The sequence below is a fragment of the Nuphar pumila genome, chromosome 14, assembly GCF_984573655.1.
Source record: "Nuphar pumila chromosome 14, dmNupPumi1.hap1.1, whole genome shotgun sequence".
NCBI classification, from domain to species: Eukaryota; Viridiplantae; Streptophyta; class Magnoliopsida; order Nymphaeales; family Nymphaeaceae; genus Nuphar; species Nuphar pumila.
In genome coordinates, this window is record NC_143262.1 from 90,932,812 (window position 1) to 91,060,461 (window position 127,650).

Here is a 127,650-nt window from a genome sequence, read left to right on the forward strand (position 1 = left end):
CAGTTTTCAAATTGCGTAACTATACATGTCCAAGAAGGCGGATCAGGTGCAATATCATTTCACACCAAAAATGTGAGGCTGCACCAACAGGGGGCTCCGCTTGTCTGGCAGGAGCAGCTAGTGCACATCACCTTGTTTTGGGACGTTGCAGGCTCAAAACCCAGTGTAACTGTTAGGAGTCTGCCTAACCCCAGCTTGCCTTTCAAAAAAAAAAAATGTGACGCTGCACTTGAATGCCTTCCATCTCTGAGATACAGCCTGTCAGCTGTACGCCCAACAGTTAGATGGAGGGTGGTCACATACAACAGCATACTTTTGTGTGCAATGTGATTGCACCTGATCCAGCCTCCTGATATCCAGCCTCCTGATGGGGTGTGACCCCATACCAGAACCCAAAGTTTCTCAAACATAGTTTAAACGGAGGATTTGAGACACCCTATATAAAATGTAATGGAAGAAATTATGAATATGATCGAGAATGGATGGGGAAGGGTTCAATTCTCATCATATATTTCCCTCTAAGTTGAGATCCGAGGGACTAAAATGCAACCTAGCCAAGGTCAATGCGGTAACAGTGTTTTTAGCCTGAATTCTCTGTCCTTGTCTGTCTCTCTTGCCTTTTATAAGGCCTAGTGGCATGTTTGCAATGCCCTGTGATTCTTGGATCTTGTGATTGTACAATCACCACTTTCTCATGGTTAGTGGAACATGAAAAAGTGAATGTGATTGTTTTTGGCTATTTTTGCCTTGAATATTGTAAAAGTAAGCCATAAGGTTGTGATCTACTTTCTCAGGCTTCTACTTTTTCACCTGTGACCAAAAAACAAACCTATGCCCTACATGTCTAAAAGATGTCCATATCAATTACAGTTTTTTTTTCTTTTTTCCAAATTTACTTTCTACGCTTGCTAGTGGGGATAGCATGCATGGGTACCTGAAGGTGTGGCTGAAAATTGAACACCTGAGCTCAAGGAGTAGGAGGTACGTAGGCATCCATAGCCATGGTTCAAAACGCATGGATATGGACAGATCTATTGCTCCAAAATTGATGGATGTCAAATCATAAAGAGGATGAACCTAATGTTTCAATCATTTTTATGACCCTTACTATGATCCAATTTTGATGCTTCTTTGTGTAACTATATATTTTCTGCCTATTTGGTGTTAGACCAAGGATGCGTTTGATTGCTGGACACACATACCAACACCTTGATCTGACCTACATTCAAATGGAGGGTCTCATATCTGAGGATCCAAGATTCTTGTTTTAACACATTCTGAGGTCTATTTTTCATCTTTAAAGGATTTTCCCATTGGAAAACCAAGACATTAGACACAGATGTAACTAATAATCTGCACTTCTTTGTTTGGCGCAATCTTGTGTATCCTCCTAGTCTTTAAGATTGATGCACTGTTTCCACAAATTATGCATACCAATATTTCATAATTGTTTACTGTAGCAGATGATAATAGGTCATTTGCATAACTTAGCTTAGAAGAATGAAAGAAATTAAACCACACAAAAGAAAGCAGTGCATATATATTTATATAAAATCTTGGTACTTGGATCGGATCTCCCATCCCAAATGTAATACATTTGGGAATTCGGATCGGGGACAGCCAAATTTTGCAAATTTAGCTTCCTGAATCCTATCCGTTTGAAGATCTCCCTTTTCATTGGCTAATTTGGCTGGTTGCTGAGGCTGGGAAAATTAAGCAATATACTCTCAATTTGACATGTTAATCTTGCAGCATCGAAAACTAATTGGAGGCTTATGTTTCTTGGTGATGGCAGACACCTTGCCTTAATTTGGCCTGATGCAAAATAAACTAAGATTTGCCTCTAAAGAGCAAAAGCCGGTTGTGGGGCGAACCATGTCATGATATAATCTTGGCATGATTGAGTTCTTTTGGTATATATATTTACAGTTAGAATGAAGAGCTTCTTTCCTCTCATTCTTCCTCCTGTTCTGTAGTTTCAGATGGTATGATCTGTTCATACGCAAACTGGAAGATCAAGGCTAACAGAATTGCTCCAAGGACTGCTACCTTTCGCCAGTCAAGTGTGGGTGAAGAGGTCACGGCATCAACGATGGCAAGTGTAAGCAAGAAAGCAAGCCAGCGCCAAGTAAACGTTTCTTCTTATGCTCGGCTTGGCATTTCCCTTGGTGACTTCCTTCAGCTTTCTGACTTCCTCCTTCGCATCCTCTCCCTGAACTCCTTTAGCTTTAGGTGGGTTAGTCCTTAAGCTCTTGAAGAACAGCCCATCATTCTTGTCCTTCTCCATTTGGTCCTCAAACTCCTGTAATACTCTTTCATTCCTCTCAATCTCCTGTCTGTTCAAGTCTGCTGATTCCTCTAAGGTCTGCATCCGACCCTCCAAATTCTCCATTATCTGTACAGGGTGATGAGTAAAGTATCAGAACTAATGTGAAAAATGTTGCCATGTGATTAAAAAAAAGGACTCCTTAATGAGAAGCAAACTGGGTTCATTGGATAGTTTGAGATCCATATTTTTAGCTTGGATAATTTGTAATGGATATTAAATCTAAAAAGTTGATCCGTATCTCAATTTAGCAATTTGGTGGAATTAGGATGCTTTCCTCGAGGTAGTGAACCTGAATTTAAATCAAGATTGTGATCCCTCAACTATATATTGATGAGTGAGTACGCAGGAATCAGAATGATATAAAGTTCAGTTTGAGATCAATTACCAGTTAATGTTCGGTTTAATTTAAATTTTAATTAATTTCCTTTTTTCTTAGAATTTCTTGCTTCCCTCGATATTTTCAGATATTCCTAGATAAGTTAGCTTAGCTCATAGCTGTGTGTTGAGGTATCAACTGTAGTTTTTGAAAAACGATCTTCCTGCTTTGCTACAATATTTTCACTCATAATCAAATTGAAGTTGGATTTCCTAGCTAGGCCATCTTGAACTTGGATACTGGAATTGACATTTGGAAAATCTTATAACAAAGTCCAGATTTTTTTTTTAACTCCCACCAATTTGGTATGGGATTCAAGACCTGAAAGTTCGGTATGTGATAAGGATAAGTATATCCTTCTACATCGATTTCCTTTATCAGTGTTACCAAAATCGATTACAGCCTATTATCGCATGTTATATCTCTCCTTCCTACTTTATCTCATCCACTGTGATTATCGTTTCTTTCCCTGTTGCCATGATTTGAGGATCTGGCTGTATATGTAGCCTATTGGTTCTGGTGATGGGCTAACCCTTTTTTGTGCCTACCTTGCCTACTGAGCTTTGGAAAGATTGTTTCTATTTTTACTAAATAAGGATGTCATCTACATGGTTGATTTTTTGGAATCGACCGATTCCAACACCAAGTTAGGTTTTCATAAGATTCAAAAATCAATGGTCTACAATTTTAAAAAAATATTTAATGCTTAAAAAATATTTTTTTTTCTCAAAAAACATGATCCAAGTGTGATTTTCTAGCAAATCTATCATGCACAACACATCTATAGAGTCAATTTTTTTAAAAACAGCCTTTGGTTTGAAGTGTGTTCTTAATTAGCTTATTCTTTCATGCAATATATAGTATCATTTTCAACCTTTAGTTTGAAAGGTGTTCCTTTTTTTTTTAAAGGCAAGCGCTAGGGTTAGGCAGACCCCTACCAGATATCTCTTAAGCTCCATAGGGCAGAGGGATTCGAACCTGGGTCTCACAGGACCCCGCTTACCACATGGGATACCACCTCGGTGGTACCAAAGCCTCACTCTTGTTTGGCTCAAATTCACTAGCACCACCAAAAAATTGAGCCTACCCTCCATTTGGTCCTTGCCAAATTGATTAAAGAGTTTGAGATCAATTGAGAATTTAGTATAACTGTGGGATGTCCCCTATGGCCTCTCTCTCTCTCTCTCATAATATATATATATATATATATATATATATATATATATATATATATATATATATATATATATATATATATATATATATATATATATAGTTGGGCTCCGGCATCCTGTTGGTGGACACTGGCCGTTTGAGCTTTAATGGGTGCATGTTGCTCGTTTGGATCTTAATGATGCATGTGACTTGTTTAGTCCATAATGAGCTTTATAGATATAAACCCTAGTTGCCACTTTCTTCTTCTTGAGGTCTCCCTTTTTTTTAAATGTGAAGTGGTTCAAGGTAGTTTATGTGGTGGTGACTATGACTAGTATTGTTAGTGAGGTACAAGCTTGGTTGTATCCTAAAACCAAAGTTGTATTCAACACCGGCGGAACAAAAGAAAACGTCATTAATGCACGCCTCCAAACCTTGGTCCCACAGATTACTGCACACAAGTTTCGAATCTCTACTATGCATTTTTAGGCAAAGGCAAAGACAAAGAAATTCATTAAATAATTGCTATCAGTATACAAAACCGCCAATATGCGGATCGATGAGGTATCCACATAGCAGGAAAAAGAAGCTGGAGCCACATAAGCATCCAACCGATGTAGGTAACCAGAAAAATAAAGGGTGCGGATTTATCCAATCTGAAGCAGAATTAGGGCAGCCAAACCGCTTGAATCGTGAGGCGATGCTTCTAACTAACTATCCTATATTCCTTTCCTCCTACAGCTCCATTGAGGGAAGATCAGGTGCAATCACATTGCACACTTTTGAGTGTGCTGCTGCACCTGGATGCCCTCCATTTCTGGGGTGCAACCTGTCAGCTGTGTGCGGGCCCAACAGAAGATGGACGGCAGAACAGGTGCAGCGGCACGCTAAAGCATGCAATGTGATTGCACCTGATCTGCCGTCAGCATATCCACCATTTCCAGAGACAATTCCATTTTTTAGACCGAGTCACTTCCTTGGGCCCCAAAATTAGCATCCTAGAACAAGCTTCCAGATCAGCACATAGATGAGCATCTTCTGAAAGAATTTACAGAACCAAAGAAGGTGTGGGGCATCTATTAGCGGTTTGATGACCGATTTTTGTGCAATCTGTCTTGTGTGTTAATATGGCCAGCTAACAATAGCCAAGCATGGTGAAGGGCCTCTAGACCATAGTGCATAGGCAGGGAGCAAGTCCATACCATGTTCCAAATATGATAGATAGCACGACGAAGACGTATAGAACCTCCCATTATTGACAAGGGCCTAGCTCACAATAGATTGATGATCACTATCCTGCTGAACATATTGTTTAAAAAAACACAAATTCCTTCACTGTTCCTTTCCACAATTCTGATCCACGCCTCCACAATTCTTGATGGAGACAATTATGCCACCTAGAGTGGAGTCATGATAATGACCTCGAGTGCCAAAAATAAAATCGGCTTCATAGAGGGTTCTGAAACCGATTCACCAGATTATCCGAAGTAGGTCCGATGTAACAGCATGATTCCATTATAGCTGTTAAACTCAATTTCTTGAGATTTGGTCAATAGCATTATTTATGCCACCACTGCTCAGAAAGTCTAGGCAGACTTACATAAGCACTTCTCACAAAGTATTGCACACAGGATTTATCAAATCCAATGCGCAATAGTTCGTCTTCGATAAGATTATGTGTCGATAGCTACATATTTCCCTAAACTCAAAGGGTTTTGGGACAAATTGTCTTCGTATAATCCTTTACCGTTGTGTACATGTGGTGCTGTCAAACAATTGAAAAAACAACATGAACGTGAAAGAGTTTTTCAGTTTCTTATGGGTCTTAATGACTCTTATGATATAGTAAGTGTATAAATTCTCCTTAAAGACCCATTGTCGCCAGTTGCCAAAATATATGCCTTGATTATTCAAGATGAATGAAGTAGGGAAGCTTGAGTTAATCTTATAACTGCAATAATTGAATCAGCCTTGTATTTGAGTTCTCCTCGTAATGAGCATCGGAACCATAAGTTAGTGCCATCCAAATTAGCTCCAATGAGCGGGGAAAAAAAATACAAGATGTGGTAAACCAACCTATTCACATTGCGGTATCATTCAACATGTTAAAGAAAAATGCTTCAAGCTGAATGGATATCCTCCTGGACATAGATTTTAAAAATCAAGCAAATCATCTCCTACATCGTCGGTTAATGCACCAGCATCACATGGGAGTGAGGCGAAAGGAGGTGTGCACATGAGACTGTTGCGTTCACCCAAAGTGAGTACAACAAGCTCATGACTTTCATCAAAAGTAAGTCATCTACAACCAATTTTGTAAGTTTGTCCTTTCATTCTCATTCAAATACATCTTGGATCATTGACTCAGGCGCCAACGATCATATTATTTCTTTCTATGAATTTTTTGACAAATATGAAAAATCCACTATTCATGTTAAACTTCCAAATGGTTGTTTTTTGTGAATCAACATTTTCATATCATATGATTAAAGAGGGTGACAATAACGTAGTGTTGCCAATTCCTACCTCCATGGGTAAACTCTCCATAGATTATGATCAACTTAAAAATCATTTTGCTTTAACATCCACCTTTGAAAACACCATTTCTCCAAGTAACCATAGTACCTAATTACTTGATGTTGAACCAAATATTCGAAGATCAGTTAAAAAAAATGTCCTTTTGTCATGTTAGGAGACTTCTACTGTACATTCGCTCAATCAGATCCTAATGTAATCAAAACTTTGACAAATGGATCAAGAGGTACACATTTTCCCTTAGTCAATTATGTATCCTTCCAAAAGTTATTTTTTCTAGCCATCTCCGTTGTGGATGAACCCACTTCATTTCATCAAGTTGTTCAAGATGATTGATGGCATTATGCTATGAGTAAGGAAATACAAACTTTGGAAGAGAACAATACCTGGTCTGTCACTCTTCTCCCAAACAGAGTGAAACATGTTGGGTGTAAATTGGTATTCAATGTAAAATATAACTCTGATGGTTCTGTTGAGTGATACAAGGCACAACTTGTGGCAAATGGATACTCCCAACAAGAAGGGCTACATTACCACGAGACATTTACTCCAGTGGCAAAATTAGTTTCAGTTCGCTGTCTCCTTGCTATCACAACCATAAAAATTGGTCTCTTCATCAAATGGATGTTCACAATGCCTTCTTACATGAGGATCTTGATGAAGATGTTTACATAGAATTACCTCTAGGGATTGGCAAACATGGAGAGAATTTTGTATGCGAACTCAACAAATCATTATATGGCCTCAAACAAGCGCCCAGAAATTGGTTTTCAAAACTTTCCACCACCTTGACTCAATATGGTTTTTCTTAGTTCAAAGTTGACTACTCTTTATTTATATTTTGTAAGGACAATGCGTTTATGGTTCTTTTGGTTTATGTGAATGATCCAGTGATAGCAGAAAATGATGATGCAACTATCACTGAGTTAAAACAATATCGAAATTAGAACTTTCATATGAAGGGTTTGGGTCCGTTAAATATTTTTTGAGAATAGAAGTATCCAGATCCAAGTCTAAAATATATTTGACTCAAAGAAAATATGAAATGAATATCTTAGATGAAGCAGGTATGTTGGGAGCCAGGCCAGTTGATTTTCCAATGGATCAAAAGTTATCTCTAACGTCCTCCGATGGTGAAGAGTTGAAAGATCTCTCTATATATAGATGATTGGTCAAACGTTTAATATATCTGACCATTACACGTCCTGATATCATGTATGTGGTTCACATTCTAAGCAGGTTTATGCATATGCCAAGAAAACCTCATCTAGAGGCTGCACTTTGTGTGATACGTTATTTAAAAAAGGGTCCAAGCCAAGGAATTCTGCTATCAGCTATGTCTAATCTTCATGTCAGAGCTTATTGTGACTCTGATTAGGCTAGATGTCTAGAGTCCAGAAAATCAGTAACTGGGTACTATATTTTTTTGAAAAAAAAGTCCAATTTCGTGGAAAATCAAGAAGCAAAGCATAATTTTCCGATCATCTGCAGAAGCTGAGTATTAGGCCATGGCAAATATAACTTGTGAAATAACATGACTGATGTTTCTCTTTAAAGACCTTCAAGTGAAGCAGACGTGGCTTGCTGATCTGATGTGTGATAATCAGGTAACTATCCACATTGTTGTCAACCCTATTTTTTATGAGAGAACCAAGCACATAGATATTGACTGCCATATCATTCGAGAGAAACTCATCAAAAGTGTCATCGAAACAAGATATATGCACTCAAAAGATCAGGTTGCATATCTTTTTACCAAAGCTCTGGAAAAAAAAAATTCTTGTGTCTCACAAACAAATTGAGAGTTTTGAATCTGCACTCTCCAGTTTAAGGGGGAGTGCTGAGATTAGGATAAGATCTAGATCTATACCTTACCTTATCTGATCAAGTCTCCTTTAACTTAAGGAAATTGTGATCATCCAGAATTGAGATTTGTTGTAACTGTTTATCGTTATTTCCTTAGCTTATGTAGTTTATATATACAATGTAATATTGATAAATGATGTAGAGAAAAAAATTTCATTTACTTGTTTCTATAATCTTTCATAGACACTGAATCAATAATTTCATTAGCTAACACCCCACAATTATGAATCTTTCTCTCAGGCAAGAATGCACATTGAAAGGGGCAGATGAGGGAGGAAATTTTAGCTTTCATCCGGGTCGCAAATGGCATCCCCAACTATGAGATTGGGCAATAAAAGGAAATATCCTCTGCATTAATTTCCTTTGGAATGAAGATGAATTCACAACGATTTAGTTACTTCAATAAAGAACAATTCGAGCAGAACCCATATATGAAGTGGCATAGCTCCCTCTTGCAAGAATGCCAAAACGTCTTATAAAAATGAGATGGGTAGCTGTCGAGGCCGGACGCCTTCCCATATGGTAAAGCCCAGAGAGTATTCTTGATTTTGGCTTTCATTAAATGGGCGTTGCATATGGTGGGAGGCCTCATCAGAAAGCTTGGAAAGGGGCAGACTAGCAAGTTCCGCACCACCCGGGTCAGAGTTGGAGAATAGGGCTTCAAAATGAGCCAAGGCTACAAAAGTGATGAATTTGGTTGAGTCTTCTCCTATGAGAGGCTTTTCTTCCCAATCAACTACTTGATTACATTTATTGGCACCATGCAATTTAACCCATTCGGTGATATGAGGGGCCTGCCCCTTGAGCTTCTCTTCTAATTTGAAGGCTGCCCATTTACCGTGTGTTTCCTCTGCCCATTTTGTTTCGACCATCGTCTAGAAATGGGGGATTTGACTCGACCAGTCCTCATACCTGAAGCACTTTCTAGACTTTAGGTCAGAACCTAATTCAATCAATACAGGACCAGGACCAGGACCATGATAAGATTTGGGCACATTTGGGTGCTCCTTTAAAGAATGATTCTGACTCAATGTGATTCAGAATCACATGGGTGAAAATGTGATTTTAAATCTCATGCAAATTATAAAGTGACTCTTATTTGCAAGATTCAGTTTCTCACATGCTACCTTTTTATGTTTGGTTGAGACCCGATGTGATTCTGAGTCATTCTTAACGGAGCAACCAAACATGCCTATATGCAACATGATTTGTCCAAAGAAATTGTGGAAGACCTCTAAGAATGGGTTTGAGACTAGAGCTCTATTAAGTTTTCTGAGACACGGTACCCTTCTGTTATTTGACCATGAGAATGAATTCCTCTAATTGGAACATCATAAAGTTCCCAAGGGATTTAAAAATCCCTAAGAACTCTCATTGACCTGGTTTCTTTGATTGGTATAATGGGGGTGGAGCAAAGAATTGAAGTCTCCCATGATGCACCATGGGGCCGAAATATTGCCTTCTACACGATTTAATTTCGACTAGAAAGTGGCTTTTTGCGGATTAATTACTGGACCATAAACCATTGTAAGAATAAATGGCAAGCTTGGCATGGGAGTTGTGAGGTGCACTGTAACAAAGAATTGAACACTATCCAAAATATCACCATCCCCCAAGTAGATTTCCACATCACCAGAAGCATGCATAGATGATTTTCGAGCATAATTGCAGTCCTTCCAGATGGAGTACAAAAGACTGTCGTGAACATCAACGATTTTAGTTTGAACAAGAGCCAGAACTGTTAAGATAAGTAGTAACTCTGCAGAGTTACACTCAGAGAATCACGATAATTGTTAGCAATTGCTGATTCTCTAATACCATGAAAGAAGAACAATGTTTGAGAAATGCACAATCACAAATCTGAGTTTGATTTTTATTAAAGAAAGAATTATTTTACCATAACTATATTCGTGACATTTTTATCACTTAGCCATGCACGGATTACATAGATGTACAAGATAAGATGACAAGTAGGTAACAAGCAGGTAGCACATATTATTTGCTATTAGTTGATAATTACTCAAGGTTTTGCTGGTTATTTCTCATGAAAAATAAATCTCAAGTGTTTGACTGCTTCAAAAATTTTAAGTCTATTATTGAAAATCAAGTTGGTTTTGCTATTAAATCTTTTCAGTCTGACAATGGTAGAGAATTTACAAGTTTTGAGTTCGAAAGCTATCTTCGAAATCATGGTATATTGCATTGTTTCTTGTGCCCTCATATGCATGAATAGAATGGACTTGTCGAACATAAGTACAAACACATTGTTGAAACTGGTCTTAGAATGCTCAGTGAAAAAAATTTAGCCTCTACCTGTTAGGTTGATGTATTCCAAACAACTACCTATATCATCAACCGGTCATCAACTCTAGTTCTAAGGCATTACATATCGTATGAGCTTCTCTTCCACTACAAACTTGACTATACTCACCTGCGAGTATTTGGTTATCTTTGTTATCCCTTACTCACACCCTATAATAGGTCAAAATTTTAGCCTAAAATGCTATCGTGTCTCTTTCTTGGTTACGCATCATGTCATAAAGGTTATCTTTATTTTCATCCTCCAACTGGTCGCACATTTATATCTTGACATGTTAATTTTGATGAGTCATCTTCTCATAGTTCTCAAGACACATCAACCTCACCTCCCCTGTCATCTTCAAACTTAACTAAGTGGGGCATTTCCCTGTCAGTTGCACCTGTCATCTCCTCCTCATCTGTGTCATCTCCTTTCTTGTCTTCACCATCTGCATATCAGTCACCCGAGTTTGGCGTTGACCCCTCTTTCATGTCTCCTATACTTGTTGTGAACGTTGAGCTTCATCCACCTTCTCTGTTCAGTTCACCGTCTTCTGATCCTCACCCATCCCCTAGCTCGCCCCCCGCTCCCTTCGTATCTCTTGATTCACTTTTATACAGTCTCACTCCACCAACAGATCCTTCTGTTCTTCCATCTAGTCCAAGCATTAATCTTTCTGATCATTCTCATCCCATGATCACACGGTCCATGATTGGCTCCTTAAAACCCAAATTGTTCACGACCTCTCTCTATCCCCTTATGCTTACCGGCTTTCATGCCTCCCTTCTCAAACCCAAGCTTTGTACCTTTAAACACGCTTCTCAACTTTCCTAATGACAAAAGGCTATGTCCGCTGAATATGATGCTCTTATGTGCAACCACACCGGACACTTGGTCCCCTTGCAGTCTCACTTTAATGTTGTTGGTTGCAAATGGATTTATCGAATCAAAAGGCACTCTGATGGTACCATTGCTCGCTATAAAACTCGTCTTGTGGTCAAGGGGTTTTTATCAGGAAGAAGGCAATGATTTCTTTAAGACTTTCAGTACCGTTGTCAAGCCTGCTACTATTCGGGTTATTCTCTCACTTATTGTTTCCTCTAACTGGGTTATGCGTCAGTTTAACTTAAACAATACTTTTTCAATGGATATCTCGATGAAGATGCGTACATGAGCCAACCTCTCAGGTTAGTAGATGTTAAGTTTCTCGATTATATCTGCAAACTTAATCATGCCATCTATGGACTCAAGCAAATCCCTTGGGCATGGTACCAATGCTTGAGCACATACTTACTTTCTCATGGATTTGTCGTATCCTAGTTGGATGCCTCTTTTTTCATTTATAAAGATCATCATCTGCTTATCTTTTTGCTGGTTTATATAAATGATCTTATCATCACAGGTAATTCTCTAGAAGCCATCACCCGTGTCGTCACCAATCTCGGCTCTACCTTCTCAATCAAAGACCTTCGGCGTTTAAGCTACTTTTTGGGTATTGAGGTTTACTATCTTAACCACACAGTGCATCTGTCTCAACGTCTTCTCAAGAAAGCTACTATGGTTCATGCCAAGCCTATGACCACTCCGATGAGTACGTCTCTCAAGCTCACATGAGTGGGCACTGCATTCTTTTTGGATGCCGCGTTGTATCACAGTATTGTGGGAGGCCTGTAATACTTGTCTCTCACTCGTCTGGATAATGCGTTCGCAGTCAACAAAGTTTGTCAGTTCATACATCAACCTCATGAGGCTCACTGGACTTTCGTTAAGTGCATTCTTCGCTACCTGGAGGATACAATTGAATATGGTTTACTTCTTCGTCTGTCTTTCTCTCTTGCACTCAGTGCATACTTCGATGCAAATTGGGCAGGTTGCCAGATGATCGCAAATCTATTGGGGGTTTTGTTATCTTTCTTGACAACAATGTTATCTCTTGGTCTTCCTACAAACAATGCACCATTGCCTGGTCTAGCACTGAAGCTGAGTACAAGTCTCTTGCCTGTGCGGCTTTTGGCTTGCTATGGTTAAAGTCTTTACTCATGGAACTTGAAGTTCATCTACGCACCCTGCCTGTTTCGTGGTGTGATAATATTGGGGCATTATTCTTAGCCGCTAATCTCGTGTTTCATGCTTTGCACAAAACATGTCAAGATCGATTTTTATTTTGTTCCAGGTCACGTTTGCATGGGCAATCTCCAAATTTATTTCATTTCTTATGGCGATCAACTAGCAGCTGATGGGATCACCAAGCCGTTAAGTTTTGAGACTTTTAGGACGAGCTCAACGTGCGTGCCCCTCTTCTCAAGCTTGCAGGAGCGTGTTAAGTGGTAACTCGACGTAGTTACACTCATCTCCAGAAGATCACGAATGAGTGTTCTTCACAAATGTAGCTGACAGAATGTCTCCTTAAATCTCGTATGCAAGGATCACGCATGATTGTCGTTCACATATGTAGCTGGCAGCCAAATGCTTGTTATCTCACGATAATAATGACTCCTCAAATCTCGTGATTGGTTAGCCACATGTGCTACCTGTTTGTTATCTTATCTTGTACCTCTATATAAACTGTGTATGGCTAAGTGATAAAAATGTGTCGTAATAAAAATCAAACTCAGATCTCACGTTGGGGGGTTGTGAGTGCATTTCTCAAGCACTATTGTTCTTCTTTCAAGAACATCGTGGTTCTAGTTCTTTTGCCAGTTTGCTAGATATAGTTGTTTTTTTTTATTTTATAGAGATAGAGTTTAGGTATTAAATATAAGAAACGAGCAGTACATGGTAGCAGCCATTGATGAGACTTGCTGTAGAAGAAAAAGAAAGAACAGCAATGACAGAAACAATCCCACCCAAAAACCAAATCAGCAAGGGGCGGAAAAGTTCTTCGATTGCAAAACAGCGTCAGATTGATCTGCAAGTCCCAATAGTCACAGCAGTCCGCCTTATGAGGCAGAAAACGCAGGAGAAGAACATGGGCCAGTCCTCAAGGCATGGATCTGAACTCCTCAATCCAGTCCGAGCGTGCTAGATATAGTTGTTGATCTGTGGAGTTTAACCCCTTGATGTTCTGCGAGCAAATTTTCATTGGATCACAGTTCTTTGCGGCATAATCTTCGGCTAGGACTCTTAACCGATAACTGTAGATGAGAACCCAAGGAGACTGAAAGGTTCCAAAGTTCCCGCTCAGTTTCGTGAGGCGAGGTCTCTTATTGACAGACCCAGCATGAGAAGAGGCATCAGCAATTACCACGCAGATGTGCAAGACTTTAAAATCTAGAACCCTAGGATTCTTGCCAATCTTAAGCAAATCTTTTACAGAAAGATGATTGTCACAATTTAAACAACCGAATTTTGTGATGTGTGGTAATTCTTTGTTAAGAATTCAAATCCAGATAAACCAAACACAGCTCAGATGGCAATAAATTCTCTAAAATAGTTTGAGAAGAAACATCCCTGTCCCGGACAATTGTGATACCGAACGACCATTAAAAAAATGTAGTGTTTTATTTTTCATTTACAAAAGTCAACCTCCAAAAGGAAAACCCAACTATTAGGTCAAGCTTAGCGAGTTAGCTTGACCCATTTACCATTTTATAAATTAAAATTGACTGCAATATAATGTTTGGGTCTTTTACAAAACCAACCTCATCTTCATTAATATTGAGTTTTTCTTCCTTGAAAATTGAATAAATTGACGTGTTAAAGGTGATTAAACCTATTGACATGGTAAATAAATCATGTTGAAGACAACCGTATACTTAGATCCAACATTTGGTGGGTACACTGTACTAATATATGGCATCATGGTTCAGACTGACAAAAGATTTCCTTGTATACACATATATCGAGAGAGAGAGAGAGAGTTTATATCTCGATGCAAATTATAACATGAGTTGACCACCTGAAAGTAGCAATGGATGCAAACGCTAAGGTTTGGTTGGACCTCAATTCCGAATCCGAGAATTTATTTCCAGATATACAGCATTAAAGTGAGATCCGAAAGGTTATCTGACATTCTGGATCGCATTTGGATATATGCATGTGATCATTTTCATATTCAGATTGGACTGTGGTTTGTATTGGATGTATGTTTGGATTAAGATCTAATTCCTCACTATCAAAAGGAAACACCCCCATTGCTTTGCATGAGGCAAGAAGAGCCGGCATAGACATTCTCATGATCAAAGCGCAAATCAACTGATCAACTGCTCCTTCATAAGATATTTTGTTCACCAACTACACCTCTCTCTTGCATGGTGCTTCTGAAACACCTTGATCGCAAGTGAAGCCAAGCCTTGTTTTATGCTTGCAAGTACGTGTCACCGAGGTGGTATCCCATGTTGTAAGCAGGGACTGTGTCAAGCTGAAGGCCCAAGATTGAATCCTTCTGCCGCATGGGCAGGCTGTTGTTCTGGTAGGAGTCCGCCTAACCTCAGCTAGACTTTCAAAAAAAAAGTATACCCCAATGTGGTGCAAAGACAGCTTAATATTTTCACTGGTGTCATTGTTATTGATCCCGACACCTCTTTGTTTGCATATCTGAAACATGCATCTCCTGATACCACAGGTCCTCAGAACTAGTCAAGTTGAGACAGCTAAATGAAATATGCTAAATGGGGTTTTCTGCTCCTGTTTTTTTTTTACAGTTCCGACCCCAGAAATGTATTGGGCATGATTGATTTACAAGGAATCCACACTTGGATCATGTGTTTTCATGAAAAAAATTGATATTTGGAGCCTCAAAAAATGGAGAAGATTTTGAACTGTTGATTTTTTAACCTTATAAAAACTCACCCATGTGTTGGAACAGAACACTTTAAGAGTCGATTCCTATAAAATCAAATACAGACTGTCAGAATTTAAAAATAAGAAAAACACCCGAAAAACTCATATAACTACCTGTCATTAATTTGGCATATTTCATTTAGCACTTACCCACTGCTCTTAACTTTCTTATCTCTTCGTGACCAACGTACTTGGAAATTTCCACATACTTGTACGCCTATCGTGACCACTTCATGACCAACATACACTTCCCCACACACATCGTGTTATCGATCGTTCTTATCTCTTCCATGACCTAAGACGTACGTTCATTGCCTGTGCACTCAAACAGAGAGAGAGAGAGAGGTGTCCCAACCTTTATCCATGAGAAATAGATTTTAATCGCACCAACTACCCTACCCTGCCAGCATCATTATTTAGTCTGCCATTGTTATTTATTTGGTCCCCCAGGCATCTTTCTCGCATCTAGCTGACCAGCTGTACACACTGCCTCCCCTGTTTTACTTATTTTCATAAAAAACTATTATTATCATTATTGATACTGATGATGAATGAGGATTTTAGTATTTTTTTACTGAATTCTCAAGCTAAAATCACTAGAAAGAAGAGAGGCGAAAAGGACAAAAGCACTCCTCTAATAATTTAATGGACCAGAATCACAGGTACACGAAACAAGTGACGACAACAATAGCCAATTTCTCCACAGACAAAAAAAAAAGCAAATGAAGAGAGAGAGAGAGAAACAAGAAAAACCACAAAGTTTATCTATACAGCTTTCCGGTGGGGTTCTCCTCATCAGCAAGATTTAATAGACAAACACGACCCTTTTTGCAGATTAGAACTGCAAAGAAATTAGGGTATTGCTCCCCCAGGGACAGATGGACTATCGATTATTGATCCATTTCCATCAACCACCATCAGACACAAAGAAAGAAAACAACACATGCAAGAGAAGAGAGCTCGGAGATACACACAAAGAGAGAAAGAACATTAGACATTGGGGTTGCTTCTGAAGGAACCAAGGGCCTTGATGGCAGAGGCTCTGAGGATGTACTGGTGGTATGCAGCAGCTATGGCAGCTCCAATGAAGGGTCCCACCCAGAAGATCCACTGCAACCCAAAATTTTACAGAATTAATTGGTGGGTAACAAACATAAAGGTGTCAGAGATGCTAAGCAAAGCAGCATTAAAACAAGATGGAAGTTGCTGGTTTAATTGGGTTACATGGTTATGCCAGGCTTCGTGGTGGTTGTAGATGACTGCGGCCCCAAAGCTGCGGGCGGGGTTGATACCGGTACCGGTCAGAGGGATGGTAGCAAGGTGGACCATGAACACGGCGAACCCAATGGGCAGTGGTGCAAGCACCTGTTTCAAACAAATAAAAGCATTAAACTCAATCATCCACAATAATGCGAAAATACAGTAGCCTTTTTTTGCTACTTCACCTCAAGAAGTAGACAAGATAAAAACTAGATAGGTTCAGCAAGTCTAGAACCAACCAAGTCAACCAACCTTGGATATGTACAATTGTTTCGATTTGACAGAGTGAAACCAACAACCTAATTCAGGAGATTATAAGTTCAGACTCGATAATTTCCGGGGCAGAAATTGCAGAAATAAAAGACAAAAATGGAGAGACTGTGGTACTGTCGACAACCAGCCCCATACAGTACGGCCCCTGCATCATGGTGGACCAGAGAGAGAGAGAGAGAGAGAGAGAGAGTGTTTGCTCTTGTGACATGTAAAGTGTGACAAACAACACAGTGAAAAAAAGAAAAGACGAGCAAGCTACTACCTATCACGCCAGAGGAATCCCATGTTATACAATTCCAAAAAAAGACGGGTGAAAAAGGAAAAGCAAAAGGGGAAAAACTAGAGAAAAACGCAGTCCCAATAGGGCAGCTATGGCCTACAAAACCTACCACCACTAGGCAACAAAAGCAAACAGCAGGTGCGTGATACAAAGCCACTTTCTTGGTTTGTTGATTTGAGGCCACTCCTGTCTAATCTCTATCTCTTGGGTGATACAGCAAGTGTCAATTATGAATGTACAGAAACCAGGGCCAAAAAGGACCAGCAAATCCTGGAGACTATTTTTCACCTGCCTTGTTGATTTGAGGCCACCCACTTGGTTTTAACCAAGATAATTTTGCCAGGTAAAAAGTCAATTAACGGACAAGAAGGGGGATCGAGCAAAAACAGACACGCACCCTCCCCTCATGTTGGCACGGTCAAAATTTAGTCCCAAATTAAACTTCTCGGTTATTTAATACAGAAGTAAGTAAACCCCGTGCATTCTCCATGCAGCGTTCACTACGCGAAGAATGAACCGGTTCGATAACTCTTCCGAGTCGGATTTGATCCGTTTTAGTCCCATTAAAAAACGGTTCTTAAAAGAAAAAAAAAAAAAAAGGAGAAAAAGACAAGCAAATAGAGAGGCAGGAGAGGGGATGGCACACGTTCGGCTTACCGGAACATGCGAGTCCCTGGCGTTTCTCTTGGGGTCGGTAGCGGAGAAGACGGTGTAGACGAGGACGAAGGTGCCGATGATCTCGGCGGCCAAGCCAACGCCCTTAGAGACTCCAGCAGCGAGCTCGTTGGCGCCTCCTTTGTAGCGGACGTAGTACGCCTTCTGGAAGCCCTTCACCAGCCCAACACCACAGATTGCACCCAGGCACTGTGCCACTATGTAGAGCAGCGCCCTGATCAGAGACACCTTCCTCGCCAGGAACAGACCGAACGTCACCGCCGGGTTGATGTGACCACCTAATCACCACCAGGAAAATGCAACAACTTATCAGCAGTAATTATATAAAAATAAAAAAAAATAATCTCGCAAATAAAGCAAAACCGGAAAAGAAAAAGTTTCCTTCTCTCATTTTCTCTTTTGGTGAATATATATTTCTTAGGACACCTTGTTCTCATCTATACATGAAATGGTTTAAAACATCAAATAAAATAAAACTATTGTAACAAAAGAAGGAATGATTCTTATCTTGCTGATAATTTGTTGAAGAGAATATTTATAACTATCAATATTTTAGCTTTTCTCTTCGATTTTTTCAAGTGGAATGGTTTTTTTTTTACAAAAATATATTAAAGACCATATAATATAATACCCTGGCATTTTTTGTGATGTTTCATGCTTAGGGATTTTTGTGGTAAACTGAGGCTGGCAAGTACGCCAAACAAAACCCTGGTTAGTAGTATCTTCTCTCATCTTCGAACAAATTCCTTTTTTATTCTTAAAAAAACAGAAGAAATAAAGGACAAATATCATGAAAATTTTGTTTTAATTCCACCGTCTCTGAGGTCAATATATATCAGTCAACCACCAAAAGCATTTACAGTAAAGGAGAAAAACAAAAAGATAGAGAGAAAGAAAAGAAACAGAGGGTAGCACGAGAGAGAGAGAGAGAGAGAGAGAGAGTTTGTACACTGGCTGCGCAAACTAACAATGAGAGGGGAAGAAAGAAACGTAAAGGGAGAGAGAGAAAAGGAAGGAAGGAGACATACCAGAGATGCCGGCGGTGCAGTAAACGAGGATGAAGATCATACCGCCGAAGGCCCAGGCGATGCCGAGTAGGCCGACGCCGGCGCAGGGGTCGGTGGCAGACTGGTGCTTGTAACCTATCACCGTGGCGACCGTTATGTAGAGGAACAGAAGCGTCGCGATGAACTCGGCTATGAGCGCCCTATAGAACGACCACTGTGTCAGCTCCTCTGGGTCGATCAGCGGCGCGGGTGGAGGGTCCGTGTAGTCCTTGGCCGTGTGCTCCCTCACCTCGACGTCCTTCCCCATCCCTTCACAACTCACAACCCACACTGATCAAAACGGAGAGCTTGCTTGGCTTGGCTTTGCTTTGCTTTGCTTCCTTGACTGCTGAGGCTGTATGCAAATGGGAATGGGGGGGTGCTCTGTATTTATGGCCAACTCTTGTCTTTCTGTTCTGGGCACACAAATTCGCCGTCCAAAACTTCTAGTGGGGCGCACGTATCTACCGGGGATAATCTCATCCTTTTCCTACCCTCTTTTACCGTTCCGTCAACCTGTCAAAAAGGGGGTTACTGTTATTGTTGTGATGAACCTAGATCAACCGTCGTAGTGTGTTTTGTTTGTTGCGCTCACGGCTCACCTTTTTTGGATGCAAATGCAATTTCCCAGGCTAAAAAGAGTATTTTCGTCCATTTTTTTTATGCCTCCGATTCTCTCTCTGTCTTTGATTTGAATTTTGGACAATTCACGGGAAGGGCTGCTGTGCTGCTGCTGTACGCGTGGTAAATCGTGTTTGACCATCCTTTTTTTTTGACCCATACCCTTTTAACCTTCAACCTTTTCTCTTCTCTGGTTGTCAGTAAGCAATTTGACGAATTTTCTTAAAAAAGAAAAAAAAAAAAGAAAATTGACGAATTTCTTTATTCTTAGAGTGTGGTGGCAATCGGGTCGGGTTGGCGGGTCAGCCTACCTCAACATGAACCTGACCCATTTATTAAACGGGTTGGCTGTGGCAAACACGAACCCGACCCATTTATTAAACGAGTAACCCGACATGACACGGTTAACCCGTTTAATAAACAGGGTCGGGTCAGGTAAACAGGTTCGCGGGTTAGTGGGTTGGGTTCGGGTAAAAAACTTGTGTGAGTTTTGCATTGAGGAGGCCCTCGCTCGCTGTAGGCGCCCTCGATTGGCAACCGGTTTTCAATCGCGAAGATCTCATCCTTGTACCACAAGAACAGGATTGTCTTTTCGTTCTGGATGATGACCCTCCTCTCTCCCTTGGGCAGCGCAGCAAGAGAAACCACCAGAATCCACTTTCGGTCGTCATTGGCGACCAGGGGCGTAGCTAGGATTCATGTGAGGGGGGGCAAACAGGGGTGTAGCAAAAAAAGTTTTATTTGTGCGATAGTTGACCGAAAATTTTTTTTTTTAGATAAAATAAAAAATGGCTACAATTATTAATAAAAATCTATTTCACATGGACAAATCAAACTATTTGCTGCAGTCAGGGCTGGGCTAAGACTAAGACTGGGTTGGGCTACAAAAATGGATAAAAATCTATTTCATATGGAAACAGGGTTGGGCTAGGACTGTGCTTTTAAAAAAGAAAAAGAAAAATTTAACTGTTTCGAGAGGCAGGACTGGGCTACAACCCAGTCCTGGCCCCCCCTAGCTACGCCTTTGTCGGCGACAGACGATTACTCATCGCCCTGCTGCTCGGAAACTAACACATCCATTGCACAGGCGAGGCCGATCCCGCACTCGTGCCATCCGATGGTGGCCTGATGAGGGCCTAGGGCCCCGAGGCGCTTCCCAACCAAGAGTGATGCGGAGTGCGACCAGGGCGACAATGACTTAGGGTTTCTAGAGATAAAAGCGAGGAGGGAGGAGAGATCAGGAGAGGACGAGGCAGAAGCCATCGATGGACGGCCGAGATGAAGAGGAAGGAGGAGGAAGAAGGTAGAGGGAAGCAAATCCATAATATACGGGTTAAACGGGTTGGCATACCCCTAACACAAACACGATCCGTTTAATAAACGGGTAAACCCGTTTATGACACAAACCCGAACCCTGCTAAGAAGCCGGTTGGCGGGTCCGTGATGTTTTTCTACAGCGGCCTCACTGGTTCTGCTTTTCAAAAGAAAACCAAAAAAGTCGAACGTTAAATAGCTGACGTTCAGGAAAAGGAAAATTATAGCCATTTATAAGCTCTTGTTGCTTTCCTGTTGTATCACAATTGTGATCGCATGTTTCATTTATTAGGCGGAGCCTCATTAGTCTTTATCCCACGATCGATGCCTAAAAATTAATTCCACTAATTTATTCTTCCCCTGGCCCCCACTTCTTCTTCACAATATAACCCCAATCCTTTTCAGGTTTCCTATTACCAAATATCAAAAATAGAATCCAAGATCTTGATAGAAATAATTTACAAAATTTCTATCCCATCTGTAAATTTACAAAATTTAATCCCATCTTTCTCCAATGAAGGCAGATATCAGGGGGTGTCCCGCAGGATGTTGGTCGTGTCACTGTGATCCCTAATAATTGCTCAGTACCGCATCCATGCGTTGCGCTCTCATCGATTCAATGATATCCATAAATGCAGTAAGCAAAATTTATTATTTTTTATTAAAACCTAAATCTGTCTGTGGAAGCCAAATGTCAGTGATCGATTGGTGAATTTGTCGCGGGTTTGGCACGTCTGAAAGCTTTCGGAATGCTCTGGAAGATCGGTGGGACCCGGGAGACAAATGATAGTATTGGGCGGTCATCAGCGGGTCCCACTCTCTGTTTTTTTTTTTATCATATAGAAACCGGAAAACCATTAACCACGGTCCACGAGGAGTGTAAACCTTGACTTGACCCCAGAGAGCCACTGGCTTCGGCTTTACGCATGGCGAATAACGCTCGTGGGAATCGAACTCCGACTGCCTGCCTAACAGTCCAGGCACGTTCCAAAACGCCTGTGGGAATCGAATTTTTTTTATTGGTGAGGGTATTAACGTAATTAATGTGTTTTTCGTCCTAATCATAGCGCCAAGTTCGAAGTGGACCCCGATCCGCACTTTACAGACCGGCCATTGGCTGTAGAAACCAACGTTTTTGAGTGGGGGAAAGACCACGTGACATTGCAGCCTGGGTGCTGGCGGGGCCCACCTGCCACAACCAAACGATTCGAGTTGCGTCGCTGTCAGCCAGATGGACGGTTCGGGTCGGGTCGGGTCGGGTCTCCTTCTGCTTCAGAGCTCCCAACGGCTCTTTCTTCTTCTTCTCGGGATCCGGGAACAAACAAAGTGACAATTTTTCTTTCTAAAATCTCGTAGACATTTAGAAAATGATTTTATCGTTAAAATGTCGATAATGCCACGTTAAATTCCATTTATTGACGAGTACTGACTTTTTCTGGCATCATTCATTTCAGGATGGTTGACGTGTAAATTTGTGACCAATCCGTTTAAGTCGGCCCACATAACTCGTTTTTTTGAATATTCATTGCATTCTTTCTGTACTATTCATTTCCCAAAATAAAAAATAGATGTAAAATGAGAATTCTTTTGGTAGAAATAACAGAATGTAGTATACCAACTGCTTATTTATAGTTAATGAAGTTTAACAATAAAAAAGAAACTGTAAAAGCTAATTAGAGGTTTAAAAAACTATAAAAAAGTGATAAAATCATCATAATATCATGATATATTGGAAATAAGTAAGATTTTGTAAAACTCATTACATTTTTAGCATTTTGACAGTCTGGGATTTTATCACAATAATATTGTCGTTTTTTTCAAAATCTAGACGATATCTATATATGACTGTAAGGGAGAATTCATTATTGAACAATATTTTCAGATTTTGATAGATGCTGGTATTGCCTGAATAAGTCCTAGAGTTGGATATGGATTGGAATCTGGTACCTTCCTAACCCTGTACCACATCAAGAGATTTGGATGCGATTTTGATGGACTATATATATTGTGAAAGGACACTCTATTTCCACTAATTCCAATTGGATTTGAAAGGGCATATCCAGATCCAACAACGCCACGAATAGGAATCTATGAATTCCTTGCATGGAATAATACTATATATGGATATGATGTAACAGGACTCTGATATTCTGAATCATTACCGAAAAATCTCTACCCAGATCCAAACTTGGTGATCTTTTTACCCTAATCAGAACTGATTGCACAAGTATATTCATACTGCTTCGGATTCACTTTTGGAATTATATCCAAATCATTTAGACTTAATTTAGCCGATTTGTTTGGGTTTTACTGAATTGGAGTAAACAGTGTCCACTGATTGGAATGTGACCCAGAACCGCTATTAGTGGCAAGGACAGGCAATCGTTTCCAACGAATTACAGCAGCCTTGCATACAATTTAGCCTAATTGAATTTCAGATATGGATGAAGAATGCATTCACGGGACATAGATCAGGTTGGTGTAATCGGATTTTTGACAACAACTGTGAACGACTTCGAATTACAATGGCAGTCTGTCAACCCAACCAAATCAAACTAGGGAGATCAATGGATAGGATTTTGTCTGATATTCCACAGAATCTGATCTCCATTTAGTTAAATTTGGTAAGCCAAAACTATATCCGATTATAATCCGATGTGGACATGGTTTTCATTATTTTTTCCTACCGAACCAGATGAAAATCCGGCTTTGACAGATATCTGAATCTGTTTTCAAGGAAAAAAGCATATTTTGCATGAGCTTTTCACCATCCAAATTTGAATCAGTAGTATGATATGGTATTGGCCACATCTGACCCAAATCCAAACCGTTTACATCTCAAAACCATACCCACTCCGTTGACATCCCTGGCTGTAGAAAAATCTTTTCTCAACAAACTAATACACCAAAATTGTGATTGTTTTATTTTTAAGAAAAAACAAGATTATCCTTTGCTTCATAGTTGTAATGCATGTCATAACATGTATATTAAAATCAATATAATTAATCCATCCAACTTGTGGTTTGGGGTGGGGTGGGGTGGGGTGGGGTGGGTGTGTGTGTGGTGGTGGTGGGGGGAGTTCTCTTACTAGAAATAGAGATCCAACAAGCATGTGCATCACGCTTGTCAAGTACAGTTGCATGATGATTATGCCAACATATCTTTTTCGAACTTTTCCTTCAGCACCTAACCTTTGATGGCTAACTCTCTAGAAAAGAAATTGTTTTCCTCGTGAAAATAAACATTTGCTATTATCTACTGCTTCTAATCGAATATCATAGGTGTAAGTTGTATCCACTCAATCTGAGTTTATGTGTTAAACACTTTATACATGTGTTCAACTTTAACACGGTTTGTTGGACAAGGATAGCCCTACTCTCGATCATCTCTTTTCAATGTAAAAATACCATTTTTGAATCACAAAAATTTGAATACATTGTGGGCCAATGATTTCTGAAACACATGAAAAACTAGGTTATATATATATATATATATATATTTTTTTATTTACATGAAAAAACCACCTCTCAGAGACCTAGCCATGTTGGCTTTTGCCTGCCCATATTTATAATCATTGTTAGGGATGGCAGTGGAGTGGACCGGGAGACATTCTGCCCCGCCAGAGCCCCGTTTCAATTGGGGATGAAGGTTAAAAGCTATCCCCCTGCGGGGATGGAGGCAGGGATGGACTTAAGCTTTTCCCCACCGTACCCTGTTCCCATCCCAATCCCCGCCTAGCTCCACCCGGTCCCATCCCCAATACTTTAAGGGATGACTATAGACTAAGGAGAAATGGGAACCCACCCCGCCTTGCCCCATTTGGACCGGGGATGGAGGCAGGGGTGGAGGTTGAAATTCATCCCCGTGCGGGGATGAAGGTTTGGATTTTGAAATGGGGTGGGGGTGGATACCTTGTCCCCCGCCCCGGTCCACTGTCATCCCTAATAATCATTGTTCTGACAGCATAAAACTCAGTTGGAAGAATTTACTATAGAAGTTAGGGGGGGGGAGCGGCTTGTCTGTAGGAGCAGTTAGTGCACGTCACCTTATGTTGGAAAATTGCAAGTTCGAATCCCAACAGGATCATTGTATAACTGGTAAGGGTCTCCGTAACCTCAGCTTGCCTTTCAAAAAAGAAAAAACTAATATAGTGGTTCAAAAGTCACAAGTCACAATTCACAAAGAAGGCTGCATGTGCATAAGCCTTTTGATTAAAAGTAAGTGCTTCAACAGCGAGCACTAACAAAGTCAATTGGCGTCACATCAACCAGAAAGTATGGAACAAAATCGTCCTCGTGGCTCTAGCAAGATAATTACCCAATAAAGAAGAAATGCAGTATCAGCCAAAACCAATGTGCCATGAGCCTATGACTTAGGCCCTTTCTCATGTTAATATAAAGATAATGGAAAGGGAAAGTCCTATTTTTTTGGGGGGGAAACTGGGAGGAAATATCACATATCTTGTCTTTGTTTGGGTTTGCAAAACGTGAATATTGCTGATTCTTTTAACCACTTTACATGGCATAGCTTATGTGAACTACATGAATCATTGGCATGCATGATGTATCTTGGAGATTAGCCTAAGAGCTTGTCATGCTCTATGGGTGGTGTACATGCTTGTCTCATGAGTATTGTTAGCATGATGGATATAATATGGAGGGCCAGTTCTTGGTGATCAACAGCTCCAAAGTTGCCCCCCTTCAAGATATATACAACAACCAAACCACATGGGCTACACAAAAAGTAACATTTGAAAAAGAAACTAGTGTATCGTAAGACCAAAAATAACCCACGAGTGCTTTCTTGTCTCCCTAGACACTACAGTTAGTACATAGCATGGTAATTCCCATGAGGCCATGTCAACAGCCAATTGGCAGCCATTCATGAGGAATCACCCACAAAAGTAACTGTTAAGTTGTGTAGAACATACATAAACGACACCCACCTAGCCCATGGTAAGCACTATCCAACAGTTGCAGGCACAAACACCCAGTTATGGCTAGTTGCCCCATATCCTTTCTCATATCTATTTGATTATGACCAGTCACAAATCTCATTCTGTGGATCCTCGGAAACTCTTGTGATAATTCTAGAAAAAAAATGTTTTTTTCTCTTGGAAACAACGATGAGAAAATCTCAATACACATAAATTTCAAAGAAAACAAATAAAATCCACAAGGTCGAAGTTGGATGCACAGTGCACTCCCTATTGACAGCGGGGACCTCAAAAGGTTTTTACCATCCAGAAGCCTGCCGATTGTGAGGTCGGTAATATGGGGTTTTCCTTTTACCTAATAACCAAAAAAAAAAAGATTGAAATGATAGCTAAAACTAAAATAATTGGAGAGAGAGAGAGAGAGATCATTGGCTTCCCGCTCCATACATTCTAGTTAAAGCCGCCAGTTTTTTTATATTCTTGGAAATGTTTTGCGAATCCCTATAGATAAAGACCTACATGGCTATTTGAAATATTCTCTTCTAGTCTTTTTCAGCATGGAGGTCGATTGGATCTGATATGTTTTGAAGCAGCTAGCCCAGTAAAAAGAATGAATAAATAACCACCCAAATGAATCAAACAATGGATGAGAAGCAGTGATAACAGACACAGACACAGACACATCCTGGTGGACTCATCGGACTGCACCAGTGGTTGAGCTGTCTGTTTCAAAAAGCATGGCAGCCCACATGATTGTTGAAGCCCGGGACCATATGATATAATACGGCTAAAATTAGGTACCTTAATCCAACCCTCTACCACGCCCTGGAAGGCACCAAACAGCAAGATATCATGGACCAATAATGCCAGCCATAGGTTTACAAAGATGGGTTCGTTGTATTTTTGGGAATAGTGGCCCATTACAATATTGCCTCTGCAGCTGCACAGAGTTTGAAATGAGAATTTGAGAATTGAGAAAGTGCCTGTCCTCACTTCACATGTACCATCCATGATTTGCTACATCGCTACTTAAAATGCCTGTCCTGACCTCACACGAAAAAACTTTATGATGGAATAGATAATGTTTGTTTGGATATTCATCCTCGTAGACCTCAATTGCTTAATAGATTAGTGCGAACTAGGAAGTTAATGCAGATTTATGATTAGTCAGACAATCAAGAGATCGCAATCAAAGAAGACCATCGAGCTTCCTAAAAACGATACTCAATGTAACAAAACTCAACTTACAGATAACACAATAATTTTTAGGTCGTGACCTACATCCATGAGTTCCTTCCTCTCTCTCTCTCTCTCTCTCTCTCTCTCTCTCTCTCTCTCTCTCTCTCTCTCTCTGTTTTCTGCATTATCATATTGAGTTATAAGGCTTAGAGTCCTTTTACAATGTAACTTATCCTGATAAGAATATCCATTTAAATTTTATTGATAAGATTGAAATAGTTTAAGAGTCTCTAGACAGTTTCACCAATTGAGGAGTCTTGTACAACTGCAACTTATCAGAATAATTATCAACAATAGTTTCCTGATATGGTGTCTCGTTTGGTCAACTTCCATGAGGATCGACCTCTTCTAGATGAGTATGATTGACAGTCCCACATGAACTGTCGTTCTTAACATGCTCCCTCAAGCTGATCTCTACGAGATTGAGTTTGTTTCTAAACTAGGTGAATTCTTGAACCTGCCAATGGTTTATTAAGAACATCTGCAACTTGGTCTTGTCCGTTGTTTGGTTGAGTTTCAAGACAAAAGATTTGAACTCAAATAGAACAGATAGATTCCTGTATACTTTCTATCGTCTAAACAATCTGCCCAGTCGGCATCAGAATAGGCACTCAACTGCAAGGAAGTGGATTTCTTGATTTGAAGACTCATATTTATTGTTCCTTTCAAGTATATGAGAATTCGTTTGATGTGAGCTCAATGACTCTGCTTTGGTTCATGCATGAGCTGACAGATTTTGTTAACAACATACGCTATATCGGGTCTAGTAAATGTGATATATTGAAGACCTCCAATAATGCTTATGTACTTAGTAGCACTTTCTAATAGTATTTTATCATGTTTGGATAACACAACGTTAGGTGCAGCATGAGTGATCAAGGGCTTGCAGTCGGTCATATCTATTTTTGTTAAAATATCCAAAATATATTTCTTTTGACATAAAATCATTTCACTTGTAGAATATGAAACAACTTTAAATATGAGAAAATAATATAGAAAAGTCAAATCTTTAATAGAAAATTCATATGCAAAAAATTGTACTATTTGATTTGTTGTAACCTATGAGTTTTCTGTAATTATAATGTCATTAACATAAACCAAGATGAACATGTGCAGCTAATTGGTATGACAAATGAATAAGGAAGGATCTCTTTTGGATTCGATAAAGCCTAGTTTGTCTAAATAGCATGAAGTCTTTCGAACCAGGTCATGAGAGCTTGTTTCAGCCCATAGATGGCTCAAATCTGAGTAGCCCCGAATTGAGATCAGAATCTGGTGACTCCCTCATTTCCTACAACATTTCATTCACTGTTGTAACTTCATTCCCTGCATTTATTGCATCCTCATTTCCTGTTGTAACTTCATTCACTGTTGTAACTTCATTCCCTGCATTCATTGTATCCTCATTTCCTGATGTAACTTCATTCACTGTCGTAACTTCATTTGTTGCATCTTTATTCATTGCATCCTCATTTCCCACATCACTTCATTCATTGTCGTAACTTCATTTGTTGCATCTTTATTCATTGCATCCTCATTTCCTACATCATTTCATTCACTACAGCAACTTCATTTGATGCATCTTCATTTCTCTGCGTCATTTCATTATTTTCATAACACTTCATTCAGTGCATCATCTTCATACATTGCATTGCAATTTAGCATATATATATATATATATATATATATATATATATATATATATATATATATATATATATATATATATATATATATATATATATATATATATATATATATATATATCTGTGTGTGTGTGTTAAAATGCAATTTCACATTAGCATATACATATGCATTGCATTTTGGTATATGCATATGCATTTCATCTTAGTATATGCATTGCATTTTAGTATGTACATATGCATTTCATCCTATACATTTTACATATTATCCATATTATACTTCTTTCATTTTACTCAGTAATTTTATTTGTTATATTCAATCTTTTATTTCTTGCCGTTTAGTAGTTCTTAATCATAATTTTCATATCTTTCATTTCTTGTATTTCGCACTCTTATTGCTTTGTATTGTTTCATGTTTTGCAGGGAAGCGTGAAAGACCCTAGTTTCTCTTCTAGATTAGAAAATTTCAATTTGGGGTTGTAATAATTTCATTTAATGAGAATTTATATTTTTGTACATAGATTAGAATGGATGGGCATGTAGTTGTATTTTGAATCTTCATAATTGATTGTAGCATCTTATTTTTATTTTTTTTTTAAAGGGCACTATGGTGAAACACGAATGGTGGCATGTGCACCATTCTAATAAGAGGTAAATAACCCTAACCAGACGATTCATATTTGTGGCTATAGTCAAAATGTGAACAATACTTAGGATTTTTATCTTTTATTGAATAAAATTTGACCTACACTTTAGGTCCTTTTGAAAAACATCATATTTTCAAAAATTAGTTTCCTTTTCTTCTTTTATCAGAATTTAAAATAAATTAATTTGAAATACGTTTGTGGTCATAGTCATGAATGTATTAAAGATTAGTTTTGTTTTAAATTCTGTAAAAATACAAAATCATCTTTTAAAATAAAATCTTTTGAATTTTTTTTTATTAAATACCTTCATCATAAAATTACATCATTTCATTATTTATCATTTTTAAATTATTTTAATTTCAAAATATTTTAAATAATTTTTGAAATTCATTATCAAAAACTTATTTTCAAAATAAACTTAAATTTATCTTCAAAATCCTGAATTTCATTTTCAAAATTCAATCTTAAATTCTAATTTCAATTCAATTTCAAATTCTAATTTCAATTTCGAAATCCAATTTCGAAGTTTACTTTTAAATTTCAAATTTTCAAATTTTAAATTCTAATTTTAAATCCAATTTCAAATTCTAATTTCAATTCTAAATTTCAATTTTCAAATTCATTTTCAATTTCAAAATCTAAACTTAAATTTCAATTTTCAAACTTCAAATCTCAATTTCAATTCTAATGTCAAGTTCAAATTCAATTTTTATTTTCATTTTCATTTTCCATTTCGAGTTTTACTTCGAATAGCTTTCTAAAGTCATTTCAAAACATTTATAAACATTTTTCAGTGTATTTTCAAACTCAATTTCAAAATTCACTTGGAATTATAATTTTGAAATATTTTTTGAATATTTTCAAATCAAAATGATTTTAAAGCATGCATCATATTTTAAACCTTCGTTTTTCAAAGTTCATAACACAAGTATAATTCAATATGCATTCAGGATTTTATAATAATCTCTTAGTCAAATTTAGGCAAAGCAAAAGGCATTGATTCGATCATTGGTTCGATTACCCCTGGTAAATGCGTCATAAACAGTCAAACCTTGTACCGACGAGCGAGTCCCTATTTCTCATCTTTTTCAAAAATAGAGGCGGGTTATTTTCTAAAAAGATTTTTCACTCATCAATGTTTGAAATGCAAAAGGATTCCGCTCAAGAAAAAATTTTGCATGGATAACACAGACCCAATAGGACCCAGCACCCGCACCTTTAGTCAGACCCTGGTTTGAACCCACCTGGGTCTGAACCAGATCCAACCCGTTGACACCCTAGTTCAAAGACTAATAGATAAGTGAATTCTTCTTCAAAGATGTAATGGGTATTTTTTGGGTGTCCTGTCAACATAAAACTCCAAGGGCTTACCACTCGACCCCAGGGAGTTGCCAAGAGGGGTGATGCCCATGGGATTTGAACCTAGACTGCCTGTCAAAAGGCCTAGGCCCCATCCCACTATGCCAAACCCCTTGGCTCTGGGTTTTGAAATCCTTTGGCAACACACGGGAAAAAAGAGCCTTAATATTGTTAGGAGGGTCACGCCAATAATTAGAGGATCTTGAGATCCTTGGATCTAAACCCAAGAGCAAATCGAATGTTACCCCAAAAATGATCTTTACAATAGCCACCAAAGCAAAACGTTTTTCACTAGTCGCTCCATTTTCCTGTTTCAAGTTGGGGTGGCCCCCCGTTGATCACCACAACTTGAAAACAGAGAAATGGAGAGAGGGGCAGGGGTCCTAGCCTCGGAGCTGCCAGCATGATGACCGCAGGTATGGCAGGCTGAGCCAGTGCGACCAGGTCTTCATGTTGGGTGTTGTTTTTTCAGGTTATAAATTCAAAAAAAGTTGGGATGGCCCCCATTTTTACAGGGTCGTTAGGGAAAGAAGCAACATTTATAGGGATTTAGTTGAATAACATAATAACTTATTCAAAATTTACCAACATTTCATTTTTATTCCCTATGACAGGTCAATCTAATATTATATCTATTCCTTTTTCTCGTTTGTTCCTTTATTCCTGCGGGGTGGCACTTTATGCAGATACAGCTATTCCAAACAGCAACTCAGAGTATCATGAATTGCAATCTCTTTTATCTAATTAGATGTTACTTTGCGGTTTTTTGTCGAAGAAAAGAAGCTCATCGGTAAAAAGAAAAAAAGACACTCATTTGATATGCTTCAACAAAATCCTCACAGCACAGTTTTGATTCTCTACCAAGTTCTCTCTGTGTCATGAGAAAGCCCTAATTCCAATTTGATATAATTAACAAGAAGCGTACAATTTAACAATGTTCAAAAGCTTCAATTTTCAACATCAAGATATAAATACCATATTGCAATAGTAGACAAATCGTTTGGCAGCAAAAGGGCAGGACACATTCTTTGTTCTTTTGATAGGCAAACCGGGGTTAAGCAGACCCCCACCAGTTATACAGCAGTACCATTGGGTTTTGAACTTGCAACCTCCCGACACAAGGTGAGGTGCACTAACTGCTCCTACCACGCAAGGTACATTCTTCTGTCCTAGGCGGTTCCCAAGAATATAAACAAGTTTTCCCTGTAACATTCAGAAAACCAGGATTCCTTGTATGGATGTTTGCATGCTTAAAATCATATATTCCAAGATGGACCTCAGAGATGTAAGAAATTCAAACTGGAAATCTTAAAACCCCACTTCTCCAATGGTTTTGAGATCCTTTTTTTTTTTTACTGGGAGAAACCACCACAGGCACAGAGACCTAGCCACGCTGGCTCAGCCTACCATTGTTACGGTCACTGTCCTGTCAGCGTAAAACACAAAGGGCTTACCACTCAACCCGAGGGAATCGTCAAGCTTCGACTTACGTAGGAGGGGTGATGCCCAAGGGATTTGAACCTAGACTGCCCGTCAAACGGCCTAGGCCCCATCCAACTATGACAAACCCCTTGGGACTGGGTTTTGAGATCCCTTGACAACACGGGGAAAAAAGCCTTCATATTGTTAGGAGGGTCACGCCAATAATTAGAGGATCTTGAGATCCTTGGATCTAAATCAGCATCCATAGCATTCAATTGTAGCCTAAGATTCTCCAAGAACGATATTAAAGGTGCGTTTTCAAAAGAAACCCAAGAGCAAATCGAATGTTACCCCAAAAATTATCTTTACATTCAAGAGTGCACTGACAAGGGCAAGGTAGTACTGAAGCAGGTTTGATCACAGCACAAGTTATGTCAGTCCATGAGACACGACCATAATACAAACAGTAAACATGTCTAGAATAGATAAATCACTGCAATAATAATTCACTGAAAGCAAAAATTCACTAAGATATTTGCAGGCCATAAACAGGTTTCAAGATGGATCACAATAGTCACCAAAGCAAAACAAAGTTTATCACTAGTCTCTATTTTTCTGTTTTCAAGTTGGGGTGACCCCATTTTTACGGGGTCGTTAGGGAAAGAAGCAACATTTATAGAGATTTAGTTGATAGCAACATAATAACTTTTTCAAAATTTACTAACATTTCATTTTTATTCCCTACGACAGGTGAATCTGATATATCTATTCCTTTTTTTCCTTTGTTCCTTGTTCCAGCAGCACCCTATGTGGCACTTGAAGCAGATACAGCTATTCCAAACAGCAACTCAGATGCACCACCATAATTAGTATCATGAATTGCAATCTCTTTTCTCTATTTAGATGTTACTTTGGGGGTTTTTTGTCGAAGAAAAAGCTCATCGGTAAAAAGGAAAAAAAAAGACACTCAATTTGACATCAACAACAACTACGCCTTCATCACAAAACAATTGGGGTCGGCGATATGAACCAACAAAGAAAATCATTCTGGGTCTTCCACATGAATCCTTCTCCTCCAATCATTTCTATCCAATGCCATGTCCTCGATGAGGTTCAAAGCATTCATATCCTTTCCTATCACCTCCATCCATGTCTTCCTAGGCCTACCCCGACCTCTTTTAACTAATATATTTTCCCATTTCTCCATCCTTCTAACTGGAGCATCATTAGGCCTTCGCCGAATATGTCCAAACCACCGTAAACGATTCTCTCTCATCTTATTTTCAATGGGTGCAACGTCTATCTTCTTACGTATCTCCTCGTTTCGAATCTTATCTTTTATTGTATTTCCACACATCCATCTCAGCATATGCATCTCAGCTACACTCATTTTTTTAATATGATGTCTCTTGGCAGCTCAACATTCCGTACTATATAGTAAAGCGGGCCTAATAGTCGTCCTATAAAACCTTTCCTTCAACCGCAATGGCATTCTACGATCGCACAACACTCCAGTTGCACTCTTCCATTTCATCCACCCAACCTTTATCCTATGATTTACATCTCCATCAATTTCTCCATACTTTTGAATGATAGATCACAAATATTTGAAACAATCATCCACCGGTATTTCTTGCTCACCAAGCTTCACTACACTCCCATCACTACTTCGTTGCTTACTAAATCGGCATTCCATGTATTCTGTCTTACTCTTACTCAACTTAAAACCTCTTGCTTCTAATGTTTGTCTCCATAATTCTAACTTAGCATTAACCCCAGCTCTAGACTCATCAATCAAAACAATATCATCAGCAAACAACATACTCCACGGCACATTTTCTTGAATTGATCTCGTAAGCTCATCCATCATTATAGCAAATAGGAAAGGGCTTAAAGCAGATCCTTAATGTAACGCAACCGTTATAGGAAAATTGGTTGTCACCCCTCCACAAGTGCGGACATTGGTTACTACTCCTTCATACATATCTTTAATTATACTAATGTACTTGAGAGAAACACCTTTTTTCATCATTGTCCATCAGAGAACGTCCCTAGGTACTCTATCGTAAGCCTTTGCCAAATCAATAAAAACCATATGCAAATCTTTGTTCCTCTCTCTATTTCTCTCAATAAGTTGTCTAAGAAGATGTATAGCTTCCAGATCTTTCAGGCATAAAACCAAATTGATTCTCCGATATCATGACAACCTTCCTCAACCTAGACTCAATCACCCTCTCCCAAAGTTTCATAGTATGACTCATGAGTTTTATACCACGATAGTTTGTGCAATCTTGTATATCACCCTTATTCTTATATAGAGGTACCAAAGTACTCTTCCTCCACTCATTAGGCATCTTATACACTCAATTTGACATGCTTCAACAAAATCCTCACAGCACCGTTTTGATTCTCTACCAAGTTCTCTCTGTCATGAGAAAGCGCTAATTCCAACTTGTTATAATTCACAAGAAACGTACAATCTAACAATGTTCAAAAGCTTCACTTTTGAACATCAAGATATAAATACCATATTGCAATAATAGCCAAATCGTTTGTTTAGTGTTAAAATGTCAAAAAATTAATGACATATAATCAATATTTGCCATTGAGACCTTTTATGAGGAACTAACATCTAAATTCTTCCTCACCTTCATAACTGCCTCATATCCTTATGCAAATAGATCGGAAACAGATGGAACAATCCGTCTTTTCACACACCAACTTCTTGTTGGAAAGAGCTGTTTTACCCATAACACAGACCAAACTGAATGATCCGATCAGGCAGTGGTAGCTTGTGTTTCCAAATGTACATAGAGATGACATGATTTGAGGTCCATCGTCGTTAGACAAGGACATGACTTTTATTCACATCCTATTCAGTCTACACAGCGATCACTTTAGAGGCAAACTATTGGGATGCTCTCTCTCTCTCTCTCTCTCTCTCTCTCTGTCTTCACTTTGGTAGGATGCTTCCAGCCAGCGTATTTCGAATTAACCTAAACAAATCTAGAACTGAAGCGCTCTACACGATAAGCCCAAGAGGGGTTGCACCAACCCAGAGTCCCTGAACACTTGGCATTTGTCCTGCAATGGGATAAAGATTGTGCATTGAGGCCTACAGGTGAACAATGTATTTACTGCAAATGTCCCTCGAAAGTAAGACCACCAGCCTAATCAGTTGAGTAGCCATCAGATGTTCTACACGCTTTATAGTAGAATTGGTCTTCCGATGGAAAAGGCCACCTCCTTTTACAACATTAGGATTTCAATAGATCCAGTCTGGGGGTCTGCACCGCCACAAGAAGCGATCCCCAGCTACACTTACACTGACAAACTGACAAACATGGTTTACAATCCAGAACAGTGCAATAGTGAGAAAATTGCCAAATCAGCAAGTAGTAACTGTTCACACGTCTCTTACGTTGCACAATCCCTTCGAGTAGAAGACACTTATGTTATGATCCTAGACTTTAATTAAAGAAAATCAACAATGATGCAAGGACACCAAATCACCAGGAAACAGTGTGACATCAATAGGTGATGTTAGTTTATCTCAAACAGATGCAACAGTATAACATTTGATTTATCTCAAACAGATGCAACAGTATAACATTTGATACAAGGATCGATCAACTGTGTTGAAATTTTCACTAGAAGACAATGTTAATTATTGCTAGCTTACATGAGAACCGACATTTTCTCAAGGAAGCACTCCAATAAACCTGAAATCACTCATATCTAAGCTCCATTGTTGAATCATGTGCTTTGGACGTCAACTCTATCTACCAGATAAAGGGTTTTCTTTTCCTCAAAACCAAAAGAGTAAATCCCCTTCATCCTGAATCAGTCCAATTCCATTCAATCTCGATAAATATATCACAAGATTTCCTAAATTGTGAGGTTTCAAATATTTAAAAACTTTAGTGTAGAAAGATAAAATACCCTCATATTAGAAAAAGAAACCCACACAACAAATGGTCTTATGCTTGGGGTTCAGCCTATCAATTAGATACCCAATTCCGTATTTGCCTGATTCAATACTACCAATGTGTGCCTGGACACCCTACCTAGCCTGGCCCAAATTGCAGCACATGTATGAATAAAAAATTCATGGCATTTTCGTCAACCCTAAACTACAGTCAATTCTGTTTGATACAGAGGTCAATCACCAAAACTATGCTGCACAAGATATCTATTAATATAAGGTGATCGTCCTCTTTAACTTTATCATCCAATTTCATAAAGTAATGAACCCCAAGAAGGTGGCACTCCTCTTTAGCCTGAACATTTATTTTAAAAGTCATTCTCCAAATTATATGGGTTTGGGTTCATGCTACAGTCATCCGAACCCCTCAACTAAGCCCGTTCACCAACTAAATGATACAAGAAAACAGCAATTATGGCTCTGCTAATCAAAAATCACAAGTCAAGAGAGAGATTTCATCATTCCTTTAATGTTTGTAGTGAACGAAAGAATGAACCATGAAAAGAAATAAGATAATGGACTTGTCATACTACAAGTTTAAGACGACTGGGGCTCATCCTCAGAGATGATGATAAAAAGAATCAAAACTTAAAACAACATTTAATGGTTTATTTGTTGGAGTAAAGGAGTGCAGTCCCACAACAAAAGAAAATCTTTCAAGATAGATCTCAACTGCATCAACCACCATCGTCATCGCTTGACAAACACTTGTTTTTGAAAGAATCCAATTAAAAAAGAAAAGAATGGTCTATGAATGGATATCTTATCCTGTCTATAACTACCAAACTTGCAGATCAATGACACCAAGAGAGAGTTTTATTCTCCCAAAAAATCAAATGACTATGGTTAGCAGTGTACAAGAAGCACCCCAAACATTAATCCCAAAGAAATTAGTAAACCCAAGCTGTACGAGACTACCAACAATCACCCTACATTAAGACTGAACCATTATACATGGACGAACAAACAGGAAAGTGGATACGTGATAGTGTGATTCTAAATATAATGGACTACGGAAAAGAATCGTTAAGTAATCTTCCTACTACATGTAGAGTTAGGTTCTATTAGCTAAGGTGCACAGGTCTTGCATGACTACAGAAGAAAGTAAAAATTCCTCTCATTTCTCTAGACGATTAATTAATAACATAAAACGTACGCTTGGAGAATGCATTGTTACACCCATCAACAAAAATCAAACCAAGAAAGCTCAAATTCCAAAAGACTAACAATAGAAACAACTCTTTACGAATGGATACATTTGAGAGCCTAAAAACCGAAACAACATTAAGCAATTTCAATTACTTGTACGCTAACCACAAAGGAGAAAGAGGAAAAAAATCCGGAGTCCTCTTATCTTCCCTTCTCCATCTATGACTCAAAAATCTCTCCGCAACATCCAAAAAGGGGAATTACTTTGTAAATGACTAAGTGAAGAAAACGAAAACAAGTAGAATTCCGAAACAAAGGAGGAATTTTTTTCTTCTTTATGTGGTGTTTACTCGTCATGAGACGCTCTCAGGCCTCCGGGACATCGACGTCACCGTCGGCGATCTCGTTCTGGAGGTCCTTGGGGTCCTTGCCGTCGACGGTGCAGCCTACGGAGACGCAGGTACCGAGGATCTCCTTGACGGTGCCGGTGAGGTCCTTGGCCATGGACCTGGGGCGCATGACGCGGGCGATCTCGACGACGTCGTCCAAAGAGATGTTGCCGCTGTGCTTGATGTTCTTGGTCTTCTTGCGGTCGCGCTCTGGCTCCTTTAGGGCCTTGATAACGAGGGCTGCGGCGGACGGAACCACGGCCACCTTGGCCTGCCTGTTCTGGACGGTGAGCTTGACGGTCACGCGGAGGCCCTTCCAGTCCTTGGCCGTCTCCTTGGCGATGTCCTCTCCCACCTTCTTCGGGGAGAGACCGAGCGGCCCGATCTTCGGCGCCAGCGACGACGCCGCTCCCACCTCGCCGCCCGTCACCCGGACGTACACCTCCACGATCTGCGACGGATCGAACTTGGGCGGCATCTCTCTCTCTCTCTCTCTCTCTCTCTCTCTCTCTCGATCGACGCTGAAATGGGAGGGGGGAAGACGAGGGTTGAGAGAGAGAGAGAAGCAAAAGAAAGTGGCTAGGGTTTTCTTCAGATATATCCGGGTTTGGTACAAGCAAGATTTATGACAGACCCGATCCTAATCACATTTTTTAAGAAACAAGCCCGGATATCAGGTGTAGGAGAGTTGAATCAGAGTTTGAGATTTATTTTGTTAATCTTAAACTAGTAAGCAAAGGTTAGGAACAAAGAGTTGTATTATGTGTTAAAAATGCAAAAGGCGTGAGATTGAATCGGGATCAGAACATAATGTGACAAAAAATCTGAATCCGAATCCATAAAAAAGTTTGAAGATCCAAATATGAGTCCGAGCCCAGAAAAGTCATGAATCACTCATAGGTCTAAATCAGGTCCAAGCGCACATTCAGAATTTTGGGTCTTAATTTAAGATCCATATCTAATAACAATTTATCATATTCAGATTTGGATCAAAGGTTTGACTGAATTCAATCCATTTTAACCCAAACGGGGCTACAATTAGAAAACTTTGTAGCTAGGGCTTTTGGTGTGGAAACCCAAGACAAAGAAGAAGCTTAAGAACAAAAGTTACAAAACCATAGCATAAAAACCCCATTTGTCATTAAACATTCTGACTTGTCATCAAACAACGCTTTCTAGTTTGGCCTGGGATGCACGGGAATGAGGATAAACTTTATCAAGACCTTAGGATTTCGTGATTAGACCTTCCTACCCTTCCAACCTACCAAAAAGCTTCTTTTTTAACCTTTAAGAAATTCAACAGTCAAATTGGGCCTTTCACCTCAAATCATCACCTAGGTCCTAATCAGAACGAGACTATTGCACAATAGGCAAATGTGGATATTCTGATCTAAAATTTCACTATTTAGGGTTATAATCTAGTAGTAAACCTATAAATACGGGTACTCCCAAAGTTTCTTATCTAGATAAACATCTAACTGTGAAAGCAAATACTAAAAATAGGGATCTTAAATGATCTAATAAACCATGTAGACCCAAACATGTATCACTCAGCTCTTGCATCATTCTCTCTAGGCTGAAGAAGACTTTCCCTCAAGTCTAGATCCTGATTATACTTGTTCAAATCCAATTTGACTTCTAAGAACCACGAAGATGAAGCAATCTCCAATGAATGTGGATCTATTAAGCACTGATTCAAAGAAGCTACCAATGGTAAGATCCGTTTTGTTGATGGTCCAAATAGAAAGAACATTTGGACCTGTTTATCCTTTGTGGCTGGTGTAAAATAACTCCAAGTGGATCAACTTGCAATATATGAGCCAAAATAGAAAGCCCCAATCGCAAATGCTCCTATATCCAATTATAATTAATCATGTCTACATTTGTTCCACCTGGGTCAAATGCGCACTTGGCAAAAGGTTTAGTGGGTCAAATGCGCACTTGGCAAAAGGTTTAGGTAGTTAACAAGTTTAAATGGGTATAGGCATGTTTAGGCCACCCATTGGGTTCAAATGGGTTAACTCGGAATGGGGTTGGACTAAAATAAGATTATGGGACCCAACCTGGTGGATCTAGATACTAAACATGAACCCCACAAGCTGAAATAAGTGGGTTTTGGGTTGAACTCGGGCTCAAAACACCATGAGGCGGTGGATTTTGGCTAAGAATTGGACCCAAACGCGCAGAAATCGGGTTCATGGCCAGGTTTAGGGATGGCAGTGGACCGGGGGAAAGCGGGGTCCCGCCCCGCCTCACCCCGTTTGGACCGGGGATGAAGGGTATGAAACGGGGATGGAGGCGGGGACGAAGGTTAAAATCCATCCCCGTTCGGGGATGGACTTACACTTTTCCCCTCCCTGCCCCGTCCCCGTCCTTCTAAAGGATGGCAATAGACTACGGGGAAACGGGCCCCTGCCCCGCCTCATCCCGGTTTGAACCGGGGATGAAGGCGGGGATGGGGATGGAGGACATGAAACAGGGATGAAGGCGGGGGTGGAGGTTAAAATCCATCCCCGTGCGGGGATGGAGGTTCTAATCTTGAGACGGGGCGGGGTTTCCCCCCCCCTGTCCATTGCCATCCCTAGCTAGGTTTCCCTCTTGGGATCCAGATTCTTTGGCAAACTGAAATCGGGGAGGAGCACACCTGATAGGGGCAACCCACAAGTGTGAGCCCTCCACCAATTGAGTTGGGCGGGAGCCCTACCCCTCAAGCAATGGGAGGGCACCTCCCCTGCAGACGGGTTGGGTTGCGATTAGCCATTCCTGTCCGATGATAGGTCACACAAGGTAATGTGCACTATCTGCTCTTACCAGACAAAGCTAAGCCCGCGTTGGTACAAAAATAACAAACCTTATTCTACGGCACATGACATGAATCGGTCTGCTCATTGTCCATGGAACTAAGGTGTGTCCCTCGGGGTGGGCGCATCTCCCTCTCTTAGAGGCCCATTTGCATGTTAAGAAAAAGGGACATTTTCTGCGGAAAAGCATGGACGCGTTACAAACAGCTCCTATTTTACACGTTGGACCCCTTTCCATGGATTCAGTTCCATTGTGGGGGGAGTGGTCCGATTTGTTTTCTACGGAAGAAGGTGCCGCAGAACATTCGCTTTTGAATGGGTGGAGAAAGTTGGGTCTATTTGAAGTTTAAACGTTAGCTCGCCTAAGTTCATTCAGGACTTGGCTAGGTGAGCTTGGTTCATGCTGGCTTCCTTAACCCACTGAGACCACAAGGAAAATATTGACTCCACCAACAAAAAAGTCAAACTCACCACAGCTTTCACCCACCACTCTTTGAGTCTTGTTTTGGTTCCTATGCCGGTCAAAGGCCAGATCCGATCTAGTTAAGGAAGGCTTGGTTTCAAGTGTTGCATAGGGTTAGGCCACTCAAACTAGGTGCAGAAAGACTCTGGTGGGCTCGATCTATGCTGTAGTCGGACCTGCATCCCAAATCATGGCTTGAGGTACTATGGAAGCAACTCCCCTCAAGCCATCGACCAGACAGGTTTGAACTTCGATTAACTAAGTTTTGAAATTTTGTCATGAGAGAGAGAGAGAGAGTTGTTCCTGACATTTTTGGCAAAGAAAATTACAAAAGTACATATGACAGTAGTTCAGGGTGAGGGCAGGGGACAAGGTTTCCAACCCCGCTCTATCACAAAATCCTACATCTCCAGTCTAAAACGGGGCGAGGTGGGGCAGGACTCTGTTTTCTCTTGATCCACTGCCATTTCTAAAGAAGGATCGGGAACAAGGCAGGGTTGGTAAGGTGGGAATCGAGGACTGGGGAAAGTGCAGGTTCATCATTGCACGGATTTTGATTTTACCCTTCATTTCCGTTTCATGTCCTCCATCTCCGGTTCAGACGGGGCGAGGTAGGGGTGGAACCCCATTTTCATGCCATCTCTAAAGAAAAAGATTTAGTTTCGTCCATGTGAAGGGTCTTTTCAACAGGATACAGTACAAGAAAAGCAATGAAAACAGGTTAAATGTAGGGATGGCAGTGGACCGGGGGAAAACGGGGCCCCGCCTCGCCCCGTTTGGACCGGGTATGAAACGGGGATGGAGGCGGGGACGAAGGTTAAAATCCATCCCCATTCGGGGATGGACGTACACTTTTCCCCGCCCCGTCCCCACCACGATCCCCGCTTTATCTCCGTCCCCGCCACTTTTCCCCGCAATAGCCCTGCCCCGCCTCATCCCCTTTTGAACAGGGGATGGAGGACATGAAACAGGGATGAAGGCGGGGTGTAGGTTAAAATCCATCCCCGCCAGGGATGGAGGTTCTAATCTTCAGGCCGGGCGGGGGGGGGGGGGGTGGAGACCTTGTCCCCAGCCCCGCCCCACTGCCATCCCTTGTTAAATGCCCATCACTGTCGCTGACAGCTGTACTTTTTAAAAGGTACTTAACTATCCAAATTACCCATTTGCCTCAATAAGTTATCCGCAACATCATTTGCTGGCGAACCCGCACGCGATTTGCCTGACACACAAACAGGGTCGAGTTCAGTTCTAAGACGATTCGAAATTGGGTTGCTTAATATTTGGGAACATCTAAGGCACAAAACTATTTAGAACTGGAAATCAAGTCTATAAGATTCGTTTAGTGGGTAAAGACTTTTGAATCAACACAAATGCAGGTTTTCAAAAACTAACTGTCAACAATGCATGACTCGAGAATTCATAATTTTGGATCCAAATAATACATCCACGGTTTGATCTTTAGCGAACAAATCACCGTGTATGTGGTCAGATTGAGTTGATAATGCTTTAACCTATCATTTTAAGCTCAATAATTTCATATAATTTTGTGCCTTCAATAACACCAAATATTAATCATAAAAAATCCCGATTTTACATGATTGTTTATATTTTTACTTTTCATGTTTTTACTTGGTACTTTCATCTTTTTTTTGTTAGTCAAAAGAAAATAAAGATCTGGGACGGACAAGTTCCGGTTCAGACCGTTGTCACGGCTTACGAGAGCCACTCAAATCTCAAAAGCTTCTTCTTGTGTGGCAGAAGCGTATATATAGAGAGAATCTCGGGCGTTTCGAGAAAGCGTCACCAACAAAACACGCATCGAGGGCCCCTAGATTGAGGACGCCTCGGTCCTCGAGAAAACTCACCCCCACCTTTCCTTTCCTTTTCTTTTCCTCCAACTTGAAAACTTTCCCCAACCTCCACAGACCCCCCTACCCTAATCTTAACCAACAACAACAAAAAAAAGAAAACCCCCTAAGCCCCATAACCCGTCCCTAATTACACTTTCCCTCTTTCCTTTTCGGCTTTTCCCAACCCACCAAGGAATACACCCGACCATAGAGCATAGAAAGAAAAAAAAACGGGAAAAGAGAGAGAGAACCCAAAAACCGGATTTCCAAAACAGCCTTCTTCCCCCAAACACCCGAGAACAAAAAGGGAAAACTTTATCTTCCTCAACCAGACGCCTCTGTGTATGTGTGTGAGAGAAATTTTGTTTCCATAAAAGTTAATTAAAAAAGAAAACGAAGAAGCCCTAGCCCTAACTTAGAACTCTGAAAAAACATATAGAACATAAAGGAAGAAAGAAAAAAAAAGAAACCCTAACACCCACGACAACGCCGGCATCATTCCTCTCTCTCTCTCTCTCGTCCGATTGACGGGAAAAGCCCAATCTGACGGATTCCGGCGATATCGCATGGCATTCCGGCCGGATCTGGTGTTACTGGTTCGACGTTGAATATTTTTTTTTCAATTTTATTTCTCCTGCCGGATTCCGGCGAGGATCCGTTTCGCCGGTTTGGATTTTTTATGGTGGTGGAGAAGGCTAATGACTTGTGGACACGTGTGTGACAGGCGTGGCCTTGGGAAGGATTTTTCGTTATTGCTGCATTTTGCTGGAGGTATCTTCGGGATAGAGGTTCCCTAATCGTGGCAGTGAACTTTATTCCGGCTCCCGGTTTACGGCCTTTCTTTCCCTGTGTGTAACACTCGTTACCACTTCATAATTCGAGCAGACAGTAGTTCCTTAGATGGGTGGTATCCCCAAACATGTACCGGTTGTGGGTCATTGCTCCCTTCTCTGGATTCAAGGCAAGTATCTGTCGGTCACAAGTCGTTTTCTTGTGCTCTTAGTTTCAATTACGCTGTACTGTCCCTCAGTTCATATGAATTGTGTGATAATCTCTTCTCCAGTTTGGGATAGAGTTTGATCCCACAGTATGTTTTCGTTCAGTGGATTCCTATCTACGAGGACAGTGGTGAAGAAGGAGTTTGGTTTATCAGATGTATTACATGTGTAGAACTTGTGAGAACAGATTGAATCGTAAATATGCTGAAAGCTAATTGGAGTTGCATTCTGGTTGAAGTTCAAAACCATGGGGTTGACATAATTATGTTGTCAAATTTTTCTTGAGAAATTGTTGAGTGATTTTTTTGAGGAATTTCTTTGCAAGCTGTCAGGACTTGATGTGATAGCATCCGTTTTTTTTTTTTTTTTTGTGGAGTTGCCAATGACAATCGTTTCACTCGGTTGTGACTTTAGGTGTAAATCGTGCCGTCATCGGGTGATTGCCAATGATCTGGAAGATTGGGCCTATCTTCAGTTGGAAAATCCGACACATCTGTTGCACGGAATTGTCCATTCCAATGGCTATGGTCACCTTATTAGAGTCAACGGGTGGCTCTAAGCTTCTCTTGGGATGTGAAATTATGGATTTTTGGGATACGCTGTGTAACATGCTCAGAGTCAGGTGAGATTTCTAAAGGTTTTGGATGTTTTATATGCTAGAATGTCTTAAAGTCTGTGGGTTTAAGTCATATTTGACATGATTGTTGGGACTTGTTTTGCTGCTGCTTTTGACCTTGTTAGGTATGGTTGATGTATCTGCAGAAAAGACTAACAAGACATGTAGCGATGGAGAAGGTTTTCTCCATGTAGGCAAATCATTTGTGATCCAATGTTGGAGTAGCAATAGCACTCTTGTTTGTGTATATATATGTTCCATTCTGCAAAATGGAAAACATGCAAGCTACCCTGTTTCAGTGATCTGGGATGTTCTTTCCTGTCTTGAGCATTGATCGTGATCATATGCTAGAAGAACGATATGGATGCAGATGATGTGTGCTCCAAATTGAACCAATAATAGCCAAAGTATGTCACAGGACGTTGGTTCTTCTTGTCGACCTAGAAGCCAATGATCTATCTACTCGTTGTCTTATCCTCAATAAGTAGTGTTTATTCGAGTTTCTGATCTTTAGCTGATCAAACGCATTACAGTCAAGCTAATTTGGTCATATGGGAAGATTTTGGTAGTTAGAAGTTATATCCTTGAAGTGTGTCAGTTTGATGGGAACAGGTTCTGCTTTCTAGGCACTCTATGCTGTTCCTGTTATTCTATCGCGTCTCTCGCAGATCAATCTTAAATTTTCAGATTTTGGGACATAAGGCAGATTTTATTGGTTGAAGCAGCACTTGATTACTATATATAAAGGGCAGTCGTTTCCAGTTTCCAGGTCTTTTCCAGAACAGATGAAATCTTGGATGATAAGCATTGAGCTTCGGCCTTGCCTTTTTTGCCCCCTTATAGTTGGATCTTTAATTTTGTTACTATCTTAATGATATATTGTACATGTTTGAGAATTGTACATGTCAGAATTTTGTAACTTGTCAAGTTATTGCTTAAGAGATGACCCGATATGAAAAGATACCTGTTATATTAGTCTTTGAATCCGGTTCACATTTCTTGTCAAGATGTTGTTGCCTTGATGAAATGGTGGAAATAGTAAACTGAAAAAGGGTACATAAAAAAGAAAAGGAGTAAGACGGAGAGAGATTAAAAAAAGGAAAAAAAAAGTCCGGTGGGTGGATAAGAATGTGATAGAAAAATGATGAAAATCGAAAAAACAGTAAAAAGGAAGTTGAAAGAGAAGAGAGTGGGAGAGAAACACTAACATGTGGTACACCTTGAGAAGGTTAATACACGTGGAAGAACAAAGTATAAAATTAAATAATATATTTTGTGACTTTATATATGTGCCCGTAAACATTCACATAAGCACAAAAGTCTCAACTTTGCATATTCTTAGAACTTAGCATGAATACATGTTATCATGATTATGCTTTTGCTTATGCGTATCATCTTGATACATGTATGACTGTTTTCTCAATTGCGAAGTTAAAATGCTCGTGGTGTTGCCTACTCCGTTATGCTTTTGTTTTCCTTGTCGGCTGGAGGAAACAGGCTGATGAGTGATTGTTGTTGTGGGTCTTACATCGGTCGCACATACATGCATGAAAAATGTGTTTATATATATATATATATATATATATATATATATATATATATATATATATATATATATGATGGGAACATGTTAAATGGGTTTTTCAGACCATTTTCATTTTATTTTTAACTGACCATACATATGTGATCTATGTACTTGATTTTATAGGGATCAAATCTTGGAGCAATAGATTCCGAAACATGGGTGGGTTTTTATAAGGTTCAAAAAATCAATGGTCCAAAATCTTTGTAAATTTTCAAGGCTCCAAATATCATTTTTTTCATTGAAAACACATGATCCAGGTGTGGGTTCCTAGTAAATCAACCATGCTGAACACATTGATGGGGTCGGAACCGCAAAAAAAAAACGGAAAAGCAGAAAACCCATTTAGCATCTCTCTCTCTCTCTCTCTCTCTCTCTCTCTCTCTCTCTATATATATATATATATATATATATATATATATATATATATATATATATATATATATATATATATATATATACACACACTGCATGATGACAGACACAACAAAATATGCAATTAGAAACATATTTGAAAATGGATGCATTAGGACAAAAGCAGGTCAAGAATGAAAGCAACGAAAAAAACATACACATAGCAAAAATCAAGAACAACAATCTGCATCACCCATGTACTTATAAGTTTTGAGAATGCAAAAAGCCAGATTAACCATAGAAACCACAGCCATACTAGATCAACAACTTGGCAGCCAAACATCACAATCTATAAGATGGTTCAAATGGTCTATTGCCAAATAGTCAAAGTAAAGGATTAGAGTCCTTTCAGAATGAATCTAAGAAAGTGCTATCTAGCCAAACCAAAAAAAAAGAACTTTGACACTTTCCTTGGATATGTTGCTACTGGGGAACATACAATGACATCAAAACAATGTAGGAGAGGGGGAAAAGGACAAAAATGAAGCAAAATGATATGACCAGATAGGCAGATACTGATCCAATAGAAGACAACAAGATAATCACCACTTGTTTTCTCAGAATATTAAAAAAAAACACAAATTATAATGTTTTTTACTGCAAAATGTTTCAGCATGTTAAAAATCTACCTCAACAGCATTGTCAATTTCTTCCTCGGTGGCACCGTCCAACAGAGGATGATCTCTAATGACAGATTCCATTGTCACAAGGAAATCTTGCAACCTTTTACTATCCTTTTCAGCATCAGATGCATTAAATGAGAAATGAAGCTGCAATACAACAAATAGAAGATAGCAAAATCAGAAGATTTAGTACAAGTAGATGCAGAGATTTTGTTTGAGAATAATCAATATACTCTATCATCCAGTCAAGATAAAGATAAAACGGTCAAGGCAAAAACATCAGCCTAAAATCATTTTGATATTTCCACAAGGCTATGGTACTTAAGATGCAATAGAAGACCTCAAAGACAGTGTTCGTTTTTGCTGGAATACAAGATTAAATATCAACTTTGTGAATCCTTTTCGCTATAAGAATTTGGATGAAAGCAGATAAAAATGACAAAACATACATACTTTCTGATTTAAAAATACAATAGCCATTAACAGTCGCCTGTAACAAGATAAAAGAAAAACAGTATTACATGCAGACATCTACACTTTGGGTATCGATTAATGCAGATTATAAAGTGCAGGATAAAGGAACATTTACAACAACAATTTAGAGCAAAGTGCCCATGGATGGAATTACTTAAGGAATTTTAGAACTTATAGAGAGAGAACTATTTTTCTGAGGTGTAAGCCTCCTCGAGCATCAAGCCCATGACTCGGAAATGTTTTCCTGATCATTTTCAGGCCTCTGCGGGTATCCTTGTGATGAGAAACTATAGCAAGATTCATGTGCGAGCCTAATAATCGTGATAACCCATAGATGATTCACGCTTTCCTCAATGCCAAAATACAAAACCAATATGATCGGCTTTCTTCAATTTTCAGATACACCTTTGAAAGCATTTGACATGAACTTGCCCCTAGACCTTCGTCTCACTCCATCACTTTTAGATCCCAAGGCTCCAAACAGTCAAGAAAATTCCAAAACCCTTGTCTCAAAGCCAATGTTAAACAATGACCCAAATACTCCTGGCATGCATAAGTTTTCTGGGAGATTAAGAAAACGAGGCCTCCAAGAAGATGCACAAAAGGAAAGAGAATCATCAACGCCAAAGACTAGAAAACAAAAGTAACTATCCCAACAATTCACCCGCTCTCATCGACGATAAAAAAATAATAAAAGATAGTATTAGCAATATCAATTCATCCAAGTTCAAGTGGACGACTTGAAGGAAAATCCTAAGCAACATAACCCTAAAATACAAAATTAAAACTAACATCTGAATTGCACCAGTGAAAAAGAAACCCTAATGCTGGACAACTCATCCTACAACAAGCAGAACAGCAAAAGAAAACCAAACCCTGATCAGAAATTAATACTCTCAATGTAGGAAAAAGAAAGAAGAAATTCATTCATCCGAACGGCTTATCGGAGGCAAAAAGCAATCATCAGGACCACATAATCAAAGCAATCATCAAGAGCACATAATCAACCAGAAATTTAGAGAACTAATCAGAGTCCACAATTATCAACCATCCATGCGACAAACTTGGAAACCAAACGGAATTCATCAAAGGAGAGAGAGAGAGAGAGATCTAATCTACCTTTTGATCGAACGAACGAGGTCGACGGAAGAGGAATGACGCATTCGATCGAGGAAATCGTAGAAATTGAGAGGAGCCGAGGGATCCATTTGAGCATTAACCCAAACCCTAACCCTAACACCGACGTCGTCGAACGGGATTCTGATTCGATCCTCGGAACCCCCTCCTCTCTCTTCTTCCTAACGTCATCCTTCCTTCGAGCGAGCTCCCCAAACCAACCTCACACCCTTCTTTATATTATTATTAATAATGGCTTGTATTGGAGGGGTAATAATAATTTCTTTAACGACAATTGAAGATCGGAGACGGGGCGGGAGCAAGAGTAAATTCATCCCCATACATGTTTTGATTTTAACCTTCATCCCCGATTCATTTCTCATTTCATGTCCTCCATCGCTGGTCCAAACGGGCAAGGCGGGGCTCTCTTCTCCCCAAGTCCATTGCCATCTCTACTCTCAAGTTAGAACCATGGAGGCCGATTACCATTTCATCACCAGCTAATCAGCCTCCTGCTCCGGTATCTAGGGATGCAAAGGGTCGGTCGGTCTGACCTCAGTTTTCAGTTTAAAACAGGGTTGAACTTGTATGCCTGGATTGGATTTGGCCTTGTGTGGACTGACTTTTTATATTCAGATCATGATTTTGAACGATATTTTGTTTAGGGGTGGCAAAACCTGACACGACCCGCCTCTTAGGCGGGTTCGGGTTGGGCAAAAATGAACCCGTATAATAAATGGGTCGACCTGCCTAACCCGTTTATTAAACGGATCAGGTTCATGTTAGGGGTATGCCAACCCCGTTTAATAAACGGGTTAGGCGGGTGGGTCAACCCCCCAACCCAACCCGCTAACCTGCCAACCCGTTTACCCCACCCAACCAGTTTATTAAGCGGGTTGGCGGGTCATGTCGGGTTATCCGTTTAATAAACGGATCAGGTTTGTGTTTGCCACAGCCGACTCGCTTAATAAATGGGTCGGGTTTGGGTTGAGGTATACTGACCCGCCAACCCGATCCGATTGCCACCCCTAATTTTGTTCAGACTCTACTAATGTTATGTTGATCCTTAACCAAATTCAATCCTATGGTACTTTTCCTTAAACTCCAGGGTCACATTTGTTTCATGCGAAGTGCTGACTGGGCAATCTTGATGTAATCTTCTTCTACCATCAATGAAACAAACATCAAATCATCACGGTCAAAAGTGCCATGCTGACACGAATGGCCTCAGTTTTTTTCACCACCTATCATTTTTTATGCCCAAATTCTTTCATTCCTCTTCCTGAAAGCTTTCACGTGAGAGCTGACAAGACTTTTTAAAACTCCAACACATTCCCATGTAAAGCTCTTCACATGAGAAAGAAACAATTAAAGATCAGGAGAAAAGTGCATTTACCCAAGCGAATACCCAAAATTGTGATCATTTTATTTCAGTCTTTCCATATATAACGAAAAAATTGAATTGAAAAGAGTCTTGGGTTTAAAAAAGAGCATGATAAATGCATATAAAATCATTGTTTTCAGCCCTTCAGACCAGATCCTGGCTCATTACTACACTGGACCCAGTTGATATCAAGATTAAGGTTTGAACTTCATGCTCAAGCTTCAGATTTGCATTATCGCATTTGGGTCTAGCACGACCTGGACCACATCCGACTTCTTGGTGTACCTGCTGAGGCTTTCCGGAGTCTATCCAGTTGAATAATTTGGTCAAAAATATAGGACCAGACTGCTTAGCTCATCCCGAGCAATGGCCCAGGAACCAGGCCACTCATCAACTAAAATTGTCTGGACTCACTAGGCACAGAAGACAGAAATTGGACCTGGTCAGGCCTTCTACAAAACATAACAACCTAGGTCTAACTAGTCCGGGTTGGCCAATCAGCCACAAAAACTGGGACCACCCTACCCCATAAGGAGCCTATACATGGAGAGCACGTCATAGAATAAGGTGATGTGCATGAGCTTGTGCCTCTTGTATGATAATCTTTATACAGGTTAGGCTATATGGGTAGGTCCAATTTGTGTCAGATCAATGTGGGTATGCATCACATAAGGCATTCGATTCTTCAATTAGACACACCAGGCCCTCGGGGCTTGTTTGAATCATGGGACGCACCCAAGTGGAGACTGACTGGGCCCCGCCCAGGTGTCATCCCGTGTTTGAAAAGCCGGAACCAACTGGCTCGGTGGGGACCAGTTGGTTCCTGCCCCTTTGCATTTAACGCGGGCAGGAGGGAATCAACTCACAGGTCCTGGACAAATGCAACGGCACAGGATGCACTCACAGGTTCTGGACAAATACAACAGAACAGGATGCAGTGCATCCTGCGTAGAGCATGTTGCCCACGTCGTATCAAACACTGGACACAGTCCAGGCAGGGACCAGAATGTCCCCGCCCAGGTGCATCCCATGTATTAAACGTGCTCTAAAGTTCCTCAGCTACACTGAATTTACCCATAAATCAGAAGCAACAAGATCAAACAGTTCTAAACAAAAGAATTTGGCAATAACCTTCAATGTTCAAATTTCCTGTCAAATTCTCCAACTACCCCTAACCCCCATGTAGAAAAACCATACAGAAAATCGCCCCCCAGTTAGTTCAGAGTTTTAAGCGTTTTGAGTCTGTTCTGAAGTCTGATGAGCCATATTCAACAAGAAAAAAAAATCGGTAATAAAAGAAAGCAAGGCAGGAGAGAGCTTTTGCAATAGCCGGATTGAGATTCTGTATATCTAGCTGCATTGAGCTGCAGCATGCATAATACATAAACTGGGGAATGTTATCCAGATGAAAAATACACAAGTGGTACACAGCCGCGTGCTGCAGACCTCTTTACTGGTGAGGAGAACAATCAATCAGCAATTGCAGAGGTTTGGAAGATTCACATCAGCCTATTCTTCTGTTTCAGCAACCGCCCCTTTTAAATGTAAATGTTTTTCCCTCTTCTGGAACTCTGTCAATCCTTTGCCACTTCCAGTAACACCAACTTTACCTTTGGGATCATCTGGAGACTTGAAAATGCTTTCTCTCTTGCGTCCAGAGAAAAAGCCAATCTACAATGCAGGAGAAAAAAAAAGGTTGGATGGAAGCAAGCAAGGAATCATAAAAAGAGATCTTAATACGGAACAGATAATCTAGGTGCATTTCTACAAATAGATGTAGAATAGACAGATGCAAGTACAATTCATGATCAAACTTTATGAATACCATACTTAATAGATTACCTTCTTGGATTGCCCTTTCGTCGTTTGGAACTGCTGCCAGGCATTCTGTCTCTTGTTCTGTGTTACCTCAAGCTGCTCAAAGCGAACTTTTGACTTGAATGCATGTATCTTCTTTTTTTTAGCAGCTTTCTGATAATATTTTGTGTAACTTTAGTTAGAATATAGAGATAATGAACACGTAAATAGTTCTATCAAGATTTACTAGATGAAAAAGCCAAACATGCTATTCTTGGCAACTATTAGCATTTAGCAGCCAGCAATCCAACCGAAAAAAGCAAGCTGAACCCAAGCCACCAGAAATGTATCCAGCTGCCTGGGTGACCCACAGGTTGACTCTGCAAATAGACCAAATGATGGCACCCAACACAAATACCATTTAAGCAGGCTGTACAGCCAACTGCATACAGAGAGAGAGAGAGAGAGAGAGGCACACACCACATCTTCAGCATCATCAGGGTCAATGCGAAGCTTAGCAGGTAAAGTACGAGAGAAGACATCTGTGCCAGCTGCCTGTGCAATCTTCCTTTTTATGGCCTGTTTGGTAGCTTCAGCTTCCCTTTCAGCTTCCACCAAAGCATCAACGGTTCCCTCTTGTCTAAGCCTTATATTTTCAGGATCAACCTGAAAAACAGAGATGTATGCTCAAGTCATTAGTAGTCATATTATTGTCCATGTCTATCTAGGTCATCAGCATCAACTTAAAATATGCATTATTCCAGTGGCTACATCCTAAATATCCAAATGTTTTACCCGAATGTAAATCTGTTAGGGGCATTGTCTTCCTGGTTAATCAGATAAATGAGACATACCTGGATAATATGTTATTGTGAAACCAGGTCAGAAGGAGACCTCCAAAGAACCAGTGACAAGTAAATGCCCCTTGAGTGGGGAACAACACTAGACCTCCAGGACTGATCAGACTCAAAATACTATAACCATAATTATTTCAAGGAGCAATTACATTTTGTATGAGTAAATTGAACATAAGCTGGGCAAGAACATACAGATGATTTTCTTATTGATGAAAAGATTTAGTTCTGCCGGTGGAGTCCAAAAAAAAAAGTATGGATAGGACAAAAAGCCACAAAAATTAGTAGGGAGATAAAGAGATGAAAAAAAAAAAAGAGAAAAGGCACAAAAAAAACATTGAACTTGCAACAAACAGATTCTTTCTTCAACAATATAATATCTCAAACAAAAGAACGTGAAAATGAGACGTCATACCTCTTCTTTGTTGCCCCACCCATCATATGACACATAATATCCATTTTCTGTAATAGCCTCAACAGTAGCATCAAACCTAAGCAATAGTGTCTGTCAGAAGACACAAAATGAAGTACTGGTATAAAAGTAGTAGAGGATGCTTTAGAAGCATACCATTCTCCATCTTCACTCCACACAGCTTGAATTTTTGAGCCGACAGGGAGTCTGTCATATGGTTCAGAAAATTTGCTTGATGCCTGCAAGATCATAAAAGGTAACATGTCAACTACCTTAACAAAGTTATGAAGCACATCCGAGTGAACAGATTCCAAATTACAAACCTTCATTTTGCTTCAATTTATTTTAATTTATTTTTGAAAAGATATTTGTGGTACTGATCCAATTTAGGGTTACCTACCCCCATTACTTGAATTTGAAATTCCAAATGTGTAAATGTTAAGGGCCTAACCAATACACCAAAAGGTCCCAAGGTGTAAGGTATGTAAAGTCGAGTCCTTAAACCACCAAGATCCTAACAACCCACCACGATCCACAGCCGACATCCTCGGCGGCCCACTCTAAGACAGCTTTTACTCTGGTCCAGGTAGCCCCTTTTTTAGGTCACCCCTTATGGGATTCAAACTCAAGACGTGGTGTTGGTGTTGCTCTGATACCAAATGTTAGGTGCCTAACCAATACACCAAAGACCCTAGGTGATTAAGGTGCATAAAGTCAAGTCCTTAAACACCAGGATCCTATGTCACATGGGTGTGGATGTGGGTGCGGGGATGCGGCACTTCCAAAAAACCCGGGTGCAGGTGTGCCGCAAAGATATAAAATATATATACATATATATATATATATATAAAGTCCAAAAGTTGGACATAAATGACCCTGGGTGCGTTGACTGCACCCAGGGTCAGGTTGACCGCATCGGGTGCGGGTTCGGGTGCGGCACCTAGTTGGAGAATCCCTGTGACATATATTAAAAAAAAAATCTTGGCAAAACTGCTAGCCGAATCCCTGTGACATAGCCAGGATCCCAACAAGAAACCATCCAAAGAGGAGATGGGACAGTCTTGAATCAGCACAGGTAGTTTTTGGCTAAATACCAGAAAAATGGCCAGCAACCTGAGATTGATGATCCATAAGCAGGGTACTACAAAACAAAGTGCCCGATGCCTAATGGATTACCCTCCAATTCTTCGCCAGCCAATGCGTAATATAGTGGAAATGGCATAATAAAACAAACCAATGTCCTAGGGACCAAACCACCCATTGAACTTCACTTCCCTAGGTCATCTCCAAATAAGATGATTCAGAAAAGGATTCAGTTCAAACCAAATAACAGCATATCCAAGCTGCTGTAATTCCAAATCCAGATAAACATCACATTAAATTATAGAGATAGATCAACATCAGCCTTCCTTATACAGCCCTTCCCTTTCCATCCAAGATCTGAAAGAACATTGCTGGCAACACATGGAAATTTTGTTGATGGGCTTTCTGATTTTTTCTTCCTTAAATCTGACTGTCTGGATATGTTCTACATGCTTGATTTTATGGGAACTGACTTGGTTTGATTCTATCATTCATATAGGTTTTTATAAGATTTAAAAATTGATGGTCATAAATATTTGCTATAGTGATGGATGAGCTTACGAGATCAATTCAAGAAAATGTGTCGTGGTGTATGTTGTTTGCTGATAATATTGTTTTGATTGATGAGTCTAGAGTTGGGGTTAATGCTAAGTTAGAATTATGAAGACAAACATTGGAAGCAATAAGACAGAATATATGGAATGCCGGTGAAGCTTGGTGAGCAAGAAATACCGGTGGATGATTGTTTCAAATATTTAGGATCTATCATTCAAAAGCATGGAGAAATTGATGGAGATGTAAATCATAGGACAAAGATTGGGTGGATGAAATGAAAAAGTGTAACTGGAGTGTTGTGCGATCGTAAAATGCCATTGTGGATGAAGGGAAAGTTTTATAGTACGACTATTAGGTCCGCTTTACTATATGGTACGGAATGTTGGGCTGCCAAGAGACATCATATTAAAAAAATGAGTGTAGCTGAGATGCGTATGCTTAGATGGATGTGGAAATACAATAAAAGATAAGATTCGAAACGAGGAGATACATAAGAAGGTAGGCTATGCACCCATTGAAAATAAGATGAGAGAGAATCGTTTACGGTGGTTTGGACATATTCGGCGAAGGCCTAATGATGCTCCAGTTAGAAGGATGGAGAAATGGGAAAATATATTAGTTAAAAGAGGTCGGGGTAGGCCTAGGAAGACTTGGATGGAGATGATAGGAGAGGATATGAATGCTTTGAACCTCACCGAGGACATGGCATTGGATAGAAATGATTGGAGAAGGATTCATGTGGAAGACCCAGAATGATTTTCTTTTTTGGTTCATATCGCCAACCCCAATTGTTTTGGGATGAAGGCGTAGTTGTTGTTGTTGTATTCAAGGCTTAAAAAATCATGTTTTTTATTTAAAAAACATAATCCAAGTGTCGTTTCCTAGCAAACCAACCATGCCAAACACATCTGTAGGTCCAGATTTGCGAAAAATGACCAGAAAATGTCTATTCACTCGTGGTGAGCTGAAGGTAGGCCAAAAAGTCTGCTTATCATTTTTCTTCTCTTTCCCTCCATATATATCTATATATATGGAGAGAGAGAGAGAGAGTGACATGTTACTAAAAATGTTGAACAATATAAAAAGATGTATAACACACAAAAGTATGTTGTATATATGTACATTATGTAGTACATATCTATACGTGGTAGCTGCCAAAAGCACCCAGCACTGGCACCCTAAAGTACCAACATCAACATGGGTATGTTGTGACTTTTGAAGTACCATGTTACATAGTCACCTATGTTCCTAATTCTTCATAAGTCTTCCTGAACCTGTAAGGCAGCTACCACCTACTATATATATATATATATATATATATATATATATATATATATATATATATATATATATATATATATATATATATATATATATATATATATATAATGTGTGTGTGGGTTTATCTAACATTAGATGGATTCAACCTTATTAAAATGACTAAAATACACTTAAAAGAATGGCAATTTGTTTACTTTTTGAAGTAAAAAAGGTAACTTTGATAGATTCATAAAGTTACTTTTTTCAAAAAAGTCTTTGACTTTTCATTTCCCACCAAGTTTAAAAGACCTAAAATGCCCAAAAAATAACAATACATTTTCAAAAATACTATTGTTTTAAAGATGTTTTTAGTCATTGTAATATGGTTGAATGTAGCTAATGTTAAATACAACTAGTTTAATGCTAGATAAACCCGATATATATATAGAGAGAGAGAAGGTGGTAGCTGCTAACCACTTTTCTAGCTAACCCACCCAGCTTATCAGGCATTTGAAGGGTTCTTTTCTATACTTGCCAGAACGGGAATCGAAAATGGAAAGTGAAACATGAATCAAAATCAGGATGCAGTCAATTAAAATTTTTGGAGGACTCGGGATGCGAGAAGCGAATAGGAAGCAGTAAGGGGAATCGTTCAGGAAGCGGTATAAAAAATTATGAGAAGTAATGATAAATGATGGATGTAAGAAAAAAACTTTTAAAGAATGAAGTTCTTTGAAGGAAAAAAAGTATGTCAAAATGAATAATTAAGAAATGCTGCCCACAATTGACAATTATATCTTATTAGAAAAACTACCTAAAATCATTTAATAGGATAACTAAATAATACATACAATCAATAAAAATGCAACCCTTAAAAACTACAAGTTCATAAGTTTATTTCAGAGTTTAGATACAAAACATTGATATAATAAAAAATTTGTGCAGCAATTAAAGTGTAATCTTGGTTGTCAAAGACGCTAGGCGGTGAGACCCTAAAAGACTAGGCGAGGCCTAGGCCGGGCCTATATAAACAAACTAAAATTAATAAGAAACATGTATACAACATAAAATCAATCAACAATAGGCAATAGACAAATAATATGTTGTCGAACACTGTAAAGCAATTATATTATATAAAAATAGTCAAATAGATGATTCATACGCTTATAGATTATATATGAATTAAGTACACACGCATACATATATATATAAACACATAATATTGTAAATATATAATATATGTTTATAATATGTTAATATATATAATTATATATAATTACACAGAAAACATATATGTGTGTGCAACTGCGCATCAGACCGAGAGACTAGCTCGGCTAGGCCGCATAGGCTCCACCTTTGACAACTAAGCGGACGGGTGAAAAGAAGATAAAAAAGAAAAACAAAAGAAGAAAATGAGAGAATAAAAAAAAGAAAGTTTTTGGGACGAAAGGAAGAAGAAAAAGAAAGGAAAGAGATAAAAAAAGTTTAAAAAAACATGACAACTATGTCCCTGCGGCTTAGGCATGAACAACATAGGTAGCCTAGGTTAAAAAAAAAAGGCCCTACCACCTCGACCCATAAGCCTAGGTGGTAGCCCTAGGCGGAGCCTAGGCGCCGCTTTTGACAACTAAGTGTGTAATTCATCACATATTACAATTTTAAGAAACTTCAATTAAGCCTAACAATATAATCAACTATTATATGATACATTTAAACAATAAGAAATGTACAAAAGTGGACAATGTTATATATATTATATGTGTGTGTGTTCACAAAACAAACATTTAACAACATATAACTAATTACGTATTGCTAATGATTTCATATTAATTTAGATATGAATATAGTAATTGTAATATAACAAAGTTGTATATAAGATACATAAAAGCAACTAAATTGCTGTGCAAAAAATAATATAAATTAGGCTGATAAGCTATTTCTCCTTTGTTCAAGAATTCAACAATTTGAAGTTTTGAACGGATGTAACTATATTATGAAACAAAGAACAAACAACCGTAATTAAGAGAGAGCACAACAGCCCAACATGCATATAGAAAAACATATCAAACTAGATATGGTAATTCAAAAAAATTAAAAGGATTTTCTTTTGCAATCAAAACAATAAGACTAAAGTCAAAAGTCAAAAGTCATGTGCATTTATATTCTATATACCATATAAATTTGTGCATTTATTTAAGATGGACAAGAGAAAAAGAGAGCCATGTGGCTGAACTAGACAAAATCACACTACAAATGGTGAACAACTAGAATTCCTATATACAAGGAATTGAATTCCTCAACTTGGGAATTATAATTCTAGTGAAATAAAAACTTAGCCATGGGAATTGGGATTCCCATGCATAGGAAGCGCGATTCCACATCGCTTCCAGTTCCTGCTTCCTAGGAATCGCGATTTTCACCTTATAGTAGCACTTCCTGTAAGGTGTTTTACTTAAATCTGACCTTACAAATGTGTTCGGCGTGGTCAATTTACTAGGAAACAACACTCGATCATGTTTTTTCAATAACAAACATGACTTTTTAACCTTGAATTTTTAGGAAAATCTTAGACCATCGATTTTTTAAACCTTATAAAAACATACTTGTGTATCGGAATGGGATGATCCAAGAGTCGATTCCTATAAAATCAAGCATGCAAAATATATTTGTACAGTCAGATTTAAGGAAAACATGAAAAAACGTGGCGGTTAGCAGCTCTCTCTCTCTCTCTCTCTCTCTCTCTCTCTCTCTCTCTCTCTCTCTCTCTCTCTATATATATATATATATATATATATATATATATATATATATATATATATATATATATATATATATATGTGTGTGTGTGTGTGTGTGTGTGTCAAACCTTTTCTATTAACCAGTGTTATCAGTATCTAACTTAGTCAAAATCGTGAATAAAGAACATTGTCTTCTTAGAAGAGTTGATCTTGAATCCACAAGATCCTCTTCGAGTTCCCAAACGAAAAACTATGATCCCTTAAATCCACAAAGGTTTCCTTAAGTTCACTTGGACAAGGAAAAGAGAATATAGCTCAAAGAGATCACAACGAAGAGAAGGGGCAAATACCCAAGAGAAAACTCACTTTATTAATTAAAAAAAAACTATAAAAAAAAGCAAAAGACATCCCCGCTATTTATAGACCCAATAACCCCACTTTAAAGCCCAAACCCCGTAAGGACCGTAAGACATCCACCCTTATCCAAGACCTATCTAGAAACTAAAATCCTATTGAGACTCTCGTACCTTAGAGACTCTTTAAACTTTCCTGCGTAAACCATAACTCCAAGACTTAGACTTTGACCGATAGTTGGCAAACTCGACGAATTGTCTCGGGAATCGCCTGAGTTGACCTGGATCGGACCCCAACTGGGTCACCGATTCAGGACGACCGATCCACATGCCTCTTATGTGTCTTTTGTCATGCATTTTATGGCTTTAATGCACAATATTTACAAAAAGATATTTTTTATATAGAATCATATATTTTTAAATCATAAATATCAACAATTATGTATAGTTGAATACTTATATAGCTTAGTCATTGATGTTGTGTGCTAAATTTAGTGATTATACAGTTTACAGTTTGATTTTTTCTATATATTAACACTAAAAAATGCATAGTCCTAACTTGTCTGAGTTATCAAGTCAACCCACTGACTCGCAAGTCAAGGGTCAAGCGATCCAGATCTGAGTCACGAGTTTGCCAACTATGCTTTGACCCCATGCTGGACTTATCCTGATTCTCTAAAAAGTTCCAAGCCATGTGTTCTACATCAGTCCCCTCCACTTTTAGCAAACTCACCCTCGAGTTGATGTTTGGGTAGGCCAGTTCTACTGGAGGATGGTAGGCATATAGGTCGGTTACATTAAAAGTTGGAGAGATGTTCATGTCTTTTGAAAGATCAATGACATATGCATTATCATTAATCTTCTTGATAATCTGATAAGGCTCATACTTTCTATATTCTTATAGAGAAACACTCTTTTCGAAGATGAACCATTACCATGTTTCTTTCTTCAAATGCCTTCAAACGTCTATGCTTATTTGCATCTTCCTTGTACTTAGCATTTGATTCTTCCAACTGTCTCTTTACATCTGCATGCACTGACTAAATTCTATCTGCCACATTATCTATAGCTACACCCATTCCAAGAAGTTTCGACAATTTTACAAGATCTAGTGTATGCTTAGGAATCCTTCCATAAACAATATGAAATGGTGATGTGCCTCTCAAATTGTTCACCATGTTGTTATAAGCAAATTCTACTTATAATAAAGCAAGATCCCATTGTTTATTCTTATCTCCGGAAAGACATCTAAGATTATTGCCCAGAGTTATATTAACCACTTTAGTTTGCCCATCAAATTGAGGGTGATAGGCACTGCTATATTATAGTGAAGTATCAAATCTTCGCCATAAAGTCCTCCAAAAGTGACTAAAGAACTTAGTATCATGATCAAATGTAATAGTTTTTGGTACCCCCATACTATCTAACAATATCTCGAAAGAACAAATTAGCAATATTGGTGGCATATGTGGTCTTTCTAAAAGGTATAAAGTATGTCATTTTAGAAAATTGATCAATGACTACGAGTACAAAATCCATACCTCTTTGGGTTTTTGGAAGTCCCAACACGAAATTCATAGCCAGATGTTCTCATGGGGCGTCTGGTGTGGGTAATGGCATGTAAACTCTAAAATTTTGAGATTGTCCTTTAGCCCTTTGACATATAGAACATTGTTGCACGAACTTACGAACATTTCTCTTTAGTTGAGGTCAATAATACTTTTTTTCCACAAGAACAATACTTTTATCACGTCCCAAGTGTCCCCCTAAGCCTCCAACATGCAATTCCTTAACAACCCTTTCACGTAGAGAACACCTTGGAATACATAACATGTTTCCATGAAAAAGGAAACCTTCTTGGAGGTGTAAATTCCCAGATTGACCAGTTTGACATTTTTCCCAATCTTCCTTGAAGTCTTCATCATTCGCATATAAGCCTTTCAAAAATTTGAAACCCTCTATTTCATTAGGCAAGATGACTAACAAATTTGATCTTCTACTCAATGCATATGCTACCTTGCTCTATTGACCATATTTGTGCTTCAGACTAAAAGTAAATTCTTGTAAGAACAAAATACATCTAGCATGTAGACAATTGAGGTTAGTTTGACTGTTCACAAACTTCAAGGCTTGATGATCATGTACAACACAAATTCCCGTTGGATCAAATAATGCTTCCAATGCTTCAATGCTTGTATCATTGTATGTAATTCTACTTCATATGTCGACCATTTTTTTTTATTATCGCTCAACTTCTCATTGTAAAAAGCAACAGGTTGTCCTTGAGATAACACAGCTCCTATGCCTACACAAGATGCATCGCATTCTACTTCAAATAGCTTCTCAAAATTAGGCAAAGATAGAACTGGTGCAATAGATATTTTTTCTTTAATCAAAGCAAAACTCTTTTATGCTTCTTCACTCCATTGAAACTTGCCTTTCTTCATGCAATTTGTGATTAGAGCCATAATGGAACTGAAATTTCTTACGAATTTTCGATAAAAAATAGTTAATCCATGGAAACTTCGAACATCGTGAATGGACTTAGGTGTAGGCCATTCTCTAATTACTTTAACCACGAAGCGGCCAATAAAAATTTAAAGTACTTGATTCATCAACTTCATAAAGGTACTAGAGGCATTAGTTAACCCAACAGGCATCACTAACCACTCATATAACCCATCCTTGGTTTTAAATACAGGTTTTCATCCATCTTCAGGTCTAATTTGAATTTGGTGATACCCATTTCTTAAACCAATCTTCGAAAATACTCTTGAGCCCTCTAACATATCCACCATATAATTTAATCAAGGTATAGGAAACTTGTATTTCACAATTATCTTATTTATGGCTTGGCTATCAACATATATACGCCAACTTTTATCCTAATTAGGAGTAAAAAATGGCAGGCACAGAACATGGACTCATGCTTTCCTTGATGTGGCCTTTCTCGAGCAAATCTTCTACTTTACTTTGCAAAATGTCATTCTCTTGGAGACTCATACGATAATATGGAAGGTCTATGTCACAGGGACATGGCATAAGAGGTCACGTACTCGTGTTGACACGGCCCAACAAGCGTACGGATACCAAGCGTGGCACGGTTACGTGGGCCTATGGTTGGGTCGGATCCAACTAAGACCCAACTCCAAACCCAAAATCTCGCATTTTTTTTCTGTCTAAACCCTTCCCATCCTCGACAGCAGTAGTAGAAGAAGAGAGAGAGAGAGAGGAGGAACTAAGAGAGAGAAAGGTACCTTCTTCTTCTTCTCTTAGTCGTAGAGAGAGAGAAGGTGGGGGGGTTACAAAGAGAGAGAGGAGAGAGAGGCAGTGGGGTCAAGGTTACGAAGAGAGAGAGAGGAGAGAGAGAGAGAGAGAGAGAGATCTATATATATATATATAGTCGTGTCCCCCGTACCCGTGTGACATAGTGGAAGGTTTGATAATTTTGCACTTGGGATGAGATCGATATGATGTTGAATGTCCTTTAAAGGAGGCAACCCATCTAGTAGATCTTCTGGAGTGATCTCTTCAAATTCTTTTATCAAAGGTACCAATTTAGCAAGGATCCTTGTTGGTTCAACTTCTTGTCCTTTTACTATCAAGGCATATATTTCTCCAGATTCTTTGACCTCTTTTTCAAAATCACTAATAGTAAGAGAGAATTCCCCCTCCACTTTAGAAGTTTTGGGTGGAACTGCTTCTTTCATAGGTGCAAGTGTAATCTTCAAAATATGTTTCACATGTATCTTTGTTCATACTTCCCATAAATAAGGAAAATAACTTGGCATGGGCAATTTCCCATTCCTTCAAAGCTTTCTTATATCTTATAAGAGATTTTTCCTTTTCTTCTCCTTTAAGAACCTCCTTTTTAATGGTTTCATCTTTTCTTTAATGGTTTTTGTGAGGGTGAGTTGTGATTCTATTATGGAACCATCAACATACTCTCACAATCCTTTACCAATAAGGATTCCTTTGCTGGCGGTAGACCATAAATTATAGTTATTTCTATCAAATTTGATTGGAACTACAATCACTACTTTTTAGGCCATAGAACCAAGAAATACAAAGCAAGAGAGAAGAAAGAGGAAGAGAAATAAATACTTGAGCAGCCTTTTGTAAGAAGATGAGATCAACGATCAAATTTTCAAATCATACACACAAAAGACCTCTCATAAGAACCATGAATGGGTCATAAACAATATCCACAAGAACCGCTAGGGTTCATATAATATACCCGAAAAAGGGTACGCAAAGCAAAATAGAAAATAGCCTTTTATTCAAATGGGAAAACACCCTTAAAAATCATGCATTACAAAGGGGAGCAGTCCCTTATTTATAATATAAGAGGAGGAGCCTTAGAGAGAGACGTTGGGCTCCCAACGGCTCTAGATAGAGTCGTTGGGAGTCCAACGACTCTCTAAGGCTTTTACTTTTTGACTTTGGTCAAAAAGTAAAGTTTACAAAAGTCAAAAAAAGAAAAGAAAATAAACTAACCTAAATAGAGAAATAAACTAATCTAACTAGTTTCTAACTAAATTACATAACTAAAGTAAAAAGACTAAGAAGAATTACATGAGATTACATTATGATATTACATATTTTAACACTCCCTTCAAACTTACGGTTGGATAACCGAAAGTTTGTTTAAGAAAAAGAAAAATCGAGGAGCAGCGAGAGGCTTGGTAAAGAAATCTGCCAATGGTGCCATGTAGAAATTCTTTTCGTAGGCAATGACAATCCATCTCAATATGCTTGGCGCGTTCGTGGAATGTCTGGTTGCTAGCAATACAGATAATACTTTTGTTGTTGCAACATAGTTTGGTTGCTCCTGTGCTTTCAACACCTATGTCATGAAACAAGCACCTTAGTCAGACTACTTCCATAGTGGTTGTAACTATTGCCCTGTATTCGACTTCAGTTGACGAGAGAGAGACCCTTTGTTGCTTTTTGCACCTCCATGAAATCAATGATTCTCCTAAAAATACATAAAAGTCAGTAGTTGAGTGTCAATCATTGGGATCACCTCCCCAATCTGCATCAGTATAAACAGTTAATTGTAAGAAAGAAGAAGCAGATAAAAAAAGTCCTCTAAAAATAGAGTTTTTAATGCATCGAATAATGTGTAAAACAACTCTCATATGAACAGTGGTAAGAGCATGTTGAAATTGACTTGCGTTGTGGACATCATGGACAATGTCGGGTCTTGTAATAGAGAGATAAGACAATGCCCTGACAAGTTGTCTGTAAGGTGTAGGATTTTCAAGTGACTCACTCTCATCAATCTTCATTTTGATGTTCACCACTTCAGGAGTGTCAACCTGTTTTTCATCTAAATACCAGACCTGTCAACAATATCCAGAGCAAATTTAGACTGAGTTAACAAATAGCCTCTAGAAGAATAAGCAACTTGTATACCAAGGAAAAACTTTAAGAAACCCAAATCACTCATTTCAAAATGTGTTTTGAGAAATTTTTTGATGTTATCAACTCACTGCTTATCACTTCTAATGATGATCATGTCGTCGACATAGAGAAGAATGATAATGCATACATTGAAATTCTTAAAAAACAAAGTTGTGTTAGTAAAGACAAGATTAAAACCCAAAGTCAGTCACAACTTGACTAAATTTATCATACCAAGCTTTTGGAGCTTGCTTAAGCCTATATAAAGCCTTATTTAATCGAAGAGCTTTTCCTTTTGGAATATAGATGCAATGTGGTGGTTCCATATATACTTCTTCATTTAGATTTTCATTAAGAAATGCATTTTTAACATCCATTTGATATATATGTCCTTTCTTTTATGATGCTAGAGCTATCAGGATCCTAATTGTGGTCATTCTAGCAACAGGGGCAAAGGTCTCTTAATAGTCTATTGAGAATAGCCTTTGGCAACTAATCGGGCTTTAAACCTTTCAAGAGTGTCGTCACTCTTGGCTTTAACTTTATACACACATCGACAACTTATAAGCTTTTTACCTAATGAAAGATCTTGAATAGTCCAAGTATTTGCTTTTTTCAAAGCTCTTAATTTTGTTGTCATTGTTTCGACCCATTCGGATTGTTCATTGGTTGAATCATAGTTAGAAGGATCTATATAGGAGTGTATTAAAGCAATATAAGCTTGATATTTTGGTAAAAAAGACTCATATGATATAAATTTTTCAGAAACTTTATACACTCTAGATGACTTCCTAGTGGACACTTGTTCCAATCCTTTAGTATATTTTTCGAGAGCACATGGTTTCTCAAAATCACCTCGCTTAGAATATTAAATATAATTTGAATGATCACTAGATGATTTTGTATTTGTCGTATCAAGTTGCTCTTCTTGAATCTTATCTATATCATCTTATTCAATTTTTTGAATTAGGTCTAAAAGAAAAGAATATTCATCTACTTTCTTAGAATTCACACTTTTAAAAAAAAGATTTTTTTTTCCAAAAATGACACATTCCTTGAAACAAATAGTTTTTGAGATCAAAACATCTATAGCCTTTTTGATGACTTGCATATCCTAAAAAGGCACACGGAATAGCACGAGGGGAGAGTTTGTCATTTTTGTTTGAGAAAACAAAACATTTGCACTCAAAAACTCTTAATCTAGAGTAATCTGGGATTTGTTTAAAAAGTTTTTTAACAGAAAATATATTGTTTAATGAAAAAGATGGCATCTTGTTGATAAGGTAAACTGCAGTTAGAGTGGCTTCAGCCCAAAAAACCTTTGGTAATTGATGTGTAATAAGTAAAGTTTTTGTTGTTTCTATAATATGTATATACTTTCTTTCTGCTAAGGGCATGATTTTTTATGCATAATACCATGTAAGTTCAAATAATCCTTAAATTCTTTTGACAAAAATTCTCCTCCTGAATCAGTGCAAAAAATTAAATATCATTCTTAAATTGATTTCTAACTAGATTATGAAATACTTGAAAGTGTGAAAAAACTTCATATTTATGTTTAAGAAAATAGATCCAAGTATGTCTCGTGAAATCATCTACAAAAATTACATAAGTAAAGCCACATTCTAAAATAATAGGTGTAGGTCCCCATACATCCGAATGTATCAACTCAAGTGGTCGTGAAGAGACAAACGTTCTTTCTTAAAAAGATAATCTTTTCATTTTTTCAAGAATACATTTTTCACATGTAAAAGTTTCAAAATTACAAAAAAAATCATCTTTGAAAAAAATTGGAGCTTGGATACACTAGGATGTCCAAGTCTCCATAAATCTAAGTCAACTTTTTATCATTACAAGACAATGTATTCTTAGGTATGTCCAAAAAGTCCACGTAGTACAAGCCTCCTTCTCTATGGCCTTCTCCAATCAGCTTCTCTGACTGGTGATCCTGCACTCAACATCCATGAGAGGAGAAGGAACCATTACATCCATGGTCAGATAATTGTGAAACAGATAAAAGATTTAGGTTAAGTTTAGGAATATATCTAATTTGTGGAATGCAAAACCTTTTCGAGTTTTGATAATCTTTTTCAAAATTTCCTATTTCTTTAATTTCAAGAGATGTTTCATCAGCGATAAACACATTTGGCCCACTTGAGTTATGACATTCAGATAACATATCAATGTTTGGTGTCATATGAAAAGAAGCACTGGAATCAAGAAGCCAAATAGTCTTATCAGGATCGGAGATGCCCACAGAAGAGACGACGGCTCCAATGGATGAAGAAGCTCCTTTAAGCAATGGTTGAAGTGCTTCCACTAATTATGTTAGGAACATACTTCCGATGGATGGTTCACTAGATTCTTGAGGAGTTCCGACAGAGACAACCTTCCTTTCATATGGTTTCTTTAATTTGGACAATAAGTTTTCACGTGTCCCAATTCTCAACAATAGTAACAAATTACTTACCTTTTTTCAAACTCATTTTCATGCTTCTCACCATTCGTCCTCCCATAATTTGGAGGTTTGTATGTACAAACATAGTTTCTCGGTCTAGATACGGCTAAAACCGAGTCATCATCACTCTTGATGATTCGGTTTTTGAGCCTATTCTCCTCCATGCTCAATTCTTCAATAGTGTCTTCTATTGAGGGAATCTTTCCTCGATGAAAAAGAATGGACTTGGTTGATTCAAATTCTAATCTTACTTCGTTAATAAATTAAAAAAAGTGCTTTGCATTTATTTGATTTTGGGAGAGTTCTATGTCTCGTGGGCAATGCCACTTTGGTTCGAGAAGAGTCAACTCTTCCCATAATTCGGACAAGCTATTGTAGTACTCTCTAATGCTTTTGTCCCCTTGAACCATATTCCGAACTTGATTTTGTAGATTGCACACATGTAAAATGTCTTTAAGAGAATACATTCTCTTAAGATAATCCCAAACGTCATTAGCATGTTCAAATTTTGCAAGACTTGAACACTTCTTAATATTCACGCTACTTATGAGCCAAGACATAATCTTGGTGTGTCTCATTCTCCATTCCTTTCACTTTTTCTCGTAAGTGGTAATCGATTTAGTTTTTTCTACCTCCGTAAGTGGCATTTCTTTCTCATATTCAATCTTTGTAAGAATTAGCTTAGGTTCCAAATCAGTCCTATCCACTGATCCCCACAATTATTTTCCCCGTATGAGATGTTTCTTAATTAAAGCCCATGTAACATAGTTTGAATAGTTGAGTTTAATGGTAACATTATCATTGTCATCCATTTACAAGGTTTGGATAAAGAAATAATAAAGAGGAGAAAGAAGGTGAGTAAAAAGAGAAGTAGAGAAGAGAGAATATGTACTCCACCACGGAAGGTAGGTACGAATGCTCCTCCAAGCTTATGCACAATCACAATTTCACATATACTTTAAGAAGAACGTCACTTCTTTTCCAAACTTGAGTGATACGCTTCTCAATACACCAAAAAAATAGCTTGATCACAACCGAGCTTTGATACCATATAAGAAGATGAGATCAACGATCGAATCTTCAAATCATACACACAAAAGAACTCTCGTAAGAACCACGAATGGTTCATAAACAATATCCACAAGAACCACTAGGGTTCATATAATATACCCGAAAAAGGGTACGCAAAGCAAAATAGAAAATAGCCTTTTATTCAAATGGGAAAACACCCTTAAAAATCATACATTACAAAGGGAGCAACCCCTTATTTATAATACAAGAGGGGGAGCCTTAGAGGGAATCGTTGGGCTCCCAACGGCTCTAAATAGAGTCATTGGGAGTCCAACGACTCTCTAAGGCTTTTTACTTTTTGACTTTGGTCAAAAAGTAAAGTCTATAAAAGTCGAAAAAATAAAAGAAAATAAACTAACCTAACTAGAGAAATAAACTAACCTAACTAGTTTCTAACTAAATTACATAACTAAAGTAAAAAGACCAAGAAGAATTACATGAGATTACATTATGATATTGCATATTTTAACAACTTTCAGCTCTTTTTGAAGCTCCAAAGTCTCCATGCATTCATAAGAAGACCAATCTTCAAGAAGATTGGTTGGCACATTTCCCAAGGCAAGGCCCAATCTTCGCGTCACCTCAAAATAAGCTTGAAAAGGAGTTGAATAACACTAGGAAGTCGATAGGCTCAGGTACCATGTCACGAGCTGAAGTAGATGCTTTGGTGTGCCACTTATGGGCAAGAGAACACTTAGAGAATAAGACCTTTTATGGGTCAACACATGAAAATACTGTTAGAAAATAATACATATATGTATATACTTGAATATATATATATACATACATGCATACTCTTCTTAATACAAGAGTATGTACATGTACAAGTATATGACATATTTAAAGTATATATGTATATTCTTGTAATTTTTATTTTCTTGTTTCTGTAATTTCTCATTTTATTTATTTTTCTTTTTCAGTTTTTGTTCTCTTTTTGTACATAGTCAGTAGCTGACTGTGTACAGTGCACAACAGTCAGACACTGACTGTGTACACAGTCTGTCAAATAAGAGTTGTTGGGTTGATTCCCCACAGCTCTAATTAGAGTTGTTGGGAATAGCCAAACGGCTCTTTCATAAGTGTAATGCATTATAAATAAGGGCAATGAGCCCATTGTAAGTGTATGAATGAAAGGGTTTTATCCCCTCATAGCAATAACAAGGTGCATTTGAAGCACTTTGAAGCACTTGTTCTTTCTTGTGGTGTGAAGCTTTTTTATGCTATTTTGTGTTGGCATATGTTTTGAATATCAAGTTATTTGGAAACTTGATTGTATGTGAGACTTTTCACATGGTATCAGAGCTTGGTGTATGATCAACAGTGCATTGGTAGGTTGCCTCGAAAAGCGTGCTTATTCTCTTTCGTGGTGGTGATTAGTTTTTCTCTTCTAATTAACTATGGGTGAATGTTTCCCACACAATACAAGTAACTTCAACTTTATTCCGCCATTCAAACTTAAAGGAAGCAAGGGCGGGACACTTGGAGACATTTATCAAGGGTCAAGGTTTGTGGGGATTCGTAAGACGTACTATTCTTGAACCTACACCCAAAATTACATTAGGTGAAAATGGGATTGAGACTAGTCTTGACGAAAGAAACAAAGCTATGGAAGAATATTACAATAAATTGGATGAATGAGAAATGAAAAACGCAAAAATTCTTTCATGGATGCTAAGTGGAGTTGAGACAAAAAATGCCTCTAAGCTACAAAAAGACAAATAAAACATGAGAATATCTTAGAGGTATGTTTACCGAAAAAGATATGGCCCACAAGTATTATCTCCAAGAAAAAGTTAGAAATATCAAACAAGGAGATAAAAATGTAAGAGATTACTTTATTGAGTTATCTTTCATATGGACCCAACTTTCTCAATTTGAACCCAAATGGGAAGGTAAGTGTATAGGAATGTGAAGAGTTCAAGTTGAAGAAGATAGACTCTTCGCTTTTCTCTATGGTTTGAGACCCGAGTTTGAACAAACAAAGGCCTCCTTGCTATCATCTTCGTCTCCTCCTCCTATTCATGAGATTCTTACTAAACTTAGTGGAGAAGAAACTAAACTAAATATGAGTAAAAATGTTAGTGTGATTGTTACTTCTAGCAATGGCCAAAAAGAGGATTGCGCACTTGCCGCATCAAAACCAGGGCATCATATAAAGTCATATAAACCTCCTCGTTTTAGCAAAAATAGAGGAGAATCAAAAATAATTTGCCATAACTGTAATGAACCTGGTCATATTAGGCCTCAATGTCCTAGATACAAATATAGGCCTCAAGAAAAACGTGTTGCCGTTGCACCATCAAAACAAGATGAGGATACTCTGAATCCCAAAGACCTCACCAAATCATTATCTCAACTAACGGAAGCATTGCAACCATTACTCAAAGGATCTACTTCAAGAGCAGTCATTGCATCTTCTTCTACTCCTGGTATATGCTCTTGGCTTCTTGATTCAGGAGCTTTTTTTCATATGACCCCACATAAGTCTATATTATCTGAATGCCAATCTAATTCGAATGCATCTTTTATTTTCACTGCCGATGGCCTGCCTGCCTTGAAAATAGAGGGTGTTGGAACTTTTAAAAATGAATTGTCAAAACATAACAAATTTTACATTCCAAAAATAAGATTTATACCAAAACTTCATCTTAACCTACTTTCAGTTTCTCAAATCTCGGATCATAGATATGATATCATTTTCTCATCAAGTAGATGTTGAGTGCAGGATCGTCAGTCCAGGAAATTGATTGGGGAAGGTTATAGGCAAGGAGATCTCTATTATATGGATTTCCTTTGTATTCCAAAGGAATCATTTTGTAACACTACCCAAACAAAAGATATACGGACTTGGCATCATAGACTTGGGCATCCAAATATAAGGAAATTAAATTTTGTACCGGTTACCAAGAATCTTTGTAAAGATAATTTTGAATGTAAAGAATGTTTACTCGGTAAAATGGCAACCTTGCCTTATGGTCAAAGAACTTTTTATTCTTCAATGCCTTTTGAATTAGTTCATTCGGATGTGTGGGGTCATGCTCCTGTTGCTTCTAAATGAGGATTCTCCTACTACGTTGTGTTTATCGATGACTTCACTAGATATTATTGGATTTACTTTCTTAAGTTTAAATAAGATGTATTTGCAACCTTCAAAACATTTCATAACATGATTAAAAATCAATTTGAAAGTAAGATCAAAATTCTCAGAACTGACTCTAGAGGAGAATATTTGTCAAATGAGTTTAAACAATTTTTAGAAAATAAAGGAATTTTACATCAAAAATCATGTCCTAGAACCCCACAACAAAACGGAATTTAAGAAAAAAAGCACAGACATATTATGGAAACTACAAGAACCCTTCTTATTGCTAGAAATGTTCCTAAAAATCTTTGGGTTGAAGCTGCATTAACCGCAGTATATCTCATAAACAGGATGTCTTCAAAAACTTTGTCAAATGAGATTCCTTTTGAAAAATTATTCAAATATCAACCTGACTATCAAAGACTGGAAATATTTGGTTGTAAATGTTATGTTTTAAATGATAAAGGAGATAAACTATCCTCTAAGGCTATCCCATGTGCGTTCATTGGTTACTCTGAAACACAAAAAGGATTTAAATGCTACGATATCAAAAATGATAAACAGAAATGTTAATTTTGTTGAAAATGAAAGTGGATTTGAAGGAAACACGTCATATTCTTTCTTGTTTAAATTGTTGTCTAATGATGAAAATAGTTATGTAGAATCTCCTATTGAAGATAGAAAAATAGTTGAACTAATAGTATACACTAGAAGAAATCAAAATGCAACCAATGAAAGTGTAAATCAAAGTAACAATGAAGCATTACAAATTCCTTCAGAACAAACCACCATTCGTAGATCTGAACGAACCTCAAGAATTTCAAATAAATTTGTGTCTTACGACTCATTCTCTCATAGACATAGAGCATACATTATAGCTATCCATTCATATTTTGAGCCTTCATGTTACAATGAAGCAAAAAAATTACCTGAATTGATAAAAGTTATGCATATAGAATTAGATGCTCTTAAAGAAGCTAACACTTAGGAAATTCTAAATTTACCCATTGGAAAGAAGACCATAAGATGTAGATGGGTTTTTAAAGTAAAAACCAAAAGTGATGGATCATTGGAAAGACATAAAGCTAGGCTAGTTGCCAAAGGATATTCTCAAGAATATGGAGTGGATTACGAAGAAACTTTTGCTCTCGTTGCCAAGATGGCCATTGTTCAAATGCTTGTAGCTATTTCGGCTATTAAAAAATAAAATATATTTCAAATGGATGTTAAAAATGCTTTTTTGAATGAGAATCTTAATGAGGAAGTATACATGGATATTCCACCTGGATTGATAATTCCTTCAGGTAAAGTACTTAAATTACAAAAGGCAATGTATGATCTCAAACAAGCACCTAAAGCTTTGTTTGATGCTTTTAACAATGTTATTGCAAGATATGGTTTTAAACCATGCTATACTGATACAGCTTTATTTATCAAGAATTCTTCTGCAGGTATTATAATTTTACTTTTATATGTTGATGATATGTTGATTACAGGGAGTGACAAAGAATGAATCAAGAAAGTAAAACAGTTTTTAAAAAAATCTTTTGAAATGACAGATCTTGGGTTCCTAACATACTTCCTTGGTATAGAAGTATCATACTCTAACAGAGGGTACATATTGTCACAAACAAAGTTTGCTTCAGATATTATTGACAGGTCAGGACTATCGGATGATAAAGTTGTTGACACCCCAGAGACTATTGGAATGAAAATGTGAGCCGATGATGGAGTTCCTTTAGACAATCCAACTCCCTTCAGACAGCTCATGGGATCTCTTATGTATTTGAGTATTACAAGACCAGACATAGTTCATGTTATACATATAGCTAGTCAATTTCAACACGCTCCAACATCAGCTCATATGAGTGCAGTGATGAGAATTATCAAATACATTAGAAGCACAACAAATAAGGGAGTTTTTCTATCTTCTTCTTCCTCCTTATATCTTATTGCATATTTTGATACTGATTGGGGAGGGGATCCAAATAATAGACACTCGACAACTGGTTTTTGTGTGTTTTAAGCGAATCTTTGATTTCATGAAGGTGCAAGAAACAACAAAAGGTGTCACTATCATCTACAGAAGTTGAATATAGAGCAATGGCAACTACTACCATGGAAATCGTGTGGCTCCAACAACTAATTTCAGATATAGGAATTCATCTTCAGAATCCTACAAGATTATGTTGTGACAACAAGAGCTCCATATACATTGCTCGAAATCATACGTTTCATGAAAGAACTAAGCATATAGAGATGGATTGTCATTTTGTTCGTGAAGAATATTTAAAGAAGACTATTGATCTTCCCTACGTGACATCAAAATATCAACTTGCGGATTTTTTCACCAAGGCAATGTGCTCACCAAGATTCAACTTTTTACTTAACAAACTTTCGGTGATATCACCATAAGTTTAAGGGAGACTGTTAGAAAACAATACATATATGTATATATATATACATACATACATATACATACTCTTCTTAATACAAGAGTATGTATTGTGAAATTGTCTACGAAGAGACAATACATAAACAAGCATAAAAACTTTATAAAAGAAGTGCACGAAAGCACTCTCACAACACTTGAACAAAATACACAAAAAGTGTATAAATAATAAACATGCAATAATGCATGTATTTCAATATATAAAAGCAAATGCTTGAGACTCTCAAGCTTAGGAAATACAAGGGGGGAACACCCCTATTTATACAAATGTTAGAAGGTGCAAAGGGGGGGCTCCCAAAGGAGTCGTTGGGAGCCCCCAACGGTCACATTTGTGACCGTTGGGGGCCCCCAACGACTCTATTGGGGGACCCCCAATGCACATAAAAGAAATCAAAAAATAAAAATAAAAAAAGAAATTACAAAAGTAAAAAATAAAAAGAAAATTACAGCATATTCTAAAAGTGAATATGCGCAAAACAGGAAATGACAGAAATGCCCTTTCGGGTAAAAATATATAAATATATATATTTATATATAGAGAGATATATGTACATATAATATATTATATGTAAATATATCTCTATGTATATAAATATATATATTTATATTTACAATGATTTTAGGAGCTACATTTTAACACCCCCCTTCAAACTTACGGTGTGATAACCGCAAGTTTGTCAAGAAGGAAATGAAATCTGGGCGAACATAGAGCTTTTGTGAAGAAGTCGGCAAGTTGATACTCAGATGTCACATATGGCAGATCAATGACCTTCTTCAAGTATTCCTCTCGGACATAATGACAATCCATCTCTATATGCTTTGTTCGCTCGTGAAATGTGTGGTTCTTGGCAATGTAGATGGCACTTTTATTGTCACAGCATAGCTTTGTTGGTTCTTTGACAACTACTCCCATATCTTCCAAAAGACGTCGAATCCATACTATTTCCATGGTGGTAGATGCCATGGCTCTGTATTTGGCTTCAGTGGATGATAAGGAGACCTTCTGTTGCTTTTTACATCGCCACGAGATCAAGGATTCTCCTAAAAAAATACAAAAACCAGTGGTGGAGTGACGGTTACTAGGGTCACCTACCCAATCTGAGTCAGTATAAGCAAGCAATTTTAATTCAGAAGAAGAGGATATGAATACTCCCTTATTCACTGTTCCCTTCAAGTATCTGATGATGCGAAGTACAGCACCCATATGGACGGTTGTAGGAGCATGTTGAAACTGACTGGCGATGTGTATAGCATGTGACAAATCGGGTCGAGTAATGCTAAGATACATTAAAGAACCTACCAACTGTCTGTAGGGAGTAGGATCAGTTAGAGGAACACCGTCGTCAATCTTCATTTTGGCTCCCACAACTTCAGGAGTTTAACATACTTTGTCATCAGAAATCCCTGATCTGTCAATAATCTCACAAGCAAGTTTAGACTGAGATAGAAAATAACCACGTTGCGAATAGGCAACCTCAATTCCAAGAAAAATATGTCAAAAAACCTAAGTCTGACATCTCAAATTTTGAAGTCAAGACGGACTTAATACCCTTGACTCCTTGTATATCATCACCTGTGATTAACATGTCATCAACATATAATAACAATATTACAATCCCTGCTTTAGATTTTCTAGTAAATAGAGCAGTATCAGTATAACATGAGGAGAAACCATTTTCCAGCATTACACTGGTAAATCTGTCATACCAGGCTTTGGGAGCCTGTTTCAAACCATAAAGGGCCTTTCGAAGACGAAGGACTATATTTTTAGGGATCTCCATGCCAGGTGGAGCATCCATATACACTTCTTCATTAAGATCACCATTTAAAAAGGCATTTTTCACATCCATTTGAAAGATATTCCAATTTTTGATAGATGCAATAGTGATAAGACACCTAACTGTAACCATTCGGGCTACAGGAGCAAAAGTTTATTCATAATCAATCCCATACTCTTGCCCATACCCTTTTGCAACTAAGCGAGCCTTATACCTTTCAAGTGATCCGTCACTCTTAGTTTTAACTTTAAATACCCATCGACAACCTATAGTTTTCTTTCCTATAAGTAGAGATTGAAAATCCCACGTTTCAGCCCTTTTAAGAGCACTAAGTTCATTTTGCATAGCTTCTTGCCATTCTATACATTTCTTTGCTTCTTCAAAGTTTTTTGGTTCAAAATAAGAATGAATGGCACTAAGACAAGCCCTATATCGGGGCGAAAAGGAATCAAAGGAGACAAAACGAGTGGGAGGTCTCCTATTCCTCTCAGACCTTCGGTGATCGAGAACAGGAATGAGTTCACTATATTGGTCAATAGCACTTCTAAAGGTGTTTTGGTTTCTACGAGAGTATGTTATAGGATCATTAGAAATCCTGTCTTCTTGTTGGTTATGCTCTTCGATATTACTTTCAATGTTCTCATCATGGTTTGATGACATATCATCATCACTGGATGTATCATCATTACTAGATAATAAGTCAAAAAGGAAGGAATAATCAAAATTTTCTTGTTGAGAAACATTTTTTTCAAATCCACTTTCATTTTCCAAAAAAGTTACATTTCTAGAAACATATAATTTATCTTCTCGAAGATCATAGCATCGAAATCCCTTTTGAGTTTCGGAATATCCAAGAAAAGCGCAGGGGATAGCCTTGGGAGAGAGTTTGTCATTCTTATCCGTAAGAATGAAACACTTACACCCGAAGACTCGTAACCTATTATAATCTGGTTCGAGTTTATACAAGATCTCAAAAGGAGATATTTTTCCTAATATTCTAGAAGGCAAACGATTTATTAGATAAACAGAAGCAAGAGCAGCTTCAGCCCAAAAATTTTTTGGTATGTTTTGAGAAATAAGAAGGGTTCTAGTGGTCTCAATAATATGTCTATGTTTTCTTTCGGCCAACCCATTCTGTTGGGGGGTTTTAGGACAAGATCTTTGGTGAATAATTCCTTGATCTTCAAGATATATTTTAAATTGGTTGGAGAGATATTCTCCTCCAGAATCACTTCTAAAAATCTTTATGTTACTATTAAATTGATTCTTGATCATCGAATGGAAAGTTCTAAAGCATGAAAAGACTTCATGTTTGAATTTAAGAAAAAAGATCCATGAATATCTAGAGAAATCATCCACAAAAATAACATAATAAGAAAAACCTCCTTTTGAGACAACAGGTGCTGGTCCCCAAACATCGGAATGAATAATTTCAAAAGGTTTTGATGAGAACATAGTTCTTTGCTCAAAAGGTAAACTTTTCATTTTTCCGATAATACAGTCATTACAAGAAAAGGAACTTTTACATAGGTCTTTTGCAAAATGTAAGTAAGACAACTTGGTGATATTAGGATGACCAAGTCTTTTGTGCCACATGTTTATATCTTTGTTTCGGGCAACATTACAAAAAGATTTTGGAACTCGAAGAGATTCCATGTAGTATAAATCGCCTTTTCTAAAGCCTTCCCCAATCAATTTCCCGGACAGGCGATCCTGTATTAAACATTTATCACATGAAAATTTAATATCACAACCATGATCCGAGAGTTGAGAAACAGAAAGAAGATTTAAATTAAGTTTAGGTATAAATCTAATTTTTGGAATAAAAAAATCTTGAGTTTCAAAATTACCTATTCCTTTAATTTCAAGAGAAGTTCCATCCGCAGTGGAAACAAAGGATGGAGAAGCATTTTTTGAATAATCGGAAAGTGAAAACATGTTTGGGGACATATGAAAGGATGCACCTGAGTCCAAAAGCCAAGAGACTTTACCTGGAATGGAAGAAGTAGACACGGCGGCACCGGATGTAGCTCCCTTGAGAAGAGGTTGAAGGGCTTCCATTATTTGGTTCAACGAGAGTGACCCACTTGATGATGCCTCTTCCTTTTGTGGTGCGCCGGTGGTGGCCATAGCAAGAAGCTTCTTCCATTTGGGACATACTGGCTTGATATGCCCCGGTTCTTTACAAAAGTGACATATAGTCTTGCTATAGTCCCGCTTCCCTCTTTGTCCACCATCTCCTCCTTGATTTTGGAATTTAAAGTGAGGAGGACGATAGGTCTTTACATTATTTCCGGGTCTTGATACGGCATTAACCTCATTATTTTCTTCATAATTACAAGGAACCATAAGAACACTTGGTCCTTGTTTACATAAATTCATACGAGTCTCCTCACCACTTAATTTGGTGAGAACATCTTCAAGAGAGGGAGGAGTAAATGAGGATAGAAGTGATGACCTTATTTGCTCAAATTCCGGTCTCAACCCATTCAAAAAATTAAAGAAACGATCTTCTTCAAGTTGCTTGTGGCGGAGTTCAATTGCCTCTCCACTCCATTTTGGTTCAAGCATAGAGAGCTCATCCCAAATAGAGGAAAGATCGGCAAAATATTCCCTAATAGACATTTCACCTTGAGTAAGGGAGAGGGCCTTCTTTTGAAGGTAATACTTATGAGATAGGTCTCTTGATGTATACATCTTCTCGAGATAATGCCAAGCTTCTGATGCCTTTTTGAATTTGATAATGTTGGCATTAATCTTCGTTTCGACGGATGCGAAGAACCAAGAAAGAATCTTGAAGTTCTTCATTTCCCATTCGTCGTGTTTCTTTGAGTATTCTTCAAGAGCTTTGATCCTTTCCTCTCCCTCAAGAATCTTGATTTCACTTCCGTCCATTATGGTTATCTTGGGTTCCGGCTCCGGAATTGTTCCTTGCACATAACCCCACAATCCTTTTCCTTTTATGTGGGCCTCCATATTCCCGGCCCAAATATGATAGTTGGACCCATTCAATTTGAAGCCAAGGGCAAAGTGAGACTCTTTCTCACCCATTAAGACGTAGAGAGAAGAAGAAAAAAGACGTACCAATACGATGTTTCAACTTCTTTTTATCACAAGATCCACCTAAAATATTTGAGAAGCAAGATCCACCACTTCAATCTCAAAAAATCCGAAGGCATGGTTTTTGAAGCACTCGAACAAAGGCGGATCTCATGATCTCCAATCACCAACCGAGCTTTGATACCATGTGAAATTGTCTATGAAGAGACAATACATAAACAAGCATAAAAACTTTATAAAAGAAGTGCACGAGCTCACAACACTTGAACAAAATACACAAAAAGTGTATAAATAATAAACATGCAATAATGCATGTATTTCAATATATAAAAGCAAATGCTTGAGACTCTCAAGCTTAGGAAATACAAGGGGGGAACACCCCTATTTATACAAATGTTAGAAGGTGCAAAGGGGGGGCTCCCAAAGGAGTCGTTGGGAGCCCCCAACGGTCACATTTGTGACCGTTGGGGGGCCCCAACGACTCTATTGGGGGACCCCCAATGCACATAAAAGAAATCAAAAAATAAAAATAAAAAAAGAAATTACAAAAGTAAAAAAGAAAAAGAAAATTACAGCATATTCTAAAAGTGAATATGCGCAAAACAGGAAATGACAGAAATGCCCTTTCGGGTAAAAATATATAAATATATATATTTATATATATAGAGATATATGTACATATAATATATTATATGTAAATATATCTCTATGTATATAAATATATATATTTATATTTACAATGATTTTAGGAGCTACATTTTAACATGTATATGTATAAGTATATGTATATAAATATATATTTAAAGTATATACGTATATTCTTGTAATTTTTATTTTCTTATTTCTGTAATTTCTTATTTTATTTATTTTTCTTTTTCAGTTTTTGGTGTACATAGTCAGTAGCTGACTTGTACAGTGTACAACAGTCAGCCACTGACTGTGTACACAGCCCGTCAAAAAAGAGTAGTTGGGCTGATTCCCAACAACTCTAATTAGAGCTGTTGGGAATAGCCCAACGGCTCTTTCAAAGTGTAATGCATTATAAATAAGGGCAATAAGCCCATTGTAAGTGTCTATGAATGAAAGGGTTTTATCCCCTCAGCAATAACACAGTGCATTTGAAGCACTTGTTCTTTCTTGTGGTGTGAAGCTTTTTTATGCTATTTTGTTTTGACATATGTTTTGAATATCAAGTTATTTGGAAACTTGATTGTGTGTGAGACTTTTCGCAAATACAAGAATAAGCCACTAAGCGCCGAAAACATTCATAAAATAATGAATACTATTGGCGAATAATCCCTTCAAGAAGTGATACAAGGAACGGGTGCTAACCCCATATTTATACACTTTGTGGAGGCTCAAAGGAGTCATTGGGATCTACCCAACGGCAAGAAATGCAGCCATTGGATAGAGTCCAACGACTCTTTTGGGGGAGTTCCAAATAAGCCCTTGAGGCTGGGAATAATTACAAGAATAAGAAAATAAAAATAGCATAACAGAAAAAGGAAAAAATACATACAGAAATTGTACATGTGTGAAAAGACTAAAACGTCCCTAGGATATGTATGTACAGAAATACATATATTTATATGTAAACATATATATATATATATATAAGATATACATATATGTTTTCATTAACAGTATGATTGACAATACACTTGATATGGACAGCTCTCAAGTGACTATCTAGTCTCAAGGTGAAAGAGGCCAAATATCAAATGGCTGCCCATCATCTTTGGGTGTCAACTTGATAAGCTTACCTTCAAATATCTTGTCATGGTATTAGCGAACGGAGTCAGATAATGAAGATAAAATTTTAAGGTGAACACAGATCTGAAAAGCAAAGCACTAGTCATTTGTTGATAGGTCAACTCTCATCAAACGTGTTGTACGGTGTATTGCTCCACCTTACATCCATTTTCAAGGTTCCAAAGAAGGTTGAAATTAAAATCGTTAAACACCTAAAAGATTACTACTCCATCATACATATCCTTAATTATACTAATGTACTTGAGAGAAACACCTTTCTTCATCATTGTCCACCAGAGAACGTGTGGAGGGGTGACAACCAATTTTCCTATAACGATTGGGTTACATCAAGGATCTGCCTTAAGCCCTTTCCTATTTGTTATAGTGATAGATGAGCTTACGAGATCAATTCAAGAAAATGTGTCGTGGTGTATGTTGTTTGTTGATGATATTGTTTTGATTGATGAGTCTAGAGTTGGGGTTAATGCTAAGTTAGAATTATGGAGACAGACAGACATTGGAAGCAAGAGTTTTTAAGTTGAGTAAGAGTAAGACAGAATATATGGAATGTCGGTTTAGTAAGCAACGAAGTAGTGATGGGAGTGTAGTGAAGCTTGGTGAGAAAGAAATACGGGTGGATGATTGTTTCAAATATTTGTGATCTATCATTCAAAAGTATGGAGAAATTGATGGAGATGTAAATCATAGGATAAAGGTTGGGTGGATGAAATGGAAAGTGCAACTGGAGTGTTGTGCGATCGTAGAATGCCATTGCGGTTGAAGGGAAAGTTTTATAGGGCGACTATTAGGCCCGCTTTACTATATGGTACGGAATGTTGGGCTGCCAAGAGACATCATATTAAAAAAATGAGTGTAGCTGAGATGCGTATGCTTAGATGGATGTGTGAAAATACAATAAAAGATAAGATTTGGAACGAGGAGATACGTAAGAAGGTAGGCGTTGCACCCATTGAAAATAAGATGAGAGGGAATCGTTTATGGTGGTTTGGACATATTCGGCGAAGGCCTAATGATGCTCCAGTTAGAAGGATGGAGAAATGGGAAAATATATTAGTTAAAAGAGGTCGGGGTAGGCCTAGGAAGACTTGGATGGAGATGATAGGAAAGGATATGAATGCTTTGAACCTCACCGAGGACATGGCATTGGATAGAAATGATTGGAGGAGAAGGATTCATGTGGAAGACCCAGAATGATTTTCTTTGTTGGTTCATATCGCCAACCCCAATTGTTTTGGGATGAAGGCGTAGTTGTTGTTGTTGTTGTTGTTGTTGTTTGTTGTTGTAAACACCTAAAAGGTTTTCTTTGGCATGGAAGAGAAAGTAGCACAAGAAACGGCACCTCCTTCCCTGGCTACATATGTGTTTGCCAAATGCTAGGGGTGGCTTGTCATCAAGTATAGAGAATTGTTGAATAAGACAATGTTAAAAAAAGTGGATGTGGTGTTTGAGTAGTGACAAAGCCAACTGGGCAAAGTTGATTACTATTTAAAGCTAAAGCTAACTATCAGCTAGAGGGATAGCCATCGCAATGGAGAACTAACTATAGCTGGGGTATGGGAATGGGAGTGGGAATTTGGAAGGAGTGGAGCAGCCTTATTCGACTCTTTCTAGAAAGATAAGGCTTCTCTAGGATCAGGAGTAGACATCTCTTTTTGGACACATCCTTGGGCTGCTAGTGGTTCCTTCAGGGAAACACATCCCAGCATCTTTAACTTGGCCAAATTTCAAGAGTGTTCAATTGCTGATAACTGAGATGCAGTTCAGTAGGAAGCTGGCTTTGAGCAGGCCAATTCATGCAGTGAAAACAGAGGAATGGAGAAGGATATGAAGTGAAAACAGGCAAAGTGGTTCACTTATAGCATTGACATAAAAGGTTTAATGTCAAATAAACCCATACATCACACTTCTTGTGGAAGGCAGATATGTTGCACAAGCCATACAAGTGTTATATCGTACCCATATCCATGTGACAGAGATAGGTGAAAGTGTTTATATTTAAAAACAATTTTAATAGGACTGAAACAAGATTGGCAAATCTCCATGATCAAATAACATGAATCATAATAGCAACCAAACAGAATAGCTTGGTTCATTTATCTAAATAAGAAGAAAAATTACATGTTATAAACGAATGGTTACTTTTTCCTCTGTCATTTTCTTATAAGGGAACATCATAGTATCCTCGATGATTAAACCCTGTGAAGAAATATCGATGGTTAACATACTCTTATTTATAGCAGGTCGCCCTGAGAGAAGCCGAAGTTGAGTGGCTTCCCAAGCAAGTTCCTATTATTTTCTCCTTTGAAATGATGAAATACCTATTATATAAAAGTTAGAACCTTAGTTTATATTCTGGTTAATGATTTTAAATGAGACCAATATATATTTTTTAGAATTATAAGTTATTCCACTTTCCTTGATGTTAATTTGGTACCTCAGAGAAACAATCAAACTATAGCCCTCGGTCATGTATGTACCTGAACAAATGAAATTTTGATCATCTTGCTATCGCCTATTTAGCTATTTGTAACTTGATGCTATGCCAAACCTAATCCATTATCATAAAACTATAGTGGTTTGACCTTAACAGTTGCTAGGTTGGATGCAATAATTCAGTATACAAGCATGTTCAAATCCAACTCCTTTTTAATGATTACACCAAATAGAACAACTTTATTAGTCTAATGATCCTGCCAATGGAAAAAACTAATCATGTAAACGGAGGAGAAATGTATCTATGTTTGAAATTTTTGTTAATTGTTCACCAGAATGACACCTGAACACTATGTTTTACAATTCAAACCATATGAAAATAAAAGCATGGGGAAGCAAGAGGAAATTACTCTTTTAAATAAAGATGTCACATCTGTTTCCCTGTGGTCGGGACTACCATCTGCATCTATACCAGCTGGCAAGCCAGTCAACTCAGATTGTTTGGCTGTTGATAGCAATTCCTCAGTCAAAGCAATTACCTATAAAACCAGAGAATTCACCACAGATATCAAGAGCAAAAAATTGGCCCAAACCTCATGAGATAAATTAGAAAAAACAGATGCGAGTCGAACTTAGGATCTGAGCGAGAAGAGAACATCTGAAATAAGGAATGGAGCAAGGAGGCAGTCGATCACAAGAACATATCACCTGCACATGAACCAAGATAGTATGATGGGCATCTTGATGTAGCATGCTATATGCCACGAGAAACCATTAAGGGTCCATGGCCAAACACATAACCGCCAAAAACCCTCACCTTTAAATTTCAGAACTCAAATAAAGAAAAACAGAAATCTCCGCAGAAAATTCCCATGTGCCCATGCAGCTCAATCGTGCTGCCCTGCTCAAACAACATCAACAATACCTCCACAGGACAAAATAAAAAGACAAAGATCTATCAACCATATCCATGCACAAAGGTTCTTTCTTTTCCTTTTCCTGCTTCTTCTTGAGAAAGGATAAAATATGCAACTATGTAATGCAACTCTACTTCATGAAAAGAAAAACTGAAATCAGCATCCTAATTGTGGTGGCCCTACTTAAACCATGGTCCATATCAACCAGCCATGGATCATGAGGGCTTCACCAAATCCATTTTTGTAGTGAAAAATCAAAATTGAACACTCAAACAACTCAGAAAAAAGAACTATATCTGTTTGACTCAAAGTCCAAACCTATGAAGTTATATGAAAAAACCAACAACCTGGTTAATTCATCTTGACTCAAATAGATGGGATAACAAAAAAGAAATCCTGCCAAAACAAGTCTTCATGTAAGGCGTTCTCTGAGTAAAGGACCCATTCCCAGTCAAAGACTCAGCTTTACAAATTAAGCTTAAATGACCTAGCCTATAACCAAATTCAACAATGATTGTTGAGTCAAGACCAACCAAAATCGAGTTTTACACTTTGAATCAGGAGCCTTCAAACTGTCGAGAGAGCTATACAGTCAAGCTCGGAGAAAACCAGCATAAGTTTCATACAGAGTTACTATGGTGTACTTGCTCTAAAAATAATGCCTAGTATGTCAATGACAGTAATATTTCTTATAACAACTACAGCTATGTCACTTGCAGCAGATTGACATAAGTAGAATAGAACTTTGCTATTTTTCATCTGTTGCAATTTTAATCTCCGTTCTGGTCATTTGTCTAAATAAAGAAGCGACAATGGCGTTCCCAATTCAAGTAACAGTGTAGATAGAGTAAAAAGTATTATTCGAGCAAATAATATGATCCAAAAAAGAACCAAAGAATGTGAAAACTAGTAAAGTAACGCGAGAAGTATCATCTCACCTCTTGGAGTTCTTTTTCCATCTCCCCATACTCGGAATTTCCAGGCTCAGCTTCTAAGAGTTTCTTCACCTGTTTTTGTTAAAAAGGAAAAATAATAGAAATTTTAATTTTTAAAACTCATGATGCGAAAATAGGGAAAAAGATGAAATATGAAACTTCCACCATTGTATCCGTTTACCTCAATTATCCAACAATATATTTTGAAGAATTTAACCTCCACCAAGGAGGAGAAGAAGAAGAGAAAAGGGAGGAGAAAAAAAATAAAAACACTAGTTTACATACCACAAAGAGAGAGACCCTAAATTGCGAGAGGGAATTCTTGCAAAAACCCCAACCCTCCTCTCTCCCCAATCGATCAAAATTGAAAAAAACGAATTCGAAGAGGAAGAAAAACGAAAATCCATAAATCGAAACCCCAACACATAAAATTTGACACCGAGTCCCCGGAAACCGCTAATTTTCCTCTTGAATTCTCAATACACAAAATAAATAAAAAGCAGGAAACTCAAATTTTCTGGGAAAAGAAGATCCTAACATATAAGATTTCATTCGCCACTCCAAATCCCTTTTTCTATTGTGGGGGAAGTTTAGAGAGAGAGAAATAGAGGTTACCTGATGCAGCTGTTCCCTGTAGGTGGAGAGATTCGAGGAGAGCTCGTCCATGCTGAGCTCTTCATCCATTCTTCCTTCTTCTTCTTCTCTCTCTCGCGTTCCCCCGAAACCCTCGAAACAAAATTGGGGTTTCTTTCGGTGTTCCCTTTCTCCTCGCCTTGATTCCGGTGTTTTGGATACCTAAATGCTGATACAAATGGATCGGACCCGATCTGATATCGCACAAAAACAAAATACTTTGTTTTCGGATATGGATCCGAACATAGAATCTCAATGTCTAAGATTCTGACGAATTTGGATGGAGGTACTAGTAATATTTGGGTTCTGATAAATATTTGTTTCAGTTACACTTAAATACTTATTTTCACCTATTTTTAACTGCTGAATAAAAATAATGTTAGTCCATTTGATATTGATGAGAAGTTCCACGTAGCCTTTCGTTACCAACAACTATATAGGTCACTTGGACATATTGTAGATTTGGCATCGAAAAGCGAAGAAGCCTATATATGTATAAGAAAAGTGTCAAGAAAATTACTTAAAAAAATACAGTTAATTCACCATGAGTCTGTTGCAACTCATAAAGACCAATCTAAGAAAACGAGATCGAAGAGCGTAGATGAAATTCACATTTACCCTGACCCTTATGATAAGTTGCATCAAAGCGTCAACATCATCTTCGACAAGTCAGGAGTAAACCTTATAGATTATAATAAAAATATTCACCTAGCGAAGGGTATCAAAATGAAACTTGCCTCTGGTCGCAGTCGTCGGAGGACAAATGGTGCACTAGAATTAGTTTGCAAGAAAATATGTAAGAAACAACCAAGCCCTAAGCAACCAAACCCTTCACATGAATAGGTATGTAATACAGTATATTGCTTCACATATAGATTGTATTATGTGCAACTTATCAATATCTAACTTGTGTAATTTTCAACATGTAACAATACCCTACAGACGTGCATTACAACGTTGGAACCTGCAATCCCCCCGACCTGTTTGAGTGGAACGATGGCATAAGTTTGACAAGTCTTTTGGTTTATAACAATTTTGGCAGGATGTTTGCATTTCTTGTTGAACTTAATGTAGTGCATGATATTGTTTTGTTTAATGACAGGCTCAGTTCAATTCAAAAGTGAGCAACGCAACACAGGAATCACGTGTGGTTTCTTTAGCTATAAAATAGTTGTAGCATTTAACTTTTATTAGTATAAATCGTTGTAATGTTTAGCATTCTGTAATTCTTTGTTGTAATTCTATAATTCTTTATTGTAAATCGATAATTTTTTTTTGTAATTCTATAATTCTTTATTGTAAATCTATAATTATTTGTTGTAATGTTATAATTCTTTGTTGTAATTCTATAATATAAATCATACTACAAATATCATAAAACTCGTCCCTAGAAAATACATAATATCTTACAAATCGATATACAACAATTGAGCATAATATATTACAAATCGATATACGATAATTCAACATAATAGCTTATAAATCGATATTAACAAACAAAACAATATTTTACAAAAATCGACACTAGAAAACACTTAATATCTTATCAATCTATATACGGCAATTCGGCATAATAAATTACAAATCAATATTAACAATCAAAACTATATCTCACAAATCGATACTAGAAAACACATAATATAATACAAATCGATATACGGCAATTCAGTATAATATATTACAAATCGATATTAACGAACAAAATAATAACTCACAAACCTGCTTGTTCCGAGAAAACACATAATATATGATTTGCCGTCTCGGTGAGTTCCGTGTAACTATGTGTTTTTATGATTTATGAAGTTACAATATCTCATAAATTGATACTAGAAAACACATAATATATTACAATTTGATATACGGCAATTCAGCATAATATATTACAAATCGATATTAATAAACAAAATAATATCACCAAATTGACATTATATCAAGAAGCTTCATTCTCAAAAAAGTGGGTGGCGGGGGCGGTTTCGCCTCATTCATTTGCTTGAGAAAAGAGAGGATGTGCTGACAAAAACAGTAATCAGACTGACATTAAGAAGCCAAAGATTGAACCCGCTAATGAACATTTCCCTATTTCATCAATTAATGACCCAAAGGTTCCCATTTCTAAGTAAGTTGGTAAGAATTTTTACTTCTCTTTGGCTTGATAACTTACAAATCGATTTACGATAATTCAGCATAATATCTTCCAAATCGATATACGATAATTCAGCATAATATATTACAAATCGATATTAACAATCAAAACAATATCTCATAAATCGACATTAGAAAACACATAATATCTTACAAATCGATATACGGTAATTCAACATAATATATTACAAATCGATATTAACAAACAAAATAATATCTCATAAACCGACAATAGAAAACACATAAATCTTACAGATCGATATACGATAATTCAACATAATATATTACAAATCGATATTAACAAGTGCCAGGTGCGTAATTTTATAAGATGTTTCAAATTGTATGATTTTTGTATTATGATTTAGAAACGTGTGCCTGCATAATTGACTTTGTTGCGATTTGCGCGCTTGAGGTAACAATTTGCGTATTCAACACACGTGTGCTAGTGCGTAATTTTGGTTTATGGATCAATGTGAATTTTGTACATAGTCTTACAAAATTTGTATACACAGTATACAAAATCTATTACAAATGTTTGTACATAAAAAAATTGTCATGTTCGAGAAATTGAATGTTGAACCAAAAATTGTTATCTCTCTCTCAGCAGTAGAACGTAACCCTCTTCACATTATCCTTGAGAATAGGTAGATGTTTAAAACGACTTCCTTTTACTCCTAGAAGCCTCACGTTCTTCATAATTTTCTAGGTAATCGTGCAGTTTGGGGTTTTGTATCTTTCACAATTAGAAAATTCATCAATTTTTCGCATAGTTCTCTGCAGAATCCAGGAATATCATCCTAAAAAAAAGTCAAACAAATATAGAAATGTAGGCAACAATAATATAGGATAATAAAATATGTTTAAGTGTACAACATACAACGGTGAACTTTGGTATTCATCCATAGTATATTGCTTCAATATACTTCATTACAAAGATGCCACAATCAACGTTATTATTTTGTAAAGGAGCATCCTCAGCGACGTGAAGCCTCCACGGGTCAATGTCGACACCCTACATGTCTCTAAATAATCCAACATGTGGTTTATACAAAAGCAAGTAAATTTTGGGTCACGGTAGAAGATACGGTAATCTTATATATAGAAAATTACCAAATGTACAATGTCATAGCCTACACCAATGTTATAGTCCAAGGAGTTGTATAACCATATTTTTTGTTTTCGTACATCCAACACGTATAAGACCCAATGCTTTTCCGATTGCCACAATGTAGGAATTAATATATAAAAAATTGATGTTAAGAATCAACATATAAATCAATATTAAGAATTAAAACAATATCTTAAATCGATATTAGGATTCAACATATAAATCAATATTAAGAATAAAAAAATATCTTAAATCGATATGTAAATTCCTATTGTTAGCTTAAAATAGATATTAAGAATCAACATAGAAATCGATGTTAAGAATTAAAACAATATCTTAAATTGATATTAGAAATCAACATATAAATCAATATTAAGAATCAAAACAATATATTAAATCGATATTAAGAATCAACATATAAATTGATATTAAGAATCATAACAATATCTTAAATCGATATGTAAATTCCTATTGATAGCTTAAAATTGATATTAATAATCAACATATAAATCAATATTAAGAATCAAAAAAATATCTTAAACCGATATTAGGAATCAACATATAAATCGATATTAAGAATCAGAACAATATCTTAAATAGATATGTAAATTCCTATTGATAGTTTAAAATAGATATTAAGAATCAACATAGAAATCGATATTAAGAATCAAAACAATATCTTAAATCGATTTAACATCTTTCGAATCGATATGGTCATAAACTTTTTCACTTGACAAAAAGTCTGCCATTTGGTCATCGTCACCCTAATATTGTAGTCCATCTAGAAATTCAGTCGCGTAAGGCATTGAGCGGACGATACTATGTTGAACGAAACAATAATAATAGTAAGTTTAAAACATGCAGGTACATTAGTAAATAAAAAAAAAATATAAGATAACCGATATACCATAAAATAAGGAGTGATGATGCAGACCGACATGGATAATCTCTTGCTTTGAATATACATGAAGAAATTGTGTATTGTCTGTTTATAACAAATATGCACTTGTTAATATACATGGCCACGACATACGTAAATGTATAACTGATAGTGGTTTCATATGTACAAAATTACTGATAGTGTGTCCTTCTATAAATTCATATCGCATCCGGTCGATGTTCTCTTCGAGCACTTTCCTGAGTTTTTTGACACCTTGTTTTGTGGATGTTGCATTGAAATTAGCTAAATATTCAATAAAGAAATTGTTGCATTACATTTAGTAAGTGAACTGTAAACGACATAAAAAAGATAAAGCAGGTTAAAGGAATCGAAGGTACCCTTTTTGTAGACGGTCGATTGAATTGCATCATCCTTCTTCAACATCGATATAGTTTTTACGATGACAATGGTTAAATGAAACGTTGATTTTTTTGTTTGTTGCTCACGAAGCAGGAAAATAAAATGTCGCTTGTTCCTTGCTCTTAAAGTAAATGTCTTGTGTTTCTTGCAGAACACACTACCAAAGATAAGCGATGTTTTATTTCACGTCATTTCATATAGAATTTTTTTTGTGATACTAGAGGGTGTATGGGGACCAAGGTTAGTTTTTATTTTTTATTTGCATTTTATTTTAATGCATTTTAGTGTGGGTCCAGATTTCATCTTATTTGGATCTTGCCTAAGATCCAGATTCATAAATAGACCCCCCCAGTTGGCGCCACCTTAGTGTGGACAGGTTCAACCCTCTTTTGAAAATTATTTTGACTTTGAAAGTCAAAAGAGCTATTGAATAGTGATTCAATTCCAAGTTCAAAAATAAGTGATTCAAACCTTGGAATGGAGGAAGCCTTGGAAAGCCCCTCACTCTCTTTATGATGACCATTTTTAGAGTTTAAGAGCCCAAGAGAGGGGGGGGGGGTGTCCAGCAGGATGAAGCTTTTGTTTTGTTGAAGAGAAAAATTTTGGAAAAAAATCATGGTGGTTCCAGAGGAGACTCCATTGTTTTGAGAAAATCAAATTTTTATTGAGAGAAAAGCTCATTTTGAGAAGAAGAAACTCTTGTGCGTGTGATTGTGGTTCTTCCCGATGGATGGATCTTGTGTTGGTGTTGTCCAACATTGTGGACGTTGCTGAAGTGCTCTTCAATCTTGTTGGCTGCAACAAGATTACATCTTCTGAAACCTTGTTACTTTTGTCTTGTGATCATTGCGTATTTATTATCATCGACTGCTAGATTGTTTATACAAAATTGTGAATCTATTTTCAAAGTGATATTGATATTGTTTATAAGTTATTGGTTGTTAAAAAACTCGAATTGTTGGTGTAAGCTTGGATTTTGCTAAAACCTTGTTTTACTGCTAAAGAAATTGTTTTTACGTTCTAGTCTGTCTGATATAGCCCCAATGTTTTGACCATATCTCCCTAGATACGAGTCTAAATCAAGTGATCTTTGGCTTGTTGGAAGGCTGAGATCCTCCCCTACAACGTTGTTATTTACTATTTTTTCTTAATCATCAGCATTAGGTTATGAAAATTCTTGGTAAGTTTTTGACATCTAGATAAGACCAGAGTTTTGTCCAATCCATTGCATCTCTGTTATTGTTTCATGTTTTCATCATATCTCTTTATTTGTAGCATGAAAATTTATGAGCCATAACTTGTTTGAAAGCTAACGTTTGGTTCTTTAAGTTTTTTGTTTTGCTTTTTGCCTGATTCATTTTCGTTGAGTATCGAAAATCCCTAGCAAAGCCACTCTATTGCATGTGGTCAAAGTTTGACTATGTTATTTGTAGTTCTAGTATTTGAATCATATCTTACTCATTGCTTGATTGTTTAGTGATATGATTGATGTTTTGGAAATATGTCACTGAAAAGAACAACTTTTATGTTTTACATATCTAGTGATTCAATTGTTTTCTACATCTAAAATTTGGTTTGTTTCTACATATAAGAAATCCCCAAATTGAAACTCGTACAGTTAATGGAGAGAACATATCAACGTATTTGACTCATATCTTCCTGGGTATAAATAAAAAAATTGCAAACTTAGGCTTGTTGGAAAGATTAGATAATTCTGAACTCCTTTTATGTTTAGAGTTTTTTCAAAACACAGCCATCTGAGGGGTAAAAAATCCTCTCAAACTGTCAGACTGGTCATCGGTCTATTCTGGGTGTCCTGTTCAACCGCCTTATAGAATCAATCATAACACTGCCTATGAAGATCCAAATCCGATGTTGTTAGATCCATTGGAAAGGTGTGTGCATCGCGCAACTTTACCGTGTTGTCCACCTCTGTCGAAATAGAGTGCTTAGGCTTTGAATCACAGATTATTTGAGTCTTGTTCAGACTCACCTGCTTTACTTAGCTTCCGCGTGTGAAGAACCATTTGGATCATGAATCGACTCATATGTCAATTTTACACCATTTTGGTATCAGAGCTTTTGCTGTTGCTATAACATTTTGGTATCAAAGTGAGGGTTGTCAGATTTCTTAATCTGATATGATTCAGGTGTTGTTAGTGGTCATCCAAAAAAGTTTTTTTTAGGAACTATTCACCATGACTAGGCGAATGCGAGGTTGAGGTCGAAATAAATACAATGTAGGAAATGAGGGTCGAGACCATAGATATGAGACTCATGATTTACAGGAACAACTTGAAGAATCTAATAGGCAAGTTGAGGAATTAAGTCGGTGAATGAAAGAACTTACAAGAGAACAGGAAAGGCAAGCCGAGCATAGTCTGTGCGGTTCTCGAGGAACACATGAGGCGAGTTCCTATAATTTTGATGACGAATTTGAGTCAAACCATCAAGGTCAGAATAATAGATATTTTCATCAGCCTAGGAGATCTCATTGGGATTTCGGGTTGTGATTTGAAATCTCTGAATTCAAGAGAACATGAACTCTCGAGGAATTCCTGGGCTGGATCAGCGAAGTTCGAGAAATCCTTGAATTTAAGGAAGTCCCCAAAGATTGACGAGTGAGATTAATTTTCTTAAATCTTAAGGGTCGAGCTGCAGCCTGGTGGTGACAACTCAAGCAAACGAGAAAGCATCAGAGACGAACTCTGATTGAGCGATGGGAGCACATAGAGTAGAAATTGTGTGCTCAGTTCCTTTTTCTTAACTACCATAGAAAGTTATACCAAAAATATCAAACTTTGAAGCAAGGAACCCGATCGGTGGATCAATACACTGAAGATTTTCATGATCTTATTGCCCGAAACAACATTCGTGAAAGTGAAGAGAAAATTGTGTCGAAATATATTGGAGGTTTGAATTTTCAATTATAGGATATATTGAATTTTGTTGAGTGTTGGACTGTGTCCGAAGCTCATCAAAAAGCGCATCAATGAGAAAGGTCAACTCAACAAAAGACCTTAGCTAGGACTAGTCAGACTACTAGACCTGCAGTGCGGGCCCCTATGGTCCCTAATGCCAAAGTTGACCCACCTTACTGTTACCCTAATGCTACTAACTCACCTAGGGTTGTGAGTTAGAATGCATCAGTAAGAACCCAAGCGAGACCCACTAGTTCTGATGTCCCTATCAAATGTTATACGTGTGAGAAACCCGATCATAAGTCCACTAAGTGTCGTGGCAAAGCCCTATTTATCGAATGACCTCATGATGAGGAAGATGCAAAATTTAATCCTGAATTTGATCCTATATATGATCCTGAGATCAAAACTTTTAAAGAAGAACCTGAAGAGGAGGATGTGGAGGAGGAATTGTTATTTACTGATAGTGGAGATGCACTCATCCCAAGAAGAGTGTGTTTAGCCCCTCGATAAGAAGCAAGTGATAACTGGCTTAAGACACATATCTTTGAGTCATCTTATACTATTAATGGTAAGGTTTGTAGGTTGATCATCGATTCAAGATGTTGAGATAATATTATATCTGTCAAAGCCATGACCAAATTGAACTTGAGTTGTAGAACTCACCCCCGTCCTTATCAAATGTCATGGCTCTAAAAAAGCATTGGCGTTCATGTTGACCAACAATGTTTGGTTAAATTTTCTATTAAAAATATATACTTTGACCAAGTGTGGTATGATGTGCTTCCTATGGATGCAAGCCATCTCATCTTAGGAAGACCCTGGCAATATGATCGTTCTGTCATCCATAATGGTCAGACCAACTCCTATTCATTCACCTTTGAGGGAAGGAAGATTCAATTGAAGTCGTCAAAGGAGTTACCACCATTAGCTACTACTACATCTATTTCCATACCTCCATCATCATCTACCATCCAAAAATTCCACCCCACTTCTTCTAAGGATGCTTCTTCAAAGGTTAAGCTTTCTAATGCATTTATTGCCCAACATGAGCTTCAAGAAGTTCTAAACAAAGCCAGTATGTGTTACTTTCTGTTTTTGGTCGATGCTGACACCACGCATAGCGAGTCAGATCCAAATGTCATAGATTCTAGAGTGACACCTTTACTTGAAGAATTTTGAGAAGTTTTTCATGATAAGTTATCAGATGGATTACCCCTGCTTTGGAAAGTCCAACATCATATTGATTTCCATCTAGGATCAGTCTTACCACATGCCCCACATTACCGGATGAGTCCTACGGAGTATGAAGAACTTCATAGACAGGTTGACGAGTTAGAGACTCATGAGAAATCTAAAAATGTGAGTGATCCTACATCTGATGTTTTCGCAAAGAAACTCCTGAATGAGCCTATTTTAGAAAAGATGTTCAAAGAGAAATGCCAAATTTCTTTGGTTTAGAAAATAGAACCTATAGAAGAACTTTCTAGTGTCAGTCTTGTCAACCCGATCTTCAAAAAAATCTATGAGCACATAGAAGAAACAATCTTTCCTAAAGATGTGACTGACATTGTTGTCAAAAATGACCTCACACATGTCATTAATAATCTCAACTTTGAGCAAAATATAAAAAATCAACAAAATGGATTCTAATGTTTGAACATTCAAACATTCATAACTTGAATTAAATGTCTATAATTGTCCAAAAATTAAATACATTGTTCAAATAATAAATTAATTAAAATATCAAAGTTTGAGCAATTAAAATTGCTCTCAAGCCAAAACATTAGAGTTTTAAAAAATGTATAGCTCGGTCTCTATCGCAACCTCCCACCATCGCATGTAAGCCTAATCACTTCTTGAAAAATATTAAAATCAAAGGGTCAGACATACAATGTCTCAATAGGGTAGAGCTATACTAAACAAGCAAAGCGAAAATATGAAAGCAGAAATTTCATCTAACTTTTCATACCCTGAATCAAATTAAATCTAAAATAATTCAAGTAAACATACTATTTGCAAAAATATTAAGTATGCATCGTTTATTTTAACTTAAGCAAGTAAAATACATGAACAATTAAAAATGCATGTACTTACCAATGCACAAGTCATTCATATGTATGAACTGATTCTTATCGTTAATTATATATTTTTTATTATATAATGCATATTATGCCTAGCTAATAAGCATATATTTAAGTTTCACTTCTTAACCCCATGGGTACAAACACAGGCAAACACCTAGATTAGGGTCATAGCACAGGTAGTGTTTTCATATACCGGAGTGGCTGTAGCTTGGCCAGACACCTTTTACCAATTCTGGGTGAAGGACGACAAAAGTGAGAGAGACTCCCAACACCACCATCCCGATGTATCCGATGAGTTTCTTTCTCTTACACTGCAGTCTATTGCATAGGGTTTCACCTATCTTCGTGGGTGGGGAGGAGCAACCTTCCATGCTCAAAACATAATTTCACGAAGCCAGATGTACTACTTTTCCTTTATTTGCATGCTCTTGCTTTAGTGTGACATGTTTAACTTATTTAATTTAAATGTCTTACATGCAACACCATGATTGAATTTCTCAAAGAAAATTTGACCACCTTCGGCTATGGATGTGTATATTAGAGCATTGCATTTTACAACATTTTCATTTTCATGCTTTGCAAACACATGTGGATATACATAAGCCATGCGATAAAATTTAATAACTTGCATGCATCCACACATTCACATCATCATCATCATAGAGACATGCATAAACATACAACAAGGATATCATCAAAATATTGTCAATAAATTCGTAAGTCAGACCTTTTGAACATTTACTTTGTACGTAGCCATATAGGCCAACACATTCATTAATTAAACATTCCATCATGCCTTAATATTGAGCATATCATTCCCTACATAAAATAAGACTTTTGTAGCATATATATACAGAGCCAGACCTGTAAAGAGGCCAATGAAGCTTGGGCCTCAGGGCCCTTGGGCCCCAAAAAAATTTAGGGGCCCATTTTTAAGGCCCGAGCTCCCTATTTGTTTAGAAAAGGTTCAGGTAAAGGATCAGACCCGGATCATTTACCTGACCCGGATCCGATTAAACATTGAAAACCCATGCGCCCCCTCGTCTTCTTCAATCTAACCCCTGCGCTCTCTCGTTTTCTTCAATCTAAAACCCTTGTGTTGGCCTCTCTTCTTCTTCAATCTAATTCTTCTGCACTAGCCTCTCTTCTTCTTCAATCTAATTCAGATTCGACCAACTCAACACCGATTCAGAGCTCACCCGATCAAAATTGACATCAGAGTTTCGGCTTCCAGTGCCGCCTGGATTTGATATGAAATTTAGAACTTCTCTCTTGCTTGATTTCTCACCAGAGTAGTGGCAGTAGAAGTCACTAGATCGACTGAGGTATCTCCCAAAATCTTCATTTGTTTATTTTTCTGGATTCGTCATTCCATCTGGTTTGGTGGAGATTTGGAATTGAACATTTTCTAATACATTCATAGAATCACAGTCCCACCCGAGCGTTCTTTCCTCGAAATTTTATTGTTATTTTGATTCTTTAAAAAAAATTCGAAGGCGTTGCCCCCGAACTCCTACTATTAATAGGGGGACCATTTTTTTCCTCCGCCTCAAGCCCCATAAAACACAGGTATGGCTCTGTATATATATACAGTCTGCAGATTATTCGTAATGGCATGCATATCAATAAACAAATTATGCAAGTATTTGGGGATCAGTTCTTAAATCGGTTCCAAACTTGCGAAAACCTATAATTTTCTATTACGACTATAATAGAACAATGCTCAGTCCAAGAACAGAGCCTATAATTTTACAGTAGATATGAAAGTTTATTAGCTTTCCAACACAATAAACTGCTCATCAAAACTCCTCCGAACGAGGAGGATACGAGCAATTTATCAGTCGGGTGTCAAGCTGAAAATACAAAATATCGGGTATATGCATTCGGGTGGGGCCAAAACGGGTCACCTGAATCCATATTTCTTACTTTTTTGCATGAATTAAATTTAAAAAATTATGAGATTCACTCTACACTAAACTAGAATAATTTACAATGGACAAATCTATTTTTCTCAGCCATTTAGCCAAAAAACAAACCCGTCTCACATAGGGCTTAATTTCTCAGAAATAATTTTGGTAAATTTCATGATATAATAAATAAATCATGTAATTTTTCTACAAATAAAAATAAGAAAATCATGTAAAAAATTTAGAATATCAGCATGCACATATTCTACAATTTATAATTAAATATTGCATGAACTTAATTAGATATATCATAGTTTTCACTAAAATTATTGATTTTTTTAAGAAATCTGATAAAATTAAATATATAATATCTAAGGAATTTGACCATGAAAATCCTTTAAATTTTTGTAGAGCATCTATACTAACATGATCTATTAACCCAAATTGAGATTTACAGAAAAATCATTGAATAACCTAAGTATTTTGAGATTTTACAGTTTTATTTTCTAAAAAAATGATTTTTAGGGAGAATACAATTTTTTAAAAGAGTTTTCTCTTGAAAACTCGTTCTATTTTCATACTTCGATAGCCCTAAGCCAAACCCACGTATGGGGGTCATGGTTTAGGGTCTATACTTATGAAAAATTGATGGAATTTGTGCCATGAATTTTGTTTCACAAGTAGAGCATAGATCCCCTTATCTCTTTTGGCAAAATTTGGTCATACAAATGTAGAGTGCCTTTTTCGCATAAACCAGCCATTCCACATATCTAGAGGCCTCAAACCTGACATCCGTACGCTTTTTTAAAGCATGTGGAGGTCCTTTTTGTTGAGCCAAGGGTGGAACACCAAAGATTTGGTGTAAGAAAAGGGGAGAGAAGAGAAGGAGAATTTGGGAGAGAGAGAAAGGGCTTAAAAAAATAAAGAGGATCAAATAGGGGGAGGGCATGAGCCCCTCTTCGCTTTTTATAGACCTTTGGTTATGTCAATGGTTGAGGATAATCTCAGCCCTTGATATAATCTAGGCTAAGTTTTCAAATATCCATTTATTTTACTTTTCTATTTTTTAATTCTTTTTTCCTTTTTTTTTAATTCAAGCATACTATATAACATATATGTTATATATTATATAGTATAATATATATTTCATGCTATATGAAGAAAGAAGGGTGGGTCGACCCCCATGGGTTGGCCTCCTTTTTATTTTGAAAAAATTTAACTTGCTTGCTTGGCAAGCAAGTTGACTAGGTAAGTTTTTTTTTTCTTTCCTTTCTTTCTTAACTTTTCCCTCTCGTTCCTTAGTCTAGTCCTTGTTATGTCCTTATAGACCCATCTAGGCTAGACGCCCCCCCTTATGAGGCTTGATTTTTGAAAAAGGAAACTTTTGACTTTTTGGTCATTTTTTAAAATTTTGGTTAAGTTCTTAATTTAAGTTGTTTTTAAAGTTTTATTTTCTTATTACAAATTAAGGTTTAAATTGGGATGCCACATAAGGTGGGACAGACCACCTATGGACTCCTACCATTTTATTAAATTTAGTTAATTATTTGAATTTCATTCCATGAAATGAAATTCTAATTTAATTCAGATTAAATTCAAATAAAATCTTTCACAAATAAAAAATATAAATTCACATGAATTAAAATTTAAGATAAGCCTACACATAATAAAATTCAATTTATAAATTTTTGAATTCCCAGAGATTTAACATATTTTTTCTTAATTATCCTTTAAGGGTTAATTCATTTTTTTCAAAAATAATTTCTAACAAATTCAAATTCAAATTCTATAGGGTCGATAAAACCCTTGGACGTGTAGGGGTTATTTCTTATACTTTAGATTTTTTTTTCTAAATTCTACGAACTCTATAGCACAATACTTTAGTCAAATTATCATTATGAAATTTCTCTTCCAAAAATATCAGTTTTTCAAAAATGCATTTCAAAAACGATTTCTACCAGGTCAGCAGGACCTATTGTCGTTTTACGTATTTGATTTCATTTTGGTTTTGCACATTAGATTTTAAACTAAAATTCTAATTTATTGAATTCATATTATATACATATCAAGTTATCCTAAATTCGTCTGAAATCATATTCGACTTTATTTCGATAGAATTTATAAGTTATTTTTATTAAATTCCATTTTTTTCATAAATTCGATTCGGAATGCAAATTTTGCTTAAACCAACTTTAATCAACTTTAATTTTTTACAAGATATTTCTTATAATTTCTCTTAGGCTAATTTATATTTTTATACTTCTTTCTCGTAAAAATGTTACTTATTTATTATTTTATTCCTTAAAAACACCCTAAAGAATTTATAGGTATTGTTTCTAGATTGAGTCAAAAGTTCTAAATTCAATTCCAATAAAAATACAAATTATTGTATGTTTCAAACTTAAATTAACATTCAATTAAGTCTTAATTTAGATTTGAATCAAGCTCAAATCTAATTATAATATTCAAGACATATTTATTAAATCCGAATTCAAATTCAAATCCGATTGAAAATCAAAATCCTGATTCAGAATAAATTCTTCACTGAAAATTTATTTTGAATCTTAATAAATGTTTGAATTATAAATTAATTCTCATTTTAATCTCTTATAATATTTTATCCTTAATTCAATGTTATTTCTCATAAAATATCAAAAATTTGCAGCTTTTGCATCATAGATGCCTACTAGGGATATCAGTAGATAAATATGGTTATGCAAACATAGAAATACTCATGTACACTTATGAGCTTTAGATGTTTCATGTTACAAAATATATGAGTTTTATATTTTGAGACATAATTGATTTAATTAATCTAATATGTATAATGACTTCTATTGTGAATTTATCAGATTCGATAATTTAAAAACAAATTTTGAGGATAAAATTATATATATTTTTATAATAATGTATTACTTATAAATTTTTTATAGTTATTAAATAAATAAATTATAAAAATAAAACATCCACCATCTCATCGTTAAATAACCTCAATTAAATTTTAAGGACAAAATTTCTTTCAGAAAGGAAGGATATAAAATATACAAAATTTTGATATATTACAAAAAATAACATTGAATTAAGGATAAAATATTAATTGAGATTAAGATGAGAATTTAATTTATAATTTGAACATTTATTAGGATTCAGAATAAATTTTTTGTGAAGAGTTTATTCTGAATCAGGGTTTTGATTTTTAATTAGATTTGAATTCGAATTCAAATTCAATAAATATGTCTCAAGTATTATAATTAGGTTTGAGTTTGATTCAAATCTAAATTAAGACTTAACTTAATGCTAAATCAAGTTTGAAATATACAATAATTTATATATTTTGTTAAATTTGAATTTTGAAACCTTTGATTGAATCTAGAAATAATACCTACGAATTCTTTAGGATATTTTTAATGAATAAAATAATAATAATGATGAATTTATGAAAAAAGTTAAAAAATGTAAATTAGTCTAAAATAAAATATAATAAATATCCTATTAAAAAAATTAAAGCTGATTAAGGTTGATTTAAGTGAAATTCATAATTTTCTTATTGGGCGACAAAGCAAAATTTTAAATTTTAAGTAGGCACTATGTTAGAGGACTCGAGTTAGAAAAAAACTTTTTAATATGAAAAAATAATCCCTGCACGCCCAAGGGTCCCATCGACCCTATAGAATTCAAATTTGTTAGAAATTGTTTTTGAGAAATTTGAATTGACCCTTAAAGGACAATTAATAAAAAAATAATTTAAATTTATTGGAATTCAAAAATTTATGAATGGAATTTAATTATGTGTAGGCTTAACTTAAATTTTACTTATTGATATTTCATGTGAATTTATATTTTAAATTTATGAAAGATTTTATTAGAATTTAATTTGAATTAAATTAGAATTTCATTTCATTTCATGGAATTCAAATAATTAACTAAATCTAATAAAATGGCAGGAGTCCATAAGTGGGCCGTCTCATTCTATATGGCATTTCAATTTAAAACTTTAAATTGCAAAATGAAAATAAAACTTTAAAATGAAGACTTACCAAAAATTTTAAAAGGACCATTCTTTTTTCAAAAATCAAGCCCCATAAGGGGGGCGTCAAACCTAGAAGGGTCTAGCAAGGGCTGGACCAAGGAAAGAAGAAGTAAAGAAAGGAAAAAGGAAAGAAAGAAAAAAAAAAAACTACATAGTATGAAATCTTTTTCAAAATGGAAAGGGGGCCAACCCATGGGGGTCGAGCCACCCTTCTTTATTTCATATAGTATGAAATATATATATATATATATATATATATATATATATATATATATATATATATATATATATCATACCGTGTAATAAATATATAACATATATGATATATAATATGCTTGCGTTAAAAAAAAAAGAGAGAAAATGAATTAAAAAAAAAGGAAAGTACAACAATTTGGATTTGAAAACTTAGCCTAGATTAAATTAGGAGCTGAGATTAGCCCTAACCCTTGACCTAACAAAAGGTCTATAAAAAGGGAATAGGAGCTCACCCCCACCATTTGATCCTCTTTATTTTTTTAAACCCTTTCTCTCTCTTCCAAATTTCCCTTTATCTTCTCTCTTCTTTTCCTACACCAAATCTTTGGAGTTCCACACTTGGCTCAGCAAAGGAGACCTCCACGTGCTTGAAGGGATCGTAAGGAGGTCATATTCGAGGCCACTGGACATGTGGAACGGCTAGTTCGTGCGAGAAAGGCACTCTACACATTTGCTTTACATTTTTTCTTCTGCCACTTCAGTTGAGCCATGCTCTTTGTATCATTCAACCTTTTGGAGTATCGAGCTTCATCCACCCTCCTCTTGTGCCTTGCTTCGATGGCATGAAGAATAATGTCAAGCCTATATGGCATCAATGAATACCCAAATAGAATCAACGGGATAAAAGAGTAGCTGTGGAACAGAAAGGAATGTCATTATGGCCAACTTTGGGGAGACCTGCTAGGTAAGTGTCAATGAACATGGCTTGGCTCGGTAGTATATAAATATATCTTGGGTATATCTTATGTCTCATAATGCAATGTAAAATCAGTCTCAAAGTGTTTGGCTTGCAAGCAATAGGTTCAGGGTTCAAATTCTATTGCTTCTAGCTATGAAACATGCATTTTTTTTTCTGTAAACAGATTAGCTTGAGCTTGACTTAAGGGGTCTAGAGTTCTAATCTTATTACTTTTAATTGTGAAATGATGACTATATATATATATATATATATATATATATATACACACACACACACACACAAAGGAGAGAGCTCAAACTCGGCTTGTTTAGCCCGAGTTCAGCCCAACTCACGACAAAAATAAGCTGATCTTATGTTGCAAAAACATGTTCAATTCAATCAGGTCATTTACCAGCCATGGTTTTGATTCATGTTATTGTAGCATTAAGCAAAATTTTCAAGGGCTTCAAGAGTGAATGCCCCACAACGTATCAAATCTTCATGGACTCAAAAAGTCATATTCTTATGTTGCAAAAACATTGTCCAAGGTCTGATATTTAGCAAACAAATTATGTTGAATACATTTGTATTGTCAGATTAAGTTGATACAACTTGTGATTTACAGCTCAATAGCTTCATGCCTTCATTAGTACCAAATGTTTACCTATTTGTGCATGTGTGTGTGAAGAGTGTGGTGTGTATTCCCCGAGTGCACTGATGATGGCCACCGTTTTCCAATGACCAGACTTATGGATGTGTCTGGTATGGCCCATTTGCTAGGAATCGCCCTTAATTCATGTTTTTCAACAAAAAAAAATATGATCTTACAATGTTGAAATCTAAAAAACTGGGGACCCTTGAGTTTTCAAACCCTAAATAAACATGTTTATTTATCAAAGCTAGACAATGTAAAAGCTGTTCCCCACTAATTCGACTCTGTAAAATACATTTGTATGGTCAAAATTTAAAAATTAATTAACATTAAATAAAAAGTGATGAATATTGGTACCCCTCACTACATATTTATGTGTATGATGAACTATGAACTATGAAGACACATAAGAATTTAAATATTTTTTTTTTGGATTTATAACCTGAAGAAACCACACTTGACACGAAGACCTGATTGAGCTGGCTCAGCCTACCTTACCTCTACAGTCATCCTGCCAGCAGTGTAAAACTCTGAGGCTAGGACCCCTGCCCCTGGGGCCTATGCTATGTTTCTAAGGTGTTCGAATGGTTTGAGTTTTGCCTTAAATAATTTATATTCCTATAGGTGGTTTTCGCAATGCCATTCAGACCAATATTTGATATTGGTATACCTAATAGGCTAATACCGGGTCCAATACCAAGAACAAATAGTTGCATTGTGTAAGCTCAATGTGAAAACAATGAAAAATTAACTTGTGTTAGAATCATCCAGCTGGATGTAGCCACAAAGTGGGGTTGTACTGAGGTCAAAACCAAATATTTTACAAGTTTATCACATTCCTGTATCTTCATTGACCCCTTTTAGGTGTTAGTTCTAGCCAATTTTGTTGAATTCATATTCGTAAATGACCTCTTTGTTCTTCATTCTAGGGAAATTATCACCCAAACAATACAATGAATATCAAGAAATTTATATTCCTGGTCTGTAGAAGAATCACCACATGCTTAAAAACAACAAGAAATGTCTTGTTGATTCCCCAAAAACCACCTCGTTAGAATTTTGTCCAAATCATTCTGCCAGAAAACCCCCATCCTTTTCAAACCGCTGCCATGAGAACTTTTTTGTTTTTTTTGAAAGAAACAGTTATAACACAAACAATTGTATTTATAAAAATATTAAAATCTCGGATTTGAATCATGCTGAGTCTTGGATCTGAATCTCATGATTCCCTTGCCTCAAATCTATTTTCAAGGAAAAATGGCATGCGCGTGCCAGTCTTCTAATCACATTTTTATAAAACTACAACCAAATTAAAAGTCCCTGCATGTTATTCGTCGGACCTATAAAGAGGCCAATGTGGCTTGGGCCTCAGGGCCCGAAAAAATTTTAGGGGCTCATTTTTAAGGCCCGAGCTCCCCATTTGTTTAGAAAAGATTCGGGTAAAAGATCAGACCCGGATCCTTTACCCGACCTGGATCCGATTAATTAAAAACCCATGCGCTCCCTCGTCTTCTTCAATCTAAAACCCCTGCACCCTCTCATCTTCTTCAAGAAAAATCCAATATATTTGAAATTTCAGAAACGTGGGCCCATATTTAAAATTAGGGGCAAAAAAGTTGGGCCCATTTCAGCACGGTGTAGCCAGGGGATACAATGGAAGCCAAGCTCTCGACCCCAAGCGTCTCTCCCAAAAGGAAGCTATCGTTGGTGATCTCCTCTATCTTCTCCTCCAAACATCTCCTGCTTTATGTCTCTCTCTCTCTCTAGAACAGTCATAGCGTTGAAGCGGTGTCTCTCCTCTCAACCGTCCTTCACAAAGATGGTGCTTCCATGCAATAGCTCTCGATCGGAAAGATTTGTGATGACAATCATTGTGCCTCCCAAATCCAAGTGAGTTTGCATGTTTTTTTGTCTCTTGAATGTTGTGTGAGTTTTTTCATTTTTTTTCTCTCCTTTGGAAGGGGTGATGCAAATAATGTGAATTTGTACTAGATGTGTTTGTTTCCACATGAATCCATTTGGGGGGTTTTGGTTTGGGATTCATTTTTTTACTGCCCAAAAGAAGGTCGATGCATTTTCTGGGGAATTTTGTGGTGGGGTGTGATGAAAGTTGTGATTGTGTGATGTGTTTTGCTTTTCGGTGCCTACTTCATTAGATTGGTTTCTTGGATTTTTGATTTTTTTTCGACGTCTGCAATTTCAATTTGGGCTCCTCATTTGCTTTCCAGAATTTGAGGTGCACCTTATGAAATCTCCCAAGAAATTGAAATTTGATACTTTTGTATGTTAATTGCTTGTTAATTTTTAAGTCGTTAATTATATGTATTTTTGTTAAATTATGATTTCTAATTTGTGATTTGTTATATACAGGTATTTGTGATTTGTGATTTATTAATTATAAGCAACAAATAATGCCTCCTAAGCATAAATCTGGTGCTCAAAAGAGAAAAAGAAGAGAAATAAAAGCAATATTAATTCAAAGTCAAACCAGAGCTATCAACAAATATTTTAATAGAACTGTGGAACCAAATGAGGAAGCCCATGAAAGGAAGTCTATAAAACTATTCATTTGAATGAAAATGAGGAAGTGAATGAAATTATGGACTTGAATGAAAATGAGAAAGTGAATGACATCTTGTTTCAAAAAACTAAAGATGAAACTCGAACTGAAGAGATTAAAGAAACTAAAGATTCAACTACAAACTTAGAGGATTGTGCAAATTGGAATAACATCGATATGAAACTCCAAGATTTTTTAGTAGAAATGGGTCCAAAGAGAGTGGATGACATCTTGTTTCCTAAAGATAGAAATAATAGGCATTTTGATTCATCACATTATACACGTGTACTGACAAATGGGCAGACATCTGATAGAAGATGGCTAATATATTCTATCTCTTTAGATAAAATAGTTTGCTTCTGCTGCAAGTTGTTTAAAACACTACAAATGATGAGCAGAATGGGACAATTGAGCAATCATGGATACAACGATTGGCATAATATGCATAGAAGTCTTAGAAATCATGAAGCTGGTAGAGATCATATGGAATGCATGTTTTCTAGGATTGATTTAGAAAAGAGACTCAAAACAAACCAAACAATTGATCAGAGTGTGCAAGTTCAAATCAACAAAGAGTGGCAACATTGGAGGCAAGTTTTGACAAAAATAATCTCCATTGTGAAAAGACTTGCCAAAAACACTTTAGCATTTTGAGGAGATAATGAGAAACTCTATGGTGAGAACAATGGCCTATTTTTGCAAATGATAGAAATGGTTGTTGAATTTGATCAAGTAATGGAGGAGCACGTTCGGCGTGCTCAAGCACGAGAAATTCAGTATACATACTTTGGACCCAAAATTCAAAATGAGTTAATTTTGGCATTAACCAACGAAGTGAGAAGTGTAATCATTGCGAAAGTTAAACATGCAAAATATTTTTCAGTAATTCTTGATTGTACTCCTGACGCGAGTCATGGAGAACAAATATCTCTAGTACTACGATGTGTTGATGATTCGATAGACACACCTAAAATAGAAGAATATTGGATTGAATTTTTGAAGGTAGATGATACATCAAGACTTGGATTGTTAACTGAATTAGAAAATGTGCTAACTACACTTGGGCTTGATATTGATTATATAAGAGGACAAGGGTATGACAACGGTGCTAACATGAGTGGAAGACACAAAGGTGTCCAAAAAAGAATACTTGAAATGAATCCTAGAGCTTTCTACACTCCATGTGGTTGTTATAGTCTTAATTTGACGATTGTGGATATGGTGAAATGTTGTCTTAAAGCTAAATCATTCTTTGGAGTAGTGCAATGCATCTACACATTGTTTTCTTTTTCTCCTAAGAGATGAATTTTTTTTAAAGATATGGTACCGGGTCTGACTCTGAAGCCATTGTCACAAACACGGTGGGAAAGTCATGTTGAGAGTGTAAAAGCTATAAAAGATCAAACTACACAAATAAGAGATGCTTTGCTTGAATTAGCTGAAAAAAGTGAAGATTCCAAAACAAAGAGTGAGGCTGAGACCTTAGCAATTTTTGATTTGGAGAATTTTGAGTTCTTACTTGGAATGGTGATTTGGTACAAATTGTTATATGCAATTAATAATGTCAGTAAGTTTCTTCAGTCTGAAAGTATGGATATTGGCATTGCAGTCAACCTCTTACAAGGACTTATTGTATTTCTTGATGAGTATAGAGAATGTCAATTTTTGAGTGTCATGGATGAAGCTAAGAAAATAGCAAGTGACATGGGGTTTGAACCTAAATTTTAAGAAAAATGCATAACCCGAAGAAAGAAACAGTTTGATGAAAGTGGCAGTGATGACGTAACACTATCAAGTGAAAAATCTTTTAGAGTAGAATATTTTCTGTTTATAATTGATCAAGCTCGATCTTCCCTTCAACTCCGGTTTGAACAATTTAAACAATATGAAGAGACTTTTGGATTTTTGTTAAACTTCGAGAAGTTGAAGACTGAAGTCGATCCCTTAAATAGCTTAAAGAAGTATTGTGAGAAGCTTGAGAAATTTTTAAGTCATGATGGACGTTTAGATATTGATGGTTATGATTTATCTACAGAGTTGATGACCCTGAGGTGTTATTTAACCACTGAAAGAACGACAATTGATGTACTACATTATTTGGTGAAACCGAATGGTTTATTCCCAAATGCTTATATTGCTTATAAGATTTTGCTAACAATACCAGTTACCTTTGCATCAACAGAAAGAAGTTTCTCAAAATTAAAGTTAATCAAGAATTATCTTAGATCAACAATGTCTATTGAATGGATTGACTATGTTGTCAATTGAGAAAGAAATGGTTGAACAACTTGATTATACTGATTTGATAAATATTTTTGCATCTAAAACAGCTAGACGAATAGTGTTTAAGTAGTTTATATAAATATTTTAGACATTGTTATTTGATATAATATAAATATTTAGAATATCATATTTGTTTAGTAAAAATATAAATCTTGTCGTTATTTGAATGATGATACTATCAGGTTGTGTCTTATTCTCTTGACTTTCTTGTTTCACCGTAATTTCTTATTTCTAATTTTTGTTAGCAGTTAATTTTTGTTAGTTAATTACTATTAATTATTGTTAGTTAATTTATATTAATTTATGTTATTGCTAGTTAAATCTAAAAATAATATAAATATTTGTATTAGTTAATCTCTATTAATTAATGTTGAACAACTTGATTAAACTGATTTGATAACTATTTTTGCCTCTAAAACAATCAGACCAGTATTGTTTAGGTAGTTTATATAACTATTTTATATATTTTTATTTAATATAATATAAATATTTGGAATATTATATTTGTTTAATGTTAATGCAAATTTTATTGTTATTTTGATTCTTTAGAGGCGCTGCCGAAACTCCTACTATTAATAGGGGGCCCATTTTTTCCCTCCTCCTCAGGCCCCATAAAACACAGGTACGGCCCTGTTCTTCACTGATCTTTTTATAATTTATTTTTTAATGCTGTGTTTTGTCGTGAGTCATTTTGAATGCAAACATTATTAATCATGTATTAATTCTTTAGTGATTTTTTGCTGTTGCATGTATTACCAACTATGGTCATGCCCAGAAACCCTTGAATATGACATTTTATTCATCTTAAAGTAAAATCCTAAAAAGAAAAACAAGCACTCTTAGTTATGTAGTTCTAGGTCATGTTGAATACTCTGGACAGATGCCGTACGGACAGAATGTGCGGCATTTGTCCGATACTCACTAGTCGCATCCCTAGGGGTGCAAATGGAGTGCCACACGCTGAGGAGTTATAACGCGTCGCAGGGACTCTGTTTGTCCTGTCCAAGACATGCCGCACCGTCCAAGTCAAATGTGGGACCCATGCCGCAGGGGCCGCTTTGTCCCTGCGGTGGCATGTGTCCCGCAATTCAAACATACCCTTAGATGACTTTTCCTAGTATATGACTTTATAATGTATCTTATTTCATAAAGGCTATATATTTGCTACTGTATACTATATGTAGAATTTAGTTGCAAAATCACAAGTGCAACAATCTGACTAAATATTTGTGTTTAGCAAAGCTTGTTTGCTGGGGATTGCACTTTGAATCATCTTTTTTTCATGTAGCAGTAAAATTTTGGTATGTTCAGTCATTGATTTTTGAAAACCTCATTTTTTCTACTAGAGAAACTATGTAGATCACATCTATAAGGTAAGATATGAAAAAAAAAGTAAAAAAATGTGAAAAACATTAGTGTTTTCTACTAGATTGCATGTACAAACGGATCTAGCAAATTTATATCCTTTCATAAAATCAGTGAAGGATCCTGGTTATGCAGTTTTAAATGACCTTTTCACTACATGGCTCTATAATAAGCTATTTCATAGAATTGGTGCTTTCTAATAAGTTTATGTTACATCCATGGTTAATTTGTTGCATAATATTTTACTTTAATTTATAAGTGTGACAGTGGAATTTTTCATTAATTAGAACCTCTTGCACATTTTTAGATGCTATTCACCGTAGCATTCTTGATGACATAAATGTAACATTTTGACTAATCATTTCTAAAATGCTTGTTATCTTTATTAGATGGGATTTTTTTTAGTATTTACACTGATTAGTAAAATAACATCTAACTAATTATTTCTAAAATGCATTCTATTTTAATTATGGAATTTTTTTAGCATTGGTATCGATATTAATAGAATAACATCTAAAGATAATTTTGTATATATTGAAGTTACCATCTCACTACGACTTAGTTTCAATCACTCTCTCCCTTAATCATTGGACTGGCTTGTTACGCAATAATATCTCATGAATATTTGTTATCACATTTTTTTCTAGAATATGACATTTCTGTGACGTCTTACTTTGCCTTTTTTTTTCCTCATGATACTTGGAGGTGATAAGGAGTGGAAAAATGTTGGGTTATGCCAAACTTTGTACCCATCTACGTACATAACTTTTTCATTTTTAAAAATGAGAACTATTATCACTCTCACTAAGTCCTTGCGCACACCAAAACGACACACAATGTTCTTATAAATGAATGATTACCTTCGACTTTAACCAATGAGACAGCGTGAAATACTCAGTTTCACCATGTGACAATGAGATATTCTTACGTATGGAACGTGAAGCTTGGGTTTATACTTCATGGTAGTTCATATTGTCACGAATTCCTTTCCCATGAAACGAGAAACACCCTTCTTAGCAATATCTTTATATATAAATGAACTTGTAGAATTTATCCAATACTAACTTGAACATGGTCTTCTACCTTATTATTTATTGATGAGCAAATAGCATAGTATAAATCAATAACAACATGCTTTTATATATTCTAATAAAATAGAATACTGAAACTGATAAGCAAAAATTGTCTCTATAATATATCACACTTTGCCAATTCAGTTAGTGATCCATGTAAGGGTCTATCCTTGTCCAATCCTTTCCCCACCCAACCACGGTACTGTCGTCCAAAACATGAACATATTTTGATAAATGCAAAATACATCATTGTTATAGATAATATACAGTGCTAATTATACTAAAATGTTAATTATAGAGATTTGTTAATGACTACTCGAAAAAGAAAAAGTGCATAATCGACTAATATATATTTTCATATAATTGCTTAGGAGGGTGTTGTGTGTTCTCCCCGAAACACCAATTTGCGTGTTCCGGTGTGTACGGAGGAATATCTTGGGACCCGCGATAATTCATATGCCAATGTTTCCGACGATGACCTTATAATAAAATAACATATAAAAAGGTAGATATGCTTTTGACTGAAATGTCCTATCGTAAGATAGATATGCGTTGGACGAAAATGACCTCCCGCTCCCCGTAAATAGATTTGCACATTCCGCCTTTGTTTTTAGCTTGTGCTATAACACATTGCTGCCTTCTCATTTCTGCCTTGTGTTAGATAGAAAACTTTTTCGAGTTCGTTCCTACCTCATGGAGATAACTATAAATCGAACGACTGGTTCGATCATTGGTGGGCGTCATAAAGGGATTTGTCGGCCATCTCTTTTTACAGTCTTCTCTTCTTCTTCGTTTTCGTTAGGCAGTATGAAAAAAAGTAATGATGCACAAACATTCCAACAAGTGCCATTAAAGCGTGGTGAGTACCTTTTCATGTCATCATGCTATTGCTGAAGAACGTATGTCGGTGTGAGTGTCATTAAGGCATTATTTTGTTATTACAGGTAGATTTTATCGTTTCGACGATTGCAAAACTTAAAGATATTTGTAAGGAGATGGGATTTGTTGACAAGAATGCTTTGTTACAGATACGACCAAGGGCCTCTACCCTATCCGGTTTCGTCCATTCACTCAGTATATGCAATATAACACAAATCACGATTGTAGTAACATGTATATCAATTTGTGAGATATTGTTTTGTTGTTAATATCGATTTGTAATATATTATGTTGAATTCTCATATATCAATTTGTAAGAAATTATGTGTTTTCTAGTGTTGATTTGTGAGATATTGTTTTGTTTGTTAATATTGATTTGTAATATATTTTGTTGAATTAGCGTATATCGATTTGTAAGATATTATGTATTTTTTAGTGTCAATTTGTGAGATATTGTTTTGTTTGTTAATATCGATTTGTAATATGTTATGCTAAATTGTCGTATATCGATTTGTAAGATATTATGCGTTTTCTAATGTCGATTTGAGAGATATTATTTTGTTTGTTAATATTGATTTATATTATATTATGCTGAATTGTCGTATATCGATTTGTAAGATAATATGTGTTTTCTAGTGTCAATTTATGAGATATTATTTTGTTTGTTAATATCAATTTGTAATATATTATGTTGAATTGCCGTATATCAATTTGTAAGATATTATGTGCTTTCTAGTATCGATTTGTGAGATATTGTTTTGGCCTTAATATCGATTTGTAATATATTATGCTGAATTATCGTATATCGATTTGTAAGATATTATATATTTTCTAGTGTCTATTTGTGAGATATTGTTTTGGTTGTTAATATCGATTTGTAATAATATTATGCTGAATTATCCTACATCAATTTGTAAGATATTATACTGAATTGCCTTATACCGATTTGTAATATATTATATTGAATTGTCGTATATCGATTTGTGAGATATTATGTGTTTTCTAGTGTTGATTTATGAGATATGATTTTGTTTGTTAATATCGATTTATAAGATATTATGTTGAATCTTTGATACTTTGATTCATTCAATCGTTTCTTTGACTTGCTTAACTAATCGGTAGCCGTTTTTATATGCATCTTAAATAAATTATAGTAAATGTATGCGCTGGCTAACGCAAATTGATATTTTGCTCATGGCAATGTTGAGCATATCAACTAGTTGCAGTGAAAATGATGCATCTCAACCATTGGAAAGTCATGGAGCAACGAACAACCGTACTATCGACGCACCTTAAGAAGTGAATATGTGCACTAATGATGCACATGATAAGAAGTGTGCAGGCATTGGATTCACTCTTGACTTGAATATCCCAACAGACGAAATGCAATTTGATAATAAGGTAGACGATCATGACAGTGCACTTGACAAAAGTGCAGGCACCTCAAGTCTACATGATAGTACACTTGACTCTGTTCCCGTAGAGTGAATATAATTTAATAATGAGGAAGCTGCATACAAATTTTATAATTATTATGCCTTAAAACTTGGCTTCAGTGTTAGAAGGTATTCTTGGGCAAAAAATGCATAGGGTGTCATGGTGAAAAAGGCACATGTTTGTTCAAAGTAAGGTTGGAAGAAGTCAAGTGGAAATCCAACAAGGAGCAAGCCAAATTCAAGATGCGGTTGTCCAACGAGAATGGTGTTAAGAAGACTTTCGAATGAGAAATATATATTTCGTACTTTAATCAATTATCATAACCATGAATTAGCCACTTCATTTATGACTCCTATGTTAAGGTCACATCGTAAAGTGATTGAAGCGCATGCTGCAATTGCTGAAATAACTGATAGCACAGACATTGCACCAAAGAAGATATACAATTTATGCACGCACATAGATGGTGGTCGCGAGAATGCACCATTCACACCTATAGATCTAAGAAACCACTTGAGAAGGAAGAGATCAAACAACATGAAAAATGGAGGAATATGCTCATTGGTTGATTACCTACAAGAAAAATCAAACATTGACCCTAGTTTCTTTAGTGCAATGCAACTGGATGAAGATGGGTATGCTGCAAATATGTTTTAGGCAGATTCAAAGTCAAGAGTAGATTATGAATGCTTCAATGATATGCTTGATGTTTATACGACAGTGAAGATTAATACAAAATAGTGGCCATTTATGCAGTTTGTCAGAGTGAACCATCACTCACGGAGTTGCATATTAGTTGATACTTTTTTGTATGACTAGACCAAGAAAACCTTTGAGTAGTTGTTTAGAGTATTTAAACAAGCAATAAATGAGAATCACTCTGGAGTTGTACTTACAGATGGTGATCATGCAATTGCAGTGTCTCATGTATGGCCATACGCACATCATCGCCTATGTTTGTGGTATATTTTTCAAAATACAACAAAGAACATATGACACATTTTTAATCAGAAGACAAGGTTTGATAAAAAGTTTAGACAGTGTGTACTTGAGAGTATAGACGAAGTCACCTTTATGTTTGATTGGGAGCAAATGATTCAGATGTACAACCTTGAAGACTGTGTGTGGTTACAACATTTATATGCAGTCAAAGAGAAGTGAGCATTGGCATATGGAAGACAATACTTTTGTGCATGTATGATAAGCACACAAAGAGCTGAATCTATGCATGCCACACTGAAAAAAACCTTGTATTCATGTTTAATAATGTTTCGCTTCATAGAACAATATGAATTATTTGTAGACGGTCTTAGACAGAATGGGATTGAACAAGATGTAAAATGCTTTAACACCTGCTCTGTAACTTTGGACATGAAAATATTGACACAACCTCAGATCTGTATGCACTAATTGTATTTGAATGGACTAAGAAGGAGGTTATACAGGTCATGAATTGCAACATAGAAGGACGTATGCAATATGAAAATATGAATAAATATCATGTTGTATGGGAGGGCGAAGAGCATCCAAAAAGGCAAGAAGCACATGTTACGTACAATGTTGACGACAAAATAGTTGAATGTACATGTAAAATATTTGAATTCAAAGGCATTTTATGTCGTCATGCATTAAAGACACTTAATCAAGAGAAGATACAAGAAATACCTGAGTCATATAATGCGAAGATGGATGAGACAAGCAAAGATTGAACTACTGGATACAAATAATGCCAGTCCATCTGGTGTTGATGAGAAGTGCCACGTAGCCTCCCGTTACCAACAACTATGTAGGTCACTTATGCATGTTATAGATTTGACATTGAAAAGCGAAGAAGTCTATGTATGTATGAGAAAAGTGTCAAGGGAATTACTTGAAAAAATGCAGTTAATTCACTATAAGTCTGTTGCAGCTCGTGAAGACCAATCTAAGAAAATGGGATCGAACAACGTAGGTGAAAATCACGCTTCCTCTAACCCTTGTGAAAAGTTGTGTTGAAGCGTAAACATCATCTTCGACAAGTCGGGCATAAACATTGTAGATTATGATGAAAATATTCACCTAGCGAAGGACATCAAAAGTAAACCTGCCTCTGATCGCAGTCGTCGGAGGATAAATGGTGCACTGGAATTGGTTGGCAAGAAAATGTCTAAGAAACAACCAACCTTTAAGCAACCAAGCCATTCGCTTGAACAGGTATGCAATACAGTATATTGCTTCCCATGTAAATTATATTACATGCAACATATCAATATCTAACTTGTGTAATTTCCAACATGCAACAATACCATACATACGTGCAGTACAACGTTGGAACCTGCAATCCACCCGACCTATTTGAGTGAAACGATGGCATGAGTTTGACAAGTCTTTTTGGTATGTAAGAATTTTGGGAGAATGTTTGCATTTCTTGTTGAACTTAATGTAGTGCATGATATTGTTTTGTTTCATGACAGACTCAGTTTAATTCAAAAGTGAGCAACGCAACAGGAATTGCATGTAGATTCTTCAACTATAAAATAGTTATAGCATTTAACTTTCATTAGTGTAAATCATTGTAATGTTTAGCATTCTATAATTCTTTACTGTAAATCGATAATTCTTTGTTGTAATTTTATAATTCTTTGTTGTAATTCTACAATAAAAATTATACTATAAATATCATAAAAATCGACACTAGAAAATATATAATATCTTACAAATCGATATACAACAATTGAGCATAATATATTACAAATTGATATGACAATTCAACATAATAGCTTACAAATCGATATTAACAAACAAAACCATATCTCACAAATCGACACTAGAAAACACATATTATCTTACAAGTCGATATACGACAAATCAGCATAATATATTATAAATCGGTATACGTCAATTTAGCATAATAATTTACACATCGCTGTACGACATTTCAGCATAATATATTACAAATCGATATTAACAAACAAAATAATATCTCACAAATTAATACTAGAAAACACATAATATCTTACAAATCGATATACAATAATTCAACATAATATATTACAAATCAGTATAGGTCAATTCAGCATAATATCCTACAAATCGATATACGACAATTTAGCATAATATATTACAAATTGATATTAACAACCAAAACAATATCTCACAAATCGATAGTAGGAAACACATAATATCTTACAAATCAATATACGACAATTCAACATAGTATATTACAAATCGATATTAACAACTAAAACAATATCTCACAAATTGACACTAGAAAACACATAATATCTTACAAATCGATATACAATAATTCAACATAATATATTACAAATCGATATTAACAGACAAAATATATCTCACAAATCGACACTAGAAAACACATAATATCTTACAAATCAATATATGGCAATTCAACATAATATATTACAAATCGATATTAACAAACAAAACAATATCTCACAAAAAGCAATATAATATCCTATAAATTTATAGTAGAGATTGTGTTAGGAAGCAATATCTGCAAATCGATGGGAGGGAAATTCCAATTAATAGCTTAGAAATAGATATTAAGAATAAGCATACAAATCGATATTAAAAATTGGTTTGTAATATATTATGCAATATTATATCGATTTGTAAGATGTTTCAATTTGCAAGATATTTATATTATGATTTTGAAACGTGTGCCTGCGAAAGTTATATTGTTGCAATTTGGGTGCTTGAGGTAGCGATTTGCGTATTCAACACACGTGTGCCAGGTTTATAATTTTGGTTTATGGATCAATGTGAATTTTGTATACAGTCTCACAACATTTGTATACTCAGTCTACAAAATCTGTTACAAATGTCTGTACACAAAAAAATTGGAATTTGAAAGTTGAACAAAAAATTGATCTCTCTCTCAGCAGTAGAACGTAACCCTCTTCACGTTATCCTTGAGAACAAGTAGATGTTGAAAATGACTTCCTCTTACTTCTGGGGGCTCGTGTCCTTCGTAGCTTTCTAGGCAATCTTGCAGTCTGGGTTTTTGTATCTTCTGTGACTAGAAAATTCATCAAATTTTTATATAGTTCTGTGCGGAATCCAGGTATATCATCCTGAAAAAAAACCCTCAAAGTCAGACAAATATAGAAATATAGTCACCAATAATATATGATAATAAAATATGTTTAAGTGTGTAATATACAACGGTGAATTCTGGTGCTCGTTCATTGTATATTGCTTTAATATACTTCATTACAAAGATGCCATAATTGACGTCATTATTTTATAAAAGAGCATCATCTGCGACGTGAAGCCTCCACGGGCCAATATCGACACCCAACATGTCTATGGAAAATCCAACCTGTGATTTATGCAAAAGCAAGTAAATTCTAGGCCACGGTACAAGATACGATAATCTTATCGATAAAAAATTACCAAATACACAATGTCACAATCTATACCAATGTTATAGTGCAAGGCGTTGTATAACTATATTTTTTGTTATCCAATATATATAAGACCCAATGTTTTTTCGATTGCCACAATGTATAAATCAATATCTGCAAATCAATTATAAAATATCTTAAAAAATGAATACGGAAATGCGTATTGATACCATAAAAATTGATGTTAAAAATCAACATATAAATCGATATTAAGAATCAAAACAATATCTTAAATTGATATTAGGAATTAACATAGAACTCGATATTAAGAATTAAAACAACATCTTAAATCGATATAGAAATTCCTATTGATAGCTTAAAAATAGATATTAAAAATCAGCATAGAAATTGATATTAAGAATCAAAATAATATCTTAAATCGATATTAAGAATCAGCCTAGAAATTGATATTAAAAATCAGAACAATATCTTAAATCGATATGAAAATTCCTATTCATAGCTTAAAAATAGGTATTAAGAATCAGCATAGAAATCAATATTAAGAATCAAAACAATATCTTAAATCGATTTGGAAATTCCTATTGATATCTTAAAAATTGATATTTAGAATTAGCATAAAAATCGTTATTAAAAATCAAAACAATATCTTAAATCGATATGCAAATTCCTATTGATAACTTAGAAATCAATATTAGAAATCAAAACAAGATCTTAAATAGATTTAACATCTTACAAATCGATATGGTCACAAACCTTTTCACTTAAACAAAAGTCTGTCATTTGGTCATCGTTACCTCAGTATTGTAGTCCGTCTAGAAATCCAGCCGCGTATGGCATTCAGCGGACAATACTTTGTTGAACGAAACAATAATAATAGTAAGTTTAAAACACGAAGGTACATTAGTAAATAAAAAAAATAAACATATAAGATAACTGATATACCATAAAATAAGGGGTGACGATGCGGACCGACATGGTTGTTCCCTTGCTTTGAATATACTTGACGAAATCGTGTATAGTCTGCTTACAACAAATATGCACTTGTTAATATACATACCCATGGCATACGTAAATGTATAACTGATAGTGGTTTCATACATACAAAATTACTGATAGTGTGTCCTTTTGCAAATTCATCTCGCATCCGGTCAATGTTCTCTTTGAGCACTTTGTTGAGTTTTTTGGCACCTTGTTTTATAGATGTTGCACTAAAATTAGCTGAATATTCAGTAAACGAACTATAGCATTATATTCAGTAAACGAACTATAAACGGCATAAAAAATATGAAGCAGGTTAATGGAATCAAAAGTACCTTTTTTTGTGAACATTCGACTGAATCACAACATCCTTCTTCGACATCGATACGGTTTTTGCGATGAAGGAGGTTAAAGAAAATGTCAGTTTTTCTGTTATTTGCTCACGAAGCAGGTTATAGGAAAGACTATTTTTCTTCTTTAAATGAAATGTTGCCTATTCCATGCTCTTAAAGGAAACGTCTTGTGTTCCTTGCGGAACACACTACAGAAGCTATGCGACGCTTCATTTATTTATTCTTTACATCGTTTCATATCCCGCCAATTTTCAAAAATCACTCCCAAAGAATATTAACAAATAAATAAATTACATTGCACATTAATTAAAAGATGTCATTTCATTTGCTAGTATCATCGAAACAACATTAGTAAGTGTAAATGAATGACATGTCGCATAACATCAGTAGCGTGTCAGATGGCGTTTTCCTAAACTCTAGACCCTAAACCCTAAACTAATGTTATGCTACATTCCTTGCACCTAAAGGAAACACTATAAACAATAAACCCTAAACCAGTAATTGCTTAATGATTGAACAAACCTAAGTACAAATCATGGTAACTTCATAATTGCTATACGTAGTAATCGCTATTACATGAATCACTATACAAAATAAACTCAAAACTATTAATCACTATAGGATTTAGCAAATGTAAGTACAAATCGTGGTAACTTCATAATCACTATACCTATTAATCGCTATACTAAGTAATCGCTATCACAGGAAACACTATAAGTAATAAACCCTAAGCCGGTAATCGCTATATGATTTAGCAAAAGTAAGTACAAATCATGGTAACTTCATAGTCGCTATTACATGAATCACTATATATAATAAACTCAAAACTAATAATCGCTATATGATTTAGCAAACGTAAGTACAAATCGTGGTAACTTCATAATCACTATACATATTAATCGCTAAACTAAGTAATCGCTATCAAAGAAAATACTATAAATAATAAACCCTAAATCAATAATCGCTATACGATTTAGCAAACATAAGTACAAATCATGGTATCTTAATAACTGATATACTGAGTAATCAACATATTAAGTAATCGCTATCACAGGAAACACAATAAGTAATAAACCCTAAACTAGTAATTGCTATACAATTTAGCAAACATAAGTATAAATCATGGTAACTTTATAATCGATATACTGATTAATCGATATATTAAGTAATCGCTATCATAGGAAATACTATAAGTAATAAACCCTAAACTAGTAATCGCTATACAATTTAGCAAACATAAGTACAAATCGTTGTAACTTCATAATCGCTATACATAGTAATCGCTATATAGAGTAATCACTATCACAGAAATCGCGATACATAATAAACCCTATGCCAATAATTGTTATACGATTTAGAAAACGTAAGTATAAATCATGAAAGAATTATATAATTACAAACCTAAGTTTATGTAGTCTTGTCGATTTTTCAGTAACACTTTTGTGTTACACTTATTAAGAAAAGAATTATATAATTACAGCAAAGAATGATAGAATTACAACATAGAATTATCGAGATACACAAATCACATAATATGTTTATTTACTAGCACTTGACGACTTAGATGGACATAGAAATCGTCTCTTTCTTGGACTTGGTGGAGTCTCTTTATTCGGTGTCCTCTTTGTTCTCTTGGTCTTATTAAACCCAGTGGTAATCATCTCAACTAGTGACCCAATTTGTCTACTCAAATTCTTTATGTCCTTCCGTAACTCCTTATTTTCACTCTCTAGCATCGCTAACCTTTGGTTGGACGATACCTTCTTCTTTGGGAGCTGTGTTTGCTCCTTATCGTGTACTACAACGAAAAAAATCATAGTATTCACCAAAGGGACATGATGGACGTTACATCTATGTTGGAAGACGACATGCTCGGTGACAAGAGTGACATCACTTTCAGGTTGCTTCTCCTCAATCTGTCGATTTCTATGCATGGGTTGCCAATATTGTTTGAAATAGTTGGGGTCATATTATCGTTCTTTATAATCATATGGTATGGCACAAACACCTCCTTTGTTCCAGCTATCTAATTATTTCCTGAAGCATTCATGCCAATTCACATTCTTGGTCCCACCACTATTCATATACCTTTTCACTACCACAGACAATTTTGGTATCGACTGTCCCAAGCTAGCTTGTAGGAGTACTCGACTACCATGTTGCAACTCGGCTTCACATTTGCTAAAGAGTCAAATATCGCAGACAGACAGTCTCGCAGCCTCGACAACAACCTCGTCATCCTCATCCTCCCCATCCCCATATGGTATCTACACAACCCGTATAATCGAGATTGTGGTTTATATATATATATATATATATATATATATATATATATATATATAATTATTCATGCAAAATGCTGAATGCGATAATGATTTATACTAAGGAAGACAAAATGCTGAATGCGATGATTACTTAAGAATGCTAAACATTACAACGATTTACGCTAATGAAAGTTAGATGCAAATGCGATAAAAAATTGTACTAAGGAATACAAATTTCTAAAGCGATGATTACTTAAGAATGCTAAACATTACAATGATTTACGCCAATGAAAGTTAGATGCAAATGTGATAGCGATTTATAATTAAAAAGACAAAATCCTAAAGCAATGATTACTTAAGAATGCTAAACATTATAACAATTTACGCTAATAAAAGTTAGATCCTAAGGAGATAACAATTTATACTAAGGAAGACAAAATCCTAAAGCGATGATTACTTAAGAATGCTAAATATTACAATGATTTACGCTAATGAAAGTTAGATGCTAAGGAGATCGCGATTTGTATTAAGGAAGACAAAATCCTAAAGCGATGATTACTTAAGAATGTTAAACATTATAACAATTTACGCTAATGAAAGTTAGATGGTAAGAAGATAACGATTTGTATTAATGAAAACAAAATCCTAAAGCGATGATTACTTAAGAATGCTAAACATTATAATGATTTACGCTGATGAAAGTTAGATGCTAAAGAGATAACAATGTGTACTAAGAAAGACAAAATCCTAAAACGATGATTACTTAAGAATGCTAAACATTATAACGATTTACGCAAATGAAAGTTAGATGCTAAGGAGATAATGATGTGTACTAAGGAAGACAAAATCCTAAAACGATGATTACTTAAGAATGCTAAACATTACAATAATTTACGCTAATGAAAGTTAGATGCTAAGGAGATAACGATTTATACTAAGGAAGACAAAATCATAAAGCGATGATTACTTAAGAATGGTAACCATTATAACAATTTTAAACTATTTACCTCATTTAATTGCAGCTCATCTAAAATGAACTAAGCATTTTCCTCCTTGACATTTATTGAAGCCCATTGTTCGATCTTAGGAAAACCACAAATCGCAGGGTCACACTGAGAACGCAAGGCGATAATATGCTCTCACATTCAGGTCTACAAAAATAATATATTAGTAAGACTACAACCTTCAACGAGCTTAATCCACAAACACTAAATATGTAATAAACAAATACATGAACAAATTGCCAAAACCTACCAACGGTTTTTGTACCCTTACTCGCACGGTAAAGTTGACTATACAAGTGTGCGAGCATAGCAGCACCCCATGCCCAATTGTCGACATCATCTAAATCTTTCAGAAACTGCAGCCAAAAGTAACCTATCCTTGAACCAGAACAACCGAAAAATAAAATAAGTCCAAAAAAAATGAAGGAAGCCTCATAACTCTTGGTCAGCTGCTTCAGATGCACATGCAGTGAACCGACATTTTCATTTATTATGAAAAAAATAAACTTTCATCGATGAGGAATTGCTTCCACCAGAAATACACTCACGTCATTCCTCCATCGATATTTCTAGAAGGGCCGTGCAATTGTCCCTTGGGTTATAGTTTGAATCCCGTGTTAGGACAACACTTCTATGGCAGTTAAGATCCGTAATCCATGCCACATCTTCTAGGGTCATGGTGATCTCAAAACCCCCAAACTAGAACGTATTTGTCTTATGGTTCCACTTATTGACTAGGTGGGTCATGGTGTTTCAACAATTTTCAAAATAATGTTGGTCTAGAAGGCAGTCGAAGTGTATCTTTCTTAATCGGTCCTTCTGATATTCACTCAGCTTTCTGAACCGCGATAGAACTACAGGTCACTGACACCATCTTTTCAACTTTTCACATGTTGCTCTGCTTCTCTTCTGACCTGCATGTAACACAAAATATCAAATCACAATCAATCGCTATACATAGTAATCACTATCACAGTAATAGCTATACATAGTAATCGCTATTCATAGTAATTACTATACATAATAATACCTACAACAGTATATCATGACATACATTAGCGATTAACGTACCTTGGTCACACTTTTCTCCTCTTCATCCCCTCCCTTCCTCTGCTTTTGTACTTCTTTCTTTCTTCCATCCTTCGCATCCATCATCTACTTTTTTCTTTCCCTTTTCTTCTCTTTCTCTTCCTTTCTCTTCCTCGTCCTCCTTCTTCTTCCTTTGTCTTTCCTTCTCTTCCTCGTCCTCCTTCTCCTTCCTTTACATTTCCTTATCTTCCACGTCCGCCTTCTCCTTCCTTTGTCTTTCCTTCTCTTCCTCGTCCTCCTTCTCTTTCCTTTGTCTTTCCTTTTCTTCCTCATCCTGAATCTGCTTCCTTTGCCTTTCATCTTCCTTCTTCTTCAATTGTCTTTGCTTCTCTTCCTCCTTTTCATTCTTTTCATATGTCTTTGCTTCTCTTCCTCCTCCTCCTTCTTCTTCAATTGCCTTCGCTTCTCTTTTTCCTTCTCCTTATTTTTCCTTTGCTTTTTCCTCTCCTCCTTCTTTTGCCTTCGCTTCTCTTCTTCCTTATTCTTTCTTTGCTTTCCCCTCTCCTCCTCCTTCTTCTTTTGCCTTCACTTCTCTTCCTCCTCCTTATTCTTGCTTTGTTTTTCCATCTCCTCCTTCTTCTTCTTCTTTTTCCTTTGCTTTTCTCTCACCTCCTCCTCCTCCTTCTATTGCACGCCTTCGCTTCTCTTCCTCCTTCTCCTGATTATTCCTTTGCTTTCCCCTATCCTCCACCTCCTCCTTCTTTTGCCTTGATTTCCTTTGCTTTTTTTTATTATCCTCCTCCTTCCTTTCATTTTGCTTCTCTTCGTCATCCTTCTTCTTCTTTTTCATCTGTACTTCCTTCTCATCATTCTTCGTTGGATTATCATCTTCAATATCTGATGATTAGGCTCTGCTCTATACTTTACCAGTAATTGCTCTTTTTCTTTATCATTCTTATTCTTCATTATTCTATAGTACACTTCTAATTGCTCATACAAAGCACACTGTTCAATGATTTCATTAAGAGATTTCCCCGCTGATGATGAAGTGTTTCTTCTCTTATGAATGTAAGCCATTGGTAACTTGCACAACACAAAAACTCACTGAGACGACAAAGGGTGCTTCAACGAAAGAAGATGAAGCGTTAGATTTTTTGTGAAACGTTTAGGGAGAAACAATTTTTGAAGAGCTCCTTTTATAGCCAAGGAGTTTAATGCTTATGGGACCCGCCAAAGTTTTTTTGCCGGTTCACATTTTTGGTGGTTTACATTTTATAATAAAAGATTTTATAATGACATCTTTGTCAGCCACAAAGATTTGCCTTTGTTACAAAAATATTGTCATAGTATAACGCAAATCAATGATCAAATATCATACAAATTGATATGGAAATTATTGTTGATAGCTTATAAATCGATATACAGAATCAAGATAGAAATCGATATTTAGAATCAAAACAATATCTTAAATCAATATTAAGAATCAAAACAACATCTTAAATCGATATGGAAATTTCTATTGATATCTTAAAAATCGATATTTAGAATCAAAACAATATTTTAAATCGATATTAAGAATCAAAATAATATCTTAAATCGATATTAAGAATCAGCATAGAAATCAATATTAAGATTCAAAACAATATCTTAAATCGATTTGAAAATTCGTATTGATATCTTAAAAATCAATATTTAAAATCAAAACAATATCTTAAATTGATATTAAGAATCAAAACATCTTAAATCGATATAAAAATTCCTTTTGATATCTTAAAAATCGATGTTAAGAATCAAAACAATATTTTAAATCGATATTAAGAATCAACATAGAAATCGATATTAAGATTCAGAACAATATCTTAAATCGATTTAAAATTTTATATTGATATATTTAAAATCGATATTTAGAATCAGAACAATATCTTAAATCGATATTAAGAATCAAAACATCTTAAATCGATATGGAAATTCCTATTGATATCTTAAAAATCAATATTTAGAATATAAACAATGTCTTAAATTGATATTAAGAATCAAAATAATATCTTAAATCGATATTAAGAATCAACATAAAAATCAATATTAAGATTCATAACAATATCTTCAATCTATTTGGAAATTCGTATTGATATCTTAAAAAATGATATTTAGAATCAAAACAATATCTTAAATCGATATTAAGAATCAAAACAACATCTTAAATCGATATGGAAATTCCTATTGATATCTCAAAAATCGATATTAAGAATCAAAACAATATCTTAAATCGATATTAAGAATCAACATAGAAATCAATATTAAGGTTCAGAACAATATCTTAAATCGATTTGAAAATTTGTATTGATATATTTAAAATTGATATTTAGAATCAGAACAATATCTTAAATCGATATTAAGAATCAAAACAACATCTTAAATCGATATGGAAATTCCTATTGATATCTTAAAAATCGATATTTAGAATCAAAACAATATCTTAAATCGATATTAAGAATCAAAACAATATCTTAAATCAATATTAAGAATCAACATAGAAGTCAATATTAAGATTCAGAACAATATCTTAAATCGATTTGGAAATTCGTATTGATATCTTAAAAATCGATATTTAGAATCAAAACAATATCTTAAATCAATATTAATAATCAAAATAATATCTTAAGAGGTTCGGGTTTAGGTTTAGGGTTTAGGGTTTAGGGTTTAGGGTTTTAGGGTCTAGGGTTTAGTTTAGGTTAGGGTTTAGGTTTAGGGTTTAGAGTTTAGGGTTTTTAGGGTTTAGGGTTTAGGGTTTAGGGTTTTAGGGTCTAGGGTTTAGTTTAGGTTAGGGTTTAGGGTTTAGGGTTTAGGGTTTAGGGTTTAGGGTTTAGGGTTTAGGGTTTAGGGTTTTTAGGGTTTAGGGTTTAGGGTTTAGGGTTTTAGGGTCTAGGGTTTAGTTTAGGTTAGGGTTTAGGTTTAGGGTTTTTAGGGTTTAGGGTTTTAGGGTCTAGGGTTTAGTTTAGGTTAGGGTTTAGGTTTATGGTTTAGGGTTTAGAGTTTAGGGTTAAAGGGTTTAGGGTTTATGGTTTAGGTTTTAGGTTTTAGGGTTTAGGGTTTAGTAATATATTGTGGGTTTAGGGTTAGGGTTTAGGGTTTAGAGTATAGGTTTAGGTATAGTAATATATTATGGGATATATGTACCGATTTGTAAAATATTAAGTGCTTTCTAGTGTCGATTTGTTAGACATTGTAGTATGTAATTGAAAACTGTGCATGAGGAATTTACATTGTATCGACATGAGGTGGCCATTTGCGTGTTCAAATCGTTGCTCATTTAGCAATTTCTATAGAAATCATTTCAAAGCTTCATACCTGTAATTAAATAGTTGTCACGTGAATCACTATCATCAACAAGTATACATCGCTATTTTATCAAACGTAAAAGTTGGTGAGATGATTCATGTATGTATGATGGATGAGTAAAGGTTGTTGGATGGCCCTAACTTAGCTTTAGGAATGCAGCACGCAACCCACCTCCATGTTTGCGATTGAGTGGTGCAATAGACACGGTCAATGCATGCCGGTTGTGTAATTCCTAAATATGATTCACGTGAAACTTTCACTTGGTCACTATCCTCTATGGTGGGTACGGCCCACAAGGCCTCCACTCATCTGGTAGGGGTGACTTGTGATATCACCAAGTTAACCGGACGTCACAAGTTTGAAACTTGCCACAAGGTCGAAGCTGAGTGTACTCCCCCAGTGGGCAAGGTGGACCTTATGAGGTTTGGCCAGCCAAGGTGCGGCCGGTGTTGGGGGTTTCCTTGGATTATCCAAAAAAAAAAACATGCGGGTACGGCTCCACACGAGAGTAAGAAAAGTTTTTGAAAAATGATACATTTAGGAAAATGTTGAATGAGTGTATATATATATATATATATATATATATATATATATATATATATATATATATATATATATATATATATAAGGATAAGAGACCTTTATGCACACTTTTAACGCAATTATAAAGACTCGTGGAGTCTTGGTCCAGCAAGGACATGCATACAACAACAACAACAACTACGCCTTCATCCCAAAACAATTGGGGTCAGCGATATGAACCAAAAAAAGAAATTCATTTTGGATCTTCCACATAAATCCTTTTCCTCCAATCATTTCTATCCAATGCCATGTCCTCGGTGAGGTTCAAAGCATTCATATCCTTTCCTATCATCTTCATCCAAGTCTTCCTAGGCCTACCCCGACCTCTTTTAACTAATATATTTTCCCATTTCTCCAACCTTCTAACTGGAGCATCATTAGGCCTTCGCCGAATATGTCCAAACCACCGTAAACGATTCTCTCGCATCTTATTTTCAATGGGTGCAACACCTACCTTCTTACGTATCTCCTCGTTCCGAATCTTATCTTTTATTGTATTTCCACACATCCATCTAAGCATCTGCATCTCAGCTACACTCATTTTTTGAATATGATGTCTCTTGGCAGCCCAACATTCCGTACCATATAGTAAAGCGGGCCTAATAGTCGTCCTATAAAACTTTTCCTTCAATCGCAATGGCATTCTATGATCGCACAACACTCTAGTTGCACTTTTCCATTTCATCCACCCAACCTTTATCCTATGATTTACATCTCCATCAATTTCTCCATACTTTTGAATGATGGATCCGAAATATTTTAAATAATCATTCACCGGTATTTCTTGCTCACCAAGCTTCACTACACTCCCAGCACTACTTTGTTGCTTACTAAACCGACATTCCATATATTCAGTCTTACTCTTACTCAACTTAAAACCTCTAGCTTCCAATGTCTGTCTCCATAATTCTAACTTAGCATTAACCCCAGCTCTAGACTCATCAATCAAAACAATATCATTAGCAAACAACATACACCACGACATATTTTCTTGAATTGATCTCATGAAAAGGAATGGAGAAGTCTCCAAGATCTTGAGCATGACTATCATTAAATAGCTTATCAAAATAATCTTTCCATCTCTCCTTAATCTCCTCATCTTTGACTAAAACCCTTTGCGTTTTATCTTTGATACATCTAACCATACCCAAATCCCTCGATTTCCTATCTCTCATATTTGCAAGCCTATAAATATCCTTCTCGCCTTCTTTGGTATCCAACTTGTCATAAACCTCCTTATATACCTTAGCCCTCGCGTTTCGAACTACTTTTTTAGCTTCCTTCTTTGCTATCATATACTTCTCCAAATTCTCATTATCACGACTCTTACTTAGATTTCTATAACACTCTCTTTTAACCTTAATAGCTAATTTGAAATCCTTGTTCCACCATGAAGTATCCTTACCTAGTGGTGCACCGCCTTTAGACTCACCCAATACCTCCTTAGCCACTTTTCTCATGCCACCCGCTATCTTATTCCACATTGATTATGAATCCTCCTCGAGACACCAATCAACTTCCTTAACTACCTGCTCTACAAACATTCCTTGTTTAGCTCCTTTCAGTGCCCACCACTTAATTCTAGGATCTATCCTATGTCTATCCCTTTTGCGGCATTGTCTAATTCTAAGATCTAAAATTAAGACTCTATGTTGTGTTGCTACACTTTCTCCCGGTATAACCTTAAAACCGATGCAACAACCCCTATCTCTCTTTCTAAGTAGAAAAAAATCTATCTGACTCGTATTAACCCCACTTTTAAATGTTACTAGGTGAGACTCTCTCTTCCTAAACCAAGTGTTTGCTAAGATCATATCATAGGACAAACAAAAATCTAAAATCCTTTCTCCACTTTCATTTCTTTCTCCTATACCATAGCCTCCATGGATACTCTCAAATCCATCCCTACTAATGCGTACATGTCTATTAAGGTCACCACCGATGAAAAGCTTTTCTCCATAAGATATCCCTTGTACTACTCCATCTAAATCTTCCCAAAATTGATGCTTAATGGAATCATCTAAACCTACTTGAGGTGCATAAACACTAATAATATTAATAATATCCTTACCTAATACTAATTTAATAAGTAAAATTCTATCAC

General features: G+C 36.4%; 2 protein-coding genes, 1 long non-coding RNA gene and 1 pseudogene across 4 annotated transcripts; all 4 read right to left on the reverse strand.

Annotated features, from left to right (window-relative positions):
• Positions 1 to 15,961: 15,961 nt before the first annotated feature.
• Positions 15,962 to 19,324, reverse strand: LOC149817400 (putative aquaporin PIP2-1). The gene is made up of 4 exons (XM_089987705.1): positions 18,859 to 19,324; positions 17,813 to 18,108; positions 16,567 to 16,707; positions 15,962 to 16,452 (listed from the first exon to the last, which is right to left on the reverse strand). The coding sequence occupies exons 1-4, from the start codon at positions 19,142 to 19,144 to the stop codon at positions 16,333 to 16,335; spliced, it is 843 nt and encodes a 280-aa protein (XP_089843831.1). The 5' UTR covers positions 19,145 to 19,324; the 3' UTR covers positions 15,962 to 16,332.
• A 17,908-nt stretch (positions 19,325 to 37,232) lies between these two features.
• LOC149817401 (large ribosomal subunit protein uL11 pseudogene) lies at positions 37,233 to 38,391 on the reverse strand (annotated as a pseudogene). Its single transcript, XR_016427678.1, has one exon. The product of XR_016427678.1 is annotated as a large ribosomal subunit protein uL11 pseudogene (transcript).
• Positions 38,392 to 46,802: 8,411 nt separating this feature from the next.
• LOC149817402 (uncharacterized) lies at positions 46,803 to 48,735 on the reverse strand. The gene is made up of 2 exons (XR_016427756.1): positions 48,522 to 48,735; positions 46,803 to 47,075 (listed from the first exon to the last, which is right to left on the reverse strand). It is a non-coding gene; the product is annotated as an uncharacterized LOC149817402 (long non-coding RNA).
• A 2,485-nt stretch (positions 48,736 to 51,220) lies between these two features.
• On the reverse strand, positions 51,221 to 85,088 carry LOC149817403 (uncharacterized). Its single transcript, XM_089987310.1, has 8 exons — positions 84,935 to 85,088; positions 84,323 to 84,391; positions 82,878 to 83,006; positions 53,122 to 53,204; positions 52,969 to 53,044; positions 52,180 to 52,365; positions 51,745 to 51,873; positions 51,221 to 51,573 (listed from the first exon to the last, which is right to left on the reverse strand). The coding sequence occupies exons 1-8, from the start codon at positions 85,001 to 85,003 to the stop codon at positions 51,412 to 51,414; spliced, it is 903 nt and encodes a 300-aa protein (XP_089843436.1). The 5' UTR covers positions 85,004 to 85,088; the 3' UTR covers positions 51,221 to 51,411.
• Between the last annotated feature and the right edge of the window lie 42,562 nt (positions 85,089 to 127,650).

What these genes read in the sequence shown, in the direction of transcription:
- LOC149817400 (XM_089987705.1), bottom strand. Translation starts at nt 19,144, where the DNA reads ATGGGGAAGGACGTCGAGGTGAGGGAGCACACGGCCAAGGACTACACG. An exon ending in CTGCACCGCCGGCATCTCTG is followed by an intron (nt 18,109 to 18,858) that starts GTATGTCTCCTT and finishes GGTGGTGATTAG; the next exon opens with GTGGTCACATCAACCCGGCG. An exon ending in CCAGGGACTCGCATGTTCCG is followed by an intron (nt 16,708 to 17,812) that starts GTAAGCCGAACG and finishes TGTTTGAAACAG; the next exon opens with GTGCTTGCACCACTGCCCAT.
- LOC149817403 (XM_089987310.1), bottom strand. Translation starts at nt 85,003, where the DNA reads ATGGATGAAGAGCTCAGCATGGACGAGCTCTCCTCGAATCTCTCCACC. An exon ending in TGGAAAAAGAACTCCAAGAG is followed by an intron (nt 83,007 to 84,322) that starts GTGAGATGATAC and finishes CTGGTTTTATAG; the next exon opens with GTAATTGCTTTGACTGAGGA. An exon ending in GGTGGGGCAACAAAGAAGAG is followed by an intron (nt 52,366 to 52,968) that starts GTATGACGTCTC and finishes TCTGTTTTTCAG; the next exon opens with GTTGATCCTGAAAATATAAG.